The sequence below is a fragment of the Capra hircus genome, chromosome 15 (assembly GCF_001704415.2).
Source record: "Capra hircus breed San Clemente chromosome 15, ASM170441v1, whole genome shotgun sequence".
In the NCBI taxonomy this organism is placed as follows: Eukaryota; Metazoa; Chordata; class Mammalia; order Artiodactyla; family Bovidae; genus Capra; species Capra hircus.
Genome location: NC_030822.1, coordinates 3,060,280 through 3,204,458, shown reverse-complemented (window position 1 = coordinate 3,204,458; position 144,179 = coordinate 3,060,280). Strand labels below are relative to the sequence as shown.

General features: G+C 41.6%; 3 protein-coding genes, 1 non-coding gene and 1 pseudogene across 4 annotated transcripts; all 5 read left to right on the top strand.

The window, feature by feature from the left end:
• LOC102178291 lies at nucleotides 30,958-68,762 on the top strand (annotated as a pseudogene).
• On the top strand, nucleotides 80,808-119,120 carry LOC102169497. The gene is made up of 5 exons (XR_001919195.1): nucleotides 80,808-80,825; nucleotides 91,692-91,947; nucleotides 94,589-94,736; nucleotides 118,515-118,662; nucleotides 119,102-119,120. It is a non-coding gene; the product is annotated as an uncharacterized LOC102169497 (transcript).
• On the top strand, nucleotides 101,847-102,854 carry LOC102169204 (putative olfactory receptor 5AK3). The gene has a single exon (XM_005690276.3). It carries the CDS (start codon nucleotides 101,858-101,860, stop codon nucleotides 102,785-102,787), a length of 930 nt encoding a protein of 309 aa, XP_005690333.1. The 5' UTR covers nucleotides 101,847-101,857; the 3' UTR covers nucleotides 102,788-102,854.
• Nucleotides 122,167-123,114, top strand: LOC102178842 (putative olfactory receptor 5AK3). Its single transcript, XM_005690305.1, has one exon. It carries the CDS (start codon nucleotides 122,167-122,169, stop codon nucleotides 123,112-123,114), a length of 948 nt encoding a protein of 315 aa, XP_005690362.1.
• Nucleotides 128,684-130,020, top strand: LOC108637597 (putative olfactory receptor 5AK3). Its single transcript, XM_018058874.1, is given in 3 exon segments — nucleotides 128,684-128,777; nucleotides 128,988-129,503; nucleotides 129,506-130,020. Coding segments are annotated over 3 exon segments (1,125 nt in total).

Sequence of the window (144,179 nt, the reverse complement as noted above, 5' to 3'; positions counted from 1 at the left end):
TTTTGATGATCCAGTGGATGTTGGCAATTTGATCTCTGGTTCTTCTGCCTTTTCTAAAACTAGCTTGAACATCTGGAAGTTCACAGTTCACATTTCACTGAAGCCTGGCTTGGAGAATTTTGAGCTTTACTTATCTAGCATGTGAGATGAGTGCAATCGTGCAGTAGTTTGAGCAACGTTGGCATTGCCTTTCTTTGGGATTGGAATGAAAACTGACCTTTTCCAATCCTGTGGCCATTGTTTAATTTTCCAAACTGCTCACATATTGTATGCAGCACTTTCACAGCATCGTCTTTTAGAATTTGAAATAGCCGGAATTCCATCACCTCCACTAGCTTTGTTCATCATGATGCTTCCTAAGGCCCACTTGACTTCACATTCCAGGATGTCTGGGTCTAAGTGAGTATGAGTGATCTCACCATCGTGATTATCTGGGTTGTGAAGATCTTTTTGGTATAGTTCTTCTGTGTATTCTTGCCATCTCTTCTTAATATCTTCTGCTTCTCTTAGGTCCATACCATTTCTGTCCTTTATTGAGCCCATCTTTGGATGAAATTTTCCCTTGGTATCTCTAATTTTCTTGAAGAGATCTCTATAGTCTTTCCCATTCTGTTGTTTTTCTCTATTTCTGTGCACTGATCACTGAGAAAGGCTTTCTTATCTCTCCTTGCTATTCTTTTGAACTCTGCATTCAGATGCTTATATCTTTCGTTTTCTCATTTGCTTTTCACTTCTCTTCTTTTCACAGCTATTTGTAAGGCCTCCTCAGACAGCCATTTCGCTTTTTCACCTTTCTTTTCCATGGGGATGGTCTTGATCCCTGTCTCATATACAATGTCACGCACCTCCTTCCATAGTTCATCAGGCACTCTATCTATCAGATCTAGGCCCTTAAATCTATTTCTCACTTTCACTGCATAATCATAAGGTATTTTATCTAGGGCATACCTTAAGGTTAGGTGGTTTTCCCCACTTTCTTCAATTTAAGTCTGAATTTGGCAAGAAGGTGTTCATGTTCTGAGCCAGTCAGCTCTCAGTCTTGTTTATGCTGACTATATAGAGCTTCTCTATCTTTGACTGCAAAGAATATAATCAATCTGATTTCAGTGTTGGCCAGCTCGTGATGTCCATGTGTAGAGTTTTCTCTTGTGTTGTTGGAAGAGGGTGTTTGCTATGACGAGTGCATTTTCTTGGCAAAACTCTATTAGTCTTTGCCCTGCTTCATTCCACATTACAAGGCTAAATTTGCCCGTTACTCCAGGTGTTTCTTGACTTCCTACTTTTGCATTCCAATCCCCGATAATGAAAAGGACATGTTTTGGGGGTGTTAGTTCTAAAAGATCTTGTAGGTCTCCATAGAACCATTCAACTTCAGCTTCTTCAACGTTACTGGTCTGAGCATAGACTTGGATTACTCTGATATTGAGTGGTTTGCCTTGGAAATGAACTGAGATCATTCTGTCGTTTTTGAGATTGCATCCAAGTACTGCATTTCGGACTCTTTTCTTGACTATGATGGCTACTCCATTTCTCCTAAGAGATTCCTTCCCACAATAGTAGATATAACAGTCATCTGAGTTAAATTCATCCATTCCAGTCCGTTTTAGTTCACTGACTCCTAGAATGTTGACGTCCACTCTTGCCATCTCCTGTTTGACCACTTCCAATTTGCCTTGATTCATGGAACTAATATTCTAGGTTCCTATCAATATTGCTCTTTACAGCATTGTACCTTGCTTCTATCACCAGTCATATCCCCAACTTTGTGTTGTATTCCCTTTGGCTCCATCCCTTAATCTTTCTGGAGTTATTTCTCCACTGATCTCCAGTAGCATATTGGGCACCTAATGACCTGGGGAGTTCATCTTTCAGTGTCTTATCCTTTTGCCTTTTCATACTGTTCATGGGGTTCTCAAGGCAAGCATACTGAAATGGTTTACCATTCCCTTCTCCATTGGACTACATTCTGTCAGACCCCTCCACCATGACCCATTCATGTTGGGTGGCCCCACATGGCATGGCTTAGTTTCATTGAGTTAGACAAGGCTGTGGTCCATGTGGTCAGATTGGCTAATTTTCTGTGATTTTGGTTTCACTCTGTCTGCCCTCTGATGCCCTCTCTTAGAGCCTACTGTCTTACTCGGGTTTCTCTTATCTTGACGTGGGGTATCTCTTCATGGCTGCTCCAGCAAAACGCAGCCTCTGCTCCTTACCTTGGAAGTGGGGTAGCTCCTAACAGCCACCACTCCTGACATTGGATGTGGGGTATCTCCTCTCAGCCACTCCTGTGCCATGCAGCCACTGCCCCTGCGCCATGCAGCTGCCACTCTTGTATAATGGTGTAATGGTCATCTGAGTTAAATTCACCCATTCCAGCCCATTTTAGTTTACTAATTCCTAAAATGTCAGTGTTCACTCTTGCCATCTCCTGTTTGACCACTTCCAATTTACCTTAATTCATGGACCTAATATTCCAGGATTCTATGCAATATTGTTCTCACAGCATTGACCTTTACTTCCATCACCCATCACATCCACAACTGGGTGTTGTTTTTGTTTTGTCTCTGTCTCTTCATTCTTTCTGTGGTTACTTCTCCAGTAGCATATTGGCCACCTACTGACCTGGGGAGTTTATCTTTCAGGTCATATCGTTTTGCCTTTTCATACTGTTCAAAATTTGTCTTTGGAAGGCAGTGGGATTTGATTAAAGAACTTACCCAAGACTAGGGAAACAGACTCTTGGAGGGCACACACACAAAAAAAATCTTGTGTGCACCAGGACCCAAGAGAAAAGAGCAGTGATCCCACAGCCTTGACGTATTCATTTCCCCATTTGGAACCAGTCTGCCATTCCATCTCCAGTTTTAACTTTTGCTTCTTGACCTGCATACAGATTTCTCAGGAGGCAGGTAAGGTGGTCTGGTATTCCCATTTCTTGAAGAATTTTACATAGTTTGTTGTGATCCACACAGTTAAAGGCTTTGGCATAGTCAATAAAGCAAAAGTAGATGGTTTTCTGTAACTCTCTTGCTTTTTCTACTCTCCAACGGATGTTGGCAAATTGATCTCTGGTTCCTCTGCGTTTTCTAAATCCAGCTTGAACATCTGGAAGTTCACAGTTCATATACTATTGAAGCCTCACTTGGAGAATTTTGAGGTGCATATGAAAGGAATGAATTCAATGAGTCCAAAAACTTGCATCTTTCCATATATAGAATGCTAAATTTTTTTAACTTGATACCTGATCTGTGATTTTCAGACTGCCTGCTCCCTTTGTTGCAAAATTCTATATACCTGACTTCTCCTCCTGCCTCCTTGGAGCAGTTTTCTCAGAGTTGCTGAGGTGTTGTCTCCTGGGCTCAGAGACCTAAACATTCCCACCAAATAAAATAACTACTTTCAGGTTGTGACCGTATTTTTTAGATAACAGAAGTTTCCAGGCAAGAATACTGAGTGGATTGCCATTTCCTACTCCAGGGTACTTCCCTACCCACGGATAGAACTCCCATCTCTTGGATCTCTTGCAATGGCAGATGGTTGTTTGTTTTTTTTTTTTTACCACTTCACCACCTGCAAAGCCACGATGGAAGGATCATGATGCCACGATCTTCGTTTTCTGAATGTTGAGCTTTAAGCCAACTTTTTCAGTCTCCTCTTTCACTGTCATCAAGAGGCTCTTTAGTTCTTTGGTAAGGGTTTTTCCCATCTGTAAAACAAGTCAGGAAAAGCCCATCTGATACCGTTATCTATACAACAGACACTTCTGGAGAGATGCTAAAGCACAGAACATGGGGGAAGGCTGGTCCTGGAGGGCACATAGGTCCTGTTTGAGTACAATTACAGAAACTGGGTGCAAAGGTCTTATGGGTTTCACATCATCTTCTGGCCATGAGGCCTGCTGACATTTTATGGCCCTTTCTGATAACGGTCAGTCAACCAGAAAACTTATTTTTTCCAGGGGTGAATTTTCTTAAACCAAGCCCCACCCTCCAAATGAAGTTGCATTCCTATAGAGTGAGGGTGTAGTGGGTTGCAATCAAGGAAGGAATTTACTTAGCCTAAGGTTTAACATGATTAATCTTAAAGGTTAATACTTATTTTTCCTGTATGCTAGTTATATTCATTATAAGGGCAGGGAATATGGAGATTTAGCAGCAAATATTGGCTCAACAAATGAAAAACCCTTCACCAATATAATTTCTAATCAACCCACTATACTATACTAATAATTTTGTAATTTCTCAAAAGAATCTGTATATAGAAAGTTTAAAGCATCTCGTGCCACTCATGGTTGGGAGGCTGTAAACAATCACATGTGGCCGGACGAACCTGATCAGGCAGGCTAGAGAACCTTCAGAGGAGTTTGTAAGTTGAAACACTCTTGTCATACCCAGGAATTTTTATTAACTGGAGCTGCAAGTTAACTCCTTCTCCGAGAGAAATGGTGATGGGGGAACAGTCCCCCGTAAAGTCAGAGGTATAGGTGAGAGCATAAAACAGACTCTGGTTTTGGGGGTAGATGCTCGGGAACAGGGGATTTCCTGAGGCTTGATCCCGCCTTTGCGTATGCCAAAGCCTCCTTCCTCATGACCTTTGCCTTGGGCGGAGTTCCTCATGCTGGCTCTCAGCAATGGGGGGACAATTAAAAATGAAGTGCTAAAACAATGATGGGAAATGTCTTTTGGCTCCATCTCTATAACTCATCCCTACCTATCCCTATTCAAATATTTCCCTTTCAGCTCTGGCTAGCATTCTGAAGATCCCTGAAATCTTCTTGGCCACTGACTGCAACTGAGCCTGGGACCTACTTTTCTTCCTGGGGCCAGACTTGGTTGCCACTAAGTACATCCAAACAGTAGTAACACATCCAACTGATGGATGACTACTCTTGTCTCTGCTGCTGGAGATAGAAGATTCTCTTTCCAGTCTCAATGATGATGTTCTCATACACAAAAGGGAGAGTTATAGTTTTATTCCTGCCAGTTAAGAATGGATACTCTGGACCTTGGCTGCTAATGTGGGACTGGCCACATATAAGCTCAGCACCACTGCTGTAAGTGGTTCTCTACTCAGATTAAAAGACTTCACTTGGTGAACTTGCCAACAGCTGAAATGAAAAGGATTTTGAGGCAAGTTAGAACATAAAGAAAGCAGTGCCTATAATGTCTCTGTGAAGGCTTGTTTGCAAGGTCTTCTCCTATGTTGCTGCTGATGAACTCAAATCCACTAAAACTGCTGCTTCTCTGAAAGATTGACTTCTCTCTTTGAAACAGTGTTTATCAGGGTGGACAGTAACTAGGATTCAAAGGACAAGTTATCAATTCAGGTCCTGACTTGAAAAGCCACTGTAATAAGCCCTTCTCCAACCACAATAGAATAATACTTAGACGCTCATAGGCAAGCAACCTGGCTTCTTGATTGAGCAATGTATTGTCAGGATTAACTAAGCAATGTTGAGAATTATTCTTATACCAAGAACAAATTGTTTTTTCCAGGTCAATTGAGAAACAATTGGCATTGTATAAGTTCAACATGTACAACTTGATGATTTGATTTCCACATATTGTGAAATAAAGATCACAATTGTTTCAACTAATAGCCGTCATCTCATATAGATACAAGAGAATTAAAAGGAAGAAGACAGGGAAAAAGAAAAAATTTCTTCCTATGATGAGAACTTTCAGGATGTACTCTCTTAACATTTTTCCTATATATCATAGAGCAGTGTGAACTATAGCCATCGTATTGTCAAGAGCCATCTATTAACTGGATCAGGATGTGGGAACACAGGGGAGCAAATCTCATGCACAATAGGACAGAGAACAGAGGGATGAAATTTAAGGAGGGCCCAAGTGAGTGAGATGAGTAAACACCATCCCCACCCCATAGCCAGCCTAGGTGAAGGCTGGAGTCTGCATGTCACTGGCTCCCTGCCTGTGGAACACAAGAGGTCATAAGGGGAATGGTCAGAATCACAGTGACTGAGACTCAGCCTCTGATTAATTGGGGACCCAGAGGACATGGACTCGATCCCAATACATTAGAGATGGAGAGGGCTGTCTAGTGTCTGCTTGCCTCCTAGACCCCTTCCCTACTCACAGCAGAAAGCCTGGTCTCGAAAAGGGAAACTGAATTCTAATTCTGATGAATTTGCTCCTGGACAGAATTATTCCCAGTCTCAAGGCTGTTCCAGGGGGGCCTGTCTTCAGCCAGGCTCCCCTGAGCAGCAATTTCAGATCATCGAGGATGAATTGATCCTTTTTGATAAAAGGCTAGAGAAGCGAGCTAGTTATTAGACATTGCTCCACAGGAATATACAAAGATGGATCAGGGTGACAGTTGGACAGATAAGAACAGTCATATAGAAAAAACAGAGCCATAGAGACAAAAACCTCGTTGTATGCTCCCCAGCCCAAATAGAGCATTTAGTCATAGGCTATGTGCAAATATAAAAGAAAGATCAGTAGTGGTGTAAGTAGATCCGGGGGGGAGGGGGTGGTTTCGGGGAAGATAGTGGGGGATGAATTACCCTTTCCAGAGAGCTGTGACCCTGTGAGCGGGTCATCATGAAGAATGCAGGGATCTGATGGGAGAACAGAGGAGAAAAGAGAACAGAGATGGGATGGCATGAATGAAAAGGAAATCAGGGACTTCCCTGGTTGCCCAGTGGTTGGGACTTCCAATGTGGGGAGTGCAGGTTCCATCCCTGACCAGGTAGTTATCCTACATGCCTCACGGCCAAAAAAGCCAAAACATAAAACAAAAATAATATAACAAGTTCAATAAAGACGTTAAAAATAATCCACATCATAAAAATATTTTTTAAAAAGAAAATGTTAATTCTTCTTAAGTGAAAACTCAGTGACTCCTGGAAGTTGTAAGTGCTAGAAAATGAGAGAGATGACGGAGGAGAATATTGATCTTGAATTTAAATTTGGTAGGCCTTTGGTAAATGTGATAGCCATAGTTCCTTCCTTTGAAGAGCTAAAGATTTCTTTTAAAAAAAAGGAAAATCAAGCTGTCCACAGAAGAGGTATGAATGCCTATTAATACATGAAAAAAATGTGTTAAAACAAAACTGCATTAAACTAAAAAGACTTCACTGACCTATGGAAATGGCAAACTGAAGCAGGAATCTAATGAAACAGCCACCCCTGTGGATCTCAGCCTTAAGAGGTTCATTACTCCAACTAAAACTTTCTGCTGTGTGAATTTGTGGTTCATTTGCAGCTTCTACACTCCCGGTTAGAAATGTCCTGGCAGGGATGCTCCTGATACAAGTGTAGCCCCTAAATGATTCACATGAAGCTCATCTTTGTATCAGTACGAGAATGATGGAAGTTTCATTACAGAAATAAAAGACCTTTTGCCATTTGGAGGTTTGTGTGGATGAAAGCATCATATTTAGAGTTTTATGGCCAGCCCTACTCTATGCAGCCACTTTTATGTTACAAATTGTTATCATACTGTAAGAGAGTTCTCACAAGGCAGTCTAGCCATGATAAACCTCCTTTTAGGAAGAAGCAGATGTGATAGCCCAAATGGTAAAGAATCGACTGCAATGCAGGAGACCTGGGTTTGATCCCTGGGTTGAGAAGATCCCCTGGAGGAGGGAATGGCAACCCACTCCACTATTCTTGCCTGGAGAATCCCATGGACAGAAGAGCCTGGCAGGCTACAGTTCACGGGGTCACAAAAAATAGGACACAACTGAGAGACTAACAAAAAAAAGAGAGAGTGAGAGAAAAAGCCAACTTCTAGTACTGGAGACGGAAGTGAAGAATCTGAGAAAAAGGAGTTCTCAGACTGAAAGCAAAAGGTTTGCTTGAATGTAAAAGCAGAATATCAAATTTAGTAATGATTCACATCTCCAAGGTGAATATTCGAGTCCATGTACTCTCTAGACAGAAATACAGGATTTTAACAGAGCTATCAGTTAAGTGTTGTCACCAGGGAAAAAACTACTCATCAAGTGAGAGAAATGATTGTAGTGGAAGCTGAAAAGGTGGTCGACTTGTCATGAGAAGATAAATACAGGAAACAAATGCCTCTCAGTGGGAATGTACTTCAGGACAAAGTCGGGAACATGTAAATACTCCTTCTTAAACTATAAGTGATGAAGGTACTAATGCATCTTCTGAAACGAAGCTTACAACTGAGTAAAGGTTGGTGGAAAATTTTTGAGATTCGTTTTAGCTTGCTTAATGAAAATTCAATCTAAGACGAAACATTATTTCTATTTATTTTTTTCTAAGTTGAAAAGCTGAAAAGGTTCATTGTGGGAAAAGTGTGGACAAGGATATATGCTCAACATATATCTAATGTATCATCTAATCTAATATCATCTAATACAAGACAAAATATACTTGTATTAGATAAAAATGCTTTGGCACACAAAGATATCAAAGGAAAAATGAGCTCCTGAGGTTAGCAAGTTAGAGCCGACTAACTCGGTTTTGGAGGGTGATGCTACAGTCTTTATTATTAAGCTGGATTTGTCCCACCACCAAGAAGGAAAACTCTCCAGCACTGAGGAATAATACTAAGAACTTATGCAGGCATGTTGGCTGTAAAAAAGGAAAGGGCGGAAAAGAAAAGGGAAAGAAAGGAAAAGAAAAATAAGCTTGGATGGAGCCATATCGAATAAATTTTAATAATATTTATCTTAGTAACTTTATATACCACTTCGGTCATATATTTGTACAATTTATTAATATGCAAAGGAACCAAATCCCAACTGGAAAGTAGAGAACAGAAAGTTTTCAGGAAATGAAATATAAATACATCCCAAAACATATGGAAGGTTCTCATCCCTCTCATAATATAAAACTTCAAATTGAGACTATGTTTAAATGACATTTCTCACCTACTTGACTGGCAAAAATTCTAAAGTTTAACACTACACCAGCTTCTGCGGAAGCTGTGGAGAAATAGCCATTTGCTTAGATTACACTGCTGGTGAAGATGTAAAATGTTTTAGTATCTACGGTGTGCAATTTTATAATACCTATTAAAATTGTAAATAAACTTACTCTTTGGCTCTGATACTCTACTTCAGGGACTTTATCTGATAGATATTCCTACAAGTGTATCAACTCATATTACTGGTTATTTGCTGAAGTACTGTTTGTGGGGGAAAATATTAGAAATTACCCGTGTCTGTCAGTGTGGGACTAATGGACTATATTGCAATAAAAAAATTAATGAAGACGCTTTCTATATTAACTTTGAATATGCCCAGGATATAGAAATAAGAGCAAACCAAAGAACTAATGGAAACTAAATCAAGGCTGTATATTGTCACCCTGCTTATTTAACATATATGCAGAGTACATCATGAGAAATGCTGGGCTGGAGGAAGCACAAGCTGGAATCAAGATTGCCAGGAAAAATATCAAGAACCTCAGATATGCAGATGACACCACCCTTATGGCAGAAAGTGAAGAGGAACTAAAAAGCCTCTTGATGAAAGTAAAAGAGGAGAGTGAAAAAATTGGCTTAAGGCTCAACACTCAGAAAACGAAGATCATGGCATCCGGTCCCATCACTCCATGGGAAATAGATGGAGAAACAGTGGAAACAGTGTCAGACTTTATCTTTTGGGGGCTCCAAAATCACTGCAGATGGTGATTGCAGCCATGAAATTAAAAGATGCTTACTCCTTGGAAGAAAAGTTATGACCAACCTAGATAGCATATTCAAAAGCAGAGACATTACTTTGCCAACAAAGGTCCGTCTATCAAGGCTTTGGTTTTTCCAGCGGTCATGTGAGAATTGGTCTGTGATGAAAGCTGAGCACCAAAGAATTGATGCTTTTGAACTGCGGTGTTGGAGAAGACTCTTGAGAGTCCCTTGGACTGCAAGGAGAACCAAGTGCATTCTAAAGGAGATCAGCCCTGGGATTTCTTTGGAAGGAATGATGCTAAAGCTGAAACTCCAGTCCTTTGGCCACCTCATGCGAAGAGTTGACTCATTGGAAAAGCCTCTGATGCTGGGAGGGATTGGGGGCAGGAGGATAAGGGAACGACAGAGGATGAGATGGCTGGATGGCATCACTGACTCAATGGACGTGGGTCTGAGTGAACTCCGGGAGTTGGTGATGGACAAGGAGGCCTGGAGTGCTGCGATTCATGGGGTCGCAAAGCATCGGACACGACTGAGCGACTGAACTGAACTGAACTGACCTTTCAGCTCATTCGCCGTCTACCTGAAACAGCCCGAACTTCCCTCTGAAGTTTTCTTACAGATATCCGTGTGGTTCACTTCTTCATCTCCTTAAAGTTTTTGCTCAAATGTCATCTCAGTGAGATGTTTTCTGATCAAACCAATTAAATTGCAAAGTCTCCCCCACCCTCCTTAACATCATTACTTTTTTCCTGCAATATTTGTCACCAGTTAACATACTATACATTTCATTTAATTATTTTATATATTATCTGACATCCATTCTTGAATATATGCCTCAGGAAGTTAGATATTTGTGCCTGTATTTTTCTTCTCCTAACTCCACAACTCTCACTCCACTGATTTTTTCCCCAGTGTCTAGAATAGTGTTAGTACCTGGTGGCTCAAATGGTGAAGAATCTGCCTGCAATACAAGAACTGCTGCTCGTAAGTCGTTTCAGTCATGTCTGACTCTGTGCGATCCCATAGACGGCAGCCCACCAGGCTCCCCTGTCCCTGGGTTCAATCACTGCCTCAGAAAGATCACCTGGATAAGGGAATGGCTACCAACTCCATTATTCTTGCCTGGAGATTTCCATGGATGGAGGAACTTTGCAGGCAACAGTCCATGGGTTCGCAAAGTGTCGGACATGACTGAGTAACTTTTACTTTCACTTTAGTTTTCACTTTAGTTTTCACATAATAGATATTTAATAAATATTGGTTTTTATTTCAATTACTCTAATTTCTCATAGCACACTCACTCTACCTCTGAACTTACAAAACATTTCCCTGGGGTAAGTCAAGAGACTCTGAGGTTCACAACTCTGTGTTAAAACTAGGTATTTCTGCCCAACCAATATCCAGCCACTACCTTGAAGAACCAAAGGCCCTCACTGCTTGCCTGACTCAAAAAGGTCACTTCACCTATATAGGGCACACTCTGAGAAGATAAGTAGTGCACAGAGAGGTTTTATAATCCTCTGCATAAGTTGGAGTTCACTGACCCTGTGGCCCCTCTAAAAATGACTGTTTAGGATGCTAATCAAATCCTTCTTCAAGAGGAACTGACTACTCCCCCTAAATCCCTTGACTAGCCAGGAGAATTTTCATCATTTCTTTTCCTTTTCAACTCTGTAAGCTCAATGTGAGCTAGTTTGAAGAGATGTGATTAAGATGTGATGCTGGTAAAGGGTGTTCCCTAGGCCTGACAGTATTAATAGAAACCTCTCAAGGTCTATTTTGCTTTCAACACTTAGGAATACAGACTCTATCTATGGACTGAACTGATAGGCACATAGCCCCTTCCCAGATCTCTGCACTTATTTTTTAACCAATGTCATCATCACCAGGTCTTCCCAGGTAGCTCAGTGGTAAAGAATCTGCTTGCCAAGCAGGAGATGTGGGTTCAATACCTTGGTTGGGAAGATCTCCTGGAGAAGGAAATGGCAACCCACTCCAGTATTCTTGCCTGGAAAATCCCATGGGCAAAGGAGCCTGGAGGTGTGGGGAGCTGAAGTCCTTTTGGTTGTAAAAGAATTGGATGTGACTTAGCGAACGTTGTTGTTCAGCACTAAGTTGTGTCCAAATCCATGTGATCCCATGAACTGCAGCACACCAGGCTTCTCTGTCCTTCATTACCTTGTTGAGCTTGCTCAAACAAGTCCATTGAGTCAGTGATGCAATCCAGTAATCTCATCCTCTGTCACCCAATTCTCCTCCTGCCTTCAGTCTTTCCCAACATCAGGTTCTTTTCCATTGAGTCAGCTCTTCACATCAGGTGGCCAAAGAATTGGAGTTTCAGCTTTAGCATCATTCCTTCCAATGAATATTCAGGGTTGATTTCCTTTAGGATTCACAAGTTTGATCTGCTTGTAGTCCAAGGGACTGTCAAGAGTCTTCTCCAGCACTATGGTTAGAAATTGTCAGTTCTTTGGTGCTCAGCCTTCTTCGTGGTCCAACTCTCACATCCATATATGACTACTGGAAAAACTATAGCTTTGACTAGATGAACCTTTGTCAGCAAAGTAATGTCTCTGCTTTTTAATACACTGTCTAGGTTTGTCATACCTATTCTTCCAAGGAGCAAGCATCTTTAAATTTTGTGGCTGCAGTCATTGTCTACATTGATTTCAGAACCCAAGAAAATGGATTCTGACACGATTTCCAATTTTCCCCATCTATTTGCCATAAAATAGGATCAGATGGTATGATCTTCATTTTTTCAATGTTGAGCTTTAAGACAGATTTATCACTCTCCTCTTTCACCTTCATCAAGAGATGCTGGGAGGCAGCATGAGGAATCCCACCCGTGGCAAACGTCATGAGGAAGGAGGCTCGGCATATGCAAAGGTGGGATCGAGCCTCAGGGGTCCCCCTGGAAATTCTCGAGCATCTACCCCCAAAACCAGAGTCTGCCTACCTTACTGCATTATGCTTTCACCAACTCCTCTGACACTAACAAGGGGTTATCCCCCACCAGCTTTTTCTGGAAAAAGTTAACTTAGAGCTCCAGCTAACAGTCTCCTGCATACAAAAGGAGTGTCTCCGCTCAAACCCCTATGGTAGCTTTCTAACTTGCCTGACAGGTCTGTCCGGACCTTTTACAACTGCGCATGTGATTGCTCACAGGCTCCCGACCTCGAGAGGCACAGGAAGCTTAAAACATCCTAGGAATGTAGGGGCCTCTGAGGAGTCAAAATCATTAGAATAGGACTGATTAAGGGTTTCATTGTTGAGCCAATACTTGCCGCCAAATTTTCATATCTTTTAATGTACCTTTATTTAGTACTTTGAAGGTGATGCAGATTAAGGAAAAACACTAAAGGGAAAATGAGATTAACATTCATTAAGGAAGAGAGCCATAAAATGTTAACAGGCCTTTTGGCCAGAAGATAATGTAAATCACCTGAGACCCTTTGTATACGGAAAGATTTGCAGAAAGAAAGCCTGGTCTTGATAAGGGTCAGGGCTGCTGACCCTGCATAACTGTGTATCATCCTCTGATCTCTATGTACAACCAAAAGTATAAAAAGCTTTCCTGGAAAATAAAGGACAGACCAGTGTCTCAAACTAGTTTCTTGGAAATCTGGCTCCCCCCGTGTCGACTCTCTCTCTTTCTCCCTCTCCCTCCCTCTCTTTTTCCAGCTGATCCCTTGGAATGTGGAGGCTCTCCACATCTCCTTATTTGCCCGGGCTTCTAAGACCCACGCGAGAGGGAGCCCAAGGTGGGGCACCCTCCACTATTCAAGCGGGTGCCTGTGGCCGAATATAGATGGTGCAAGTTTTTGTCTTGAGACTTTATTAGCTTTCCATGTAAACTAAGGAATATCAGCCTCTTTTCTCCACTAATTTTAGTACTAGACTATTCCTTCCTAATCTCTCTTCATATTTCTAAATAAATAAGTCTCTCCTCACCTACTCCATCCCCACTTCGAATACCCTGGATCCACCTGGGCTGGACCCTGGCCAAGAGGCTCTTTGGTTCCTCTTCACTTTCTGCCATTAAAGTGGTATCATTTGCATACCTGAAGCTGCTAATATTTTCCTGGCAATCTTGATTCCAGCTTGTGAGTCATCCATGCTGGCATATTGCTTGATGTACTCTGCAAAGAAGTTAGATAAGCAGGGTGCTATTAATTAAGCAGAAGTTAAATAAGATTGCCAAGATAATCTCTCCAATCTGGAGACATGGTATATTACTGCAGCCATCATTCATTCATGCATGTTTCTTTTAAACTTTACCAAAAAATGAGGGCAGCAGAGGCAGAACAAGAAAAATCAACTGAAATATGGAAGAGCTTTTGCCGGCCCTCATCAGTTCTGTTCAGTTCAGTTCAGTCGTTCAGTTGTGTCCGACTCTTTGCGACCCCATGAATCGAGGCACTCCAGACCTCCCTGTCCATCACTAACTCCCGGAGTTCACTCAAATTCACGTCCATCAAGTCCGTGATGCCATCCAATCATCTCATCCTCTGTCGTCCCCTTCTCCTCCTGCCCCCAATCCCTCCCAGCATCGGAGTCTTTTCCAATGAGTCAACTCTTCACATGAGGTGGCCAAAGTACTGGAGTTTCAGCTTTAGCAACATTCCCTCCGAAGAAATCCCAGGGCTGATCTCCTTTAGAATGGACTGGTTGGATCTCCTTGCAGTCCAAGGGACTCTCAAGAGTCTTCTCCAACACCACAGTTTAAAAGCATCAATTCTTCAGCACTCAGCTTTCTTCACAGTCCAACTCTCACATCCATACATGACCCCTGGAAAAACCATAGCCTTGACTAGATGGACCTTTGTATACTAATAAATACCTGCTCTATGTCTTCAAAAACTCAGCAGTAGCCACAGGACTGGAAAAGGTTTGTTTTCATTACAATCCCAAAGAAAGTCAGTGCCAAAGAATGCTCAAACTACCACACAATTGTACTCACCTCACATGCTAGTAAAGTGATGCTCAAAATTCTCCAAGTGAGGCTTCAACAGTATGTGAACTGTGAACTTCCAGATGTGCAAGTTAGATTTAAAGTGGGAGAAGAACCAGAGATTCAACTGCCAATATCTGTTGGATCATCAAAAAGCAAGAGAGTTCCACAGCAACATCTACGTCTGCTTTATTGACTATGCCAAAGTCTTTGACTGTGTGGATCACATTAAACTGTGTAAAATTCTTGAAGAGATGGGAACACCAGACCACCTCACCTGCCTCCTGGGAAATGTTTGCAGGTCAAGAAGCAAGTTCGAACTGGACATGGAACAACAGGCTGGTTCCAAGTTGGGATAGGAGTACAGCAAGGTAGCTTATTTACATGTTGTCATCATGTTTATTTACATCATGTGAAATGATGGGCTGGATGAAGCACAAGCTGGAATCAAGACTGGCAGAAGAAATATCAATAACCTCATATATGCAGTTAACACCACCCTTATGGTAGAAAGCGAAGAAGAGCTAAGGAGCCTCCTAATGAAGGTGAAAGAGGAGATTGGAAAAGTTGGCTTAGAACTCAACATTCACAAAACTAAAATCATGGCATCTGGTCCCATCACTTCATGATAAATAGATGGGGAAATAATGGAAACAGTGATAGACTTTATTTATGGGAGCTCTGAAATCACTGCAGATGGTGAGGGAAGCCATGAAATTAAAAGATGTTTGCTTTTTGGAAGAAGAGCAATGACCAACCTAGACAGCATATTAAAAAGCAGAGACATTACTTTGCCAACAAAGGTCCATATAGTCAAACTATGGTTTTTCCAGTAGTCACATATGGATGTTATGGTTGGAGTATAAAGAAAGCTGAACACTGAAGATTGATGCTTTTGAACTGTGGTGTTGGAGAAGACTCTTGAGAGTCCCTTGGACTGTAAGGAGATCCAACCAGTCCATCCTAAAGGAGATCAGTCCTGGGTGTTCTTTGTAAGGAGTGATGCTAAAGCTGAAACTCCTGTACTTCAGTCACTTGATGCGAAGAACTGAGTCATTGGAAAAGACCCTGATGCTGGGAAAGGTTGGAGGCAGGAAGAGAAGGGGATGACAGTGGATAAGATGGTTGGATTGCATCACTGACTCGATGGATGTGAATTTGAGCAAGCTCTAGGAGTTGGTGATGGACAGGGAAGCCTGGCATTCCACAGTCCACTGGATCGCAAAGAGTCGGACACAACTGAGCAACTGAACTGAGCTGTGACTTGGAGCAATTTCTTAAATTATCAGTGTCTGTTTCCTTATTTGCAAAGTAAGGATCGTATACTCAGCTTTGTTCTACTGGTACTTGTATTAAGTAATAAATATTAAAGACACTGGTGTATTTCAAAGTGCTTTTTAAGCTGAAGCCATTGCTATTATGGATACTGAAAAATACCGTTAGTTGATTGCCCACTATATGGTACTGAAGGTACAAACTTGAACAAGGCACATTGCCTGCCTTGTACTTTTAACAATCTAATGCAGTAATACTCCCGGTTCACCTGATTTATTCTCTGCTTACTGCTCTGGCTTATCAGAAATCAGTTTTCTTCATGCTGGGGAAAAAAAGATTCCAGTTGAGGACAATCAGAGGGTTTGATTTCAGTCCCTTACCTTTAAATGACTCATTTGATCATCTCCAACTCCCTGACCCATGAAAGCAGCACCTGCACAAAACTCTATTTCCTTACACACCAGGTAGGTGAGAAATATAACACACGCAGGGCGATGGAAATGGATCTCACAGAGACAAATGTCTCTCCAAACTCACATCTTGGACATCTTTGCTAATCTCTTAAGTGCAAAGCAGAATCTTTAAAGACTCCCTTGTATAATGTCTGTAATCTTGTTCACCTCATTAATTCAGTCTACATCTGTCTAGTGGGAAACTGAAGTAATCAACCAGATAAAGAACACCTGAAAATTTGCCATTGAGAGGCCTGAATTACTCATCTAAGCTGGTGACATTAGGCAAAATGATTGGGGGAAAACGCTCCTTTCCACCTCATTATGCTAAGCTACACACACAGACACACACACACACACACACACACACACACATAAAATGTTATGTAATATGACATCATAATATACAGTTTAAGTTAAGCCTCCCTCTGGCCCAGTGAGCTTGGATGGTGAGAAATGGAATTCAAGGAAGAAATATGTGATTTAGAACTTAGTTTCTACACTGCACACATATTGGGTTCCCTGATAACATATTGTGTTTAGGGTCTAAGTACTTGAATATTTCTCTATAAAATCAGAAAACCAGGGTTTAAAAACTAATTACATAAAAAAGGAAAAAATACATTTTTTTTTCCCTCTCTCTCTCTTCTGCTTCCCCAACGTGAAATTAAGCTCAAAGATATTACTTGTCTTAGGGAGGTAGGAAAAGATTTCTCTCCAGAGAATTTTTAGAGGGAGAAGATAATTAGACTCCTTTTTGATAAGATATGCAGATGAATTATGAGTGATTATCTGACACCAAGGTGCAAGCAGCTGCAGAGCTGCTTTCCCCCTGAGCTTGCATCTTAGAGAGGCCATGGTTCTTTGGTTTCTGTCTGTTGTGGAAGAAAACCAGAATGCGATTGTAATGTGGCAGGGGAAACAATGAAAGTCGTATTAATTGTAGAAGGTCAATCTATGGAGCAGGAAAGTGGCCTTTCTTTGAGAAACTCTTTAAATTGTATTTAATTCTTACTCCCAAATATGACTAAACAACAACTCCAAATGCCTTCTATATGAGGCAAGTCACACTGTGAAGGTTAAACAAATAACGCTGAGAAAGCTGAAGTATATCAACCAGATAAAGAACACCTGAAAATTTGCCATGAGAGGCCTGAATTACTCAATCTAAGCTGGTGACATTAGGCCAAAATGATTGGGGGAAAACGCTCCTTTCCACCTCATTATGCTAAGCTACACACACAGACACACACACACACACACACACACACACACACACACACATAAAATGTTATGTAATATGACATCATAATATACAGTTTAAGTTAAGCCTCCCTCTGGCCCCAGTGAGCTTGGATGGTGAGAAATGGAATTCAAGGGAAGAAATATGTGATTTAGAACTTAGTTTCTACCACTGCACACATATTGGGGTTCCCTGATAACATATTGTGTTTAGGGTCTAAGTACTTGAAATATTTCTCTATAAAATCAGAAAACCAGGGTTTTAAAAAAAACTAATTACATAAAAAAGGAAAAAATACATTTTTTTTCCTCTCTCTCTCTTCTGCTTCCCCAACGTGAAATTAAGCTCAAAGATATTACTTGTCTTAGGGAGGTAGGAAAAGATTTCTCTCCAGAGAATTTTTAGAGGGAGAAGATAATTAGACTCCTTTTTGATAAGATATGCAGATGAATTATGAGTGATTATCTGACACCAAGGTGCAAGCAGCTGCAGAGCTGCTTTCCCCCTGAGCTTGCATCTTAGAGAGGCCATGGTTCTTTGGTTTCTGTCTGTTGTGGAAGAAAACCAGAATGCGATTGTAATGTGGCAGGGGAAACAATGAAAGTCGTATTAATTGTAGAAGGTCAATCTATGGAGCAGGAAAGTGGCCTTTCTTTGAGAAACTCTTTAAATTGTATTTAATTCTTACTCCAAATATGACTAAACAACAACTCCAAATGCCTTCTATATGAGGCAAGTCACACTGTGAAGGTTAAACAAATAACCTGAGAAAGGACCTGAAAAAGTATTTGAAGAGATATAATAGCTGAAAACTTCCCTAACATGAGAAAGGAAACATTCACCTAAGTCCAGGCAGCAGAGTCCCAGGCAGAATAAACCCAAATAGGAACACACTAAGACACATAGTAAGCAAAATGACCAAAATTGAAGGCAAAGAAAAATTATTAAAAGAAACAAGGGAAAAGCAACAAATAATAGACAAGGGAAACTCCATAAGATTATCAGCTGATTTATCAGCAGAAACTCTAGGTGAAAGGGAGTGGCATGACATATTAAAATAATGAAATGAAAGGCCCTAGAACAAAGAATACTCTAACCAGCAAGGCTCACACTCAAGTTTGATGGAGAAATGAAAAGATTTACAGACAAGCAACAGCTAAGGCAATTCAGCACCACCAGAACAGCTTTGCAAACAAATGTTAAAGGAACTTCTCTAAGCACACACACACACACACACACACACACACACACACACACACACACAAAACCAAACAGAAACAAGAAAATTACGAATGGAAAAGCTCCCCAGTAAAGGCAAACAGATTTGTTGCCATTGTTTAGTTGCCAAGTTGTGCCTGATTCTTTGTGACCTCATGGACTGCAGAATGCCAGGCTTCCCTGTCTTCACTATCTGTTGGAGTTTGCTCAAACTCCTGTTCATTGAGTCAATGATGCCATCCAACCATCTTATCCTCTGTTCCCCCTTCTTCTCCTGCCCTCAACCTTTCCCAGCAACAGGGTCTTTTCCAACAACTTGGCTCTTTCCATCAGGTGGCCAAAGTATTGGAGTTTAGGCTTCAGTATCAGTCCTTCCAATGAGGGATTTCCTTAAGAATTTCCTCTCCATTCCCCTCCAATGAGTTGATTTCCTTTAGGATTGACTGGTTTGATTTCCTTGATGTCCAAGTGACTCTCAAGAGTCCACAACACCACAGTTTGAAAACACCACAGTTTGAAAACATCAGTTATTCGATGCTCAACCTACATTATGGCCCAACTCCACATTTCTACCTGAATACTGGAAAGGTGTGAAATCATTTGCACACAAATATAATAAGAAAAGCAGCAGTTGTGATAGAGGAAAGAAGAAATGCAATATGTTGGAAATGCATTTAGAATTAAAAGACCAACAACTTGAAGCAACCTTGTTTATATATAGACTGCTATATCAAAACCTCATGGTATCCTGAAACCAAAAATCTATTCGATTGGCCAAAGAGTTCATTCAGGTCTTCAGACAAATCCAAATGAGCACTTTGGCCAACCCAATGCAACAGATACACACACAAATAAAGAAAAAGGAACTCAAACATGACACTAAAGTTAGCCATCAAATCACAAGAGAAGAGGGGAAAAGAGGAAAGGAGGGGGAAAGGCCTACAGAAACAAATCCAAAACAATTGCCAAAAATGGTAATAAGAACATGGATATCAATAATTACTTTAAACATAAATAGATTAACTGCTCCAACCAAAAGACACAGACTGGCTGAATGGATAAAAACACAAGACCTGTATACACGTTGTCTTTAAGAGATCCGCTTCAGGCCTAGGGACAAATACAGACTGAAAGTGAAGAAATGGAAAAGGGGAGTCCATGCACATGTGAATCAAAGGAAAGGGGCAGTGGCAATACTCACATGAGACAAAATAGATGTTAGAATAAAGCCCATTTAAAAAGACAAAGAAGGACACTACATAATGATCAAGTGATCAACCCAAGAAGAAGATACAATAATTGTAAACATATACACACCCACCATAAGAGCATCCCAATACATAAGTCAAATACAGCCAGAAAAGGAGAAGGGAAAATGACAGTAACACATTAATAGACAGATCATCCAGAAAACAAATAAGGAAAGACACAACTTAAGTAACTTGTTAAGCCAGATAGATGTAATTGATACTTACAGAGCATTCCACTCAAAAGTAGCATAATACACATTCTTCTCATGTGCACAAGGGAACATTCTCCAAGATTCACCACATGCTGGGCCACAAAGCAAACCTCAGTAAATTTAAGAAAATCAAAATCACATCATGCATCTGCCCCAACCACAATACTGTGAGATTAGATATCAACTACAAGAGAAAAAAAAGAATTGTAAAGCAGGTGGAGGCTAAATTATATGCTACTAAACAACTAGTGGATCACAGAAGAAATAAAACAGAAAATCAAACAACACTTGGAGACAAATGAAAATAAAAGCACAGTCATCCAAAACGTATAGGATGCAGAAAAGCAGTTTTAAGAGGAAAACCTGCAGCGATACAGTCTCACCTCAGGAAGGAAGGAAGATCACAGACCTGAGAAAACCTGACATCATACTTAAAGGACTAGAGAAAGAACAAGCAAAACTCAGAGGAAAACCTGCAGCGATACAGTCTCACCTCAGGAAGGAAGGAAGATCACAGACCTGAGAAAACCCGACGTTATACTGAAAGGACCAGAGAAAGAACAAGCAAAACTCAGAGTAGCAGAAGGGAAGAAACCGGAAAGATCAGGACAAAAATAAATGAAACAGAAAGGAAGAAAATGATAGAGAAAAACTCTGTGAAACTAGAAGTGGTTCTTTCAGAAGATAAACAAAGCTCATAAACCTCTAGCCAGACTCATCAAGGAAAAAAGGAAGGGGGCTCAAACTGATGAAGAGATAAATGAAAAGGAAGTTACGACAGACACCCTAGAAATAAAAAGAATCATAAGAGACTATTGCAAGCAACTACAAACAACATGCCAATAAAATGGACAACCTAGAAAAACTGGACAAATTCTTAGAAATGAACAATCTCCCAAGACTGAAGCATGCTGAAACAGAAAATATAAACAGACTAAGCACAAGTGTTGAAATTGAGATATGATTATAAAACTTCCCCGTATGCTACATTTTCATCTCTTCATCTATCTACGGATGGGCATATAGGGTGCCTCCATAGCTTGGCAATCATAAACAATGCTGCAGTGACCATTCCAGTGCATATATCGTTTTGGAATTAGTGGTTTTGTTTCCCTTGGGTATATACCCAGGAGTAAAACTAATGGTTAATGTGGTAGTTCTACTTTTACTTGTTTTTTGTTTGTTTGTTTGTTTTGTTTTGTTTTGTTTCCCATAGATGTCACAATTGAAGAAAGACTCCTTTCTGAAATATCTAATGGCTCTGCTCAAACTCAGGGGGAAAGTTGGAGGCTCATTAGGATGCAGGTTGACAACAAACTGCTACGTAAGTGGGGCGGTCCTAAGATGGCAGAGGAATAGGACGGGAAGACCACTTTCTCCCTCACAAATTCCTCAAAAGAACATTTCAACACTGAGCAAACTCCACAAAACAACTTCTGAATGCTGGAAGAGGACATCAGGCAACCAGAAAAGCAGACCATTGTCTTCAAAAACAGGTAGGAAAAAATATAAAAGATGAAAAAAGAGACAAAGGAGGTGGGAAGGGAGCTCCATCCCGGGAAGGGAAGGCTGTCCCAGGAAGGGAATTTAAAGAAGAGAGGTTTCCAAACACCAGGAAACACTCTCCCTGCCGAGTCTGTGGCGAGCCTTGGAAACACAGAGGGCAACATAACAGGAAGGGGAAAATAAATAAATAATTAAAACCAACAGATTACAAGCCCAACAGTAACTCCCCCAGTGGAAAAGCAGCACAGACGCCTGCATCCACCACTAGCAAGTGGGGGCAGGGCAGGGAAGCGCAGGAGGTGGGGGCTGCAGTGCTTTGTAAGAATCGGGCAGGAACTCCCCACGCGCAACCAGAACAATCTAACTTGGGCTGGCAAACCAGACTGTGGGATAGCTACCATGCGAAAAGCTCGAACATAAGACACCACCAGGACCGCGCACAGAACAAAGGATGGAATGGAAAAAGCTGGCTGCAGACCATCCCCCACCGGGGACAGGCAGCCAGAGCCATAAGGACTGGAAAGGGGCAACTGCAGCCCCGGAGAGACTTTACCTACCAAACTGCAAGCAGGCTTCTTTGCTAAGACTTCTGGGGGTGCTGGACAGTCACCATCTGCCTCACAAGGGGCGCCAGCTGTCCACCCAGAAACTGAGCAGCAGAGACAGAAAAGGCAACAAGTCGCAGCGACCGCGCTCGCCAAACTCCTGAGCTCCTCTGACCTGGGAAGGGCACAAAATGCAGTCCCAACCAAATCTGAGCCTCTGAGGGCTACCTGAGCGCCGAACCTGAGTGGCTTAGACCAGGGAGGTGCACGCAGCCTAGGGTCGGCCTCAGACGGTTCCTGGCTGAGCATCATAGAGCCTGAGCGGTTTGTGTGCCACGAAAGGGACAGGTCCAGCGGGGCTGAGACAGTGTGTGCACACGACAGTGCTATTTGTTTGCAGCATCCCCCCTGCCCACAGCACGACTGAACTAGTGAGCCTAAAAAATCAGCAAACAGAAGAAGTTAAACAGAGGAAACAGCCTTGAAAGTGACCCCACACTGCCCACAACATCAGAGAAGGGCCAGATATATCTGTACTATTTTTACAATCATTCCTTTTATTCCTTTCTTTCCTTTTTTCTTTCTTTCTTTTTCTAATTTTTTTTAAATTGTTAAGTCTTCTATTTCTCTTTAATTTTAATTTCTATAACCTACTATTACTTTTCAAAAAAAGGACTATCTTTTTAAGGCAAACACCATATATAGTCTTTGTGTGGTTGTTGTTGGTATTTTTTAATAATTCTTGTGGGGTTTTTTCTTTCTTTTTTCTTTTTTCTTTTTCTTTTTTTTTCTTTTATCCTTCTCCTTCTTTTCTTTAATATTGTATTTTTGAAAATCCAACCTCTACTCTAGATTTTTAATCTTTGTTTTTCAGCTTTTGTTGTCAATTTTGTACTTTTAAAAACCCAAACTTCACTACCCAATTTTACCTGAGAGCGAGATTACTGGCTTGACCACTCTCTCCTCCTTTGGACTCTCCTTTTTCTCCACCAGGTGGCCTCTGTCTCTTTCCTCCCCCATCTCTTCTCTATCCAACTCTGTGAATCTCTGTGTGTTCCAGACGGTGGAGAACACCTAAGGAACTGGTTACTGGCAGGATTTGTCTCTCTCCTTCTCATTCCTCTCTCTTATCCTCCTGGCCACCTCTGTCTACTTCCTCCCTCTCCTCTTCCCTGTATAACTCCGTAAATACCTCTGAGAGGTCCAGACTATGGAACGCACATAAGGAAGTGACTACTGGCTAGCTTGCTCTCTCCTCTTTTGATCTCACCGCATCTCATTCCAGTCACCTCTAACTACCCCCTCCCTCTTCTCTTCTCCATGTAACTCAGTGTACCTCTCTGGGTGTCCCTCAATGAGGAGAAACTTTTTATCTTTAACCTAGATTTTTTATCATTGGTGCTGTATAGATGGAGAAGTCTAGAGGCTACTGTAAAAATAAAACTGAAAACCGGAAGCAGGAGGCTTAAATCCAAAGACTGAGAACATCAGAGAACTCCTGAATTCAGGGAACATTAAGCAATAGGAGCTCATCAAATGCCTCCATACCTACACTGAAACCAAGCTCCACCCAAGGGCCAACAAGTTCCAGAACAAGACATACCACACAAATTCTCCAGCAACACAGGAACACACCCCTGAGTTTCAATATACAGGCAGCTCAAAGTTACTCCAAAACCTTTGATGACATCTCATAACCCATTACGGGTCACTCCACTGCACTCCAGAGAGAAGAAACCCAGCTCCACCCACCAGAACTCCAACACAAGCCTCCCTAACCAGGAAACCTTGAGAAGCCACTGATACAACCCTACCTACAGTGAGGAAGCTCCACAATAAAGAGAACTCCACAAATTACCAGAATATAAAGAGGCCACCCCAAACGCAGCAATATAACCAAGATGAAGAGACAGAGGAATACTCAGCAGGTAAAGGAACAGGAGAGTTGCCCACCAAACCAAACAAAAGAGGAAGAAGTAGGGAATCTACCTGAGAAAGAATTCCGAATATTGATAGTGAAAATGATCCAAAATCTTGAAATCAAAATGGAATCACAGATAAATAGCCTGGAGACAGGATTGAGAAGATGCAAGAAAGGTTTAACAAGGACCTAGAAGAAATAAAAAAGGGTCAATATATAATGAATAACACAATAAATGAGATCAGAAACACTCTGGAGGCAACAAATAGTAGACTAACAGAGGCAGAAGATAGGATTAGTGAAATAGAAGATAGAATGGTAGAAATAAATGAATCAGAGAGGAAAAAAGAAAAATGAATTAAAAGAAATGAGGGCAATTTCAGAGACCTCCAGGACGAGATGAAACACTCCAACATTCAAATTATAGGAGTCCCAGAAGAAGAAGACAAAAAGAAAGACCATGAGAAAATCCTTGAGGAGATAATAGTTGAAAACTTCCCTAAAATGGGGAAGGAAATAATCACCCAAGTCCAAGAAACCCAGAGAGTTCCAAATAGGATAAACCCAAGGTGAAACACCCCAAGACACATATTAATCAAATTAACGAAGATCAAACACAAAGAACAAATATTAAAAGCAGCAAGGGAAAAACATCAAATAACACACAAGAGGATTCCCATTAGGATAACAGCTGATCTTTCAATAGAAACTCTTCAGGCCATGAGGGAATGGCAAGACACACTTAAAGTGATGAAAGACAATAACCTACAGCCCAGATTACTGTACCCAGCAAGGATCTCATTCAAATACGAAGGAGAAATCAAAAGCTTTATAGACAAGCAAAAGCTGAGAGAATTCAGCACCACCAAACCAGCTCTCCAACAAATTCTAAAGGATATTCACTAGACAGGAAACACAAAAAGGGTGTATAAACCCGAACCCAAAACAATAAAGTAAATGGTAATGGGATAATACTTATCAATAATTACCTTAAACGTAATTGGGTTGAATGCCCCCACCAAAAGGCAAAGACTGGCCGAATGGATACAAAAACAAGACCCCTCTATATGCTGCTTACAAGAGACCCACCTCAAAACAAGGGACACATACAGACTGAAAGTGAAGGGCTGGAAAAAGATATACCACGCAAATAGAGACCAAAAGAAAGCAGGAGTGGCAATACTCATATCCGATAAAATAGACTTTAAAACAAAGGCTGTGAAAAGAGACAAAGAAGGCCACTACGTAATGATCAAAGGATCAATCCAAGAAGAAGATATAACAATTATAAATATATATGCACCCAACATAGGAGCACCGCAATATGTAAGACAAATGCTAACAAGTATGAAAGGGGAAATTAACAATAACACAATAATAGTGGGAGACTTTAATACCCCACTCACACCTATGGACAGATCAACTAAACAGAAAATTAACAAAGAAATGCAAACTTTAAATGATATATTAGACCAGTTAGACCTAATTGATATCTATAGGACATTTCACCCCAAAACAATGCATTTCACCTTTTTCTCAAGTGCTCGTGGAACCTTCTCCAGGATAGATCACATCCTGGGCCATAAATCTAACGTTGATAAATTTAAAAAAATCGAAATCATTCCAAGCATCTTTTCTGACCATAATGCATTAAGATTAGATCTCAATTACAGGAGAAAAACTATTAAAAATCCCAACATATGGAGGCTGAACAACACGCTTCTGAATTACCAACTAATCACAGAAGAAATCAAAACATGCATAGAAACTAATGAAAATGAAAACACAACAACCCAAAACCTGTGGGACACTATAAAAGCAGTGCTAAGAAGAAAGTTCATAGCAATACAGGCATACCTCAAGAAACAAGAAAAAAGTCAAGTAAGTAGCCTAACTCTACACCTAAAGCAACTAGAAAAGGAAGAAATGGAGAACCCCAGAGTTAGAAGAAGGAAAGAAATCTTAAAAATTAGGGCAGAAATAAATGCAAAAGAAACAAAAGAGACCATAGCAAAAATCAACAAAGCCAAAAGCTGGTTCTTTGAAAGGATAAATAAAATTGACAAACCATTAGCCAGACTCATCAAGAAGCAAAGAGAGAAAAATCAAATCAATAAAATTAGAAATGAAAATGGAGAGATCACAACAGACAACATAGAAATATAAAGGATCATAAGAGACTACTATCAGCAATTATATGCCGATAAAATGGACAACGTGGAAGAAATGGACAAATTCTTAGAAAAGTACAATTTTCCAAAACTGAACCAGGAAGAAACAGAAAATCTTAACAGACCCATCACAAGCACAGAAATTGAAACTGAAATCAGAAATTTTCCAGCAAGCAAAACCCCAGGTCCAGACAGCTTCACAGCTGAATTCTACCAAAAATTTCGAGAAGAGCTAACACCTACTCAAACTCTTCCAGAAAATTGCAGAGGAAGGTAAACTTCAAAACTCCTTCTATGAGACCACCATCACCCTAATACAAAACCTGACAAAGACGCCACAAAAAAAGAAAACTATAGGCCAATATCACTGATGAACATAGATGCAAAAATCCTCAACAAAATTCTAGCAATCAGAATCCAACAACACATTAAAAAGATCATACACCATGACCAAGTGGGCTTTATCCCAAGGATGCAAGGATTCTTCAATATCCACAAATCAATCAATGTAATTCACCACATTAACAAATTGAAAAATAAAAGCCATATGATTATCTCAATAGATGCAGAGAAGGCCTTTGACAAAATTCAATATCCATTTATGATAAAAACTCTCCAGAAAGCAGGAATAGAAGGAACATACCTCAACATAATAAAAGCTATATATGACAAACCCACAGCAAACATTATCCTCAATGGTGAAAAATTGAAAGCATTTCCCCTAAAGTCAGGAAAAAGACAAGGGTGCCCACTTTCACCGCTACTATTCAACATAGTTCTGGAAGTTTTGGCCACAGCAATCAGAGCAGAAAAAGAAATAAAAGGAATCCAAATTGGAAAAGAGGTAAAACTCACTGTTTGCAGATGACATGATCCTCTACATAGAAAACCCTAAAGACTCCACCAGAAAATTACTAGAGCTAATCAATGAATATAGTAAAGTTGCAGGATATAAAATCAACACATAGAAATCCCTTGCATTCCTATACACTAATAATGAGAAAGTAGAAAAAGAAATTAAGGAAACAATTCTATTCACCATTGCAACCAAAAGAATAAATACTTAGGAATATATCTACCTAAAGAAACTAAAGACCTATATATCGAAAACTATAAAACACTGATGAAAGAAATCAAAGAGGACACTAATAGATGGAGAAATATACCATGTTCATGGATTGGAAGAATCAATATAGTGAAAATGAGTATACTACCCAAAGCAATTTACAAATTCAATGCAATCCCTATCAAGCTACCAGCCATATTTTTCATAGAACTAGAACAAATAATTTCAAGATTTGTATGGAAATACAAAAAAACCTCGAATAGCCAAAGCAATCTTGAGAAACAAGAATGGAACTGGGGGAATCAACTTGCCTGACGTCAGGCTCTACTATAAAGCCACAGTCATCAAGACAGTGTGGTACTGGCACAAAGACAGACATATAGATCAATGGAACAAAATAGAAAGCCCAGAGATAAATCCACACACCCATGGACACCTTATCTTTGACAAAGGAGGCAAGAATATACAATGGAGAAAAGACAATCTCTTTAACAAGTGATGCTGGGAAAACTGGCCAACCACTTGTAAAAGAATGAAACTAGATCACTTTCTAACACCACACACAAAAATAAACTCAAAATGGATTAAAGATATAAATGTAGGACCAGAAACTATAAAACTCCTAGAGGAGAATATAGGCAAAACACTCTCCGACATAAATCACAGCAGGATCCTCTATGATCCACCTCCCAGAATTCTGGAAATAAAAGCAAAAATAAACAAATAGGATCTAATGAAAATTAAAAGCTTCTGCACAACAAAGGAAACTATAAGCAAGGTGAAAAGACAGCATTCTGAATGGGAGAAAATAATAGCAAATGAAGCAACTGACAAACAACTAATCGCAAAAATATACAAGCAACTTATGCAGCTCAATTCCAGAAAAATAAACGACCCAATCAAAAAATGGGCCAAAGAACTAAATAGACATTTCTCCAAAGAAGACATACAGATGGCTAACAAACACATGAAAAGATGCTCAACATCACTCATTATTAGAGAAATGCAAATCAAAATCACAATGAGGTACCACTTCACACCAGTCAGAATGGCTGCGTTCCAAAAATCTGCAAGCAATAAATGCTGGAGAGGGTGTGGAGAAAAGGGAACCTCCTACACTGTTGGTGGCAATGTAAACTAGTACAGCCACTATGGAGAACAGTGTGGAGATTCCTTAAAAAATTGCAAATAGAACTACCTTATGACCCAGCAATCCCACTGCTGGGCATACACACCAAGGAAACCAGAATTGAAAGAGACACATGTACCCCAATGTTCATCACAGCACTGTTTATAATAGCCAGGACATGGAAACAACCTAGATGTCCATCAGCAGATGAATGGATAAGAGAGCTGTGGCACATATACACAATGGAGTATTACTCAGCCATTAAAAAGAATACATTTGAATCAGTTCTGATGAGATGGATGAAACTGGAGCCGATTATACAGAGTGAAGTAAGCCAGAAAGAAAAAACACCAATACAGTCTACTAACACATATATATGGAATTTAGAAAGATGGCAATGACAACCCTGTATGCAAGACAGCAAAAAAGACAGAAATGTGTATAACGGACTTTTGGACTCAGAGGGAGAGGGAGAGGGTGGGATGATTTGGGAGAATGGCATTGTAACATGTATACTATCATGTAAGAATTGTATCACCAGTCTATGTCCAACACAGGATACAGCATGCTTGGGGCTGGTGCACGGGGATGACCCGGAGAGATGTTATGGGGAGGGAGGTGGGAGGGGGTTCATGTTTGGGAACGCATGTACACCTGTGGTGGATTCATGTCAATGTATGGCAAAACCAATACAGCATTGTAAAGTAAAATAAAGTAAAAATAAAAATTAAAAAAAAAGAAAGAAAAGACAAAACCTCAAATTGTAAATAGAAACAAGAACAAACTAACATATACACAAAAGAAATGAAAACAGAACCAAAAACAAAACAAAAGAGAACTAAAGAAACCAAAAAAGAAATCAAACAATTTTTTAAAAGCTAAAATAAATAAATAAATAAAACCAACCAGAGTGCCAACTGAAGAATAAAGCAAAGAAAACAAAACAGACAAAAATTATCAGAAATCATTAAAAGATAATTAAAATGATTGAAAGATGAAATCTTCACACTTTTGGAAATAAGGATGGGCTTCCCTGGTGGCTCAGATGGCAAAACATCTGCCCACAATTCAGGGGAGACCCAGGTTCAATTCCTGGATTGGGAAGATCCCCTGGAGAAGGAGATGGCAACCCACTCCAGTATTCTTGCCTGGAAAATCCCATGGACAGAGGACCCTGGTAGGCTACAGTCCATGGGGCTGCACAGACTTGGGCACCACTGAGCAACTTCACGTTCTTGAGAATATTATACTAAGTGAAAAAAATCAAGCAGAGAAAGACAGCTACCATATGACTTCACTCCTTTCTGGATACAAACGTGAAACGTTAAAAGCAAACATACAGTGCAGCGGCTCCTCGAGTGGGAGTGCTGGGAGGATGGAAGAATGGGTAAAGGTCAACTGCATGGCGACTGATGGAAAATAACACTTTTAGTGGTGAGCACACTGTACTGCTTCAGAAGTTGAATTATAATTTCCCACACCTGAAATTTATATAATGTTGTAAACCATGTAACCTTAATAGGGTGTTACAAACATTTTAAAGTCAAAAATGCTTTTTTCGGAAATTTAAAACCCTTAGGGAGAAACAACAGCTGTCAAAAGACCAATTTGCTGTATGACTGAGGGAATTCAAACAGGGGTTCTATGACAGTCTGAAAGGGTGGGATGGGGAGGGAGACACAAAGGATATGGTCGTACCTGTGGCTGATTCTTGTTGATGTATGACAGAAAGCCACAAAATTCTGTAAAGCAATTATCCTTCAGTTCAAATTTTTAAAAAAAAATTTTTTTAAGTAATCTGAGAAAAGAAGAATAAAAGGAAAATTTCCAATCTTAACAACAACAAGGAAAGAACATTTCCCAATTCCAGGAGGCGTTCATAGCCTCCTAGAGGTTTTGCAAGCTTCTGCTCATGTGTTGAATTAAAACAACTCTTCCTTTCAATGGGGGAGAGCTAATGAGCCTGACCCAGCATGATGCCAGTGCAGACAGTCAGCAAAGAAGGAGCCAGCCCCTCCTCCCAGGGGTCAGGCCACACCATCCTCTGGGCTGTGATTGGCTCCAGCTCTTGACTAAGGGACACTCAATGATGGATAAGAACTCTGCTAAAAGATCAGCCAGCAGAGAGAGAGAAGAGAGAAAGGTAGACCAAGATTCTGGAGTGCGGGGAAAGGTAGTACAGTCTTCATCAGGACAAAAAAGACACAGGACAGAGAAGTGAGAGGCTGGGAAGGAGCTCACCATCAGGTTTGCCAAGAGTCAAGTAGGCTAAACAGTTTTCTGTGTAGGCTTACTTCACAGGAGAGGGAAAAGGTCATTCTGTAGTTCAATCAGATGAGAATTAGAAATTCCAGTTGTCAAGCCAGAAATTCTAAAAGTACAAAGACAATGACATTTGAAGAAAAGCCTGAGGGCAATGGGAGCCTCATAGATGAGAACCAGCTAGACCTAGGTGCGAAGCATCAGCCAAACGGGAAACCAGGAGCAAGTGGGAAAGCCAAGCTCTCTGCAAGGCAAGAGGCAAATGCAAAGTGCGACTTGCCCAGAAAAAGCCTCAACACGTACACCTGGCAGGAGATCCAGAGACACAATCAGAAGACTGATCAGTGGCTGGTGATCAATCGCAAGGTCTACGATGTTACTGGCTGGGCAGACAGGCATCCCGGTGGGCGGAAGGTCCTCCACTGCTACGCTGGGGAAGATGCCACAGTAAGGAGCTCAAAGCCTGCCCTCTCTCTCTCTGTTCCAGCTGCTGGGTGGCTGGGACCTTGGCTGTCTTTCCAAAAGCATTTCAAGTATGTGTTCAAGCTCCATGATCACTCATCTCCTCCCAAACCAATTTCCTAGGATTCCATCCAGCAAAAACTTGAAAGCTAATTAAGCCTCAAGGTCTAGCTATTATGTGCACTAGGTTTGGGGTGGGCTCAGATGCTGACAGTAGATACTATGTGTATTGCAGGTTTTGGTTTTTGTTCTTGGCATTATGTTTTTTGTTTTATTTGTTTGGTTTTGAAATGTAGTTATTGTCTTATAAGAAGAAAATTACAAATAGGTGAGCAAAATCTGGAAAAAACGTCTTCACCCAAGTAGAAATTTCTCAGACTCCTACAACTGCAGTGCGTGAAGTAGACAGCAGTCCATCTGGCGAGCATCAGAATGTTGAGTGGTGTTTGAAGCGTACAGTGACACAGGCTTTTAGACTTTGTAGAGCTCTTTTTAGTCGTGCAGTTCATTCAGTGGGATACAGGTGATACAGCCCACTTTTATGGAAGAAGTAACTGAAATCAGAGTGGTTAAGTGACTGACTCAAGTTCCCTAAGCCAGCAGATCTCAAATTCAAAACACTTATCTTTCTTAACTTTTAGTCTTAACCACTTTCCTTCACTGGTTTTCCTCATGACTCTCCTCCACCAAAATAGCTGAAAAAAATAGACTTTCAATGGATGCCTAACATCATGTATGTTAAGTAGCTTTCAGTTCAGTTCAGCTGCTCAGTCGTGTCCGACTCTTTGCCACCCCATGAATTGCAGCATGCCAGGCCTCCTTGTCCATCACCAGCTCCCGGAGTTCACTCAAACTCATGTCCATCAAGGCCATGATGCCATCCAGCCATCTCATCCTCTGTCGTCCCCTTCTCTTCCTGCCCCCAATCCCTCCCAGCATCAGTCTTTTCCAATGAGTCAACTCTTCGCATGAGGTGGCCAAAGTATTGGAGTTTTAGCTTTAGCATCAGTCCTTCCAAAGAACACCCAGGACTGATCTCCTTCAAAATGGCCTGGTTGGATCTCCTTGCAGTCCAAGGGACTCTCAAGAGTCTTCTCCAGCACCACAGTTCAAAAGCATCAATTCTTTGGCCCTCAGCTTTCTTCAGAGTCCAACTCTCACATCCATACAGCCACATTCAACTCTTTGCAACCCTATGGACCACATCCCACCTGGCACCTCTGTCCTTGGGATTCTTCAGGCATGAATACTGAAGCGCGTTGCCATGCTCTTTTCCAGGGGATCTTCCTGACCCAGGGATCGAACCTGTATCTCTTACCTCTCCAGCAATGGCAGGAGTATTCTTTACCATCAGCACCACTTGGGAAGCCCTAAGATACCATAGATACATTCAAAGGCATGGCCTCACTTAAACCTCACCATAAGGAAAGTGAATGGTATTCCCATATTAAAGATGAAAAAAACTGATGCTAACACATGAAAATAATGTTTCTCACAGTCCACAAATAACAGCGACAAATTTTAAAAATCAGATAGGTTTTTTACCATAAAGCCCTTGATAGCTGATCTTAAAAATAAAATTTCCATTTAATATTGAAGAAGGAGGTTTCTCAATCCTTAAATATATTTAGGAATCCCTTCTAAAATATTCTATAAGAAAGTTGGTTTTAGCCCAATTAGGAACTTTTTCTCCATATTATACACACAAAGAGATGGAGAATAAAAGGTGTTAAATAAACTAATTCAAGATCAGAAAATTAGCATATTATCGAGTAGAAATTTAAACAGATTATTTTTATGTTACCCTTATTGTTTTCATGTTAGTATATAATTTTTCCAACTGGTTTCAAAGCATAGGACTAAAAATATTGATTCATGAAGCTCTGCTCTGTGTTACCTGACTGATAAAAACAGAATACACAAGCATATGGCAAGTTTGCAAAGTAAGAAAGATTTTGGGTTTTGACACTAGCAACATCTTCTTTCCCCAATTCTCATTTTCTCCAAATTTCTCAACTTCTCTGTCTAATCAGGGTCTTCTACCATCTTCTTGTCTTGATTCTGTAGTCAGAGGAATGCCTTTATGAACACACCCTTCCACATCTCCACCACTCCAATCTGATCTGATATTTTTAAAGCAAAGCTCAACCTTTCCCTGGGAAAGTGTGCATGAGCTTGTAGTCCATGATGGGAGTCTCACATGTGTCAGGAAGACCCTAGGAAGCCAGAGAGCTGAGGATAGAAGAAGCCAAGTGACAGGCATTTGTGTAAGAACTGAGAGAAAAATTAACAAAAATAAAGGGAAAAAATACTTGTTGATGAATAACAGAAAACCACAAAATTCTGTAAAGCAATTCTACTTCAATTAAAAAAAATAAAGTGGCAAAAAAAAGAGGGAAAAAATACCACAGATCTCATCTCCACAACACAAAGAAAATATGGACGATGCTTTTCTAACACAAGTCACAGAATCAGCTCAGAGGATGTGTTAGAAAAATATGTACCTTCAACCACCTTGAATATAACTGGTAGATGTAGCTTGCAGAAAGCAGGTCAGCTGATGAATTTGCAATTTGCTGGTGAGTTTTTTAATCTCCCAGAAGTTAGAGAAAGACCACGATTCTGCATCCAATTCTAGTCAACAAGGAAGAATTGATTAATAAAATAGAAACAATCAGAACCTGTGGGTAAATACCCATGACACCTCAGGATTAGTGCCTTAAGGATGAACACCCTGAGCATGGTCAGTCATGTACCCTAGACTTTTAGAAGGCAGATCCAGAATGTTCAGAGGAAAGTCCCCAGTGGATGATGGCTAGAGAAGATGGAAGGGTGCCAGGAGAATTCTGACAACCGCGGTATTCCATGGCCACTCAGAGTCCATGGAGCCTGAGGTGCGGTATACTGGTTAGATAAGCCTGGGAAAGTCCCTGAAATGCTCTGGAACTCAGCTTCATCATCTGCATAATGGGAACGACCTTACCCATCTAATTAGTAAATGAGACTAAAGCTTGTAAAGTGTTTAGCATAATGCCAGACACACTTTTCATTAAATCATAGCTATTGTTATTCGTATCACACCTTCATAGACTCAGAGGTATGCTTAACATTTCCTGTTTACCACCTGCTTAGAAATCCTGATTGTTTGCTGCCAGCTCTTTGGGAACAGAGGAGTATGTGGTGGAGAAATGGCGAGACCAGGGAAGGAGGGAAGAACATGAAGTCAGAGAACCTGAGGTCAGATGCGCTCTCTCTACAGCCTAAAAAGTGTTTGCAGGTGGTGCCCTGAAAGGCAAATGTGCACCAAATATGATCTCTGTGCACAAGCCCTGGGCCATTGCTGCACCTGCCCAGAGGGGGCATCTTTCCTTACTTACACAGAAACTCTTCTCCAAGCGTCCATCCTTCTCATGAAAAGTACATAATGATACCAAGGTAGCTTGTTCCATACCAAGGGTCACTCATTCATTCATTCACTCATTCATTCATGTGGTCAGTCATTCTAAAACTTTTTTAGGTGTCCAGTCTAATGATTAAGAGTACAAATTTGAAAATGAAACAGGTGTGGTTTGCATCTGGGCTCCACCACTTACTAGGAATGTCCTGAGGGGCTTGCTGAAGCACTTGGAGCCTCAGCTCCTTTATCTTGAAAGTGGGATAATGATAACTCTATCTTAGTATGGTTGTCAAAGTCAGCAGAGATAAAATAAAGGTTTTCTTATACCTGGCACAGATTAAATATTCAAAAAATGGTGTTTAGTATTACTTAGATAAGTAATTACTGAGTTGTCATTTTGTCCAAGGAATTTTACTAAGAAAAATGTCTATTATACAAAACACAGGCACATCAATTCCTGTTATTGCACATATTATTTATCTGATTTTTTCAAACTATATGGTTTAAAACTAATGCACAATGCTAATAACTAAAGTCCAGGCTCAGATCTTCTCACCTAGAAAAGCTTACCTAGGAAAAGCCAGAAACAACCTATATGTCCAACAAGAGGAATTAATCACATAGATTACAAAATGTCCGCATGAAGCATCCTGCATGCTAAGTTGGGCTAAGTTACTTCAGTCATCTCTGACTCTGGGTAACCCTATGGACTATAGCCCACTAGGCTCCTCTGTCCTTGGGGATCCTCCAGGCAAGAATACTGGAGTGGGTTGTCCTGTCCTCACGTGATTAAAACCTAAGGTGGGGAAACACTTTACTAACTGCCTAGCATGCATATACTGATCTTAACATCCTCCCAAAACAATCTTGTGTCACCCTTCTTTCAGGAAAAGAACTGTACATGTTAACGCTGGAATGGACCTTTATGGCTTCCTGGCTATAAAGCCACATAGCCTTGAGTTCAAATCCTGGCTCTCCCACTTACTGTGGCAATGTTCTGAGATTTGGAGTCTTTATATGTATAACAAAGTGATGGAACCTCACAGAAGTAAGTTGATGGTGATGAGTTGGCCCATAGAGCGCCTTGTACGCAGGATACACTAAAAACATGGTGTTACTCCCTCTCCCCTTCATTTACCCCTGGACTTTCTCCAGGAGGAGCATACTTGTCAAATAAGAAAAAATAACATACTTGTTAATTAAGAAAAAATAACAACTCATTTTTGAAGGTCTTTCGAGAAGGAGATTTCACAACTTATTCAGTATCCAGATTCTAATAAGGAATTCCTTCAAACAATGTTCTAAGACTACCTAAGCCACTTTTGTACTGCCCATTAATACAATGAAAAGAGTTCCACACAGCAGGGCAATTCTTAGTCTTCTGGAAAACTCTTTAGGTCTTCAGGCTCTGCTGTCACAGTATTGACCTGTGAATCTTGCTGAAGATCAGAATAAACAGTGAACCCAGAGGAATATTAGCATCAGCACACTGTTCCAGGGCTCCGGGTGATTTCTCAGAGTAAGATATAAATCCATTACCTCACCGCTGCTCTACACTCTGATTTTGATCCCTCAGAATGTTTCTCGCTCTCATCTGTTCCTTAACAGCAGGCAGAACATGATTTTCCAGTATGGGCCACCCTGAAATGTTTTAGTCACATGGTTAATCACCGAATGACTCTCATCCTGGTTAGGTAAACTAACCTTAGGGTCATTGAATGTGACAACGAAAACACATCTTTGAAAGCAGCATTTCCCAAGGGGGTCAGAGCAAGTGTACAAAGGCAGAAGGAACAGCAGATCCTGGACTGGTTCTCACAGATGCAAATCCCTTCTTACATCACTGAATCTAGAAAAGGGAGTCTAAAGAGTTGATATTGCAGCCTTCTGAACAACCTCATTCATGTTATATATATACATACAAGCCTATACATATGAAAATGCTCTATGTGTAGGTTTGTATGTAGTTCTATACGTATCTCAAGTTGCTTTAGATTTTGAAGATGGAGGGTTCATTGTCTTCACTAAAACAATTCAGAGCTCACTCCAAGTGGAGTATGGAAAGAAACTATCTGAGCTGTTATATTTTACTGAAGAGAAGAAAGGCAGGTAGCCCTTATCCGGGTGCGTCTTAGTCACTCAGTCATGTACAACTCTGTGCAACGCCATGGACTGTAGCCCACTAGGCTCCTCTGTCCATGGAATTCTTCAGGCAAGAATGCTGGAGTGGGTGCCATTCCCTTCTCCAGGGGATCTTCCCAACCCAGGGATCTAACTGGGGTCTCCCGCATTACAGGCGGATTCTTTACCATCTGAGCCACCAGGGAAGCCCAGAGGCACACGTATAGGAAAGAGAGCTAATATGTTTGAGAATTTACTATAAACCACTCAGATTCTAATCAGCTCACTTAAGTTTTATAATAACTTTATAAATTGAGTAGCTATTACCATCGCTCCCATGTTAGGGAAGAGAAAACAGGAGCATGGACTGGTCAAGAGATTTGTCCACAATTACACAGCAAGCATAGACTTATGTGTAGGAAGGCTGCTCGGGGATCCAGTTTCTTAACCAGCACTCTGCAACACCACCACTCCAGGGTATTGTGTATGGATTCCACATATTCAAATTAATAAACCCTTGGTTATTTTTCTTCATATTAATCATTCCTATTCTCAGCCATAATAGCAAGAAGTCCAGTATCTTACTCTTGCAGAAGCCTCCTTCCCCTCAAAGCAGTTTAAATCCCTGGAGAAAAAAAAAAAAAGTCTATCTCTTATATCCAAACTTAAGCAGGACATGGGAACCAACACTGCTTCTCATAGCCACTTGGAGTTACTACTTAACATGGGAATGGAGTTGGAAAAATATGGTGGGTCAGCTCTATTTTGTGCCTGTCTCCAGCCCCTACAGAGAATGCTATGGTGCTTTTTTGTTTTTATTTTTGTTTTAGAAAGAATGCTAAGGCTTCTTCAGTGATAAACTTAGCCAAGAAAGTGCCACTTTAGACAACTAAGGGTTCGAGGGCTTTGCTCCCATGCTCTCTTAGACATTTGTTATCATCATCAACTTTAACTTGTCTTTCCTTGGAAATAACTCAATGCAAGAGCCTCTGTCCCCTGGTCCTTGACCAAGAACTGAAAGGGAAACTGATAGATGTGGTTTGCATAGGCAGTCTTGGTTGCTGCACGCTCCAAACAGTGTGGGCAACTTCCACAACAAGCCTGAGGTTTGACTCTAAAGATTCACTGTGGCCCACAATCTCAAAGCCAACTACTTCTTCTCATGCTCAATAAAATAAACAACGATCTCTTCCAATGCTTGGGGATCAACTTTCTACTCAGGACTTGCCTAGTTAAGCCATGCACTCAGTGGGTGGGTCTCCAGTGTGAGGCTCTCATAGAAGAATTTCAAGGGTAACACTGATCAATGAACTTGAAGTGTCAACCTAGAGTTAGAAGTAAATGCTCTATAACATAGTCTGTGCTGATTCCTAAGGTCAGTACAGAATGAGGTAAGAAAGGGGAGATATCTGTGTGTAAGCATGTCATTTCTAAGCCTCTAACAGTTCTCTCTGATTCACAGGATGTCTTCGGAGCCATGCATCCAGACCCTGACATTGTGCGGTTGTATCTTAAACCACTGCTCATCGGAGAGCTTGCTCCAGAAGAGCCCAATCAGGAGAGAAACAAAAACGTGAGTGAGGTCTCGGGACTCAGGAGTATGTGGAGGGATGGGACAAGGTATATTTCAGGGCCAACTTATTTTCTGTGGGAAACCAGCCATCCTGCCTGGGAGGACCTGCAATAGCATAAATGAGAGGATTCAAAGTATTTCAAAGCAATGTCATCCTCCTGAGATCCTCAGAATTCTTAAACCTCTGAGAAACAAAGGAATGGGATGCTTGGCCCTGTGCCAAACAGTAATTCCATGTTTCTAACTACCTACTTCTTGCCACGCAACTTACGCATAACTTTTCTTTTTCCATGACTGCTTACAATTGTTTGATGTTCCCTGTTAAAGCAGTTTCCATGAGAGCAGAGACTATGTCCATTTTGCTCATCCCTGAGTTCTCAGTACCCACTGGCACAAGATTGGACCTGTAGTAGGAATTCCATAAATAGCTGTTAAATCAATGATGTGACTATATCCTAACTATAGTTCTTTTTACAGTTGGAGAAATTACAGTTCCAGGAGAATAAACTACCTTCTGAAAAGCAAAGAACAGGAACTCCAGTTCACCTCTTCCTGGCTCCAGACCTTTGGGTATTCCCCACGAAAAGCACCACTTTTCTTTCGCCAAGACTTTGGTTGACTGAAAAACTATGTTCAGAAGACAGGGCCTCCATAAGACTAGACTTCACTAGAATGGTTGCACATAAAGCTTAAAGGGATTTTAGCTAATATTAAGTACTGCGATTTTTTGGTGTGTGTGTTTTTGTTTTTTTTGTTTGTTTGTTTTTTGCACTTCATGTTTTAAAACAGCTTACAATTGTACCATTCTTTTGAAATATTTTGTACAAAGTGGTGATCCAGATATCACTGTGCAGCAGAAAGAATAAGAATTACATTTCCACTTAAAGAAATGAAGAAACAAACTCACAAGGGGATAGGAGGAATCTGAGGAAAGAGGACTGGTTATGTGCAGGCCCACGACGAATACTTAGGCTCACTCCTGAGGCCCATGTGCTTCCCTCAAGCCTGTGTGTCAGGAAGCAACGCACTGTACTGAGATGAGTGGGCCATCAGGCAGACAGCCTGGACACAGCCTGGTTCCTATGACAAGGTGTAGGAGCTGAGATGCCGTTGTTAGGTCAGTAAGTCATGTCTGACTCTTTGTGACCCCATGAACTGCAGCACACCAGGCTTCCATGTTCCTTCACTATCTCCCAGTTTGCTCGAACTCATGTCCATTGAGTCCATGATGCCATCCAACAATCTCATCCTCTGTTGCCCTCTGCTCTGCCCACCCTCAACCTTTCCAGGCACCAGGGTCTTTTCCAATGAATTGGTCCTTCCCATCAGGTGGCCAATGTATTGGAGCTTCAGCTTAATCATCAGTCATTTCAATGAATATTCAGGGTTGATTTCCAATAGGACTGACAGGTTTGATCTCCATGCTGTCCAAGGGACTCTTAAGAGTTTTCTCCAACACCACAGTTCAAAAGCAACAATTCTTTGGTGCACAACCTTCTTTCTGGTCCAACTCTCATATCCACACATGACTTCTGAAAAACCCATAACTTGGACTATATGGACCTTTGTTGGCAAAGTAACGTCTCTGCTTTTTAATATGCTGTCTAGGTTTGTCACTGCTTTTCTTCCAAGGAGCAAGCATCTTTCAATTTCATGGCTGCAGTCACCAGCTGCAATGATTTTTGGAGCCCAAGAAAATAAACTCTATCACTGTTTCTATTTTTTCGCCATCTATTTGCCATGAAGTGATTGGACTGAATGCCATGATCTTCATTTTTTGAATGTTGAGCTTGAAGCCAGCTTTTTTACCCTCCTCTTTCACCTTCATCAATAGACTCTTTAATTCCTCTTCACTTTCTGCCATTAGAGTAGTATGATCTTCTTATCTGAAGTTGTTCATATTTCTCCCGGCAATTTTGATTCTAGCTTCTGCTTCATCCAGCACAGCATTTCACATGAAGTACTCTGCATATAAATTAAATAAGCAGGGTGACAATATACAGCCTTGACGTACTCCTTTCCCAATTTGGAACCAGTCCGTTGTTCCAAGTCTGGTTCTAACTGTTGCTTCTTGACCTGCATGCCGGTTGCTCAGGAGGCAGGTCTAGTACTCCCATCTCGTTAAGAATTTTCCACAGCTTGTTGTGATCCACAGAGGGTCAGAAGAAACAGTAAACCCAGAGGGATATTAGAGTAGTCAGTGAAGCAGTTTTTTTGTTTTGTTTTGTTTTAGAATTCTCTTGCTTGTTCTATGATCCAACAGATGTTGGCAATTTGATTTTTGGTTCCTTTGCCTTTTCTAAATCCAACTTGGCTATCTAGAAGTTCTCAGTTCATGTACTGTTGAAGCCTAGTTTGAAAGGATTTTGAGCATTACCTTGCTAGCATGTGAAATGAGAGCAATTATGTGGTACTTTGAATGTTCTTTGGCATTGCCTTTCTTTGGGAATAAAAATTGATTTTTCAAGTCCTGTGGCCACTGCTGAGTTTTCCAAATTTGCATATCGAGTGTAGCACCATAATAGCATTATCTTTTGGGGATTTGAAATAGCTCAGCTGGAATTTCATCACCTCTATTAGCATTAAATCACCTCCATTAGCATTGTTCATATCAATGCTTTCTAAGGCCCACTTGACTTCACACTCCAAAATGTCTCGCTCTTGGTGAGTGACCATAACATCCTGGTTATCTGGGTCATTAGAGCTTTTTTGTATAATTCTGTTTACTCTTGCCACATCTTCTTAATTTCTTCTTTTCTGTGAGGTCTCTACCATTTCTGTCCTTTATTGTGCCCATCTTTGCATGAAATGTTCCCTTGACATCTCCAATTTTGTTGAAGAGATCTCTAGTTTTTTCCGTTCTATCATTTTCCTCTACTTCTTGCTTTGTTCGCATAAGATGCTTTCTTATCTCTACTTGCTATTCTCTGGAACTCTGCATTCAGTTGGGTGTATCTTTCCTTCTCTCCTTTGCCTTTCACTTCTCTTCTTTTCTCAGCTATTTGTAAGGCCTCCTCAGACATCATTTTGCCTTTTTGCATTTTTTTTCCTTGAGGATGATTTGGATCACCACCTCCAGTACAATGTTACTGTAATTTGTCATGAAATCATGAGACCAGATGCAATGATCTTCATTTTTTGAATGTTGAATTTTAAACCAGCTTTTTCACTCTCCTCTTTCACCTTCAACAAGAGGCTGTTTAGGTTCTCTTCACTTTCTGCCATAAGGGTGGTGTCATCTGCATATCTGAGGTTATTGAGATTTCTCCCAGAAATCCTGATTCCAGCTTCTGCTTCATCCAGCCTGACATTTCACATTATATACTCTGCATAGAAGTTAAATAAGCAGGGTGACAACATGCAGCCTTGATGTACTCCTTTCCCAATTTGGAACCACTCCATTGTTCCATGTCTAGTTCTAACTGTAGCTTCTTGACCTGCATACAGGTTGCTCAGGAGGCAGGTAAGGCAGTCTGGTATTCCCACCTATTGAAGAATTTTCCACAGTTTGTTTTGATCCACATGGTCAAAGACTTTAGCATAGTCAGTGAAGCAGATGTCTTTTGGAATTCCCTTGCTTTCTCTATGATCCAACAGATGTTAGCAAATTTGATTGCTGGTTCCTCTGTCTTTTCTAAATGGAGCTTGAACATCTGAAAGTTCTCAGTTCACATAATATTGAAGCCTAGCTTGGAGAATTTTAAGCATTACTTTGTTAGTGTGTGAAATGAGTGCAACTGTATAGAAGTCTGAACATCATTTGGCATTGCATTTCTTTGGAATTGGAATGAGAATTGATTTTTCAAGTCCTGTGGCCACTGCTGAGTTTCCCAAATTTGATGGTATATTGAGTGCAGCACTTTCACAGCATCATCTTTTAGGATTTGAAATATCTCAGCTGGAATTCCATCACCTCTGCTAGCCTTGTTGGTAGTGATGCTTTCTAAGGCCCACTTGACTTCACAGTCCAGCATGTCTGGCTCTAGGTAAGTGATCACAACACCATTGTGATTATCTGGGTCATTAAGATCTTTTTTTGTACAGTTCTTCTGTGTATTCTTGCCACCTCTTCCTAATATCTTATGCTTCTGTTAGGTCCATATGGTTTCTGTCTTTATTGTGCCAATCTTTGTATGAAATTTTCCCTTGATATCTCTAATTTTCATGAAGAGATCTCTAGTCTTTCCCATTCTATTGTTTTCCTCTATTTATTTGCATTGATCACTGAAGAAGGCTTTCTTATCTCTCCTTGCTATTCTTTGGAACTCTGCATTCAGAGAGGTATATCTTTCCTTTTCTCCTTTCCCTTTCACTTCTCTTCTTTTCTCAGCTATTTGTAAGGGCTCCTCTGACAGCACTTTGCCATTTTACATTTCTTTTCCTTGGGGATGATTTTGATCACCACCTCCAGTACAATGTTATGAACCTCTGTCCATAGTTCTTCAGGCACTCTGTCTCTCAGATCTTATCCCTTGAATCTAGTTCTCACTTCCACTGTATAACTTCAAGGGATTTACTTCAGGTCATACCTGAAAGGCCTAGTGGTTTTACCTACTTTGTTCAATTTAACTCTGAATTTTGCAATAAGGAATTCGTGATCTGAACCACAATCAGCTCCTGGTCTTGTTTTTGCTGCCTGTATAGAGCTTCTCCATCTTTGGCTGCAAAGAATATAATCAATCTGATTTTGGTATTGACCATCTGGTGATGTCCATGTGTAGAGTCATCTATTATGCTGTTCGAAGAGGGTGTTTGTTATGACCAGTGTGTTCTCTTGGCAAAACTCTGTTAGCCTCTGCCCAGCTTCCTTTTGTACTCCAAGGCAAAGCTTGCCTACTACTCCAGCTTTGTCTTGACTTCCTACTTTTGCATTCCAATCCCCTATGATGAAAGAAAGCTAAAGCGCTGAAGAATTGATGCTTTTGAACTGTGGTATTGGAGAAGATTCTTGAGAGTCCCTTGGACTGCAAGGAGATCCAGCCAGTCAATCCTAAAGGAGCTCACTCCTGCGTGTTCACTGGAAGGACCGATGCTGAAAGTACAATACTTTGGCCACCTGATGCAAAGAACTGACTCATTTGAAAAGTTCCTGATGCTGGGATAAATTGAAGGCAGGAGGAGAAGGGGACAACAGAGAATGAGATGGTTGGATGGCATCATTGACTAAATGGACATGAGTTTGAGTAAGCTCCAGGAGTTGGTAATGGATAGGGAAGCAGCATGCAGCAGTCCATTGGGTCTCAAAGAATCGGACACAACTGAGTGACTGAACTGAACTGATGATGAAAAGGACATCTTTTTTGGTAATAGTTCTGGAAGGCCTTGTAGGTCTTCAGAGAACCATCCAACTTCAGCTTCTTCAGCATTAGTGGTCAGGGCACAGACTTGGATTAGTCTGATATTGAATGGTTTCCCTGGGAAATGAACAGAGATCATCTTTCTTTTTTTATTTTGCACCCAAGAAGTGTATTTCAGACTCTTTTGTTGACTAGCACACTTGTGTGATCTATTAAAGTTATCTATGGCCACCAGAATTCTGATGTTCATGAGGCCTTTTGAGATGAGCCCATCCAGACTCCAATGATCCAAGCATTGGATCATTTAAAAGAATCAGTGAATTTTGAAATTAATTTTCTTGCTTCTAGGATTACGTTAGTAGCTCTTTCATTATTGTTTCAAAATTCTCTTCTCTTTTACATCTGAACAATCCAGTTTTCATTCTCATACCCTGGTGACTTTCTCAACAGTCTGAGTTTCAAACCCATTATAGTCATTAAGCTAAGGAGAGATTTCTTCCCAGGCCTTTCACTGACTCTTGAGTATGATATGCAAGTTTGTAAATTGGTGCTAGCAGTTGACCTACATACATGAGCACAGTACATGCACACAGAATCAGGACCCCTCCAACCAATGGAAAGTGAAAGTGAAGTTGCTCAGTCCTGTCCGAGTCTTTGTACCCCATGGGCTGCAACCCACCAGGCTCCTCTTTCCATGGGATTCTCCAGGCAAGAATACTGGGGTGGGTTACCATTTCCTCCTCCAGGGGATATTCCCGACCCAGGGATGGAACCTGGGTCTCCCACACTGCAGGCAGATGCTTAACCCTCTGAGCCACCAGGGAAGACACACACACTAATACCACAGAAGACCCCATCTTATTCCTGTAGAGCTTCTGAGCATCTCACAGGAAATTCATCCTTTGAGCTAATCTAAGTGAACACTATCTTTCATAAAGGAGTCTTTTGCACACGCTAAAGACTGGCATATTGATATGCCAGTCATAAAGCCACTGCCTGGGCTTAGGATATCTACTTACCTGAGCAACTGTGAGAAGAAAAGGAATGAATATTGTGATTAGCCAGCCATTTATCTATGTTATCAGCTGATAACATAGAAAGTAACACAGATCCATGTAGATAACAAAGTTCCCCAAAGTATAATCAGAGATCAAATAACACATTAATTTTAAAAGGCAACTATTATTATTAGATACACACTTCTACATATAAAACAAACAAACGACAAGGACCTATTGTTTGGCAGGGATCTATATTCAGTATCTCATAATGATCTACAATGGAATAACATCTTTATACAATATTATATAAGCAATATGTATATATATGTATATTTGCTGCACACCTGAAACCAATACAACATTGTTAATCAACTAAACTTCAATACAATTTTTTGTTTTGAAAAGTAGAATATTAATTTTGGGGATTTTCCCTGGCAGCCTAGTCATTAAGACTTCTGTTTTCAATGCAGGGGGTGCTGGTTTGATCCCTCATCAGGGAGCCAAGATCTCATATGCTTCACAGCCAAAAAAAATAAAATAAAATAAAATCAATATTGTCACAAATCAATAAAGATTTCAAAAGAAATGATCTGCATCAAAAAAATTTTTTTAATTAATCACTTTTTAAAAGAGAATTGTTAGAGATATGTATCTCTTCATTGAACCCCCCAACCCCCAAAAGAGAAGTAAATTATAAGTCCCATAACAATTTGAGGACAGTTTACAAATCACTACTCATCTGTCTCTTCACCAGAAAAATAAATTTTCATAACTTGTTTTAAGCATTTTGCTTTTATGTTAATTTTTTAAGATTTGGGTTTCTTGTTTAAATTATGCCTGATAGATAGAGTGCCTGATGAACTATGGAATGAGGTTCATGACATTGTACAGGAGACAGGGATCAAGACCATCCCCATGGAGAAGAAATGCCAAAAAGCAAAATGTCTGTCTGAGGAGGCCTTACAAATAGCTGTGAAAAGAAGAGAGGTGAAAAGCAAAGGAGAAAAGGAAAGATATAAGCATCTGAATGCAGAGTTCCAAAGAATAGCAAGGAGAGATAAGAAAGCCTTCTTCAGTGATCAATGCAAAGAAATAGAGGAAAACAACAGAATGGGAAAGACTAGAGATCTCTTCAAGAAAATTAGAGATACCAAGGGAACATTTCATGCAAAGATGGGCTCGATAAAGGACAGAAATGGTATGGACCTAACAGAAGCAGAAGATATTAAGAAGAGGTGGCAAGAATACATGGAAGAACTGTACAAAAAAGATCTTCATGACCCAGATAATCATGATGGTGTGATCGCTAATCTAGGGCCAGACATCTTGGAATGTGAAGTCAAGTGGACCTTGGAAAGCATCACTACGAACAAAGCTAGTGGAGGTGATGGAATTCCAGTTGAGCTGTTTCAAATCCTGAAAGATGATGCTGTGAAAGTGCTGCACTCAATATGCCAGCAAGTTTGGAAAACTCAGCAGTGGCCACAGGACTGGAAAAGGTCAGTTTTCATTCCAATCCCAAAGAAAGGCAATGCCGAAGAATGCTCAAACTACCGCACAATTGCACTCATCTCACATGCTAGTAAAGTAATGCTCAAAATTCTCCAAGCCAGGCTTCAGCAATACGTGAACCGTGAACTCCCTGATGTTCAAGCTGGTTTTAGAAAAGGCAGAGGAACCAGAGATCAAATTGCCAACATCCGCTGGATCATCAAAAAAGCAAGAGAGTTCCAGAAAAACATCTATTTCTGCTTTATTGACTATGCCAAGGCCTTTGACTGTATGGATCACAATCAACTGTGGAAAATTCTGAAAGAGATGGGAATACCAGACCACCTGACCAGCCTCTTGAGAAATCTGTATGCAGGTCAGGAAGCAACAGTTAGAACTGGACATGGAAAAACAAACTGGTTCCAAATAGGAAAAGGAGTGCGTCAAGGCTGTATATTGTCACCCTGCTTATTTAACTTCTATGCAGAGTACATCATGAGAAACACTGGGCTGGAAGAAACACAAGCTGGAATCAAGATTGCCGGGAGAAATATCAATAACCTCAGATATGCAGATGACACCACCCTTATGGCAGAAAGTGAAGAGGAGCTAAAAAGCCTCTTGATGGAAGTGAAAGAGGAGAGTGAAAAAGTTGGCTTAAAGCTCAACATTCAGAAAATGAAGATCATGGCATCCGGTCCCAGCACTTCATGGGAAATAGATGGGGAAACAGTGGAAACAGTGTCAGGCTTTAGTTTTTGGGGCTCCAAAATCACTGCAGATGGTGATTGCAGCCATGAAATTAAAAGACGCTTACTCCTTGGAAGAAAAGTTATGACCAACCTAGATAGTATATTCAAAAGCAGACATTACTTTGCTGACTAAGGTCTGTCTAATCAAGGCTATGGTTTTTCCTGTGGTCATGTATGGATGTGAGAGTCGGACTGTGAAGAAGGCTGAGCACCAAAGAATTGATGCTTTTGAACTGTGGTGTTGGAGAAGACTCTTGAGAGTCCCTTGGACTGCAAGGAGATCCAACCAGTCCATTCTGAAGGAGATCAACCCTGGGATTTCTTTGGAAAGAATGATGCTAAAGCTGAAACTCCAGTATTTGGCCACCTCATGTGAAGAGTTGACTCATTGGAAAAGACTCTGATGCTGGGAGGGATTGGGGGCAGGAGGATAAGGGGACGACAGAGGATGAGATGGCTGGATGGCATCACGGACTCAATGGACGTGAGTCTGTGTGAGCTCCGGGAGATGGTGATGGACAAGGAGGCCTGGCGTTCTGCGATTCATGGGGTCGCAAAGAATCAGACATGACTGAGTGACTGAACTGAACTGAACTGATACTTATTAAATAAATAAATGTCTATTCATAAAATTAAGGTATCATAGATTAAATTATTAAAATAGATTAATAATTATGTTGATCTGTACTCTCTTGCAACTGAAGGAACTAATTCTTTTCTTGCATATTCATCTCACAGACCCGGTTGGTAGAAGATTTCCAAGAACTGCGGAGGACATTAGAGACCATGAATATGTTCAATGCCAACCTAGGGTTCTTCTTCCTTCACCTTGCCCACATCTTGATTTTGGAGGCCCTGGCTTGGGTAATAGTGTGGCATTTTGGCAGTGGCTGGCTTATCACAATATTCATTTATTTTCTTCTCATGGTTGCTCAGGTAAGTAGGTATCTTAAGCCCAGGCAGTGGCTCTATGGGAAGCCTCAGAATTTTTCTTCTCTCTTTACACTGGTATCAGTGGCTGCCTGGCACTTCCTGTCAAGCTAAGTTATCAAAACCCACAGGGCCCCAGTTCTCTTATCTGTAACATGGGGTAACATTTTTTTATGGAAATTTTCTGAGGAGAACTAAACAAGTTACTCTGTAGAGTACTTAGCACAGAGACTGGCATGAGGTAAATATCCTTGACAGTTGCTGCTCTTTGCCCGACGTTATCCACACAATGTCAGTAACTGCAGTTCTTTTCTAGGCCAGGTAACCTTCACCTTTGTCTTTCGTTCATTAACCAACCAACATTTTTCATGGTTGTTCAATGATTTTGTTAAGACTATAGGCACACACACGAGCTTATTTTGTTCTCTTTTTAATCGCTCAGTTGTTTCCAAGCTTTTTGACCCCATGGACTATAACTGGCTCCTCTGTCCATGGATTTCCTCAGGCAAGAATACTGGAGTAGGTTGCCATTCCCTTTACCAGGGAATCTTCCTGACCCAGGGATCAAATCCGAGTCTCCCACATTGCAGGCAGATTCTTTACTGTCTTAGCCACCATGAAGAAAGGAAGCCCCACATTAATTTATACCTATATGTGTGTGTGTGTGTGTGTATCACTATTTATACATGCTGTTTCATAATAAAAGATTCCACTAAAAATATTATATATCTGTATTTTTTTAAAATTCCCTGAGACCCTAGCCAAAAGCCTCATTTCACCAATACTTATCAACACATCAGTCTATGAAGAGAGTCTATTTATTATTATATGATAATAGGATCATGTATTCTGCCAGAAATGGCAATCAGCAACTGGCATGTAGCAGGGCAATTGATAAGTCCTTTGAATGAAGCACAGATCTCTGAAGGTGGCATTCTATGACCACAACACTGTATTGTGGACACAAAGGGAAACACACCTGACCCTGCACTTGGGGAACGGTCTTCCAGGGGAGGAGCTGGTTGTTGAAATGTCTAGACATGATATAAGGCAGAAGGAAAAGAAACAAGCATGTGCTGTTGGAGCAGAAAGAGGTATCTAATTCTAATTGAGGCAACTGGGGATGATTTCATGGAGAATTAACATCAGTGTTAATTACAAAGTTTTATCTGCTCATTTTTTTCTTGAAAAGTCAACTTGCTTTATTCTTTGAAGCAACTTTTAGAATTAAGAAAGGAAACAAATATTTGTTTGACTGCTTAGCATTATCAGGAATTTTCCATATATTTTGGCTGCACAACAGCTGAATGAGCAAGGTATATTATAATCCCTGCTTCTCAAACAAAGAACTGAGTTCAGAGGTACTGACTAGCTTGCCAAGAGTTGTATAACTTGTAAAGTGGTGAAGGACAGTTTAGAGCCCTAGTCAACCTGACTCCAAAGGCATCCTCCTTCCATTTCACACTGGAGATTGTGACAGTTGAGAGAAGAGTATTGTCAGCTAACAGAACCACCTGTGCAAAGGCACAGAGATGGGAAAGAACACAGCAAGTGAGACAGATACACACAGAGATCTCTCAATATTCCCAGGGGTTCCCAAGTCTACCAGAGGGCTCACTTACTACTTTCTTCTTAGCTTGTCAACTTCTCTGACAGTAATCCTGTCTCTTCTAGGCTCAGGGTTTATTTCTGCAACATGACATGGGACACCTTTCCATATTTAAGAAGTCCAAGTGGAACCGCCTGATGCAAAAATTTGTGATGGGTCATCTCAAGGTACAGAATGTTCCAGGAGTATGATGGGATTCTGAAAGTCATTTCACTAAGCAGTGCTTTCTACATACACTTATCAGCAAAAAATGTCACTACACACCCCACAAGTAAATGTAAATATACTAACAATGTAGTGACTATACACACATATACACACACACACATTATAACATATATGCTAAAATTAGAATTTTAAATGTTTAGGAGAAATGGTTAATTTTATTTAAGAAGTTCTGTTTTTTCTTAGCCAACAAACTATTTGGCCCAATTCCTGGTACACCATTAAAGAACCACTTCTCAGGATGTATACCCTATAAAGTCATGAGTAGAGATATTCTTAGAAGGGATCTGGACCTGTACTTCTAGAAGGCTAGGGGAATCCAGCAAACCATTTAATCCTGGGAAGACAATGTACAAATAAAAGAAATGATGCAGAATAGATAAAAGTTTAACAAAAGAGAGAAACCATGGAAAGTTAGATGGCTCAGTTTAAGAGTTGAGGGTTGCAAAACCCAGACTGCTGGAAAAAGCAGGGGCAGTTGGTCTTATCCCCCTCAGATATGCTCCAGAAGGACAGGAACACTATCCTATGCACCCCTGAAATGCAGCACCTAACAGAGTGCCTAACACACAGTAGGCCTTCAATAAGCATTTGTTGAATGCATGAAGGAATGGATGGATGGATGGAATGATGGATGGATAGATGGACAGATGCTAGATAACAGGACATGGATTGATGAAAGTAGGTTTTAGCCCAGGCTCTGATAATGCTCACTGTGCAACCCTGAACAAGTCAGATTCTATCTCTGGCTCTCAGTGTTCTCATGTCTAAAACTAGCACTTCAACTGGATATCAGCTTTTCTATGATGTTCTAGGATTTGGTGAGAAACCAAATGACAGAATGATCTCTGTTCGTTTCCAAGGCAAACCATTTAGAATCACAGTAATCCAAGTCGAGCTAACTCTGCTAGCCTTTGCCCTGCTTCATTTTGTACTCCTTTTCAGTAGTCTTGCCTTGATAACCCCATGAACAGGATGAAGTGGCAACAAGATATGACACTGAAAGATGAAGTCCCAGGTCAGTAGGTACCCAATGTGCTACTGGAGAAGAGTGGGGATGTAACTCCAGCAAGAATGAAGAGACAGAGCCAAGGTGAAAACAGGGGTGAGCTGTGGATGTGACTGGTGGTGGAAGTAAAGTCCAGCGCTGTAAAGAGCGATATTGCATAGGAACCTGGAATGTTAGGCCCAAGAATCAAGGCAGATTGGAAGTGGTCAAACAGAAGATGGCAAGAGTGAGCATCGACATTTTAGGAATCAGTGAACTAAAATGGACCAGAATGGGCGAATGTAATTCAGATGAACATTATATCTACTACCATGGGCAAACATTCCTTAGAAGAAATGGAGTAACCGTCATAATCAACAAGAGTCCTAAATGCAGTACTTGGATGCAGTCTCAAAAATTAAAGAATGATCTCTGTTCGTTTCCAAGGCAAACCATTCAATATCACAGTAATCGAAGTCTATGCCCCAAACACTAATGCCGAAGAAGCTGAAGTGGAATGGTTCTATGAAGACCTACAAAAGCTTCTAGAATCAACACCAAAAAAAAAAAAAGATGTCCTTTTCATTATAGGGTACTGGAATGCAAAAGTAGGAAGTCAAGAGATACTTGGAGTAATAGGCAAGTTTGGCCTTGGAGAACAGAATAAAGCAGGGCAAAGGCCAAAAGATTTTTGCCAAGAGAACACACTGGTCACAGCAAACACCCTCTTCCAACTTTATTACTCCTGTATATATTCCAAATATTTTCATTTTAACATGAAAGAAATATAAAAATTCTTTTTTCATTCTGAGGCTTTGAATCTAGTATGTATTATATCCTTACACAGCCCGCCTCAATTTGACTGGTCACTTATTAAGCGCTCAGTGGCCACACATAGATAAGGGCTCCTCTGTTGAGCACTGGAGATCTAAAATACACATTAATCAGTTTTTGAGAGACGTCATATATTCAGTAAAAACTATGACTATTGCTTATTCTTCTATGAATGATTAACATAATAGGGGAAGGGAAGAGAAATTTAATATCTCAATATGCCAGTATTCTACATACAGCAATTCATGTCTCCTTAAACAACCCATGCAGGTAAATGTCATTGTATTATACTATATTTACTGAAGATGAAATTGAACATCTAAGGGTAGATAATTTTCCCAAACCACACAGATGCATTTATACATCCAGTGGATGCAAGTAAGTTGATGTGCTTACAAATCCTTTTCTCTGTTAAAACATTCAGATTTTCATTGAAAGAGAGAAAATCCCAAACAAATTAATCAGAGATGACATGAGCCTGGCATCAACTAAAATACTTTTATTCTCATTTATATTTAATGAGATCATTGAAGCTTGAACATGTGATGATCAGAGGCAAGCCCCCATAGGAGATGACTTCAGATCCATGACTCTAAAATATTCATTGAAATAGAAACCCTGAGGCCATTTTCCCCCCAGAACTAATTAATTTTAGAGCTGAAGTGTCTTTATTTATAAAATAAGAAGTGTTCTATCTGCTCTACTTATTTCATATTTCTTTTTAGAATGAGGACAATAGAAAGAAAGATGGAAAAACATTTCATTTCAATGGTTTTTATTCTTCTTCATTATCAGGAGTTGTTTTAGCCTGGAATTTATATTCCTGGATAAGATAATTATTTGCTGGTAGGCTTTTAGAGCCTCTAGCCAATGAATCATTCTGTGACCCAGGAATGGGGGGCAGCATGTTCCAGGAATCCATATCCTAATTAAACTTTGGAGATGTAGGCAGAAAACTCTGATTGTTACTATTCAAGCACTGCTGTTGCTGCTAAGTTGCTTCAGTCATGTCCAACTCTGTACGACCCCATAGACGGCAGCCCACCAGGCTCCCCCATCCCTGGGATTCTCCAGGCAAGAACACTGGAGTGGGTTGCCATTTCCTTCTCCAATGCATGAAAGTGAAAAGTGAAAGTGAAGTCACTCAGTCGTGTCCGACTCTTAGTGACCCCATGGACTGCAGCCCACCAGGCTCCTCCATCCATGGGCTTTTCCAGGCAAGAGTACTGGAGTGGGTTGCCATTGCCTTCTCTAACTCAAGCGCTAGTCATGTCCAACTTATTGTGACCCCATGAACACAGCACACCAGGCTTCCCTGTCCTTCACCAGTTAATAAAGTTTGCTCAGACTCATGTCCATTGAATCGGTGATACCATCCAACCATCTCATCCTCTGTCATCCCCTTTCCCTCCTGCCCTCCATCTTTCCCAGCATGAGGGTCTTTTCCAGTGAGCTGGCTCTTCACATCAGGTGGTCAGGATTGGACATTCGGCTTCAGCATCAGTCCTTCCAATGAATATTCAGGGTTGATTTTGTTTAGTTTTGGAAAACTCTGATAATGAAAGATATTTCAGGAGAGAAATCTTGCAGCTAATGAATGTTCTCTTCTCCTCAGGGCTTATCTGCAAAATGGTGGAATAACCAGCTCTCCCAACACCATCTACCCCAAAGACCCAGATATTAAAGTAGGCCCATTTTTTGTTATTGGAGATTTACAACCTGTCAAGGTATGTTTACAAATTCTAAGCACTAGAGAAATGTTTCAGGAAGTGGTTTCTTGGAAAGGCCTACTACACCTTTGTCTTGAGGAGATCAGGCTGGAGATTCTGCCTTCAAGCATGTTTTCAGAGCATCTCTTCTTTTAACTCCATGATAAAAATTTTAAATAAGTGAATCTGGTGTTGTAAGAAAAGAAGAAAACGTGGAATGAATAACTCTGTGATCTTAAAAGTCATTCAGGCTAAATCATTCATAGAAGGCACGGCAGTACATTCAACAAGTGCTAAATCATGAAACATCTATATATCTAGTTATGTCAACTAATTCTAGCTGTTGGAAGAAACAAAGCTGTTATTTTTAATTTAGGTCCATTTTGGCTCATTTATACATGAAACTCAGCTCAAATGCCTCATAATACACAGGACCTCTCCTCTAATTCAGATTTCTTAAGGAAAAGAAAAAGGAAGGCAAACTCCAGCATGTCTCAGCTGTTGACTTTCTTAAACCTCAGCTTAAAAGCCAGCATGTAAGGATTATTACCAAGATTTTTAGAGTCTGCTTTCAAGATAGAAGGAATAAGGATAACCACAAAAACGTATCTTTCCTGGAGAATAAATGATGGATCCTGAGAATTAAGTGCTTAGGAAGAGGCTCCATCTCCTTCTGGAAGAATTTAGAAGCTTTCTAAAAACAAAGGAGTATAACCTGGTCAGTTGCTGCAGGGACTTTGTGGTAACCAGAATTGTGAAACTTTCTCAAAATAGGTTTTCCCAGTTTGGGAAGACAGCCTTCTTCCAATTAGGAGGAAAAATCTCCTGCCTGTATTTAAAGAAAAAAGAAAGAAAGAAACCTTGACTGTATTCTTCAGTCAGTTGTTCTTCACAATGACTCTACAAACAAGTCAGAGCTCTCTGAAGTTGGCCAACTCCTAAAGTGAAGTCTCTCAGTGGTGTCTGACTCATTGCAACCCTATGGACTGTATCCCACCAGGCTCCTCCACCCATGGGATTTTCCAGGCAAGAATACAGGAGTGGATTATCATTTCCTTCTCCAGGGATCAAAACTGGGTCTCCCACATTGCAGGCAGACTCTTTACAGGCTGAAGCCACCAGGGAATCCCTGTGAACTCCTTGGCTGATCACTAAACTTATGACATTTTGACTTCTCTCCTCAGTCCCTAACAGCAATGGAGATTTGTCTCACTGGAGTTCATGAGGCAGCCTGGCCCCCTCCAGAAGTCCCTTCTGTAGAACTGTACCCAGTTCACACGCTGCCTCTTCATAGAGGATAGAGACATCATCACTTCTCCATCATTCGAGAGACATATCCCTCGAGCAAGTGGTTTCTGTTTACTATAATTTCAAAGACAATGCACAACACATTACTTATAATCATTTAATCTCTAAATTCAGTTGTTTTGCAACAAAACTAATTCTGATAAGCCCTAAATTGTTTCTGTTCTTCCCATTTTACTGTCAGTCTTTCTACCACTTTCTTAAAACATCCATTCCTTTCAGTTCAGTGCAGTTCAGTTCAGTCACTCAGTCATGTCTGACTCTTGGAGACCCCATGAATTGCAGCACGCCAGGTCTCCCTGTCCATCACCAATTCCTGGAGTTCACTCAGACTCACGTCCAACGAGTCCGTGATGCCATCCAGCCATCTCATCCTCTGTCGTCCCCTTCTCCTCCTGCCCCCAATCCCTCCCAGCATCAGAGTCTTTTCTAATGAGTCAACTCTTCGCATGAGGTGGCCAAATACTGGAGTTTCAGCTTTAGCATCATTCCTTCCAAAGAAATCCCAGGGCTGATATCTTTCAGAATGGACTGGTTGGATCTCCTTGCAATCCAAGGGATTCTCAAGAGTCTTCTCCAACACCACAGTTCAAAAGCATCCATTCTTCGGCGCTCAGCCTTCTTCACAGTCCAACTCTCACATCCATACATGACCACTGGAAAAAACATAGCCTTGATTAGACGGGCCTTAGTCAGCAAAGTAATGTCTCTGCTTTTGAATATACTATCTAGGTTGGTCATAACTTTTCTTCCAAGGAGTAAGCGTCTTTTAATTTCATGGCTGCAATCACCATCTGCAGTGATTTTGGAGCCCCAAAAACTAAAGCCTGACACTGTTTCCACTGTTTCCCCATCTATTTCCCATGAAGTGATGTGACCGGATGCCATGATCTTCATTTTCTGAATGTTGAGCTTTAAGCCAACTTTTTCACTCTCCTCTTTCACTTTCATCAAGAGGCTTTTTAGTTCCTCTTCACTTTCTGCCATAAGGGTGGTGTCATCTGCATATCTGAGGTTATTGATATTTCTCCCGGCAATCTTGATTCCAGCTTGTTTTCCTCCAGCCCAGAGTTTCTCATGATGTACTCTGCATAGAAGTTAAATAAGCAGGGTGACAATATACAGCCTTGACGCACTCCTTTTCCTATTTGGAACCAGTTTGTTTTTCCATGTCCAGTTCTAACTGTTGCTTCCTGACCTGCATACAGATTTTTCAAGAGGCAGGTCAGGTGGTCTGGTATTCCCATCTCTTTCAGAATTTTCCACAGTTGATTGTGATCCACAAAGTCAAAGGCTTTGGCATCGTCAATAAAGCAGAAATAGATGTTTTTCTGGAACTCTCTTGCTTTTTCCATGATCCAGCGAATGTTGGCAATTTGATCTCTGGTTCCTCTGCCTTTTCTAAAACCAGCTTGAACATCAGGAAGTTCACAGTTCATGTATTGCTGAAGCCTGGCTTGGAGAATTTTGAGCATTACTCTACGAGCATGTGAGATGAGTGCAATTGGGCAGTAGTTCATTCCTTTAACAAGTATTAATTTAATCCTCTAGGGCCAGGTCCTATGTTCATACTCTGGAAAAGTTAGACTTCTCCTTTGGAGCAATACTCAAAAATCAGTCCTTCACCTACATTTGCCAACTCTCCAAAATTCTCCACCAACTCCCTCTTTCAAGTTTCCTACCACTTAAATGTCCAGAAGCTTGGGAGTAACTGCAAATAACTATCCTTACTTTATCACCATGACATTTATTTTTATTTATGATAATAAGAGAAACAAGGGTCAAGTTTAACATCCAAATAACAGAAGAAATATGTAGAAGGGAAGGTATCAAAAGAATGGGAAAAGCAAAAATCAGGCATGGCTCACAGTGTTGTAACTGACTGAACATAAGGTAAAATTATACAGGAGATCTGCATTATCATTCATTCATTAATTCCTTCAACTAAACATGTATTAAATGTCTCTTAGGAAATAGAGATAAACCATTACTTCTATGCCCCCTGTCAATATATTTGCTACCTTTGTACATTTGGGCTCTGATTAAATTAACTAAGAAGACCCCTAGAAAATGACTCAAATTCCCAGTGGTAAGATTATATGTTCAGTTCAGTCGCTCAGTCGTGTCTGACTCTTTGCAACGCCATGAACTGCAGTACACCAGGCCTCCCTATGTATTACCAACTCCCGGAGTCCACCCAAACCCATGTCGATCTAGTCGATGATGCCATCCAATCATCTCATCCTCTGCCATCCCCTTCTCCTCCTGCCCTCAATCTTTCCTAGCATCAGAGTCTTTTCCAGTGAGTCACCACTTCGCATCAGGTGGCCAAAGTATTGGAGTTTTAGCTTCAACATCAGTCCTTCCAATGAACACCCAGGACTGATCTCCTTTAGGATGGACTGGTTGGATCTCTTTGCAGTCCAAGGGACTCTCAAGAGTCTTCTCCAGCACCACAGTTCAAAGGCATCAATTCTTCGGTGCTCAGCTTTCTTCACAGTCCAAGCCTTACACCCATACATGACCACTGGAAAAACCATAGCCTTGACTAGACAGACTTTGGTTGGCAAAGTAATGTCGCTGCTTTTTAATATACTATCCAGGTTGGTCATAACTTTCCTTCCAAGGAGTAAGCGTCTTTTAACTTCATGGCTGCAATCACCATCTGCAGTGATTTTGGAGCCCAGAAAAATAAAGTCAGCCACTGTATCCACAGTTTCCCCCATCTATCTGCCATGAAGTGATGGGACTGGATGCCATGATGTTTGTTTTCTGAATGTTGAGCTTTAAGCCAGCTTTTTCACTCTCCTCTTTCACTTTCATCAAAAGGCTCTTTAGTTCTTCTTCACTTTCTGCCATAAGGGTGGTGTCATCTGCATATCTGAGGTTATTGATATTTCTCCCAGCAATCTTGATTCCAGCTTGTTTTCCTCCAGCCCAGAGTTTCTCATGATGTACTCTGCATAGAAGTTAAATAAGCAGGGTGACAATATATAGCCTTGACGTACTCCATTTCCTATTTGGAACCAATCTGTTGTTCCATGTCCAATTCTAACTGTTGCTTCCTGACCTGCATACAGATTTCTCAAGAGGCAGGTCAGGTGGTCTGGTATTCCCATCTCTTGAAGAATTTTCCAGTTTATTGTGATTTGCACAGTCAAAGGCTTTGGTGTAGTCAATAAAGCAGAAATAGATGTTTTTCTGGAACTCTCTTGCTATTTCCATGATCCAGCAGATGTTGGCAATTTGATCTCTGGTTCCTCTGCCTTTTCTAAAACCAGCTTGAACATCTGGAAGTTCATGGTTCACATATTGCTGAAGACTGGCTTGGAGAATTTTAAGCATTACTTTATTAGCATGTGAGATGAGTGCAATTATATGTTATCAAGCCTTAAAATGAGTAAACCACAGCATGAGATCCACTGATGGAAATAAAGGAGGAAAGATGAAGTAGATACTAGAGGTTATGACTATGTGTTTTATAATGTAACCATTCAACAAATATCTGTTAAATGGATGAATGGATACAAGCAGACTGAGCTTCAAGCAGAATTCTAAGCACATAGGTTGAAGAAGTCCTTGAAAACTTATCAGAAATATTTCTCTTCCATCACTATTCCATTTACATCAGGACAAAATTTTAAAATGGTTCCCATGGGAATAATAATAAACAATCACAATCCCTGAATTCAAATGGAATAAACCACCCCTGCAAGAATTGCCCACATTTAAATAAAGAAAAGGGCACCACAATATTTCCTTCCCCTTCAGTTCTGGTTCCTCAGTGCCTTCAGTTTGACAGTAAATGAACTCTGACCAGATGGCTCTTTCCATAGAGATTCTACACACACACACACACATGCACACACACACACGAAGCAAAAATGTTTTGCTCTTAACCGAGTCAAACTCATGATAGCCCACAAAGAAAAGTTTAGGACCCCAAAATATGTTCATGCAAAACACGCTTACTCATTTGGAAAAGAAGCCCAAATCAGGGAAGACTACAAACATTTCCTATAGATCAGTGGTTCTCACCTAAGAGCACTGTGGCCCCCAGTGGGACATATGACACCATATAGATACTTTTTTGATTATCACAACAAAGAGGGAGAAATGGTATTGACACCCATGGGGCAGAAGCCAGGGATGTTATGAAATGTCTTATAGTACACAGAACAGCCCTGAACAATAAAGAATTATCTGACCCTGCTTTATTGACTATGCCAAAGCCTTTGACTGTGTGGATCACAATCAACTGTGGAAAATTCTTCAAGAGATGGGAATATCAGACCACCTGACCTGCCTCTTGAAAAATCTGTATGCAGGCCAGGAAGCAACAGTTAGAACTGGATATGGAACAACAGACTGTTTCCAAATAGGAAAAGGAGTACGTCAAGGCTGTATATTGTCACCCTGCTTATTTAACTTATATGCAGAGTACATCATGAGAAACGCTAAACTGGAAGAAACACAAGCTGGAATCAAGATTGCCAGGAGAAATATCAATAACCTCAGATATGCAGATGGCACCACCCTTATGGCAGAAAGTGAAGAAGAACTAAAAAGCCTCTTGATGAAAGTGAAAGAGGAGAGTGAAAAAGTTGGCTTAAAGCTCAACATTCAGAAAATAAAGATCATGGCATCTGGTCCCATCACTCCATGGGAAATAGATGGAGAAACAGTGGAAACAGTGTCAGACTTTTTTGGGGGGGAGGGCTCCAAAATCACTGCAGATGGTGAATGCAGCCATGAAATTAAAAGACGCTTACTCCTTGGAAGAAAAGTTATGACCAACCTAGATAGCATATTCAAAAGCAGAGGCATTACTTTGCCAGTAAAGGTCCGTCTAGTCAAGGCTACGGTTTTTCCTGTGGTCATGTATGGCTGTGAGAGTTTGACTGGGAAGAAAGCTGAGCGCCAAAGAATTGATGCTTTTGAACTGTGGTGTTGGAGAAGACTCTTGAGAGTCCCTTGGACTGCAAGGAGATCCAACCAGTCCATTCTGAAGGAGATCAGCCCTGGGATTTCTTTGGAAGGAATGATGCTAAAGCTGAAACTCCAGTACTTTGGCCACCTCATGTGAAGAGTTGACTCATCGGAAAAGACTCCGATGCTGGGAGGGATTGGGGGCAGGAGGAGAAGGGGACAACTAAGCATGAGATGGCTGGATGGCATCACTGACTCAATGAATGCGAGTCTGAGTGAACTCCGGGAGTTGGTGATGGACAGGGAGGCTTGGCATGCTGAGATTCATGGGGTCGCAAAGAGTCAAACACGACTGAGCGACTGAACTGAACTGAACTGAAAATGCCAACTGTGTTAAGATTCAGAAAGTGTTGCAGATGATCTGGCTTGCCCAAACATTGGCCACCAAGGGTCATCTGTCTCGTGCCTGACCGGGATGGCCTCTGAGTCCTTATTCTGAGACACGAGGCTCAACCACCACTGCAGCCTCTTCCAGGGCTAGAATTCTGAGGATTTCTCCTAATGCAGTTATTCCCTTTCATGAGCAAAAAGGGTGTGGAGGACATTGGTGCCCCAGTTTGAAAGGGAACTCTTCAGCCCAGACAGATGTGTATTCACATAAAAAAAAAAACTGTTGGAGTCTCTTGTCTGAACTCTCCTCCTGTGTGTAGTAGAACAATACAGCCTTACCTTATGAGGAATGGATGAATACTGTAGCTTCACTGCAGAATGTCCAGCTTACAAACCACATCATCCTCAGGAGCTGCTTCATTTTGTCATTTTCTTTAAAATGTCTTCAATGTAGTATGACAGGTTACAAATGAGTCATACTCAACCTGTCAGAGAGAGATGAGGCTTGACATTTCATAAATGTGGCGAGACAGCTTTCATGCAGATTCCTGTAGTAGGAAAAGGCTGAGCTCAACTCTCCAGAAATGAAAGGTGGGAGACTTTTAAAACACAGGGACATGCTAAAGGAAATTAGTGAAAGAGGATAAAGGGAGGGGAAGCTGGTCATGTGTTAAGCCACATGTGTCTTCTCACTGGTGCTTATCAAAGTCAAACTCCTTACCCTCCCAGAGGCTGCAGGACAGAGCCTGATCCTCAAGGATTGTACTTCAAAGGGATGACTTCCCAAGTCGTTGAGAAAGAAACTCTGGATCAGGGACAATCCATCCCAGAGGGACACAGTAAGAATTTTATAATTGTAAGTTTTCTAACAAATGATTGAAGAAAAGGAGGTCAGAAGCCTACTGAACAAGCAGTAAGTTCTTTGGACAGTCTTGAACTTTCTCAAGATTTTAAGGGAGCTGGAGTCATCCCAGGAGCACAACCTTGAACTGTTCTTAGAAACTATTTCTAGCATTTTTGCGAGTCTCTTAGTGTGTAGGGTGGCCAAAATCTTTTATGCTGACAGTTCACAGACTTTGAAAGTTTACAGGTCAAGTTTGAAGCCTCATCAGGAAGGGGGCTCCAGAACATCTGACTCAAGTTTGATCAAGAAGAGAGTTGTCAAAATCTGAAGGGTCTCCATGAGACTCCTACCTGCTCCAGGCAACTTCACTGGTCCTGGGGGAGACGCAGGTAAATAACTATCTGGCCAGACTCAGTATGCCTGCTCTGTATCTGCCACCTCGACATATTGCGACAGGGCCCAATGCAAAGGATCATGAAGGATTGTAGCATTCCAGGGACCTTGAGAAAACTTAAAAGCTCACAACAGAAGCCCTTCCAGGATGCCTTCATCAGGAATGACTCAGATCTTCAAAGCTTCCCTAGTCTCCTTAAGGGAACTTGAACCGAAGGCCCAGTTCACCCTCAGAGACTCTGAAAGCCCAGCAGCATCCAGAATGCGGTTGTGGGTCTCCACCCTGCATCCTTCTCAGGGGCAATACTCCAGGAGCAGCATGTTAGGAGATCAAATCCCACTAGCTTCCACAGGAATCATATCTCCTCATTTGTTCACCATCTTATTGCTTTTTTTCAGCTGGGGCCACCCTTCTCATGCCAGTATATTTCAACATGGATTCTATTCAAGTAATGTACCACAGAAGGTACTGGGAGGTGAGCAACTCGAGTGTTTCTCTAGAGCTAGATCAGGCTGGTATAAAAGGGGAAAGGTAAATGCTTGGTCCTTTCCAGACGTAGCTTCCTTGAGTATCAGGATATAAGATGTAGCTAGTTTTATTTCCACTAGCTTAATTTTCAAGCAATCTTTCCACAGGACATTGCCTAGGTCAGCAGCTTTTATATCTGCTATTTCATCACATTTGGCCCTTTCTATGGAATCTTCAGAACCCTGATGCTCATATACTTAGTCAAGTAAGAAAACAATAATATCTCCTACTCTTATTACCTGGATGTTCCTCTTACCTTTCTTACTTGATCTATTTATGATTGGCAATGATTAGCAGACCATGATACCAGACTGCATTCTTGTAGCTGAGACATTTCCAAGAAAATGTGGGATATAATAGCTGAAATAGTTGAATGAGTTTCTTGGAAACTGCATTTGCCCAATCTTGCCTTTTTTCCCACGTGATTAATTCCCAATTACAGAGTAGTAGTCCCTTAGCGTCTGAGGATGATTAGTCCCTGGACCCACCTCAGTTACCAAAATCCAAAGATATTCAAGCTCCATAGTCATCTATCCATTTATGTGGTTCCACTACTGTGGATTCATGCAACCACTAATCTTGTAGTACTGTGTGTTTACTTAAAAATATCCACATTTAAGTGGATCTGCGTGTTGATCTTAAAGGTCAACTGTATTCTGCCTGATCACCAAGTCCTTCAAACTGCAATCCAGCTGAACATCATAATTCTTACCAAAGATAATAGGAGGCCAGTTTTTTAAAAAGTTATTTTATGACTAGAGATTTTCCCCAAACCAAAATGACTTTAAACTGAATAACCCTCTTCAACTTCCCAATTTATTCCTTCCTCATTCATTTGCATTAGTATTCATAACAATAACGGTAGCTACTATGCATCAGGCAATTTGCTAAAGGCTTTACATGCATTGTCTTATTTGATGTGATCAAAAATGCACAACCAGGCAATGTAGATGGTATCAATTTCATTTTTCTGATAAGAGAACTAAAGTTCAGAGAAATTAAATCCCTTACTCAAGAGCAAATAAGGGCCAGTGGCAGTGCCAAATCAGAGCTTATACTCAGTTCTATCTGACGACAACAGCCAAGCTGTTAATCACATTGCGTATATCTTTAATTTGTTGTTGCTTTAGTCGCTAAATCATGTCTGACTCTTTTGTGACCCCATGGATTGTAGCCTGCCAGGCTCCTCTGCTCTGGGGATTTTGCAGGCAAGAATACTGGAGTTGGTTGCCATTTCTTTGTCCAGGGGATCTTCCCAACCCAGGAATCAAACCTGGATCTCCTGCATTGGCAGATGGAATCTTGACCACTGAGCCACCAGGGAAGCCTGACCTTCAGTTATCTAGGTATCTTCTGAGCCTGGCACCAATGCCTACAGAAAACACTGGGGACACTGCTCTGGTCCAGTAGGCTGCAAGACAGGTAGTGTGACTGCATGCCTAGTATGCCATCTTTAGATATAAAAGGTCTGCAAAGATGAAGAACAAACCACCACCACATGATGGAACCTTTGAGCCACTGCCATATCCTCTACTGCTCAGCCAGATCTGCCCGTGGTTACGCAAGCCCAGTGACTGGAACTTAGACTCCCCAAGGAGTGATCATATCTTCTTATTCTCTTAAAGGTTTCTTGAAAGTCCCTGGATTGCATATGTTACCCAGATGAGCCACACATCAATGAAAATCAGCAAAGAGGAGAACCAGGACTGGTTCAGCTCTCAGGTAATAATGCTGTTCCTGGGAAAGCATCCACCAAAGCATCCTAATTACTGTCTGCTTACCTCAAATAATGTTTATTGGAGGCTTACCAGGGGCCAGGCACTGTCAACTGTTTTGCATGTAGCTACATGAGATGTAGCTACATGTACCTACATGCTCGGAATATTCCCACTTTGCAGATGATAACATTGAGGTATGAAGAAGCTGCACAACTTGTGCAAGATCACACAGCTAAGTGGCAGAAGCAGGTTTTGTTTATTAATTTGGCCACACTGTGCGGCAGGCAGGGTCTTAGTTCTCCTACCAGGGATCAAACCTGTGTTGAGCACACAGTTTTAACCAGTGGACCAGTGGAAGTTCCCCAGAAGCAGGTTTTAAACCTGCTTCTTAAACCTCAGCAGTTTGATTTCAGAAGCTTTGCTCTTAACTAAGGCTTAATAAACTATAGTCCAGGGGCCAGTCTAGCCCAGTCTGTGTTTTTGTAGTTTTATTGGAACACAGCCACACTAATACATTACATATTCTCTATGATAGCTTTTATTCTAAAACAGCAGAACTGCATAGCTGTGATGCAGAACTGAAACATTTACGGTGCGGCACTTTACAGGCAAGGTTTACTAAACCTACCTCAATATGGTACAGTCTTTCAACGAATCTCACATTCCTAGAATAACAGAAGGGAGAACCCTGGAATCCCCCTCATTTCATTGTACAGATAGTGGGGCCCAGAGAGGAGACTCAGTATTCTCAGCAAGCATGCTGTTAACGATTAAAAGATTTGTGACCCAAGCAGAATACCACTGCCTCCAAAGCCTGACACTGGCTGTGCCGTGATTAACTGAAGAATCCAGTCATCATACTGCTTCCTTCTCCATGCTCACTTGCAAATTCAGTGGACATTCCACACAGTAGTGGTTCTCAATCTTTTTGGTCAAGAAACCACTCTTAAAACTTATTGAGAACATCATCAAAGAGCTTTCGTTTGTGGTGGTTATAGCCATGATACTTACTGTATTTGAAATTGAAACAGAGTTTTAAAATATCTATTAATTAATTTTAAAATAATAATATAAAGCCAATAAAGGTTAACATCAGAGTGATGACATCATCCCATGCTTAATAGCCCCTGGAAAAACCCATGCTATAAGCATGCATGGATGAGAATGAAAAAGGCAAATACTGTCTCAGAAGTATTGTGGGAATCATTTTGACCTTGAAGATCCCTTGAAAGTGTCCTAGGGAACCCCAAGGTGCTCTAAAGCACACTTCGAGGAACCCTAACATAGAGCAACTGCAAAAATAACATTCAAAATGGCAACAACCCTAACAAGACTTAAATCTTAGAAAGGCACTGAATAAAAATCACATTCATAAGCATTCTAAGTAATCTGGAGAATCCTATGAACTTCTTCTCAGTCTGTCTTTGTACAGAATAAAATATATTAGATTAAAAAGGAAGCTACTTGTATATATTAATAAATGTATTTCTATGCACAAAACCCTTGATTAAAGCCCTTGCATGCTTTATTCCCCATTTAGAAGTCCTTTATGTCTATTCTGTGGTAATAATATTCAAACTCCTATAATTTCTACCAGAGTCCTACAATCCCGCTTCCATCTGCCAAAGTCCTTACTCACGACACCTTTGTCTTCTGATTTTAAGGGCAGATAGTGACTTAGTCCTCTCAGATCCAATTTACTTCTTCATATCTATTGCCTTATCTATACTTCTTAGCAAAATGTCTTATTTACTTCATAATTGTAAGGTCCTTAAGACCTGGGGCTTATTTTTATCCCTCATGGTTTGTTACACAATATATGTACTCAATCAGTACTTGTTGAATGCTGGATAAATAAAAGAGTAACAATCTCTTGTTTGGCATGGGTTGATTTACATCTAACGTAAGATTTTCTCTGCAGGTCTTGGCCACCTGTAATGTTGAACAGTCCTTTTTCAATGACTGGTTCACTGGGCACTTGAACTTCCAAATTGAGCACCAGTGAATAAGAGAAACAGTTCATGATAAAGGGCAAGGACTATCACTAATAACTGCCCCCCATATAGTCCAGAGCACTAGACTCGCGATCTTAAGGGGGAAAAAAATGAACCAGGATTCTCTAAAGGATGCTATTTTTCAATTAACAACAATGATAAAGAGAGGAAGAAAGAAATGAAGGAAGTGTCACAATTGCAAGTTCAGTTCAGTTCAGTTCATTTCAGTCGCTCAGTCGTGTCCAACTCTTTGAGAGCCCATGAATTGCAGCACGCCAGGCCTCCCTGTCCATTACCAACTCCTGGAGTTCACTCAAACTCATGTCCATCGAGTTGGTGATGCCATCCAGCCATCTCATCCTCTGTCGTCCCCTTCTCCTCCTGCCCCCAATCCCTCCCAGCATCAGAGTCTTTTCCGATGAGTCAACTCATCACATGAGGTGGCCAAAGTACCGGAGTTTCAGCTTTAGCATCATTCCTTCCAAAGAACATCCAAGACCAATCTCCTTTAGAATGGACTGGTTGGATCTCCTTGCAGTCCAAGGGACTCTCATGAGTCTTCTCCAACACCACAGTTCAAAAGCATCAATTCTTCGGCGCTCAGCTTTCTTCACAGTCCAACTCTCACATCCATACATGACCACTGAAAAACCATAACCTTGACAAGACAGACCTTTATTGGCAAAGTAATGTCTCTATTTTTGAATATGCTGTCTAGGTTGGTCATAACTCCCCCTCCAAGAAGTAAGCATCTTTTAATTTCATGGCTGCAATCACCATCTGCAGTGATTTTGGAGCCCAAAAAAATAAAGTCTCAAGTAAATGGAGTGAAATCTTGGAAAAGTATCAGTGACTCAGTTTCCAGATTTCTATGGGCTTATGAATTGGTGATTTCCTTGCATTTGCTTTGTTGGCAAAACCTAAGAAAAATCAAGACGCTAGAGTAACCAACTTGTGTTCAAGCTTAACAATGCTATAATTCAAATATTTACTTATCTGTGTCTTTAGAGCCAAGTTTACAAAATAACTAATGAAGTGGAGTCCCTGCTGCAATTTATACATGGTATCTGGAAATACTTTGCCAATGGGTCAGTTACAGAGAGGAAATGGGTAGTTCACACCTTGATGCAAGTTAAAACATTGAGAGTCAATTTCTCCAGAGTGTCAGGGGAAAGGCTTTCCACATTCTCTTTGTCTAAGCCATCTGAGTCTATGATAGTCAAAGAAGGAACAATACCTTTATTTGCTCAAGGAATTTTTTTCATTCTGTTTCTCATATTAGGGCTTGAAAACTTCAGCAAAACAAAAAAAAAAAAAGGATTATTACTCATAGTTTCATTAAAGGAGAGGTTTACATCCAAGACGGTCATCTGGCTGACTAATGAAAACTTGGGATTAAAAATCCATCTCTCCTCACTTCTTATTCCTTTCCTAGGACTTTTAGCTATTTACCATTACTTAATATACATTCATCTATTCTTGCTAAGGAAGGTAGAAAGAGAGACTAAGACAGAGATTAGCAGGGGCAGGGTGGGCGGTTCAGTATCTCTAGTTCTCTGGGTAGTTCTAAAGAGTGGGTAGTTCTAAATGGTAGAAAGTTCTAAATGATATACTTTCATTTGATCATGCCAAAAATAAACAGTTGATGGAGCTAAAACATATTCTCTTAGTTCTTCCTAAATATCTGCCACCTACAAGGCTTGTGGTGGGTTAAGGGATAAGATGACTCTGCCAGCAAGTTTTTTAACTTCCCAAAACAGAAGTATTGTGGAAGGTCAAGGTTGGGTCTGCGTGGCTGATACCATTTTATTTTGTAAAAGGGGAAAGGGAACTTTGGGTTTCTCCTTAGGTCTGAGAAGTTTTATATCTCCTTTCTCTGTTTCCCTAGTCTATTTCCCACAATGCCACACCATAATTATCACAAGGTGGCATCTCTGGTGAAGTCACTGTGTGCCAAGCATGGACTACCATATGTGAAAAAGCCCATGATGAAGGCATTTGGAGATATTCTCAGGTAATAACAGTCCCTCAACCCACAGCTCTCATTTCCCTTCACTGTTGGTCCCCAGACTCTTCAATGCTTTATTAATCATTCAGCCAATAGCTATTTATTAGGGAGCATCCACGTGCCCAGAATGGACATGAGGCTCTGTACGGAACAACACTAACACAGAAATGATAACAGTCATTCCTACCATTTACCTGCTGCCTTCTGGGTACTTCTTAGTGAAAATACCTTGATGCCCTACTTAATTTCAAGCTTCTTATAAACCAGAGTTCTGTGTTATTTGTCTGTATCACCCACAGAGCCTTGACATGTTTTAGAACTTAACCAGTGGAAGGGACTCTCAAATCATCTGGTCCAGGGTTGCAAACTAAGATGCTTGCAGGGTCTGGTGGGACAGGCAGGTGTGACTCTTCCTATAGGAACTGAGAATCTGTACTCATCCTGAAGTATTCACAGTTCCCTGGAGGATCCTTTGCTCATCAAATTAACAGCCAAAACTTTGGTTGTATAATTTATCTTAAAATTAGGGAAAAGAAAAGCAAGAGTATCTTTTTAATATGAATAAATAAACCAGCAAGCCTAGAGCTGGCCAGATCTGATCCCTGCACGGTGACCCATCTTCACTCTCTATCACTGCCTTCCTTCTTTCCTGCCCTCCTGATATCTGGCCTCCCTTCGGCCACTACGTAACTCCCTGCCTCTTGCCATGACACATCCTTGGTCGTCTTTTCTCCTACCTAGAATAATCTCCCAACTTGCCACCCTCCTCCTGACACCTTCTCAAGTTCTGTTCACTCTCCAAAGCTCACCTGAAAGGTCTTTTCTTCATCTTGGTCCTCCCTTGCCTCCAAGACTAAACCTGTCATGTGCTCTCACAGCACCTGTTTCTCTTCATTTCTGATCCTCATTACAATCATGATTTAATAGCATATTGGGTAATAAATTATGTAAAATGTGCCTCCCAATGTAGACCAGCTCCAGGTGGAAAGACTCTCACCACTCCTACTCATAGCTATATCACCAGAACCTAGGAAAGTCCTTAACTTTATAAAGTAGGAGAGGTAGGAAGATACAGGTTAGGTTGGTATAGGTATATGGTTTATCTTGTAGAGATTCGGTAGAGATTTTTCTTTTAATATGGAGAAAAGAATAACTGATGCTTTGGAGTACAGAAGAAAATAATTGAAAGAAAAACTCAATCTCTTCCATATAGAAATGCTGATGGACTGTGGACTGCCAGGCTCCTCTGTCCATGGGATTTCCTAGGCAAGAATATTGGACCCTGAATTAAGTAAAACAGCAAATGTTCCATGAAGTAGCTCCTTTGACCTGAGTCTTGCCTACTCACAATTTTGTCTGCTCCTCTCGCAGGGCCCTGAAGAAGTCCACAGCCCTCTGGATGGATGCTTACTACAGCCATCCAGAAACATAATGTGGATGTGCGTGAGTCTGTGTTAAAGAGAAAGCCACAGGCCCGAAAGTTTCACTTGTGCTAAAGCTTGTGACACCAAACCTCCTTAATGCCTGACTTACTTGCAGTTTCAACCTTCCCCAAAGTGTAATTTTAATCAGCTGTCTGTAATTTTCTGATCAACTATCTGTAATTTTTTGGATCAGCCATCTAGGAGGTAATCTGTTGTTCTCCATCCCTGCCCCCAGCCCAGAGGAAGAAAAGGATAAAACCTTTGTCATCCCTTCCCCATCACCAAAAAAGGTATCTGCCCTAAATATACTTTGCTGAGAGCTTCCTTGCCCCTCTCTTCTTCTGATAAAAGCCTTCCATTTGCCCAACCCCTCAGAGCTCCATTTGATTAACTTTGTTCATAAATCACTGAATTAAGCCAATTAAATCATCAAATATACTCTGTTGAATTTTTGTTTTCTAACAGCTTATTCAATAATTTTCCCAGAGGAGAAGATGCAAGGCCTGCTAATTTCACGACTCCCCAGATCACTGAGCACTGGGTTAGAATTCAGATGATCCATCCTGCCGATCATTTCTGCCCTCTGCTCTTTGGCCACAGGAATAAAGATGGCTTGATTGGCCAGACCTCTGTCTCTGTAACCAAGCAGGACCCGATGGGGCCTCCTGGCAACAGCTCCCCACAAAAGGCAACCTTGGCACATCCTCTGCTTTATTTCCTCTCTGAGGCACCAGAAAATAGTACCTGATGCAAATTTCCTGAACTGTTTTGCATATAGGAACCCATCCCCCCATCACCACCAAAAGGAAGAACTACTTTTAGACCATGAACACATAGCCCAAGGCCACCTAGAGTCTAAGAAATGAGGATGGGAACCCCTGTGCCTCACCATCAGCCAGTCAGAGAACTGTACACAAGCTGATCCCAAACCCCGGGACCTCCCCCTCACATGCCCTTACAAACTGCTTTGCCAAAACCCTTCTGGGAGTCTAGATTTTTCAGAGCATGAGCCACCTCCTCTCCTTGCACAGGCCTGCAATAAACCTTTCTCTGCTCCAAACTCCATCTGAGTTTCTTTGGCCTCACTAGGCATCAGGTACAGAAACTTGTGTTGACATCCCTGTACACCAAGCGGCTCATGAAAGTTATGTTACAGCCCTACTTGCAGCTCTTCAATGGACTCCCATAGCTGCTCTTGGAATGAAGATGAAACCTGGTAACTGTCAACAGACTATACATGTCGGTCCTCCCCCACGGACCCTGCCCCACCTTAGACTACTTGCCTCTTCTTCAGCCCAGGTGGTTTCCTTCCAGGCTCACACACTATTCTGCTAAAGGGTCTTGGCTTCTGAATCCAGTGTCTGAACTGCTCTGTCACCATCCCTGCCCTTACTCCTCACCTGGTTAGTTGCAACTTCCCTGCAATCCTGGAATCACAGAACCACCCCTAACTGGTTCTGTTTCCAACAAGTCACTGAGACTTTTTCAAAGACAAGAGAACCAAATGCAAGCCAGGCAGCCAAGGTGAGTGCAGAGGAGAGAATTGTTGACCTCAAATAATACCCAGAACCAAAGGACCCACCACAACCCCCAGGAAACCAAAGGATCAGGGCATGGCTGGAACTTGAATGCCAGAATCTTTTCAGAAGTGAAGGGCCCATGGTCCTTGAGGATCCCATGTTGAAGCCTGAACCATATTTTACCATAGATGATCATGTTCCAAAGCTCACTAATGGCAACCTGCCCCACCAGCATTTGTGCAGACCAACCCAGCTACCATTAATAAGTTTAACTAGACCCCAGATCAAAGACACAGATTTGAGCCCTGCCTCCATCTCCTTGCCAGTGAGCCTCAAAATAAAACTTCTGAAAAGCTGGTACCAAAATGGCAACCCACTCCAGTACTCTTGCTTGGAAAATCCCATGGACAGAGAAGCCTGGTGTACTACAGTCCATGGGATCACAAAGAGTTGGACATGACTGAACAACTGAGTATATATAGTATTGGCTTTTATGCACATCAAGCAATGAGCCCTTTGCTTGGTAACAATTTCAGGGAAGCTTCCCTATTAAGTCAAGGCCTCCTGTGATATACTCTGTAGTTCTGTAGTAATTACTAGAGATATAATCTTACATCCATTTGTGTAATTACTTTAATAATTTGTCTTCTACGGTAGCCTGCAGCATCCATGAGAGTAGGGACTGCCTCACATGATAGAGACGCTCAGTAAAGATGTGAATAAGGAAAGAAGGAAGGAAGGGGGTGGGTGAGGATAGGAAGGAGGGGAAAAATGAAGTGTCAACTTCTGGCACTTGCCTGCTACCTCTACAAGGAATAAGTCATGAGCCATTGCAGCCGCTGACCTTCAACACCCCCTGAAATGAGTTCAGGGAGGAGATAAGGAATGAGGCACTGTGTTCTGGGAAAAATTGGCAGAAGGGTTACTCAGATAGTTAGATATTTCCAGAATATTTTATGAGCCCAAATCTTGCATCTCCTCACATCTGAGAAAAACACTAAGATCATTAATGATGACATCTGCTCCCTGGACTAGCAGCAAGCTTCTGCCAAAATGTGTGCTTGACTGCATGTACCCTTCTTTACTCAAATCACGTACATACTGACTCCCCTGCTATCTCTTTGGCACAGTTTCTCAGAGCTACCTGAAATCCTGTTTCCAGGGCAATAGTCCTCATTTTGCCCCCAGTAAAACTTAACTCTCAGCTCTCATGTTGTGCCTTTTTTTCAGTCTGCAGGACAGAAGGAAAGAGGGAAGTCCTGGAAGGAGAAAAGAAGGAGGGAGGGAGGGAAGAAATGAAGGACAGAAGAGGGACAGAAGGGGGAGGGAGGAAGGGAGGGAAGGAAGGAGGAAGAAAAAGTTGTGTGTAAATGTTATTCCTTCTAATTAGACAGTAAGATTTCTTTCTCCAGGGGATTTTCTCCACCAGAGTTTGAACCGGTATCTCCTACATTAGCAGGCGAGTTCTTTACCAATAAGCCACTGGGGAAGCGCAGATAGTAAGATGAATTTTATCAAGTATATGAAGAGTACTTTTATGTTTTAACTCTGAATTATTAAAATTCTTACCAATACTTATGAGCATCTACCAAGCAGGAAGTACTGAGTTGCATCCTTCATGTGTGGAATGGGTGTTATTCCATTTAACCCTCACAACAGCTCCACAGGGCAAGTCCTATAATAAATCTCATTTTATAGATAAAAACATGCTCCTTTGGGAGGCCAAGCAACTTGCCTGATGGCACAGGTAGGAAAGGGTGAGTAGAGTTTCAGACTCAGGGATGTCTGATTCCATAGTCAATACTCATTAACATTTATACCAAGAAACCAAAAATAAAGGGGAATTAAGTGGTATTACAAGTCTTTTGGGCTCCAAAATCACTGCAGATGGTGATTGCAACCATGAAATTGAAAGAAGCTTACTCCTTGGAAGAAAAGTTATGACCAACCTAGATAGCATATTCAAAAGCAGAGATATTACTTTGTCGACTAAGGTCTGTCTAGTCAAGGCTATGGTTTTTTCCTGTGGTCATGTATGGATGTGAGATTTGGACTGTGAAGAAGGCTGAGTGCCGAAGAATTGATGCTTTTGAACTGTGGTGTTGGAAAAGACTCTTGAGAGTCCCTTGGACTGCAAGGAGATCCAACCAGTCCATTCTAAACGAGATCAGCCCTGGGATTTCTTTGGAAGGTATGATGCTAAAGCTGAAACTCCAGTCCTTTGGCCACCTCATGTGAAGAGTTGACTCATTGGAAAAGACTCTGATGCTGGGAGGGATTGGGGGCAGGAGGAGAAGGGGACGACAGAGGATGAGATGGCTGGATGGCATCACTGACTCGATGGATGTGAGTCTGAGTGAACTCCGGGAGTTGGTGATGGACAGGGAGGCCTGGTATGCTGCGATTCATGGGGTCGCAAAGAGTCGGACACGACTGAGCGACTGAACTGAACTGAACTGAACAAGTCGTGAGCAGTGGACACACTTGGACTCTAATAGCTTCCTGGGAGCTACTGGAATAAGCACAAAGGTAGTTATCTTTCCACCTCGGCAAGAACAGGCACGTGGGGAGCGGGAGACTGGAGTAGCATGCGACAAGCATAGAAACAGTCCCCATCGACTGACTACTCCTCATCCTAAAAGAGTAGTAACCAGCTCAGAGAAATTCACTGCCGGAGAATCAAGCAGAGATTTAATTTTTCAAGGGAGAGACGCTGCATTAAACTTGGAAGAATGGGATGGAGAAATGGATCGGAGCTTTGGTGGTGACATGGCATGAATTCAACCCGGGGAGAGTTCACCTTACCTGTGGTTACCTTCACATGGCTTTTCCCTGATATCCTATTTCCTCCAAAGCTTCACTCTTTTCCAAATGTGAAACATTCTGGTAGTGAGAAATTGTATTTTCAGTTGGGCATGAAGTAAGGATGACTGACCGGATTAGAAGGCGGGAACCTCAGTCCTAATTTCAGCTCCTCAATGCCCTACTGTGAAATTGGCCATGTCTCTCACACATTGCCTCGATCTGTAAAATAGGTGGGGTGCATAATATTACCTGGCCTATTTGCATCATAGCTTTGTTGGGACAACTGAATAAGCAAATAGAAATACATTAATAAGCCAGTAACACCCATTCAGATGATGGTTGTTGTGATTAATGTAACGGGTTTCTTCCATCCTGGCCCCATCAACAGCAAGAGCAGCTACAAAGTCAAATACACTTAAGGGACCGAAAGATGCTGAGCCATTTTAATGATGACAAGGGCACATTTCCTTAGATGAGAGGACTGTGAGTCACAAGTGAGAAAATTATTTCTCCTGTTACAGCAGATAACACCTGGGCATCAGCTTCCACTTCTGACTTTACTCAGTCCCCTGGAACCAGCAGCCAGACCTCAGGCTGGAAGAATAGTAGAGAGCCATGGGCTCTAGTTTTCCAAACTTCCAGTCAATCATGTAAGTACATAATTCCCTACTGGAAATCATACCAAATAGAAGTATATCACTTGTTACTTAATCAGTATATTGTAAAGGATTTTCTTGACTATTTCCCTGCTAATCATCTACCCTAAAGATACAGAAAGTACTAAATTAAATATAAAAAATTTAATGTACTTTATTAATATCAATAAAGATTAAACATAAATTCTGTTGAGAGGAGGAACACTCAGATACCCTTTCTTTCTAAACTTCATTTATGAAAATGTGCGGTATTAAAAGGACTTTACAATGAACACCTGTCTAACCATAATCAAAATTCTGAAGTTACATTTTTAGTAAACTTGTTTTATTTATATCCATCTACCTCTCTATCCATTACTCTATCCTTTTTATGTGCTTCAAAGTAAATTTCCAGAGGCTTTTTAAAACTAAACCTTTGCTGCTGCTGCTAAGTCGCTTCAGTCGTGTCCGACTCTGTGTGACCCCATAGACGGCAGCCCACCAGGCTCTTCCGTCCCTGGGATTCTCCAGGCAAGAACACTGGAGTGGGTTGCCATTTCCTTCCCCAATGCATGAAAGTGAAAGGTGTAAGTGAAGTCGCTCAGTCGTGTCTGACTATTAACAACCCCATGAACTGCAGCCCACCAGGCTCCTCCGTCCATGGGATTTTCCAGGCAAGAGTACTGGAGTGGGGTGCCACTGCCTTCTCCGAAACCTCAGATTATGCAAACAACAAAGTTCATTTCTCATCTTCAATAAAGAATTGTGTAACAGTTTCATCTTTGAGGGAGTTTTATGGGAATTTTGCTATGTGAAGGGAATATAACAAGGTTAACATTGTGCAAAAGAAATTATTAACTCAAAACAGAATAAACCTTCTTATGCATGCATTTATCCTTCTCTATTTTTTGATTATTGATATATATGTAACTCCTTCATTCTTTCTCACTTGGCAGTATATATTGATCACTTACCATGTGTCAGACTCAAGCCAGGTGATATGAACAAGAGTTGCAGCGGCCTGGGCTCTTGGAGCATACAATCTAGTGGGGGGTAAATGTCATTAAGAAAACTAAATGGAAGAAAAACCAAGATCATCACAAATAAAGAAAACAAAAGGCTGTGTGAGAGAGTGATAAGCAGGGACTAGTTTCAATAAGGGGCTTATGAAAAGGGGACTGTGAGAATGTGAAGAAGACTGCCATGAGGTCTTGATGAGCAGCATCATTAGAGGCAAGTGCAAAGGCCCTGAGATGGTAACAAACTTCTGTTCAAAGAACACAGCTGCCTGTATGACTATGAAATAGTGTCCCAGGTTTTTCCCTCACTGTCACTTCAACTTCATTTCTTCAGTGTATTTTGCCTTGGCTCTTCAGAGGCACTTACACTTTTCACTTTCATGCATTCAAAAACAATTTTCCAGATAAAGGACAAAGAAACTGCATAGCACGTGAAATCATAGCCATTATCTTGTAATAACTTTTAATGGAGTATAAACTGTAAAAGAGCTTCCCTGGTGATTCAGCAGTAAAGAATCCGCCTCCCAGTGAAGGAGTTGCAGATTTGATCCCTGGGTCGGGAAGATCCCCTGGAGAATGAAATGGCAGCCCACTCAAGTATTCTTGCCAGAGAAATACCATGGACAAAGGAGCCTGGCAAGCTAAGGCCCGTGGGGTCACAAAGAGCCAGATACACTTAACAACTAAACAACAGCAACAACCACAACAAAAAAAAAACTATAAAAATTCTTAAGCACTGTGATGTTCACCTGAAACTAACAGAATATTATGAATAAACTATACCTCAGTAAAAAATAATAAAAGTAAATTTCTATTACTTTATTAATATAAGCATAGATTTCTCTTTGGAAATCCTCCCAGATTTAACTGACCAGGTTAAATTTCCTTTTACAAGCCCCTGTTTCCTATGCACCTGACTAACATAACTTGTTTTCTGCCTATGTGCCCACTGAACACTGAAAACTCCATGAGGGCAGTCACCACCCTGTATGCTCCACTCACCGGTTTATCACCAGCCCCTGTCCAATGTTTAGCACTGACCAGGTATTCAATAAATGTCTTAATGATGATTAATCTATCTTCTCATGACAAGCATTCCAAAAATTGCTTGTAATTGCTCCCTAGATTCCAGCTGTCATTCTGATGCTCTCTGTTCCATATGGCGTCTACCCCTAACAAAAAAATAATAAAAATAAAAAACATGCCTTGTTTCTGTTGGTCACTCCGTTCAGTTAAGTTCAGTCGCTCAGTCGTGTCCAACTCTTTGCGACCCCATGAATCGCAGCACGCCAGGCCTCCATGTCCATCACCATCTCCCGGAGTTCACTCAGACTCACATCCATCGAGTCAGTGATGCCATCCAGCCATCTCATCCTCTATCATTCCCTTCTCCTCCTGCCCCCAATCTCTCCCAGCATCACAGTCTTTTCCAGTGGGTCAACTCTTCACATGAGATGGCCAAAGGACTGGAGTTTCAGCTTTAGCATCATTCCTTCCAAAGAAATCCCAGGGCTGATCTCCTTCAGAATGGACTGGTTGTATCTCCTTGCAGTCCAAGGGACTCTCAAGAGTCTTCTCCAACACCACAGTTCAAAAGCATCAATTCTCTGGCGCTCAGCCTTCTTCACAGTCCAACTCTCACATCCATACATGACCACTGGAAGAACCATAGCCTTGACTAGACGGACATTTGTTGGCAAAGTAATGTCTCTGCCTTTGAATATGCTGTCTAGGTTGGTCATAACTTTTCTTCCAAGGAGTAAGCATCTTTTAATTTCATGGCTGCAGTCATCATCTGCAGTGATTTTGGAAATAAAGTCTGACACTGTTTCTACTGTTTCCCCATTTATTTCCCATGAATTGATGGGACCAGATGCCATGATCTTCGTTTTCTGAATGTTGAGCTTTAAGCCAACTTTTTCACTCTCCTCTTTCACTTTGATCAAGAGGCCTTTTAGTTCCTCTGGACTTTCTGCCATAAGGGTGGTGTCATCTGCATATCTGAGGTTATTGATATTTCTCCCAGCAATCTTGATTCCAGCTTGTGCTTCTTCCAGTCCAGCGTTTCTCAGTAGTGTACAACTCTTTGTGACCCTATGGACTGCAGCACGCCAGACTGCCTGGTCCTCAACCATCTCCCAAAATTTACTCAAACTTATGTCCACTGAGTTGACGGTCCTCTGTCACCCCCTTCTCCTCCTGCCCTTAATCCTTCCCAGCATCAGGGTCTTTACCAATGAGTCAGTTCTTCACATCAGGTGGCCAAAGTATTGGAGCTTCAGCATCAGTCCTTCCAATGAATATTCAGAACTGATTTCCTTTAGGATAGACTGGTTGTGTCTCCTTGCTGCCCAAGGAACTCTCAAGCGTATTCTCCAACACCACAGTTCAAAAGCATCAATTCTTTGGCACTAAGCCTTCTTTATGGTCCAACTCTTACATCCATACATGACTACTCCAAAAACCATACCTTTGACTATGTGGACCTTTGTTGGCGAAGTGACGTCTCTGCTTTTTAATATGCTATCTAGGTTTGTCGTAGCTTTATGCCCAAGGAGCAAGTGTCTTTTCATTTCATGGTTGTAGTCACCACCCTCAGTGATTTTGGAGCCCAAGAAAGCAAAGTCTGTCACCGTTTCTATTTTCTCCCCATCTATTTGCCATAAAGTGATGTACTGGATGCCATGATCTTAGTTTTTAGAATGTTGAGTTTTAAGCCTGTAATTAGGAACCCTCTGCTCAGTCAACTGAAAAAGGCTACAAAGAGTGACTTAGGTCTACTTCTCACTGGTACAAATATTGGCTTACACTAAAAGAATTTGCATTCTGCCAGATGATTTGCTGGAGAAGGACTAGGCAGAGCTGAAGAGATGAGAGAGTACGGCTGCCCTAAACCACAATGTGAAGTTTCCAGCCCTAGAGTTGGGCTCTCTTTATAGTTACACATCTATTTCTCACTTACTCTCTGATTATGAGTTTGCGCCTTCCTTTCTAGAGAGTACCTCCTTTATTCATAGGTAATCTAATGAAATACAAGGAATTATTTGGGGTTATAAAGAGTCAATATGTTAGAGTGTCAGTACCTTGCCTACCCCGATCAGCTTTCACAGACTACTGCATTAGCTTCCTAACTGTTCTCATTATTTACACTCTTCTTCCATCATCAGCACATTTGAACTCAGTATCCTAGCTACCTGGGATCTCCCAGATATCTGCATGAGGGGTATCTACTTATTCCCATGGTCACCTTCCATCCAATCCAATTTATGCACAGAATCCCTGTTCCTCCCTCACCAGGAGAACCTATCATTCCTTAAGCACTAATCCGTTTTTGGTTCCTTCACAGTTTTCAACACCATCCGAAATTATTTATGTTATCTTATTTCATTGGAATATAAGCTTTAACATAGAAATCTGGTAAGTGAATGAATGTAAACATATCCTTGTCATTTATAAAGTGTAAAGAGTGGGACAATATTTGTTATACCTCCAGCACCATACCTGCCCTGAGTGCCTGTTCAATAATTACCTGTTCTTCAGGGACTGCTGTTTTTCTATTCAAGTACTGAACACATCTCAGAGTAGTCCTGCAGAGGATACAAGGTCCAGACCTGCTGGAATTTCTGTGGTAAAAGCTACCAGCCCTATCCCACGGAGTAGGATTTGGAGGATTTCAGACAATCCAACATGCAACCATGGAAAACCTTGTAGTGTGCTTAAGGTGCACTGCAGGCACATGGACTATGGACTCGCTAGTGTTTCACTCTCAAAGAGCCGACAGTTTTATTAAGAAGACTAATAATTAAGAAGACTTATTAAGAAGACTAAGAATAATATACATTTAAGAGGAAAACAGAAACTATAATTAGCCTCCAATTAAAATAAATAAAATAAATAATTTTTTAAAAGAACAAAAAAAAAAAAAGAGGAAGAAGAAATTAAGATGGCTAGGGCCATGTCCAACACAGAAAGAGCAGTAGGAGGCGTGAGCGGGAGAGAGGAGCAGTTGTGGGAGGGAAGGGGGCTGCTGGAAGCCTGCACCAGCTGCCAGCATCCACAGCTGCAGGTCCAGTGCTCCAACAGCAGGATACGCAGGGCAACAAGAAGCTCCCTGAGGAGCCACAGCCCGGGCCAGGCCTGAGGCCAGGCTATGAAGCCAGGGTAAGAGGCCTGATTGGGTCCTCACTAGTCCTGGAGAAGCTACTGGAGAACCAGCACCCTCCTCCCCTGCCACTACCACCGCCATAAGGCATGCCCCAATAAAGAGTGGAAGGAAAAACTGGAGGAACAATGGGCTGAGACAGCCAGCACCGGGCCATCTCGGTCTCCCTCATGTGGCGTGCCTGTGACCAGACCTCGCCAGGTGACCGCGAGATATTTTACCTGCAGTATGTGGCCCCGGATGGGCTCCTGCTGGAGAAGGGCCTCTCCCAGGCCCCAGCCACCTGCCACTGCCACTGCCAGTGGCCAAGATGGAAGGGAAGGAGTCTCTTTCAGGGCATCCCTGCTGCTCCTCCATCACCCTTTTCAGCCCTCAGAAACCTGTCCAGCAGAGGTTGGTGCTGGGTCCTTGAGCAGGACCATCTCCTGTTACCAAATTGCAAGTCCATGTGCCCAATGCACAATGAGGTCAAACAATAATAAAACTTTGGAGTTTGGAAAAGAGCAAGACTGATTACAGTTTTATGTAAGGAGGTGAGTGGTTTATGCCCAAGAACCCCATAGTCACTGAAAGCTTTCAGCACTGTCCTTTGATAGGAAAGGTGAGGGAGGGGCGTGGCTAGTTGTTGCAAATTTCTTGGTGTCAAATCCTTGTTCCTGAAGTCAGTTTACGGTCAGGCAACGATGTCACTGTAAATCTCTATGACATGAATGCTATTCTCTCTTCTGACAAGGAAGGGCCCAACTTGCACTCTCCAATGCCCTGGTCCTGCGAAGAGGAGGCAGATCTCAGCTGACAGTTCCTTCAGAGCCAGGTTCCCAGACCCCACCCAGCTGTCATCGCTGAGGGAGCCGGGGGCCCAACCCGACTGGCCCTCTGGCTCCTCAGGCCGCCCAAAGCAGGGGAGGTGGGCTCCCGCAGACCGTGACACAGGCAGGATGCCTTGCTATTAGGTCACAGAGACAGGGCTGGAAGAGAGGGTTCACCGCTTCCTCAGCCGTGGGACTGGCTAGTGAGTGGCCTGGGTGAGGGCTTTGGAGCCACACTGTAACAGAGGGCAGGGAGCGCAGCCCTCAAAAACGCAGCCATCTCAGTGGTCATTACCTTCAGCCTGTTCCTAAGCAGTGGGTCTTGCTCGGCCGATGACAGCGCAGCAGAGGGCCCCTCCCACAAGCTGCCTATAGTTTGGAAAGGACAGTGAAGGGACTGAGACCACTGTGGAGTGGGAGTAGCCAGGAGGGCAGTGAGGGGAGGGTTGGAGCCTGGTGTTCTCCCCAGCAAGGCGGGCAGTGAGGTGAGGGGCGAAGCCTGGCGTTCTACTCTAGTGAGGCTGTGAGTGAGGTGAGGGGCGGAGCCTGGCGTTCTACCCCAGTGAGCTGTGAGTGAGTTGAGGGGCGTGGCCTCGCATTCTACCCAGCGAGGGGGGCAGTGAGTGGAGGGGTGGAGCCTGGCGTTCTACCCTAGTGAGACTGTGAGTGAGGTGAGGGGCGGGGCCTAGCGTTCTCCCCAGCGAGGTGGGCGGTGAGCGGAGGGGTGGGGCCTGGCGTTCTCCCCAGCGAGGGGTGCAGTGAGTGGAGGGGTGGAGCCTGGCGTTCTCCCCAGGAAGGCAGGCAGTGAGGTGAGGGGGCGGAGCCTGGCGTTCTCCCCAGTGAGGCGGACAGTGAGGTGAAGGGCAAAGCCTGGTTTCTACCCTAGTGAGGCTGTGAGTGAGGTGAGGGGTGGAGCCTGGCGTTCTACCCCAGTGAGACTGTGAGTGAGGTGAGGGGCGGGGCCTGGCGTTCTACCCTAGTGAGACTGTGAGAAGGTGAGGGGCGGGGCCTGGCGTTCTCCCCAGCGAGGCGAGCAGTGAGGTGAGGGGCGGAGCCTGGCGTCCTACCCTAGTGAGGTTGTGAGTGAGGTGAGGTCAGAGCCTGGCGTTCTCCCCAGCGAGGTGGGTAGTGAGGTGAGGGGCGGAGCCTGGCGTTCTCCCCAGGGAGGCAGGCAGTGAGGTGAGGGGTGGAGCCTGATGTTCTCCCCAGTGAGGCTGTGAGTGAGGTGAGGGGCGGGTCCGGGCGTTCTCCCCAGCGAGCCGGGCGAGGAGCGGAGGGGTGGGGCCTCGCGTTCTCCCCAAGGAGGCGGGCAGTGAGGTGAGGGGCGGAGCCTGGCTTTCTCCCCAGCGAGGTGAGCAGTGAGGTGAGGGGTGGGGCCTGGCTTTCTCCCCAGGGAGGCGGGCAGTGAGTGGAGGGGCAGAGCCTGGCATTCTCCCCAGCAAGGCGGACAGTGAGGTGAAGGGCAAAGCCTGGTTTCTACCCTAGTGAGGCTGTGAGTGAGGTCAAGGCGGAGCCTGGCATACTACCCTAGTTGAGGCTGTGAGTGAGGTGAGCGGCGGAGCCTGGCATTCTCCCCAGCGAGGCTGGCAGTGAGGTGAGGGGCGGAGCCTGGCGTTCTACCACAGTGAGGCTGTCAGTGAGGTGAGGGTGGAGCCTGGCGTTCTACCCCAATGAGGCTGTGAGTGAGGTGAGGGGCGGGGCCTGGCATTCTCCCCAGTGAGGCGGGTGGTGAGCGGAGGGGCGGAGCCTGGCGTTCTACCCCAGTGAGGCTGTGAGTGAGGTCAGGGGTGGAGCATGGCGTTCTCCCCAGTGAGTCGGGCAGTGAGGTGAGGGGCAGAGCCTGGCATTCTCCCCAGCGAGGCTGGCAGTGAGGCTGTCAGTGAGGTGAGGGGCAGAGCCTGGCGTTCTACCCCAGTGTGGCTGTGAGTGAGGTGAGGGGCGGGGCCTAGCGTTCTCCCCTGCGAGGCTAGCGGTGAGCGGAGGGGTGGGTCCTGGCATTCTCCCCAGCGAGGCTTTGACTGAGGTGAGTGGCGGAGCCTGGCGTTTTCCCCAGGGAGGGGGGCAGTGAGTGGAGGGGTGGAGCCTGAAGTTCTCCCCAGCGAGGCAGGCAGTGAGGTGAGGGGTGGAGTCTGACGTTCTCCCCAGTGATGCTGTGAGTGAGGTGAGGGGCGGAGCCTGGCGTTCTACCCCAGTGAGGCTGTGAGTGAGGTGAGGGGCGGGTCCGGGCGTTCTCCCCAGCGAGCCGGGCGAGGAGCGGAGGGGTGGGGCCTCGCATTCTCCCCAAGGAGGCGGGCAGTGAGGTGAGGGGCGGAGCCTGGCTTTCTCCCCAGCGAGGTGAGCAGTGAGGTGAGGGGTAGGGCCTGGCTTTCTCCCCAGGGAGGCGGGCAGTGAGTGGAGGGGCAGAGCCTGGCATTCTCCCCAGCAAGGCGGACAGTGAGGTGAAGGGCAAAGCCTGGTTTCTACCCTAGTGAGGCTGTGAGTGAGGTCAAGGCGGAGCCTGGCATACTACCCTAGTTGAGGCTGTGAGTGAGGTGAGCGGCGGAGCCTGGCATTCTCCCCAGCAAGGCTGGCAGTGAGGTGAGGGGCGGAACCTGGCATTCTACCACAGTGAGGCTGTCAGTGAGGTGAGGGGCGGAGCCTGGCGTTCTCCCCAGCGATGGGGGCAGTGAGTGGAGGGTTGGAGCCTGGCGTTCTACCCTAGTGAGGCTGTGAGTGAGGTGAGGGGCGGGGCCGGGCTTTCTCCCCAGCAAGGCGGGCTGTCAGCAGATGGGTGGGGCCTGGCGTTCTCCCCAGCGAGGCAGGCAGTGAGTGGAGGGTCAGAGCCAGGCGTTCTCCCCAGCAAGGCGGGCAGTGAGGTGAGGGGCGGGGTCTGGCATTCTCCACAGCCAGGCGGGCGGTGAGCGGAAGGGTGGAGCCTGGCATTCTCCCCAGCAAGGCGGGCAGTGAGGTGAGGGGCGGAGCCTGACGTCCTACCCTAGTGAGGCTGTGAGTGAGGTGAGGTCGGAGCCTGGCGTTCTCCCCAGCGAGGTGGGTAGTGAGGTGAGGGGCGGAGCCTGGCGTTCTCCCCAGGGAGGCAGGCAGTGAGGTGAGGGGTGGAGCCTGATGTTCTCCCCAGTGATGCTGTGAGTGAGGTGAGGGGCGGAGCCTGGCGTTCTACCCCAGTGAGGCTGTGAGTGAGGTGAGGGGCGGGTCCGGGCGTTCTCCCCAGCGAGGCGGGCGAGGAGCGGAGGGGTGGGGCCTCGCATTCTCCCCAAGGAGGCGGGCAGTGAGGTGAGGGGCGGAGCCTGGCTTTCTCCCCAGCGAGGTGGGCAGTGAGGTGAGGGGTGGGGCCTGGCGTTCTCCCCAGGGAGGCGGGCAGTGAGTGGAGGGGCAGAGCCTGGCATTCTCCCCAGCAAGGCGGACAGTGAAGTGAAGGGCAAAGCCTGGTTTCTACCCTAGTGAGGCTGTGAGTGAGGTGAAGGGCGGAGCCTGGCATACTACCCTAGTGAGGCTGTGAGTGAGGTGAGCGGCGGAGCCTGGCATTCTCCCCAGCGAGGCGGGCAGTGAGGTGAGGGGCGGAGCCTGGCGTTCTCCCAGCGAGGGGGGCAGTGAGTGGAGGGGTGGAGCCTGGCGTTCTACCCTAGTGAGGCTGTGAGTGAGGTGAGGGGCGGGGCCGGGCGTTCTCCCCAGCGAGGTGGGCAGTGAGGTGAGGGGTGGGGCCTGGCGTTCTCCCCAGGGAGGCGGGCAGTGAGTGGAGGGGCAGAGCCAGGCGTTCTCCCCAGCAAGGCGGGCAGTGAGGTAAGGGGTGGGGCCTGGCGTTCTCCCCAGGGAGGCGGGCAGGGAGTGGAGGGGCAGAGCCTGGCGTTCTCCCCAGCGAGGCGGACAGTGAGGTGAAGGGCAAAGCCTGGTTTCTACCCTAGTGAGGCTGTGAGTGAGGTGAAAGGCGGAGCCTGGCGTTCTCCTCAGGGAGGAGGCAGTGAGGTGAGGGGTGGAGCCTGGCGTTCTCCCCAGTCAGGCGGGCAGTGAGGTGAGGTGAGGAGCCTGGCGTTCTACCCCAGTGAGGCTGTGAGTGAGGTGAGGGGCGGGGCCTGGCATTCTCCCCAGCGAGGGGGGCAGTGATTGGAGGGGTGGAGCATGGCGATCTACCCTAGTGAGGCTGTGAGTGAGGTGAGCGGCGGAGCCTGGTGTTCTCCCCAGCGAGGCGGGCAGTGAGGTGAGGGGCGGATCCTGGCGTCCTATCCTAGTGAGGCTGTGAGTGAGGTGAGCGGCGGAGCCTGGTGTTCTCCCCAGCGAGGCGGGCAGTGAGGTGAAGGGCGGAGCCTGGCGTTCTACCCCAGTGAGGCTGTCAGTGAGGTGAGGGTGGAGCCTGGCGTTCTACCCCAGTGAGGCTGTCAGTGAGGTGAGGGTGGAGCCTGGCGTTCTCCCCAGCGAGGCTGGCAGTGAGGTGAGGGGTGGAGCCTGGCGTTCTCCCCAGTGAGGCTGTGAGTGAGGTGAGGGGCGGAGCCTGGCGTCCTACCATAGTGAGGCTGTGAGTGAGGTGAGCGGCGGAGCCTGGCGTTCTCCCCAGCGAGGGGGGCAGTGAGTGGAGGGGTGGAGCCTGGCATTCTATCCTAGTGATGCTGTGAGTGAGTTGAGGGGCGGAGCCTGGCGTTCTACCGCAGTGAGGCTGTGAGTGAGGTGAGGGGCGGAGCCTGGCGTTCTACCCCAGTGAGGCTGTGAGTGACGTGAGGGGCGGGGCCTGGCGTTCTACCCCAGTGAGGCTGTGAGTGAGGTGAGGGGCGGGGCCTGGCGTTCTGCCCAAGGCCCTCCAGCTCAAGCGGTCCTGGGCCCGCCGGGCCAGAGGACAGGCCGGGAACTGTGTTCTGTAGGGTGTCAGAGGCCTCACCAAGGCCACTGGCCAGCCTTGAACCAGGCCTCGAGGAAGCAGTGAACCTCTCCCCTGTCATGGCCGTGGCTAGCTGATTAGCAGTGGCAGTCTGCCTAGGTCCCATCTGTGTCCTCTTCTCTGTGGTAGCCTGCGGAACCTGAGGACCAGTTGGGTTGGGCATCTGGCTCCCTCAGCAGTGACACCTGGGCAGAGTCCAGGGACCTGGCCCTGAGGGAACTGCCGACAGAGATCTGCCTCCTCTTCGCCTGGACCGGGACATTGGAGGGTGAATTGCCTTGGGATCTTACCCTTTCTGGGCAGGACAAAGCATAACATTCATTTGGTAGAGATTTACAGAAACATCATTTCTTGACCATGACCTGACTTTGAGAACAAAGGATCTGACACCAACAAGTTTGCAACAACTAACGGCAACCCTTCCTCCCCTCTTGCTTTTAAAAGGGCTTTGCTGAAAGTTTTAGTAACTTTGGGGGTCTTAGGGCATGAGCCACCCAACTCTTTCTATGGTCCTGTGATCAACCTTTGTCTGTTCCAAATGCCAATGGTTTAGCGTTTGGCCTCACTGTGCATCAGGCACATGAACTTGTGTTTTCAGTAACTATTTATGGTGACTGCAGTAGATCACTTGTGCCTGTGGCAGGTTGACCCTGGCTTGAGGCCACCCTTTCCCAATTTTCCAGCAGCTGCTGGAGTGCATTTTGCTGTCCAGAACTGGGAAGGACTCTCCAGGACAGGTGCCAGCTCTCCCAAAGCATGAGGCTGTTTGGAGCAGACAAATGCCCAGAGCTATAGTCCACATCTGATGTCACCTGGGGTAAGTCACTCCAGCTAGTGCAGGCTGGGAATTTTCTCCACTCCGTCTGGGCTCCTTCCATTGCAGGAAGTGAGCTCCTTTCTGTCTGTTCTCCTTTGAGAGCTGAGCCACTATGTTTAGAGACCTCCATCTGGGAGCGGAAGTGGAATTTTAGACTACAGCATTCTGATTTTCTGTCTGTGCAACTGTAACTTATTTCTTGTTTGTGTTTGTGTGTGTGTGTGTGTGTGTGTGTGTGTGTATGTTTCCGTTGAGCCACTCAGTTTGTCCTTTTGTTTGTGGGACCATGCTTGTTATGTGTATGCTGCATGTGTGTGAATCAATACTGGCATTGGCTAGTTGAGACTGCAGTAGATCACTTGTGCTCCGAAAAATAGAGCTTGCGTGTGACAACACCAGATATTGATAGCTTATGGTGAACAATGTCGGATATGTGATCTCCGGAAAAGATTTAGCTTTAGGACCAGAGACCAGTCTTGATCACTCAGAGCTTTTGTGTGGCAGAAGTTTTATTAAAGTGAAAAAGGGACAGAGAAAGCTTCTGACATAGACATCAGAAGGGGGAACAGAGAGTGCCCTCCTCGCTAGTCTTTAGCAAGGGAACTACATAATTTTTAATTGATTATTACAATAAATCAAAAGAATGTCTCAACTTTGTGAAAATGTTTCCAGACCCACCCCCACAATTTACATTTTAGGATAACAGGATTAGAACTTAACAATAGAAAGATCCTACAAGACCCACTCCCATAATTTACATTCTGAAATATTAATTACAAGGTTTTCAGGAAGGAGAAACTGTCCTCAAGCAGGATACATTGTTGTTATACAATCCCTCAGTTCAGTACATTCCCTCAGTCGTGTCCAACTCTGCAACCCCCTGAATCACAGCAACAGAGTCTTTTCCAATGAGTCAACTCTTTGCATGAGGTGGCCAAAGTACTGGAGTTTCAGCTTTAGCATCACTCCTTCCAAAGAACACCCAGGACTGATCTCCTTTAGAATGGACCGGTTGGATCTCCTTGCAGTCCAAGGGACTCTCAAGAGTCTTCTCCAACACCACAGTTCAAAAGCATCAATTTTTCGGTGCTCAGCCTAATCTTCACAGTCCAACTCTCAGATCCATACATGACCACAGGAAAAACCATAGCCTTGACTAGATGGACCTTTGTTGGCAAAGTATTGTCGCTTCTTTTTAATATGCTATCTAGGTTGGTCATAACTTTCCTCCCAAGGAGTAAGCGTCTTTTAAGTTCATGGCTGCTGTCACCATCTGCAGTGATTTTGGAGCTCAGAAAAATAAACTCAGCCACTCTTTCCACTGTTTCCCCATCTATTTCCCATGAAGTGATGGGACCAGATTTCATGATCTTCGTTTTCTGAATGTTGAGCTTTAAGCCAACTTTCTCACTCTCCTCTTTCACTTTCATGAAGAGACTCTTTGTTCTTCACTTTCTGCCATAAGGGTGGTGTCATCTGCATATCTGAGGTTATTGATATTTCTCCCAGCAATCTTGATTCCAGCTTGTGTTTCTTCCAGTCCAGTGTTTCTCATGATGTACTCTGCATAGAAGTTAAATAAGCAGGCTGACAATATACAGCCTTGACGCACTCCTTTACCTATTTGGAACCAGTCTGTTGTTCCATGTCCAGTTCTAACTGTTCCTTCCTGACCTTCATACAGGTTTCTCACGAGGCAGGTCAGGTGGTCTGGTATTCCCACCTCTCTCAGAATTTTCCACAGTTGATTGTGATCCACACAGTCAAAGGCCTTGGCATAGTCAATAAACCAGAAATAGATGTTTTTCTGGAACTCTCTTGCTTTTTCAACGATCCATCGGATGTTGGCAATTTGATCTCTGGTTCCTCTGCCTTTTCTAAAACCAGCTTGAACATCAGGAAGTTCATGGTTCACGTATTGTTGAAGCCTGGCTTGGAGAATTTTGAGCATTACTTTACTAGCATGTGAGATGAGTGCAATTGTGCGGTAGTTTGAGCATTCTTTGGCATTGCCTTTCTTTGGAATTCGAATGAAAACTGACCTTTTCCAGTCCTGTGGCCGCTGCTGAGTTTTCCAAACTTGCTGGCATATTGAGTGCAGCACTTTCACAGCATCATCTTTCAGGATTTGAAACAGCTCAACTGGAATTCCATCACCTCCACTAGCTTTGTTCATAGTGATGCTTTCTAAGGCCCACTTTACTTCACATTCCAGGATGTCTGGCTCTAGATGAGTGATCACACCATTGTGATAATCTGGGTAATGAAGATCTTTTTTGTACAGTTCTTCTGTGTATTCTTGCCACCTCTTCTTAATATCTTCTGCTTCTGTTAGGTCCAGACCATTTCTGTCCTTTATTGAGCCCATCTTTGCATGAAATGTTCCCTTGGTATCTCTAATTTTCTTGACGAGATCTCTAGTCTTTCCCATTCTGTTCTTTTCCTCTATTTCTTTGCATTGATCACTGAAGAAGGCTTTCTTATCTCTCCTTGCTATTCTTTAGAACTCTGCATTCAGATGCTTATATCTTTCCTTTTCGCCTTGGCTTTTCACTTCCCTACTTTTCACAGCTATTTGTAAGGCCTCCCCAGACAGTCATTTTGCTTTTTTGCAGTTCTTTTCCATGGGGATAGTCTTGATTCCTGTCTCCTGTACAATGTCATGAACCTCATGCTGTAGTTCATCAGGCACTCTATCTATCAGATCTAGGCTCTTAAATCTATTTCTCACTTCCACTGTATAATCATAAGGGATTTGATTTAGGTCCTACCTAAATGGTCTAGCAGTTTTCCCTGCTTTCTTCAATTTAAGTCTGAATTTGGCAATGAGGAGTTCATGATCTGAGCCACAGTCAGCTTCCCATCTTGTTTTTGCTGACTGTATAGAGCTTCATGACTAGATTCAGGATAGATATTTCTGGCATTAAAGCAATGTAGATGATGCTTTTGCCCCCCTTTGTATAGTTGATCCATGGATGTGCAATTCTAGACTGATTATTTTCTCTCAACACTTTGAGGATTTTGCTCTGCTCACTTCTGTGTTTTATTATTACTGGCAGGTTGCAGTCCATAGTGTCTCCCAGTCAGCACTGAAGAAACTTAGCACAGCACTAAGTGTCTTTGGTAACGTAAGACAGTCTTATTTTAATTTTTTAAATTTCCTTAAATAATAAAAAAATCTATTATTTTATATTCTGTACTTGGTAATTCCAATATTCCAAACCCCATGTTATTAATTATCTGTTGTTTCTGCTTAGCTTTGTTTAGGATAACTTTTTGTTAATATATGTATATATTAATTATAATTTCTTTTTACTGATTTTACCTGCAGAAATCTTAAGGTAATCTGGAATATCGTTATAGTACTCCTCATAGTTTGATTTTGTTTCTGCCAGATAGCTAAGGTATTCACAATCCAGCACAAGGTTCTGTTAATTTATTACCTAATAATGCAAATTTCAATTACAAACTCATGTGAATTCAGAGTGGTAGTTAGAAATGCTCATGGGGACTCTCTTTTTTAAACCAGAGGTCTTTTCCCATCAAGTTGATTTACAAGAAATCTTGTGGTAGAGCCTCATTGAAAGTGTTCAGTATCTTGACTGTAGTGGTGAACAAAGGAAGCTAGAGAGGTGATAAAATGTTAACAGAACTTACTACAAACACTCAGATTGAAGAAATCTGAGTAAATCAGTGGACCGCATCAAGGTCAATATCCTACTTGTAATATTAATAATATGGTTTTTTTAAATGCTACCATTAGGGGTGTATTAGTTTTCTATTGCTGCTGTAACAAATTACCACAAATTTAATGACTTAAAACAACACAAATACATTATCTTAGAGTTCTGGAAGTTAGCAAGTAAAAATGGGTCTCTAGAGAAAAGTGTCAGCAGGGCTGTGTTCATTTGAGGGACTCTAGAAAAATCTACTTTCTTGATTATTTCGGTTTCTAGAAATCACCTGTATTCCTTGACTCTAACCATTTTCTTCATCTTCAATACAAACAGCGCACAGCATCTTCAAATCTCTGTCTGACCGTCAATGTTCTGCCTCCCTCTTCCAATTTTAAAGACTCTTGGAAAATCCAAACTAATGTCTCCAGCTCTAGGTCAGCCTATCTGCTACCTTACTTCCTGTTTGCCACGCCTAACAGATTTACGGATTCCAGGTATTAGGATATGAAGATCTTTGGGAACTGTTTCTCTGCCTGTCCCAAGAGGAATCTGGGAAAACTGAACAAAAGATCTCACTGTATTATTCCTTACATCTGCAAGTAAATCTATAATCATTTCAATGAGTCATTAAAAATACACTTAGTGAAATGTTAATCTATTCTATATATTAACTTCATTTTGAGCTGTGGTGGTGCTTGTTTTCTCATATACACATATCTTTCACCATCCTGAGCTTTCCCTTTGCTATGCGGAAAGAAGAAGTCCTCTGCCACAGGCATCTTGCTCTCATCATTCTTTGCAGCTCCCTCTCTCACGTACTTACAGCCTAGATCTATCAACTCTGAAGACTAGGGAAAAGTATCCTTATCTTGTGGCATTATGACCCCATATTAAACCTCCTTATCTACTGCCTATGAAATAAGGAAACAAAAGAAGCTCTACAGTCAATAAGGAATAAGTCCTTCTTGCTTGGGCATAAACTACTAATGCTGAGCGCCAAGCATATCCAAGTCATGAGTGTCTGCTGCCTTTGCTGATACGACATTGATCATAGCAAGTCGCACGGCCAGCTCAGATTTAAGGAGTCAGAGGAACTGACTCCACCATTTAGTGAAAGGATCGGACACATCACCTTGAAATGCTGAGACTGCATTGAAGGAAAGAATTTGTGGTCATTTTTATAACCTACTCAACTTGTTACTGCCTGGAGTGATTACTTTTTATACCGTATGATATCACTTGCATGTGGAATGTAAAATACAACAGGAATGAACATGTCTACGAAAGAGAAACAGACTCACAGACATAGAGAACAGACATGACTGCCAAGGGGAAGGAATTGTAGAGAGGGGTGGATTGGGAGTTTAGGGTTAGGAGATGCAAATCATTAATATAGAGAGAATGGATGGACAACATGGTCCCACTGTATAGCACACAGAATTATATTCACTATCCAGTGATTAAATCATAATGGAAAAGAATATGAATATATAATTTAATCACTTCTGCTGTATACTAGAAACTAATAGAACATTCAGTTCAGTTCAGTTGCTCAGTCATGTCTGACTGTTTGCAACCCCATGGACTGTAGCATGCCAGGCTTCCCTGGCCTTCACCAGCTCCTGGAGCTTGCTCAAACTCATGTCCATGAGTCAGTGATGTCATCCAGCCATCTCATCCTTGTCGTCCCCTTCTCCTCCTGCCTTCAATCTTTCCCAGCATCAGGGTCTTTTCCAATGAGTCAGTTCTTCATATCAGGCAGCCAAAGTGTTGAAGTTTCAGCTTCAGCATCATTCCTTCCAATGAACGACTGATTCCAATGAAGTCCTTCCAATACAACATTATAAACCAACTACACTTTAATAACATTTTAAAAATATGTGTATATTTTAGCTGATCAATTCTTTCATACTGCCATAGGTATATATATATGAAATTTAATCTCTGTAAATCAATGATAATTTGCAGTTTGGTCATTACTGTAACACCAGTATCTAATAATGCAGGAATATATTAGGTGCCTATAAAGTGTTTACTAAAAGAATGAACAGACAATGCAGAAAAAAATCCTAACTATGGTCAGTGCAATGAGAAAGAATGCTAGCCACCGTGCAGAACAGCTAATTGTTCTTGTAACATCCTGTATCATAAGGGCTTCAGGGATCCAGAAACTCTCTCTAAGACGTGATCAAGGCTCAACCAAAACTGGAAGTCAAGAATTGGCAAACATGCCTAACTTTATAGAAAAATTAGTCTAGACCAAGATGGAATAATACACAGTATCACACACAAAGGTTTTGATCAAGAATGACCTGGAGAAAATACCTACAGAACTTAAAGAATCTATGCACCATTCCTTATATGTATTCAGTAGCTGGGGTAAAATATACTTGTTCTCCTATCCACTGTCCACTTTCCTCTTATTCCTACCTAAAAAGAACCCATACAGAAGGTAACGCACACAATAAATAGATATTCTACTTTCCAGTTTCTGCTGTAGCTAGAATGGCATGTGTTTTAGTTAGCATTCCTGAGACAGGGCCTTGGGTAAAGGTAATGTATGTGGGGGTGGGTAGTGAAGAATTAACCTTACCTGCAGAAAGGTCTGACCTTAGCATTCACTTTACAGGAGGGCAACTCAAAGTCCCTGAAATGCCTTCCCTAGAAGAAGCATCTTTGTTTGCCTGGAGGTTTTGAACACTGGACAGTCTTAACAATGTGACATATGATGGGAGCTTGAGATGTGCCCTATCGGTTCCGACATCCAGAGGAACTGGAGACTAAAGGTATTATCCTGAAACTCCAAGAGTGATGGAGAAATGGAGGTCAGCCACATGAGCAATGGTGCACAGCCCAGAAAGGAGCTGTGCACACCAGAGGCTCAGGTGAGCTGCCGGGCTGACCACACTCCATGTGTATTGCCACACGTTGACACCCAGAGGGGTGATGCATCCCTAAGAATAATGGGAGCTACAAGTTTGAAACTCTGACAGACTTTGCCCTCTATGTATCTTCCTTTGGCTTGTTACTATTTGTATCCTTTTGCTGTAGTAATACTGTAATTATATGTACAGTGCATTCCAGATGTGTTAGTTCAGGCTGTATTGCAATTTACATAGACCGAATGGCTCCTAAACAATAGAAACTTACTTGTAGCAGTTCTGGAGATTAGAAGTCTGAGATAGAGTGCCAGCAAGGTTGGAGTCTGGTGAGAGCCCTCTCCTGGGTTGCAGAAAGCCGACCTTGTGTCCTCATAGGGTGGGAAAAGAACTGGAGAACTCTCCAGGGTCTCCTTTAAGGGCGATAGACCTCTTCATTTGGTCCGCATCCTCATGAGCTACCTACAACCAAAAGGCCCAACCTCCTAAACCCATCACCCTGGGGTTAAGGTTTCAAAAGAGAATTTGGTGGCTGAGAATGAAAATTCAGTCCATGACATTGAGTCATTTTAGTGAATTAGCAAAACGGAGGATGACTGTGGAGACCCCTAATGTGTAAATCAGCTACAAACGCAGATTTTAGTTTCCTGGGCTCCAAAATCAGTGGATGGTGACTGCAGCCATGAAAAGATACTTGCCGCTTGAAAGAAAAGCTATGACAAACCTAAACAGCATATTAAAAAGCAGAGACATCACTTGCCAACAAAGGTCTATCTCATCAAAGCTAACATTTTTCCAGTTGTCATGTACAGATGTGAGAGTTGGGCTATCAAGAAGATTGAGGGCTTAAGAATTGATGGTTTTGAACTGTGGTGTTGGAGAAGACCCTTGAGAATCCCTTGGACTGCAAGGAGATCAGACCAGTCAGTCCTAAAGGAAATCAGCCCTTAATATTCATTGGAAAGACTGATGCTGTAGCTGAAGCTCCATACTTTGCCCCCCTGATGGGAAGAGCCAGCTCACTGGAAAAGACCCTGATGCTGGGAAAGATTGAGGGGAGGAGGTGAAGGGGGTGACAGAGGATGAGAATGCTTGGATGGCATCACTGACTCAATGGACACGAGTTTGAGGAAAATCTGGGAGATAGTGAAAGACAGAGAGGTCTGGTGTGCTGAAGTCCATGGGGTCACAAAGGATCAGACATGACTTAGTGACTAAACAACAACCATGAGTAAGAGTGGCTCTGAGGACCCTCGACCTTTTGGCTGTTGTCTGAACTGACGGCCGTCCTACAAGGACAGTTCCCTCCTACTATGCAGTGTACTAAACTTTTGGGAGAGAACTGTCCAAGCAGCACAGGAAGAGAGCAAAAAGAATGATATACAGAAGGAGCAAAGCACGGAAAGGATGAATATATCAGCTGTCTGACACCCAGGAGACTGCAACTCAGTGACACGAGGGATTTCACTGAACTGTGTAACATGTCCCAGACACCTGACCCCTGGAGAACCAGAGCATCAGACAGCTGTTCCCTTCTCCTCCCCCACTGCTTGGTGGTCACTCGATGTCTTCCGCAGCGTATGAGACATTCCTGAGGCAGAGAAGCAGACACACACCGTGGGAAACCTGCCGCTAGTAACGCCGGCAGAGCTGTAGACCGCAGGTGCACTGAAAGCGAGTAATGGAGGACGTGTGGGGCAGGACAGAGGCAGGGCTCTGTGCGGTGTAAGCAGAAGTCTGCTGGGCTTGGGGAAAGCTTTTGTCTTCCTGACCAAGAGTGTGGATGCAGTGGTCACCCTACCCTCCGGGATCCTTTTTCCTGATTTGAGAAGTGTAGTGTCTAGCACTAGAGCAAACAGGTTAGACTGTGAGGCAACCAGCATGTGGAAGGGACTGAGAAAATCACAAAACGTGAACCTTGACTCCCAAACTGTTACTATGAAGGAAAAATGAGTCTTTGTTGCAAAAGCAACAGCCAAAAATAAGTTGGATTTTGGTCTACTCAAAATGAGGAATATTGAATGTCAGTTCACCAGCCTTTGCCAATCACTTTCCTTCAACAAGAAGTTACAGACTCATTGAATCTAACTTTCTTCTTTCACTGATTAAAGATTTAACCCTAGCAGCCTGATAGCCAAGGACTACTCAAAATCTCTTATTCCACAGACTGTTAACTGAAGTATTCTCATGGTGCAAAGTGTAACCAAAAGAAAGAGTGTCTTTATCCAGGGCTCATTTTAAAATGTTAACATTATTAGAAAGAAAGAGATTAGAGTCAGTTTTTCCTTCAAATAAAAAACAATGGTCAAAGTGGTAATATAAAAAATGTATTCAAATAGTAGTAACTCTGTCTGATTATAAATTTATATTAATTTGGGCTTTCTTTTTTCCAGATAGCTCTATTTTTTTCTGATTTTGGTGATGAGACCAGTTTTTTAGAAGTGAATGCATATTCTTAGGCATAATAAAAATTATTCAACCTGACTCATAACAAAAAATTTTTAAGAAATTGTTCTGTAACAAGACAACACACAAAGAAAAGCCCCCAATGACAGTAACATGATTAAATGTATGTTCTCTAGAGAAAGCTTAAATGTTCTTCAGCAGAAATAACTACTGAACATTGTTTATTCTGATTCCATTACAGCCCCTGGAAGCTCAGGCTCTCAAGGGAGCAAGTATTGATCCCTTAGGCTTCAGCTTTAAACTCCCCAGTTAGAAGGAAGCACACAGAGACCTTGGTGGGCAATCAGCCTGTACCAGTTGCAGAACAAGAATCTGGATGAAACTCTCATGTAAGTAGACCAGAGCACAGCCCATTTTTCAAACAGTCATGTATCATCCCAGTGTGTGCTGGAAATGGTGGAACGAAAGGGTCAAAGTTCTAGTAAGTTTCACCGTGAGACCTAGAATAAAGGCTTCATCCCTGATGACGCAGTGGAAATGGAGAAAGGGAACTTCGAACTGGGCTGAGTGATGTCTGAGGATAGGAATGAACATTGACTGAAAGATATAATGAATGAATGAATGATTAGTAGTCAGCAATACAAGACTTCAGTGTGTTATTTGCATGTGTTATGACCAGTTTTGAGTGTTCATTCAATGGCTGGCCCTGTGCTGGAGAGTTTGTATAAACCACATCACTTTAAGTCACATTCATCATGTAAAACAAAGTTATTTTAAAATGAAAAAGTGCTGAACTTTAAAGACCTCCTCTATCTACTCCCATGCCCAAGGATAACAATTTAAAGTTTGGCATGAATCCTTCCAGAGCTTTTTCATGGGTAAATAAAGAAAATTAGCTAAAGGAGGGTGAGTTCAAAACAAAAAAGTATTATTTTAAGAGAGTCCAGATTTACATACTATTCTGCAACCTGGTTTGTTCATTTGGCAATCTGATGTGAACACCTTTCCATAAGAGTATGTATTTATCTCATGCTTCTTGGGCTATATATTGATTCATGAAAGAAAAAGTGAAAGTGTTCATCATTCTGTCGTGTCTGACTCTTTGTGACCCGATGGACTGTGGCCTGCCTGGCTCCTTGTTCATGCAATTCTGCAGGCAAGAATACTGGAGTGGGTTGCCAAACCCCTCTCCAGGCGATCTTCCCAACCCAAGGAATGAACCTGGGTCTCCTGCATTGCAGACAGATTCTTTACTGTCTGAGCCACAAGGGAAACCCATGATTCATGGCATGAATCTATTCTGATTTATTTAACTCTGTTCCCAAACTTTTGCTGCTGTGCATGGTGTCGCAATGAGCCTCATACCTTATAAGTAATTCTGTGATCCCAATTTTATATAAGGTAAAACTGAAGCTGGGGGGTAGAGTTACATCACTTTTCTCTGTGAGGCTGCAGGACTGGAGTTCAAACTCAGGTCCTTTCTACTGCATAGTCCTGAATGCAAATGAAGCTGCAAAGCAGCAGGTCTCAGAACAGGTGAAGCAAGTTCAAAGACTTAGGTTCTATGTGTTTGTGTGTGTGTGTGTGTGTGCCTTTGTAATGATTTTTACATAACTTGAAAAATGCCATGGCATACTTTTTATTTGAAATTCAAAATGATTAACACAGCAAGTGTCATTATCTCATCAAGATTCTAGTTAAGTGGACTTATGATCAATGTTAGCTTCCTCTGACAAGTGCTTTCACCTACCAGATGGAAGCCTCCTTGACAGTGCTGCATGTAGTTTATTTCACCGTAAATTTACCTGAGACAACTCACATACTTATTGGCCTTTAGCTCTCACTCAGTGTTGAAAGGAGAGAGTTGTTTCTTGTTCCTTCACTGCAGAGTTATCCCACTGTGTTCATTTCTCAAGATGTTTGAAAGAGCCAGAATGTTGACATCAGGCACAGGGTTTGGTTTGCTACACTCCATCCCCGCCACTAAAGGCCCCTTCTTATCCCAAACTGACCACCGCATCTGTGGAGGCAGAGCTCTGTCTGGAGTTACTGACTCCATAGGAAGGAGCCCTCTACTGATGTATGGGGATGTGGGGTTTTTGTGAGGAACTTCTGTCATTGCACAATATTTAAGGTGTGTAAAAACATATTTAAAATAATATAACAAGCATTCTTATAGTTCAGTTCAGTTCAGTCACTCAGTTGTGTCCAGCTCTTTGCAGCCCCATGGACTGAAGTACGCCAGGCCTCCTGTCTATCACCAACTCCCGTAGCTTGCTCAAACTCAAGTCCATTGAGTCAGTGATGCCATCCAACCATCCCATCCTCTGTCATCCCCTTCTCCTCCTGCCTTCAATCTTTCCCAGCATCAGGGTTTTTTCAAATGAGTTATTCATGTAACCACCATCTAACTTCGGCAACTTGCTTTTTATTACTCAGAAATAAAAAGCTGAAGCTAAAAAGCCTCTTGATGAAAGTGAAAGAGGAGAGTGAAAAAGTTGGCTTAAAGCTCAACATTCAGAAAATGAAGATCATGGCATCTGGTCCCATCCCGGATTTATTTTAGTTTTCCTGAATTCAAGAATGCTGCTATGAACATTCTTCTGTGTATGCATTCATATGTACACATATTTACAGGTCTGAAGTGAAGTGAAGTGAAGTGAAGTCGCTCAGTCGTGTCTGATTCTTTGCAGCCCCATAGACTGTAGCCTACCGGGCTCCTCTGTCCATGGGATTTTCCAGGCAAGAGTACTGGAGTGGGTTACCATTTCCTTCTCCAGAGGATCTTCCCAACCCAGGGATCGAACCCTGGTCTCCCGCATTGTAGGCAGATGCTTTACCATCTGAGCCACCAGGGAAGCCCTATTTACAGGTCTCAGTTCAGTTCAGTTCAGTTCAGTCGCTCAGTCGTGTCCGACTCTTTGCGACCCCATGAAAAGCAGCACGCCAGGCCTCCCTGTCCATCACCATCTCCTGGAGTTCACTCAGACTCACATCCATCGAGTCCGTGATGCCATCCAGCCATCTCATCCTCGGTCGTCCCCTTCTTCTCCTGCCCCCAATCCCTCCCAGCATCACAATCTTTTCCAATGAGTCAACTCTTCGCATGAGGTGGCCAAAGTACTGGAGCTTCAGCTTTAGCATCATTCCTTCCAAAGAAATCCCAGGGCAGATCTCCTTCAGAATGGACTGGTTGGATCTCCTTGCAGTCCAAGGGACTCTCAAGAGTCTTCTCCAACACCACAGTTCAAAAGCATCAATTCTTCGGTACTCAGCCTTCTTCACAGTCCAACTCTCACATCCATACATGACTACTGGAAAAACCATAGCCTTGACTAGAAGGACCTTAGTCAGCAAAGTAATGTCTCTGCTTTTGAATATACTATCCAGGTTGGTCATAACTTTTCTTCCAAGGAGTAAGCATCTTTTAATTTCATGGCTGCAATCACCATCTGCAGTGATTTTGGAGCCCAAAAAAATAAAGTCTGACACTGTTTCCCCATCTATTTCCCATGAAGTGATGGGACCGGATGCCATGATCTTTGTTTTCTGAATGTTGAGCTTTAAGCCAACTTTTTCGCTCTCCTCTTTCATTTTCGTCAAGAGGCTTTTTAGCTCCTCTTCACTTTCTGCCATAAGGGTGGTGTCATCTGCATATCTGAGGTTATTGATATTTCTCTTGGCAATCTTGATTCCAGCTTGTGCTTCTTCCAGTCCAGCGTTTCTCATGATGTACTCTGCACAGAAGTTAAATAAGCAGGGTGACAATATACAGCCTTGACATACTCCTTTTCCTATTTGGAACCAGTCTGTTGTTCCATGTCCAGTTCTAACTGTTGCTTCCTGACCTGCATACAGATTTCTCAAGAGTCAGGTCAGGTGGTCTGGTATTCCCATCTCTTTCAGAATTTTCCACAGTTTATTGTGATCCACACAGTCAAAGGCTTTGGCTTAGTCAATAAAGCAGAAATAGATGTTTTTCTGGAACTCTCTTGCTTTTTCCATGATCCAGCAGATGTTGGCAATTTGATCTCTGGTTGCTCTGCATTTTCTAAAACCAGCTTGAACATCAGGGAGTTGACGCTTCACGTAATGCTGAAGCCTAGCTTGGAGAATTTTGAACATTACTTTCTAGCATGTGAGATGAGTGCAATTGTGCGGTAGTTTGAGCATTCTTTGGCATTGCCTTTCTTTGGGATTGGAATGAAAACTGACCTTTTCCAGTCCTGTGGCCACTGCTGAGTTTTCCAAATTTGCTGGCATATTGAGTGCAGCACTGTCACAGCATCATCTTTCAGGATTTGAAACAGCTCAACTGGAATTCCATCACCTCCACTAGCTTTGTTCTTAGTGATGCTTTCTAAAGCCCACTAATGTGCCTATATATCTTTGTTTTTGTAGTCATTAATTCATCTAGAATATGTACTTCGTGTGTGTGTCTGAGTTAAGTTTTATTTGAGGCAAAATAAGGGCTGCAGTCCTGGAGACAGCACCTTAGATAGTTCTGAGAAGCTGCTCCGAAGAGGTAGTGGGGGAAGCTCAACTTTATAAGAGGTTTTCTGCTTGTCACAAGGAGCTGATGTCATCACAAACGGATTTAGTGCTTTCCTAGATATGAGGAGATGCAAGGATTCAGATCATGAAATCAGTTCCTTAAAATACCTATCTACCTGAAGACCTGTTCTACCAGTTTTCCTGGAGCACAAAATGCCTGTGCCTCCACCCTGAACTCCCTTCCGGGCACGTCCAAGGTCAACAGCTGCAGGAGCACAGGATTCAATCTGCGGAAATTGTGGAGGCAGATGGCAAATGCCCTTGGCATTGTTGTTCGGTCACTGGCAAATGCCCTTGGCAGTGCCAGTTTGTAGTTGACGGGTACCCCAAATGGCCATAAACTGAACCGTACTTTGGGAGGCATTCCATGACCATCCACCCACATTGCTAAGGCTCTCTCCTAGTTCCAGAGCAGAGTTTGCTGGTAGACCACTGAGTGCAGTGTTACTGGGCTCAGCCTCACAGTTAAAGTTCTCTGGACACATGTCTGCTGTGGTCCAGGAAGGCTTCCCTCTTATTGCGTCTTCCCATAACTAGAGTGACACCATCACAGTCATTGATCACGTACGGAACTATATTCATCAACTGCTGCAAGCTGCCTAGTCATTACTTTCATTGGAGGCTCAGTTACATATTTGGTGCAAAGTATGTACTTATAATGGAAATTATGGACCAAAGGGAGGTATGTGTTTAATTTTATTAATATTTCCAAACTTGTCTCCAATGTGACTATCCTAATTTACCTCCACATCAGAAATATGTGAGTCTACATTCTCACCTCAACTTTGCATTTTAGACTGAGAAGTGTAAAATTCTACTTCAAGGCAGTACTAATATACACATATCTGATTACTGGTGAGTTGTTATATGTGATATTTTCCTATTTGCCATATAAGTTTCCCTTTTACAATTGTCCTGATTATATCATTTGTGAATTTTTCCCATGGGACAATTTATAGAAATTACTTACACTGGATACCAATTCTTTGATATTTGTATGTGTTTCAAACAAATTTACATAAATAAATATTGGAATTAATCATTTCAAAAATGTTTGGTAGAAGTTACCTATAATATACTGGATCTATTATCTATAAACTTTTAATAAAAGTCAAATCTCATAATGGTTTTAAAATATTTAAATATTTTGCACATACACACAGAGTGAGACACACAGTGACTACTATTACTCTATCCTGTTTTCCTGCTTCCTCTTTAAAAAAATAAATACTGAGAAACACGAATAAGATTTATCAAATTATACATAGGATATAAAATGTGATGTGCCATAAACACCATATGCCAGCAACCTAAAATGAAAAAGTTTTATTATTGCATTTTACTATCCTGGGGAAATGAACTGGGAAATTAAGTTTATTTTTCAAACAAACAAGCATAAGGCAAATAAATGAAGACTTGTTATTTTACATTTAAGAATTTCTATTTTCTAAAGGATAAGCAAAATTAATAGATGATAGAACGTGAGAAAAATTTTCAGGCAACAACTGACAAGATATTCAAATCTTAGATAAACAAAGAACATATAAAATCAATCAATAGAAGGATTTATAAATAATATAAATAGGCAATTTACAAAACAATAGAACCCCCAAAGTCTAAGAAGAATATTAGACAATAATCAAATTTTTGTAATTAACGGGGACAAATGAATAAAAATGAGACAACACTTTGTACCTATTTTCCTGGCAGAAAAACATTAGGAAAATAACAAATTTTCACTAGGAAGTGAGGACATGGGAATCACCATGCATGGATAGTATGACTGTACATTGGGACATCCATTATAGAAAGTGATCTGGAAAACCTTGACTAATTTAAATATGAGTATACCTCCAGATCAAAAAATTTTTCTCTAGGAATACATCCTACAAAAATTTCACACTGGGTTATTTGGAGTGGAGACAAGTTGTAGGCAGTCTGCTATCCATCACTAGGAAAGCACACTGGTAAATTAGGACGGATGGACACCACTGAGCAGTGCTACTCAATGTGTGGTCCACGGACCAGCACCCATCCTTGGACACTCTGTTTCTAGTCTGTGATGGGGCAACTACTGAAAGGGAGATCGGGCACTTAAATGATCACAAAATGTTCACAATGCTGAGAATTTTTCATTGTTTTTTACAAAAGTAAAGGATCACAAAAGATTGGAACTTTTATAAAGAAATAAATCCTTTACCAACCATAAATACTGTCATAAACACTTCCATAAGGAACTCTACAATTTCACTGAGACCATCATAGCAGGGAAGATCTGTTAAGGAAAGGAAAAGGATAAAAGGAAAAATACGAAGATGAGTGTAAACAAGATCTTATAGAATTCTATGGATTTCAAATACAATGATTAGTAATTAAACCAATTAGAATTTCTAATTAAAGTATGTGAGCATGCTTGCATGCTCAGTTGATTCAGTCACGTCTGACTCTTTGTGACCCATGGACTGTAGCCCACTGGGCATCTCTGTCCATGGGATTCCCCAGAAAAAACTGGAGTGGGTTGCTGTGCCTTCCTCCAGGGGAGTTGAACCCATGTCTCCTGTGTTTCCTGCATTGCAGGCTGATTCTTTACCCACTGAGCAAGCTGGGAATCCCAATTAAAGTATAGGGAGCATAAAAGAAAGAATGATTAGAGTATTTCTTTATGTATATCTCGTTTGTTCCTGGATTGATATACTTATGAAATACCCATCACTCTGCACTTTGAGAACACAGATGCTCTTTGGTCCACAACAACATCCCCAAACTAAAAATATCTCAGTCAAATATCAAGGTTCAGCCTTTAAATATCTCAGTCAATTATGTCATGGAAATTATTCTCTGACCCTACTGTGAAGTTATATATTGTACTATTTCCAGTTCTAGAATTTAAGAATCACAACAGTCAGCTTTCTCTGCTGTTTCTTTGCAACTTTTCAGCTGATAATCGTTACAAGCCATGGGACAAAAAAATGGCGCTGAAGTAACTGAATTCATTCTCCTGGGATTCGCTGGTCAGCATAAGTCTTGGCATGTCTTTTTCACAGTATTTCTAGTGATCTATGTGGCCACCCTAGTGGGTAACATTGGCATGATCCTCCTCATCAAAACTGACTCTTCCCTTCACACCCCCATGTACTTTTTCCTCCAAAACTTGGCTTTTGTTGATCTCTGTTATGCCACTGCTATCACTCCGAAGATGTTGCATAATTTGATGAGCACCAAAAATTCCATCTCATTCTTTGGATGTATGGTGCAACTGCTAGTCTATGGTACCTTTGTAACAAGTGATTGCTATATCCTGGCAGCTATGGCAGTGGACCGTTATGTGGCCATCTGTAACCCACTTCGCTATGCAACTGTCATGTCCCAGAGAGTCTGCAGTCAACTCTTAACTGGTTCATACTTCATGGGTTTCCTGAACGCTTCTGTCAATGTAGGTTTTACTTTCTCACTGACATTTTGCAAGTCCAATAAAATTAACCACTTTTTCTGTGATGAGCCCCCAATTCTGGCCCTCTCATGCTCTGATATTTACTTCAGCATCATGGTACTAGCAGCCTTTGTGGGGTTTAACTTGACATTCACTATATTGGTCATCATCTTTTCCTACATGTTTATCTTGTCTGCCATCCTGAAGATCTCTTCTGCTGCAGGAAGGAAAAAAGCCTTCTCCACCTGTGCCTCCCACCTGACAGCTGTCACCATTTTCTATGGAACACTCTCTTATATGTATCTGCACCGTGGTACCATAGAGTCTCAAGAGCAAGAAAAAATGGCTTCCATTTTTTATGGGGTTGTGATTCCCATGTTAAACCCTCTCATCTATAGTCTGAGAAACCAAGATGTAAGAGAAGCCCTAAAAGAGGTTAGAAAAAAGTGTTTCTAGACTGAACATCAATTATGAACTCAGCCAGTCCAGGTTTGATGCAGGATACAGGATGTTTGGGGCTGGTGCACTGGGATGACCCAGAGGGATGGTACGGGGAGGGAGGCGGGAGGGAGGTTCAGGATGGGGAACACATGTACACCCATGGCAGATTCATGTTGATGTATGGCAAAACCAATACAATATTGTAAAGTAATTATCCTCCAATTAAAATAAATAAATTTAAATTTAAAAAAAAAGAAGCAAGAACAATTCTCTCTCATTTTTCAACAGCAGAAGGTGTTTCAAATATTTGTGAATTCCAAGTTAAGTGAAAGTCACTCAGTCGTGCTGACTCTTTGTGATCCCACGGACTATACAGTCCATAGAATTCTCCAGGTCAGAATACTGGAGTGGGTGCCATTCCTTTTCCAGGGGGTCTTCCCAACCCAGGGATCCAACCGAGGTCTCCCACATTGCAGGTGCTTTCTTTACCTTCTGAGCCCACCAGGGAAGCCCAAAAATACTGGAGTAGGTAGCTTGTCCCTTCTCCAGTGGATCTTCCCAACCCAGAAATAGAACCGGGGTCTTCTGCATTGAAGGAGGATTCTTTACCAGCTGAGCTACCAGGAAAGCCAATGAGTTCCAAAGGCATTCTTTAATTATATCAATAGATCTGAACTTTAATGAAAACATCTTAAGTGATTAAATAATTTTCTGTCGAGAGCTGCATTAGGCATTACCAACAAAGTGGAAGCATGGCCCCAACCCCCCTCTCTTTGTCCCTCAGGCATGGACCTGGGATGAAGGAGTTAGGCTTTGTGATTCTGACTTGTTTTTTCCTCTCCTCTACTGAGTTGATTGAAAAGGAATATTAAGGTGCTCATTGTTCTTGAGAGGAACATGAGAAGGCACAAAGCCTTCTGCAGCTGTGCTCAGAGAATAATTCATAAAGTTAATCACTGACATTTGTTTAAGGACTTTTACAAAAGAGTGTTCCAGGATGAGCACATAGGCTAAAGCTTGAAGACATGGGAGGGATTGCTATCTGAAGCCTATTTGTGAGGAAAATGTTTATGGCAAAGGAGTTTACTGAATTTAGGGCTTAGAAATAATTAAAATAGTTAGAAGTAAAAGATTTAAGGAATGTTGTAATGTTAGCATGTTTTACTATAGCTTATAGAGGTTAGGAATTTTAGAGATACTGGTCCCATCACTTCATGGGAAATAGATGGGGAAACAGTGGAAACAGTGTCAGACTTTATTTTGGAGGGGGGCTCCAAAATCACTGCAGATGGTGACTGCAGCCATGAAATTAAAAGACACTTACTCCTTGGAAGAAAAGTTATGACCAACCTAGACAGCATATTCAAAAGCAGAGACATTACTTTGCCAACAAAGGTCCATCTAATCAAAGCTATGGTTTTTCCTATGGTCATGTATGGATGTGAGAGTTGGATGGTGAAGAAAGCTGAGCACTGAAGAATTGATGGTTTTGAACTGTGGTGTTGGAGAAGACTCTTGAGAGTCCCTTGGACTGCAAGGAGATCCAACATGTCCATTCTGAAGGAGATCAACCCTGGGATTTCTTTGGAAGGAATGATGCTAAAGCTGAAGCTCCAGTACTTTGGCCACCTCATGCGAAGAGTTGACTCATTGGAAAAGATTGTGATGCTGGGAGGGATTGGGGGCAGGAGGAGAAGAGGACGACACAGGATGAGATGGCTGGATGGCATCACTGACTCAATGGACGTGAGTCTGAGTGAACTCCGGAAGATGGTGATGGACAGGTAGGCCTGGCCTGCTGTGATTCATAGGGTCGCAAAGAGTCAGACACGACTGAGCAACTGAACTGAACTGAACTGAAATGAAATGAACTGAACTGAACTGAACTGAACTGAATAGCTAGAAGCGTTGTTAAGAGATAGTGAGCTCAAGATGTTAGGGGCAAACAGGATTTAGAAAGATAAGAAATAAACTGAGGAATGTAGCATGAGTTAAAATGTAATCACAAGCTAACTATAGGACACATAAGAGGAAGAACATAATAGATGGTAAAGCTGATTCCAAGAGAATCGATGAAGCAGGAACTCTGAAGGGCAACAATGATTTATGGAGATGATAAATCTGGGTGAGGGGGAACTGAAAATGTCAAACCTCTGACCTAATGCTTTTGTAAAAGTATAAAAGAAAATCTTAAACTTGAAATAAATGCGCAGTCCAAGAAAATTAAGAGGCTGCATCATTGCTCACCGACACCATCCCTCCCTTCAGGTTGAATCCCTGGCTGCTGGAGTTGGACTCCGGCAATGTTCTAATTCATATGTTTCTTAAAAAGGAAGTGTCTGAAAACATCTTTGCTACTCCTTTTGAACCTTTTGATGAGCCCTTTTTTCAAACACCTGCCCTTAAAAAACAATAAGAAAGTAGAGTGTATAAAATTTTTTAAATACCTTCTATATGTATAATATAAAAAGTCTTAGGACAAAAATCTTTTTTGGTGTCTGGTACTATTACTCTCGCTGTGAGTCTATAGCTAAGCTATTTTACTTTTATAAAGAATAACTGAAAGTGCCATTTTTGGAGAAAACATGCAGAAAGGAAAGGGGGAAAACCACTTCAGTGAGTCTGCATACATATGCAGACATTATGGAGTAGTATCTGTCCTTTCTGTGTATGTGTTCTAACCAGCTAGAAAGCTGACACAGGCGTCAGACAAATGCAGATTATATAAATTCATTTTGGTAAAATTGTATTTTAAGTATAACATGAATCTACAGCAATACCATCTTGCACATGTGTAAAATGCAGTGCAGAATTCGGTGCTACAGAATGAACTCATTTACCCAAAAGTGAGGCCTTGAGGTTGGAGAAGTTGAGGTTGAACAGAGAAAGTTATACCTGAGCTTGAACCTGAGGGGAGAAAAAAATTAATTACACACCCATCCTGTTGACAAGCATGTTTAAAAACAAAAAAAAAAGACTGAGATCACGTATTATGCTTCTTTCAATCTCATTTGTCAGTTAAACCATAGGATGTTGTAATTGAGAGGATTGGCAGGATGAGAGTTCACTGCCTTCTTCAATGTTTCCAGAAGTTCCAAATTGTGGACTGAATTATGAGTATAGAGGCATAGAGATATGGATCCAATTGTAACACAAACAGTATCAAAAGAAACCAAATGATACCAGCCCATGCAACACGGTGCATTTTTCTGCACTCTGGGAGAGAAAGCCAAAAATTATGAAACTCTGAAACTCCGAAACTCCAATACTTTGGCCACCTGCTGTGAAGAGCTGACTCATTTGAAAAGATCCTGATGCTTGGAAAGATTGAAGGCAGGAGAAGGGGACAACAGAGGATGAGATGGTTAGATGGCATCACCGACTCAATGGACATGGGTTTGGGTAGACTCCAGAAATTGGTGATGGACAGGGAGGCCTGGCGGGCTGCGGTTCATGGGGTCGCAAAAAGTCGGACAGGACTGAACGACTGAACTGAACTGATATTACTTAAGGTTGCTGGTGACCTGCTCATATTTGCAGAGAGAAACCTTATCTTCACCTGAAATGTAAGCAAATCCTCTTCTGAGAAGAAAGGAGAGATGTTTATATGTACCACCCTGAATCATCTCTGAAGACAGAGGCACTTCTAAGTCTTACTATTTTGATGTCTCCTTATACAAACATTCTTTAATGTAATATCTTTAAATACCTTGCATAGAGAACTTTGATTGTGTAGCTATATTCATGAAAAAAATCTGTATATTAAATAATATCACCTTAATATTTACAAAGTGAAAGATCACAAAATGCATGGGTGAAAAAAGCATAATGGTACTGTAATAGTAAATGTTAAACTTACCTCTCCCAGTTCATGAAAGATCAAGTTGAGAAAAAAAAATTTTTAATAAAGTTACAGAAAAACTATTTGATATAATTAATGAGAGTAAATACATACAGAAACTCTATATTGTGGAAGCCTACCAATCAAACATGCCTAAAATCAAAATGTAGGTGTATTTTGCTTCTTTAGCTCACTCCACAGAAGCTGTAGACATCTCAATAAGTGGGAATGGGCTTTTTATAGAATACATGCTTTGCTGAACGAATCCAAGTATGAATTAAGGAAGCAGATACTCTCTCTAGATTTAGTTACTGGCAAAAAGAAGATCAGCAACTGGGCATCTCAGCAGTCAGTGCTCAAGAGGTGCAAGGAATAAAGCAGGAAAAGTTATAGTGAGAAAGTAGCAGATACTTAGAGAGTTCTTAGTCTTTTTACAGTTTCCTTGTAGACTTGGGGAGTTCAGTTAGAAATGCTGTTTCTTATTGGTTTTTTGTGGCTATTGATACTGTGTTAGACACATCACAGTCTGGTTTATTGGAAGAACTGATTTTCCCCTTCAAAATAACTTGAAATCAAACAAATATCTCTCTTTGTTCCTTCTTTCTCTTTCTCTCTTTCTTTCTTTCCTTCCTCTTCCCGTCCCTTTCTTCTTTCTTTCCTTTTTTTTTTAAATTCTTTCCTATGTCCTTTTTAAGTATCCCAGGAAGAATTACAGACATACAATGGACTCCAAAAATCAGAAATAGTGTAGAAAATATTCTCTGATCTAAAGCAGTAGATCTAGAATTTAAAAGTAAAGCTTGAAGTTAAAAACACCTAAAATTCTACCACTTAAAACTGAAATTCTCATTTAAACAACTCTTTGGTTGGTTAAAACAAAATTGACAAATATTTATAAAATAATATTTTACAAACATTACATTACAAACTATAAGGGGTATTCAAATAAATTTTTATAACTTTATAAATACTTGAGTTAGTGAATAGGAAATAATGATAAATTAAGTAAGTATACATTTCAAGGTATCAGAAAATAATATTAAAGAAAGGAGAGGAGAGGAGCGATTTTTTTAATTGATGTTGAAAACCCCATAAATGACAGAAATAATAAATGAAAGAACTCATTCTCCAAGGAGAAGGAAATGGCGGCCTGGTCCAGTGTTCTTGCCTGGAGAATCCCAGGGATGGGGGAGCCTGGTGGGCTGCCATCTATGGGGTCACTAAGAGTCGGACACGACTGATCAACTTCACATTCACTTTCATGCATTGGAGAAGGAAATGGCAACCCACTCCAGTGTTCTTGCCTGGAGAATCCCAGGGTCGGGAGAGCCTGGTGGGCTGCCATCTATGTCTGCCATCAGACATGACTCAAGCGACTTAGCAGCAGCAGTAGCAGCATTCTCCAAACCTAAAAATAACAATAAAGTGGATAAATAGTTTGCCGGCTTATCAATAAAATAATACTGGTGAACAAAGAAAATAATACTGGTGAACAAAGAGAAGAACACTGAAATCAACAATATCCAACTTTTTTTGAGAACCTAATGAAATTAGATTTTCTTTTTCTACTAGGAGAATGTTGGTTGCCAAAAAGGTAACAGAGAGGAGATTAAAGAGCATTTAACATAGAAGAAAGTCATGATAGTGCAGCCTTCCCCTAAAAAAAAGCACCGCATCCATTTGGAAAGAGAAAAAAAAAAAGTCTAAAATGATCACACACAAAAAAAAATCTCTAATGAAGACAAAAGTTGCCAGGCTTTAGCTGCCTGTTATCACGTCTAATTTAAAGACACGGTAAGCATATCTTGCAATAATATAATGAATATATATTGACCAATCTGAAAGGTTGTTGCTGAACCACAAGAGATGCCAGGATTCTTGGCCTACAGAGGAGAAGAATTCAATCAAGGGCCAGAAACGAGGCTTGATCACTCAGAGCTTTTCTGTAATAAAGTTTTATTAAAGTATAAGAGAGATACAGAAAGCTTCTGATACAAACATCAGAAGAGGGATGGAAAGTGCCCCCTCACTATGTTTAGTTCAGTTCAGTCGCTCAGTCACATCTGACTCTTTGCGACCCCATGGGCTGCAGCATGCCAGGGCTCCCTGTCCATCACCAACTCCTGGAGTTTACTCAAACTCACGGCCATTGACTCCAAGATGTCATCCAACCATCTCATCCTCTGTCGTCCCATTTTCCTCCTGTCTTCAATCTTTCCCAGTATTAGGGTCTTTTCAAATGAGTCAGCTCTTCTCATCAGGTGGCCAAAGTATGGCAGTTTCAGCTTCAGCATCATTCCTTCCAATGAACACCCAGGACTGATCTCCTTTAGGATGCACTGGTTGGATCTCCTTGCAGTCCAAGGGACTCTCAAGACTCTTCTCCAACACCACAGTTCAAAACCATCAATTCTTCAGTGCTCAGCTTTCTTTAGAGTCCAACTCTCACGTCCACACATGACTACTGGAAAAACCACAGCCTTGACTAGACTGACCTTTGTTGGCAAAGTAATGGCTCTGCTTTTTAACATGCTGTTTATGTTGGTCATAACTATTCTTCCAAGGAGTAAGTGTCTTTTAATTTCATGGCTGAAGTCGCCATCTGTAGTGATTTTGAGCCCCCAAAAATAAAGGTTGCCACTGTTTCCACATCCATTTGCCATTAAGTGATGGGCCCCGATGCCATGACAGTTTTCTGAATGCTGAGCTTTAAGCCAAATTTTTCACTCTCCTCTTTCACTTTCATTAAGAGGCTCTTTAGTTCTTCTTCACTGTCTGCCATAAGGGTGGTGTCATCTGCATATCTGAGGTTATTGATATTTCTCCTGGCAGTCTTCATTCCAGCTTGTGCTTCATACAGCCTGGCGTTTCTCATGATGTACTCTGCAATATAAGTTAAATAAGCAGGGTGACAATATAGAGCCTTGACGTACTCCTTTTCCTATTTGGGACCAGTTTGTGGTTCCATGTTCAGTTCTAACTGTTGCTTCCTAACCTGCATACAGATTTCTAAAGAGGCAGATCAGGTGGTCTGGTATTCCCATCTCTTTCAGAATTTTATACAGTTTATTATTATCCACACAGTCAAAGGCTTTGGCATCATCAATAAAGCAGAAATAGATGTTTTTCTGGAACTCTCTTGCTTTTTCCATGATCCAACAGATGTTGGCAATTTGATCTCTGGTTCCTCTGCCTTTCCTAAAACCAGCTTATGTATCTGGAAGTTCACGGTTCACATATTGCTGAAGCCTGACTTGGAGAATTTTGAGCATTACTTTACTAGCATGTGAACAATTACTTTACTAATTGTTCGATAGTTTGAGCATTCTTTGGCATTGCCTTTCTTAGGGACTGGAACAAAAACTGACCTTTTCCAATCCTGTGGCCACTGCTGAGTTTTCCAAATTTGCTGGCATATTGAGTGCAACACTTTCAGGGCATCATCTTTTAGGATTTGAAATAGCTCAACTGGAATTCTATCACCTCCACTAGCTTTGTTCGTAGTGACTCTTCCTAAGGCCCACTTGACTTCGCATTCCAAGATGTCTGGCTCTAGGTGAGTGATCACACCACTGTGATTATCTGGGTCGTGAAGATCTTTTTTGTACAGTTCTGTGTATTCTTGCCACCTCTTCTTAATATCTTCTGCTTCTGTTAGGTCCACATTGTTTCTGTCCTTTATTGAGCCCATCTTTGCATGAAATGTTCCCTTGGTATCTCTGATTTTCTTGAAGATATCTTTAGTCTTTCCCATTCTATTGTTTTCTTCTATTTCTTTGCACTGATAACTAAGGAAGGCTTTCTTATCTCTCCTTGCTATTCTTTGGAATTCTGCATTCAAATGGGTATATCTCTCCTTTTCTCCTTTGCTTTTGGCTTCTCTTCTTTTCATAGCTATTTGCAAGGCCTCCTCAGGCAGCCATTTTGCTTTTCGGCATTTCTTTTTCTTGCAGATGATCTTGCTCTTTGTCTCCTGTACAATGTCATGAACCTCCATCCATAGTTCATCAGGCACTCTGTCAATCAGATCTAGTCCCTTAAATCTATTTCTCACTTCCACTGTATAATCATAAGGGATTTTATTTAAGTTACACCTGAATGGACTAGTGGTTTTCCCTACTTTCTTCAATTTAAGTCTGACTTTGGCCATAAGGAGTTGATGATCTGAGCCACAATCAGCTCCCAGTCTTGTTTTTGATGACTGTATAGAGCTTCTCCATCATTGGCTGCAAAGAATATAATTAATCTGATTTCAGTGTTGGCTATCTGATGATGTCCATGTGTTGAGTATTCTCTTTTGTTGTTGGAAAAGAGTGTTTGCTATGACCAGTGTGTTCTCTTGGAAAAGCTGTTATTAGCCTTTGCCCTGCTTCATTCTGTATTCCGAGGCCAAATTCACCTGTAACTGCAGGTGTTTCTTGATTCCTACTTTTGCATTCCAGTCTCCTATAATGAAAAGGACATCTTTTTTTGGGTGTTAGATATAAAAGGGCTTGTAGGTCTTCATAGAACCATTCAACTTCAGCTTCTTTAGCATTACTGGTTAGGGCATAGACTTGGATTACCATGATATTGAAAGGTTTGCCTTGGAAACGAACAGAGATCATTCTGTCGTTTTTGAGATTGCATCCAAGTACTGCATTTCGGACTCTTTTGTTGACCATGATGGCTACTCCGTTTCTTCTAAGGGATTCCTGCCGGCAGTAGTAGATATAATGGTCATCTGGATTAAATTCACCCATTCCAGTCCATTTTAGTTTGCTGATTCCTAAAATGTCAACTTTCACTCTTGCCATCTCCTGTTTGATCACTTCCAGTTTGCCTTGATCCATGGACCTGACATTCCAGGTTCCTATGCAATATGGCTCTTTACAGCATTGAATCTTGCTTCTATCACCAGTCACATCCACAGCTGGGTGTTGTTTTTTCTTTGGCTCCATGTCTTCATGCTTTTTGGAGTCATTTCTCCACTGATCTCCAGTAGCATATTGGGCACCTACTGACCTGGGGAGTTCCTCTTTCAGTATCCTATCTTTTTGTCTTTTCATACTGATCATGGGGTTCTCAAGGCAGGAAAACTGAAGTGGTTTGCCATTCCCTTCTCCAGTGGACCATGTTTTGTCAAAACTCTCCACTGTGACCAGTCCATCGTGGGTGGCCCCACACGGCATGGCTAACATGGCATTGCTAGTGTTAGCAAACAAGTTCTATACTTTTTAATTAGTTATTCAGTTCAGTTCAGTAGCTCAGTCATATCCGACTCTTTGAGACCCCATGAATTGCAGCACGCCAGGCCTCCCTGTCCATCACCAACTCCCAGAGTTCATTCAGACTCACGTCCATCAAGTCCGTGATGCCATCCAGCCATCTCATCCTCTGTCGTCCCCTTCTCCTCCTGACCCCAATCCCTCCCAGCATCAGAGTCTTTTCCAATGAGTCAACCCTTCGCATGAGGTGGCCAAAGGACTGGAGTTTCAGCTTTAGCATCATTCCTTCCAAAGAAATCCCAGGGCTGATCTCCTTAAGAATGGACTGGTTGGATAGCCTTGCAGTCCAAGGGACTCTCAAGAGTCTTCTCCAACACCACAGTTCAAAAGTATCAATTCTTCGGCACTCAGCCTTCTTCACAGTCCAACTCTCACATCCATACATGACCACAGGAAAAAACCATAGCCTTGACTAGACGGACCTTAGTCGACAAAGTAATGTCTCTGTTTTTGAATATACTATCTAGGTTGGTCATAACTTTTCTTCCAAGGAGTAAGTATCTTTTAATTTCATGGCTGCAATCAACATCTGCAATGATTTTGGAGCCCCAAAAAATAAAGTCTGACACTGTTTCCACTGTTTCCCCGTCTATTTCCCATGAAGTGATGGGACCGGATGCCATGATCTTCATTTTCTGAATGTTGAGCTTTAAGCCAACTTTTTCACTCTCCACTTTCACTTTCGTCAAGAGGCTTTTTAGCTCCTCTTCACTTTCTGCCATAAGGGTGGTGTCATCTGCATATCTGAGGTTATTGATATTTCTCCCGGCAATCTTGATTCCAGCTTGTGTTTCTTCCAGTCCAGTGTTTCTCATGATGTACTCTGCATAGATGTTAAATAAGCAGGGTGACAATATAGAGCCTTGACGTACTCCTTTTCCTATTTGGAACCAGTCTGTTGTTACATGTCCAGTTCTAACTGTTGCTTCCTGACCTGCATAGAGGTTTCTCAAGAGGCAGGTCAGGTAGTCTGGTATTCCCATCTCTTTCAGAATTTCCCACAGTTTATTGTGATCCACACAGTCAAAGGCTTTGGCATCATCAATAAAGCAGAAATAGATGTTTTTCTGGAACTCTCTTGCTTTTTCCATGATCCAACAGATGTTGGCAATTTGATCTCTGGTTCCTCTGCCTTTCCTAAAACCAGCTTGAACATCAGGAAGTTCACGGTTCACATATTGCTGAAGCCTGGCTTAGAGAATTTTGAGCATTACTTTATTAGCATGTGAGATGAGTGCAATTGTTTGATAGTTTGAGCATTCTTTGGCATTGCCTTACTTTGGAATTGGAATGAAAACTGACCTTTTCCAGTCCTGTGGCCACTGCTGAGTTTTCCAAATTGCTGGCATATTGAGTGCAACACTTTCACAGCATCATCTTTCAGGATTTGAAATAGCTCAACTGGAATTCCATCACCTCTACTAGCTTTGTTCGTAGTGATGCTTTCCAAGGCCCGCTTGACTTCACATTCCAAGATGTCTGGCTCTAGATTAGTGATCACACCATCATGATTATCTGGGTCGTGAAGATCTTTTTTGTACAGTTCTTCTGTGTATTCTTGCCACCTCTTCTTAATATCTTCTGCTTCTGTTAGGTCCAGACCATTTCTGTCCTTTATCGAGCCCATCTTTGCATGAAATGTTCCCTTGGTATCTCTAATTTTCTTGACGAGATCTCTAGTCTTTCCCATTCTGTCCTTTTCCTCTATTTCTTTGCATTGATTGCCAAAGAAGGCTTTCTTATCTCTTCTTGCTATTCTCTGGAACTCTGCATTCAGATGCTTCTATCTTTCCTTTTCTCCTTTGCTTTTTGCCTCTCTCCTTTTCACAGCTATTTGTAAGGCCTCCCCAGACAGCCATTGTGCTTTTTTGCACATCTTTTCCGTGGGGATGGTCTTGATCCCTGTCTCCTGTACAATGTCACGAACCTCATTCCATAGTTCATCAGGCACTCTATACAGTGAATTAAAAGAATGTCTGGATCTTACTAGACCCATTCCTGTAATTTACATTTTCTTATAACAGGATTAACCAGAAGGTTTTTCAGGAAGGAAACTGTCCTCAAAGAGTATACATTGTTATATAATCTTTAATACAGAGTTTAAACTGAATTGTTTGTTGTGTAATTATCAGTTGGAGGCTTAAAGATAAAAACGTTTTATATGACTAAGACTAAGGAAGGTGGGGGGGGAAATGTTTGTCCTTTCCACCTCCTTGAGAATTCCAGACCCCTCTCTCCTTGAAGACCTCTGAACTTCTTATCAACCTGCCTAGGAATTGACTCTCTTAAGTCAAAAAGATATAGAGTGGAAAAAATAAATCAACAAATAAATGATCAGCAGATTTTTCAACAATAATACTTAACCAATCTCATGATGAAATTATTCTTTTCAAACAAACTGTTAACTACTCTGTGGTCTCCCCTCCATGTCTGCAGTTTCTAAATTAGTGGATTCAACCAACTATGGATTGCTGCTGCTGCTGCTAAGTCGCTTCAGTCGTGTCCGACTCTGTGCGACCCCATAGACGGTAACCTACCAGGCTCCACTGTCCCTGGGATTCTCCAGGCAAGAACACTGGTGTGGGTTGCCATTTCCTTCTCCAGCACATGAAAGTGAAAAATCAAAGTGAAGTCGCTCAGTTGTGTCCGACTCTTCACGACCCCATGGACTGCAGCCTACCAGGCTCCTCCGTCCATGGGATTTTCCAGGCAAGAGCACTGGAGTGGGGTGCCATTGCCTTCTCCAACTATGGATTAATAATAGTGATATTTTACCCATAGTGTTGCTCCCTGGAAGACCTCCCTAGCAAAGCTGTCATTATTTGACCTAACTGAAAGTTCATTTAATGTAAAGAGACTTTTTCCCCAAGGGCATTTGCTTAAAGAAATATGAAGTCATGCTTTAACACTGAAGCTGTTTACAGATGTAGGTAAGTGTTGAGCCAAACAATAAGAAAACCAAAAAGCCTAAAAATAAAAGCTAGAGAATGAAATTTTCACAAGGGTATGAAAAACTTCCAATATATTCCTGAGAATTACAAGACTGTGAACATCTGCAGGACTGTGAGCTGTCCCAGGGCTACATTCATTTTCAAGAAAGACTTAGGAAAATCTTAGACATGAACTCTAGCTAATCCTAAAGCCATACTTAAGCAGGAAGTCAAGGCTGATGACATTATAAATTACTTTTACTGAGGGTTGGTTGCATAATCCAACATACTCTCAGAGCTGGTTGGTAAGGACTGGGGAGATTTTTCCAAAAATTTCAATAAATCCTTTTCCAATTACAAGCCGACCACTAAAGTAATGGAGCAGAGACACTTCAATGACCACACATGAAAAGGAATATAATTTTTATAGGATTCATTCAGATAAGTCACTAAACACAAACATTAAGAACAACAAACAGCACCAGCAACAAAGCTAGAGAGAAAGAATAATCTGATTTCCAGGGTTGTCATATGTTATTATTACAAAATAATTATCTTGTAATTATTTGTAGTAATAATAATCTCCTCAGAATGAGGAGAGAAGCATTGCATGTGGAAGGTTAACCCTCCTCCAATTCCAGGAATAATGGAAAGCATTTTGCTGATATCATGGCAAGAAGGGCCCCACTTGGGAATGGGTGCCATCTGGCCAAGAAGATGCTGCTCAGTGTCTGCACACTGGGCAGGGGTAACGTTACCGCCAGTCTTCCCACAAGTCAGTTCAGTTCAGTTCAGTTCAGTTCAGTCGCTTAGTAGTGTCCAACTCTTTGCAACCCCATGAACTGCAGTGCTCAAGGCCTCTCTGTCCATCACCAACTCCTGGAGTCCACCCAAACTCATGTCCATCGAGTCGGTGATGCCATCTAGCCATCTCATCCTCTGTCGTCCCCTTCTCCTCCTGCCCTCAGTCTTTCCCAGCATCAGGGTCTTTTCCAATGAGTCAGCTCTTTGCATTAGGTGGCCAAAGTATTGGAGTTTCAGCTTCAGCATCAGTCCTTCCAATGAATATTCAGGACTAATTTCCTTTAGGATAGACTGGTTGGATCTCCTTGCAGTCCAAGGGATCCTCAAGAGTCCTCCAACACCACAGTCCAAAAGTATCAATTCTTCGGCACTCCGCTTTCTTTATAGTCCAACTCTCACATCCATACATGACTACTGGAAAAACCATAGCCTTGACTAGACAGACCTTTGTTGACAAAGTAATGTCTCTGCTTTTTCATGTCTGAAAAATTATTGCGGTTGCTTTTCTGACCAGGAAAGAGAGGGTGGGGACAGGATTCCTCACTTGGTAAAACAGAACTGAGACACGGCGATGAAACCCACCCACTAAGCAGCCCCAAGAAGTATAATTGGGGTTTGATAAAAAGGCAGAACATTTCAGCTTCCCTGGCCACCCAAGTTTTAATCAGAGCCCATGAGCACTTTCTAGGACTGTGAGGCTCTTGCCAACACAGGCTGTGTCTGCCCTGTGAGACTCTCACTGGACCTCACAGAGTTGGCACAACAATCCCCCGTCTCCTGGACCACTTAGCAGTTCTTCCTACCTGCTGGGCAGTCTGAACTCCTCTCTGTCCAAAAAGCACACCCATCTGATTCCCACCTCCAAGTCTCCTTAAGTTGTCCCATTTGCTTTCCCAACCTTCCCACGTGCTCCGCACGCACCTCACTCTTACAGGAAATCCTCCTGGATTGCCCCCTGCTCTTCCAGTTGGTGATGGACAGGGAGGCCTGGTGTGCTGCTGTTTATGGGATCACAAAGAGTCGGACACGACTGAGCTACTGAACTGAACTGACTTCCTGTTCACAGTATTTGCCTCTCAATGCTGGTCTCTAAAGTTAGTCTCATTTCCATGGTCTCAAACTATAAATTGTCTGAAGGCAAGGGTTTAAAGACTAGCTAATGAATGTTAAGAGCTTTGCAAGCTTGATTTTATTTAAACCTTCACAACCCTTCTGAAGTAGGCACTTTCATTGTCCTCGTTTTACAAGTGAGGAAGTTAAGACTCAAGACATAAATAACACACCCAAGATCACAGAGCTAGTGGCAGAATCGGACAAAGACCCATTGGGAAAGACCCTGATGCTGGGAAAGATTGAAGGCAAAAGGAGAAGAGGGCAACAGAGGATGAGATGGTTGGATGGCATCACTGATTCAGAGGACATGGACTTCAGTGAGTTCTGGGAGATGGTGAGGGACAGGGAGGCCTGGCATGTGGCAGTCTATGGGGTCACAAAGAGTCAGATATGACTCTGCAACTGAACAACAACAGTATTAAATGTTAATATTGAGAAATAAATATTTGAAGATTTTACAAGGAAGAGTTTTTGACTCCAAACATCATTGTAAAATCAAAAATTTTTAACAGGGCAACATATATAAACAGATAACTCACAGAAGAGGAGATACTAATCTTTCTTGGACATTGAAAAAGTTGCTCAGTCTGGTTTGTAGTAGAAAACTGTAAACAAAACTAAATTCTACTGCTCTTTACTTATCACAGTGACAAAGTTTAATAATATATCTTAGCATTTTGTTAGAGAAGATATACAGAAATAGTCACTTTAGATTTGCTAGATGTGATTTAAATGGACAGAACCTTATTCTGAAGGGCAGTTGGGAATATCTATCAACATTTATACTGTTCATGCCCTTTGACTTGGAGGTTCTTCTCCTAAATATCTTTCAATCCTAGAGACATAGTTCACACTTATGCACACTAATATATGTATTGTATATTTTTTTAGGGAAGATTGACAACCATCTAAATATCTGCTAATAGGGAAGAGAGTTTGGTTAAACATATTAAGCAATGCAGCTGTTCCATGAAATACTATGCAATAAGGTAAAAGTGAGATTTCCCTTTCCATGTAGATCACCCAGAAATATTATGTGAACTGCAGGCCACTGAAAAGTGTGAGTGATACACTGTCATTTGTATGGCTGAGGAATAAAGAATATAATATTGGTATGTTTGCAAATGCAATACAAGGCTAATCTGGAAGAATAAAGAAGTTGGGACAGTGATGTTCTCCAGGGAGGGAAACTAGAGATTAGGAATCAAGGGATAGAGGGGAGTTGTGTCTTATTCTATCCACTTTGGTACATCTGCATTTTTAACCATTTGGATGGCTTGTTTTACACCTCATCACCACCACCACCCCCTAAAAAAAGGAAGGCAAGGAGACAGGCAGGAGAAAGGAAGAAAGGAAAGGAAACGAGGGACGGGAGGAGAAGGAAGACAAGGAGGAAGAGAAAAACAGAGAGAGAAAAAGGGAAGGAGGTATGGTAATTTGTCAACAATGGGGCTTCCCTCATAGGTCAGTGGGTAAAGAATCTGCCTGCAGTGCAGGAGACCCAGGTTCGATCCCTGAGTTGGGAAGATCCCCTGGAGAAGGAAATGGCAACCCACTCCATCATCCTTGCCTGGAAAATCCCATGGAGAGAGGAGCCTGGTGGACTGCAGTCCATGGGGTCACAAAGAGCCAGGCACGACTGAGCAACTAACATTCAGGGCTCTTAACAAAGAAACCAAGTCCCAAAAGGCAGTAACACAAAGTTATATTTTCTCCCATCTGGAAATATGAACTTTTATCCAGCAGAGAATAACTAATCAATGCTGTTTTTTTTAATTCTGTCACAGCCCTGGAAACTCAGGTTCTCAAGGGACCCAGTAGAGATCCCTCAGGCCCCAGCTATAAGCTCCCAGATTGGAGGGAACCACATGGAGAGACGTGGTGAGCAGTCAGTCTCCACCAGTTGCAGAAAGAGAATCTGGAAGCAGCATCGGTGTAAGTTAAACAAAGTAATCCCATTTTTCAGCATCAGCCATGTATCATCCTAGTGTGTGCAGGAAGTGGCAGAATTAAAGGGGCCAGAGCTTCTCTGTGCTTTACCCCAGGACCAGGAGGATTCCCCTCACTTCCACTGATGTAATGGAAGTGGACTGCGAGAACTCAGTTGGACTGAGCATTGCCGGGGAAAGCATATAAATGAACAAATAATTGAATGACATATATATTCTTCTGGAGCTGGAAAAAAATGCATATTCTCTTTTAGGTGGAGTGTTTGGTAAATGTCTATTATGTTCAGTTGGTTAATTGGGGTCGTTATTGAGTTTTTCTGTATCCTTGTTGCTTTCTGACTAGTTTTATCAAGCATTGGAAGAAAAATGTTGAAGTACCCAACTATAACTATGTACCTGTCTATTTCTCCCCTCATTTCTATCAGTTTTTACATCATGTATATGGTAGCTCTCTTGTTTGGAGCCCATACTCAGGATGGCTTCCCTGGTGGCTCAGTGGTACAGAATCCACCCACAATGCAGGAGGCATATGTTCAACCCCAGGGTCTGGAATATCTCCTGGAGAAGAAAATGGCCATATTCACTCCAGTATTCTTGCCTGGGAAATCTCATGAACAGAGGAGTCTGGTGGGCTATCGTCCATGGGGTTGCAAAAGAGTTGGACATGTCTTAGCAACTAAAGAACAACAAAACCCTTAGGATTGCTACTTCCTCTTGACAGGTCAACCCATTTATCATTACACGATGTCTCTCGCTGTTCTTGGTAGCTTTCTCTGCCACAAAGTCTGCTTTATCTGCTATTAACAGATGAAGATGAGCCAACCTGTCATTTGTTTGATGTTTTCACAAGTATATAATTTTTCTTTTCCTTAAAATGTACGTATGTCATTTCATTTGAAGCAGGTTTGAGGATGCAGCGTTTAATTGTGTCATGCTTTTCCATCCACCCTGTCAAATTATTTCTTTAATTTCATGTTTAAATAGTAAATCTTGTAACAACAAAAAAGAAGAGAGAGCCAGCAAAGAGCACAAATATGGCTAAATACAATTTACTTTCTATTGTGGTTTCTAAATTATGTTTGCTTTTGCTAAAAAGCAAAAAGTTTAACACTGACTAATATAGTTCTCAGTGTACTCCACATTTCACTCAAACTGGTAAAATGTAACTGCAGCTATGTGTACGTACAATAGAATCTCTAGAGATGCCATTAAAAAAGTTATGCAGTGATATGTGATTTAAAAAAAAAAAAAGCTATAGATAAGTCAAAATAGAATTCTCAAAAAAATTCAAGTGGCCCAGAGATATGGAAATTAACAAAACCAGAAATGAAAAAGACAGAAAATGAAATATAAAATGCCAGACTTCAGCATTAGCAAATCAGTAAACCCATAGCATGTAAACAGTCATTTTATTTAGTAAACAATTAACGTTATGAATTTCCCCTTTAAAATGAAAGCAAAGTGCTGAGTTTACAAGTTTAAGTGAGATTTTCTTTCATTCAATGCCACAACTATGGATAAATTAGAGTTTTTCTTTCTGGCTTACTTCACTGAAGCTTATTATTCAGTGCTTGCTGTGTATTCTTCCTGATCTTTTTGCCTAAAGAAATAAAGAGAATGAAAGCATGAGAGAAAGTTTGATTTTTAAAAGGTTATAAACTCTACCTATTACTCTACACTTTGCTTTTCTCACTTGATAATATAAAGGGACACTTTTTTATGAGTGTATATTTATCTCTAAGATAAATATAAAGTCCTTTTTGGACTGAGTATTGATCCATCATATGAATCTGATGTGAGCTAGTTAACCTGATTTCCAAATTTTTGCTCTTGTAAATGGTGATTCAGTGGATATCATTAACTTCTAAGTAGTTCTGGGATTACCCATGTTGCAGAGGAACTGAGACTGAAGGGGGATACATCCTTTGTCTCTATTAACTGGTAGGATAAAAATTCAAGTTCAAATCTGCCAGTTTCCTTTCCACAGCCCAATGCTGAACAAAAATGAATCCTCAGAAGCACTGAGATCCAGCAGAGGTTAAGCACACCCAATTGTGCAAACAGTTGGCCTTTGTTCATAGTAGTTATTTGATTAGCAAAGACCTTCATCATAAATGAAACAAAAAATTTCATGCTGAGACAACTCAAACTTAGCATACACATTCTGTGTCAGATGAGAATGGTGGGACTTCCACTAGTTTCATTAGCTCTTAAAAGGGTCTTCCTAATGTCATACCTATACTTCACTTGAATTCAGAGTGATGAAAGTCAAGTTGATATAGTAAATGCAATAATAATTATCTTATCAAGATTCTAGATTAAGTGGACACCTGCTCTATTCTAGCTTCCTCTAATAAGTACTTGTATCTATGGTTGGATGCTTCTTAAAAGGGCTGCATTTCATCTATTTTACACCAGATTAACCTGAGGGAGGAACTTGCACTAACTTATCTCTTCTCAGCCTACACTAAAAATTGAATTGAAGAGAATAGTTTCTTGTCCTTACAACAAAGTTATCCCACTGGGCTGACTTCTCAAAAGATTTCAGCAAACCCATATGGGAGCTTCAGAGGAGCCCATGTCAACAGGAGGCTTAGTCTGTAATATTCCTAACACTAAAGAAAATGAAGTTGCTCAGTCATGTCTGACTGTTTGCGACCCCATGGACTGTACCCCACCAGGCTCTTCCATCCATGGGATTTTCCAGGCAAGAATACTGGAGTGGGTTGCCATTTCCTTCTCCAGGAGATCCTCCCAACCCCGGAATTGAACCCGGGTCTCCCACATTGTAAGTAGACACTTTACCATCTGAGCCACCAGGAAAGTCCCTAACACTAAAAGCACACCCTTACTAGCCACCTCAACTATGGAGGTATATAGGTGACTTAGAGTTATTTAGAGTGAGATTTCTTTACCCTGATATATATACAAAATGAGAGGACTGTCTGGCTTGTGAAGAATATCACGTATAGGGAAGTGCATGGTAAGAATAGTGGTACAGATTTTCTGAGGCCTTCAAACATATATGGTCATGAATAAATCTCAAAAATGTATTTGTCTAATTAAGATTCTACTAATTTTAACATCTAAAACTAAGTCTAAATAATAAATGGCTGAGGAAAACTATAGGTTGCTTAAAATGTATGTAATTATGTTTGACTATTGCTTTATGAAACTTTAGATATCTGAAATGTATGTTAATCTATGTTTCCTAGAATCACAGATTTTAGAAGTGAAACTGCTTCTGTGAAAACTTCTTTGTTTCAAAATGGAATCCAAGGCTTGCACGTTACTTTTATGTGGTGGTTTCTTATCAAGAAAATAGAAAGAATATTTGGAAAGAAATAAACCTTGTTATCAGTGATTGCCATAAAAATCTATTTCTTACAAAGTGACATAAAGAGTTAAGACCTTTTACTACTCAACAAATCACAAAGATTTCCTGTCTGTTCTTGGTCCTCATCTTGGTCCTTTCTAGACTTTTTTACTCATGACAGAAGGAAATAGCACTGAAGTGACTGAATTCTTTCTTCTGGGATTTGGTGCACAATATAAGTTTCAGTATTTCCTCTTCACTGTATTTCTGGTCATCTATGTGACTTCCATGGTGGGTAATATTGGAATGATCCTACTCATCAAGACAGATTTCAGACTCAAAACACCGATGTACTTTTTCCTACAACATTTAGCTTTTGTTGATATCTGTTATACTTCTGCTATGACTCCCAGGATGCTGCAAAACTTCATAGGAGGAAGCAAATTAATATCATTCAAGGGCTGTGTCATGCAGTTATTGATCTATGCAACATTTGCAACCAGTGACTGCTACCTCCTCGCTACTATGGCAGTGGACCGGTATGTGGCCATCTGTAATCCGCTTCACTATCCCATAGTCATGTCCCAAAGAGTCTGCATCCCGCTGGTAGCTGGTTCATACATCATGGGCTTCATAAATGCATCTGTGCACACAGGTTTTACATTTTCACTGGTCTTTTGCAAGGGTAATACTATCAATCACTTTTTCTGCGATGTCCCTCCAATTCTTGCCCTTTCATGCTCCAACATTGACATCAACATCATGCTACTTGCTGTCTTTGTGGGATTTAATTTAATATTTACTGAGTTGGTTATCATCTTTTCCTATGGAAATATCATTACTACCATCCTGAAGATGTCTTCTACTACCGGGAGGAAAAAAGCCTTCTCCACCTGTGCCTCCCACCTGGCTGCAGTCACCATTTTCTATGGAACCCTCTCTTACATGTACTTACAACCTCATTCTAATAATTCCCAGGAGAATATGAAAGTGGCCTCCATGTTTTATGGCATTGTGATTCCCATGTTGAACCCCCTGATCTACAGTTTGAGAAATAAGGAGGTTAAAGAAGCTCTAAAAGTCATATGGAAAAAAATTCTTCTGGGTTGGACCAAATTGTAAAATTCAGCACATCAAGTCATCCAGTAGAGATGTTTAAACACTATTTAATATTTTGAAATAGAGAAAATGCTCACATCTTAAACTAATGCTTCTTTCTTCAACAGATAATTTCTTTGAATGAAAGTAATATAGTAACTGGAGAAGGAAATGGCCACCCATTCCAGTATTCTTGCTTGGAGAATTCCATGGACAGAGGAGTCTGGCAGGCTACATACCATCCAAGGGGTCACAAAGAGTTGACCATGACTGAGCGATTGAGCATACAACATAGTAACATCTCATAGAAACATCTCATCGTCACATCTCATCTCATCTCTGCTTTTTTCTTGGACTCAGTTTGAGAAACATGTTCCACACGACCCATGAAAAGGGACTTTATTGAGATTATTTAACATATAAGTATGAATAGACATCACAAAGTATATAGTTATTTCAAATATGTTTCAGATATATTCTTAAAGATGAGAAAACCCCAATTTTGTACATAATCAATATTAAAATTGTAGTTCATGGTTTTCAATTCATTTAAACAAGTTCCCTAATTTGTCTACAAAGAGGCCCCTCATATGTTCGGTTTCAATTATTGCATAAACCTGAAATGTAAAATAAATGTATTGCACTGTAAAGGAACATGATAAATGCCCACCAAACCAAACAAAAGAGGAGGAAATAGGGAGTCTACCTGAAAAAGAATTCAGAATAATGATAGTAAAAATGATTGAAAATCTTGAAAACAAAATGGAGTTACAGATAAATAAACTGGAGACAAGGATTGAGAAGACGCAAGAAAGATGTAACAAGGACCCAGAAGAAATAAAAAAGAGTCAATATATAATGAATAATGCAATAACTGAGATCAAAAGCACTCTGGAGGGAACCAACAGTAGAATAACGGAGGCAGAAGATAGGATAAGTGAGGTAGAAGATAGAATGGTAGAAATAAAAGAATCAGAGATGAAAAAAGGAAAAAGAATTAAAATAAATGAAGACAACCTCAGAGACCTCTGGGACAATGTTAAACACACCAACATTCAAATCATAGGAGTCCCAGAAGAGGAAGACAAAAAGAAAGGCCATGAGAAAATCCTTGAGGAGATAATAGTTGAAAACTTCCCTAAAATGGGGAAGGAAATGGCCCCCCAAGTCCAAGAAAACTAGGGAGTCCCAAACAGGATAAATCCAAGGTGAAACACCCCAAGACACATATTAATCAAATTAATGAAGATCAAAAACAAAGAGCAAATATTAAAAGCAGCAAGGGAAAAGCAGCAAATAACACACAAGGGGATTCCCATAAGGATAACAGCTGATCTTTCAGTAGAAACTCTTCAGGCCAGAAGGGAATGGCAGGACATACTTAAAGTGATGAAAGAGAAAAGCCTACAGCCCAGATTACTGTACCCAGCAAGGATCTCATTCAAATACGAAGGAGAAACTGAAAGCTTTACAGACAAGCAAAAGCTGAGAGAATTCAGCACCACCAAACCAGCTCTCCAACAAATGCTAAAGGATCTTCTCTAGACAGGAAACACAGAAAAGATTTATTAACTTGAACCCAAAACAACAAAGTAAATGGCAATGGGATCATACTCATCAACAATTACCTTAAACATAAATGGGTTGAATGTCCCAACCAAAAGAGAAAGACTGGCTGAATGGATACAAAAACAAGACCCCTATATATGTTGTCTACAAGAGACTCACCTCAAAACAAGGGACACATACAGACTGAAAGTGAAGGGTGGAAAAAGATAATTCACACAAATGGAGACCAAAAGAAAGCAGGAGTAGTAACACTCATATCAGATAAAATAGACTTTGAAGCAAAGGCTGTGAAAAGAGACAAGGAAGGCCACTACATAATGATCAAGGGATCAATCCAAGAAGAAGATATAGCAATTATAAATATATATGCACCCAACATAGGAGCACTGCAATACGTAAGACAAATGCTAACAAGTATGAAAGGGGAAATGAACAATAACACAATGATAGTGGGAGACTTTAATACCCCACTCGCACCTATGGACAGATCAACTAAACAGAAAATTAACAAGAAAACACAAACTTTAAATGACACAATAGACCAGTTAGACCTAATTGATACCTATAGGACATCTCACCCCCAAACAATGATTTTCACCTTTTTCTCAAGTGCACATGAAACCTTCTCCAGGATAAATCACACCCTGGGCCACAAATCTAGCCTTGGTAAATTCAAAAACATTGAAATCACTTCAAGCATCTTTTCTGATTACAGTGTGGAAAGATTCGATGTCAACTAAAAAAACTATTAAAAATACAAACATATGGAAGCTAAACAACGCTGGGAGAGAAAGGCGGAGGGAAGAGGAAAGAAAGAAAACAGGGAAGAAAGACAAAACAGCGGAAGAAAGCAAGAGAGAAGCAGGAAGGTAATTTGCTACTAACAGGGAACTCTTTCAACAGTGAAACCAATAACTCCCTAAAGGCAATAACACAAAATTACATTTTCTCCCCTCTGGAAATATGAACTTTTATTCAACAGAGAATAATTAATGAGTGTTGTTTTTTCTGGTTCTTCCACAGCCTCTAGAAGCTGAGGCTAAGTAGTGATCCTTCAAACCCCAGCTATAAACTCCCAGTCAGGAAGGAACCCCACAGAGAGCCTTGGCAGTCAGCCTCCACCAGTTGCAGAAAAAGCCACGCCCCACTGCACTGCATGCAGGGAGTGGCAGGTGGAATGGTCAGAGTCAAAGTTCATCATGTTTTGCCCTAAGGTCAGGAGGAACCCCATCATCACTGGTGATGTAATGGAAATGGAGTGAGGGAAGTCAATTGAGAAAGCTCATAAATGAACAAATAATTGGATGAATCAATACATTGATCAATCACTGCATCCATACTCTATGCCCATAGTGTATTTTTGCATGGGTTATTATGGCCATTTGATGTACGCTAATTCAATACTCGTCCTCGTGCTGATGAATTTGCATAAATTTTCTCACTTGAACCTCACATCATTGTAAAGCAGGCTTTACATTTTTTTCTCCTTCTTTTTTATCTGTCATTCTGAATAAAAATGCATTCACTCGAAGTTGCAAAGATAGTAGATAAAGCTACCATATTTGATACCATCACGTTCAGGGAAGATACACCATGATTTCAATTCTTTTAAATTTTTAAAGGATTTTTTCATAGCTCAGGACATGGTCTACCTTGACGTATATTCTGCTGGTGCTATAAAAAAATTATATTCTATTTTAGATGGCATGTTTGGTAAATGTCTATTAAATCCAGTTGTTTGATGGTGCTGTTGGGTTTTTTCATACTCTTATTGTTTCCTGTCCAGTTTGTTCCACCAAGTGTTGAGAAGAGTGCTAACGTATCCAAATATAACTGGGCTTGTCTGTTTTTCCCGTCAGTTCTATCAGTTTTTGCATCACGTATGGTGCATCTCTCTTCTTTGATACTCATACCCTTAGGATTTCTGTTGCTTCTTGGTAGATTAACCCTTTTATCATTACACACTATTGCACTATCTTTGGTAATTTTCTATGCTGTGAAGTCTATTTATCTGCTATTAATATAGCCAGTCTTTCATTTTTTGACTGATGTTGGAACAAGTATATCTTTTTTCTTCTCTTTGAAACATACATGTATCATTCTATGTGAAGTAGGTTTCTGGCACCAAGTATCTGTGTCATTCTTATCTATGCCCCTAATCAAGTTATTTCTTTTAGTTGGGGTTTAGATAGTATATCTTATAACAATAAGAAAGAAGAAAGCCAAGGAAATAGAAAAGTATGAATAAATAAAATTGACTTTTTCTTGAGAAGTCTAAACTATGTTTGACAGTAGAACTAAAAAGCTTAATTTTGGCTAATGTTATTCTCAATATATACAGCATTTCACTCAAGCTGGTAAAATGTAAGACGAGCTATGCATACACATGATAGAATCTCTCTAGTAGCCATAAAAATGCTATATAAATGTCTGTGATAAAAAACGCTATAAATAAATGTGACATTCTTTAAAAAATTCAAGTGACACACAGAAATGCAAAAAAAAACAAACAAAACCAGAAATAAGACACATAAAAAAGTATAAAATGGTAGACTTAAGGCTTAGCAAATCAGTTTATCCATAAAATATAAATGGTCATCTTTGTTTTAAAACAAAAAAATATTTTTGAAAAGCATTTTTTAAAATTAAAAAAACAGTGCAGAGCTTTATAAGTTTATAAAGTGATGTTTTCTCTCACTCAGTTTCCCACCGTTTCGTACGTTAGTTTGCAACGTTCCTTACACTAAACGTACATTTTTACTAATCACGTAGAAAGGTACATAGCTTGGCTTAGAGCTACTGATACGATGAGGGTATTTTCCCCTGATAAGTATATGAAGTAAGAGGACCATCTGGCTTGTGAAGAATTCAGGTTCACGGTAAGGATAAGGGCTTCCCTGGTGGCTCAAACTGTAAAGAATCCACCTGCGATGCAAGAGACCCGAGTTCAACCCCTGGTTCGGGACGATCCCGTGGAGAAGGGGATAGGCTGCCCACTCCAGTATTCTTGCCTGGAGAATTCCATGGACAGAGGAGCCCGGTGGGCTACAATCCACAGGGTCACTAAGAGTCAGACACTTCTGAGCAATTAACACACAAATATTAAACATGTATCCATAGTTTCATAAAGCAATAATCAAACACAATTTACATACATTTTCAGCAACCTATAGTTTTTCTCAGCCATTTATCATTTTAATCCCAGCTCAATTTCCTGAAATGAGTATCTTTTTAACTAGAGAAATTTTTGTGATATTCATGACCATATATGTTTGGTCCATTATCTTTGTACCATTATCCTTACCATGCACTTCCCTTTAACTGATATTCTTTAAAAGCCAGATAGTCCTCTTACTTCATATATATATTAGGGTAAAATAACCTCATCTTATAAATAACTCTAAGTCAAGCAACGTACCTCCATAATGAGATGGTGAGTAAGAAGATGCTTTCAGTGTTAAAAATGTTGCCGACTAAGCCTCTTGTTGATATGGGCTCTTCTGATTCTCTGAAACCATTTGAGAAATAACCACAGTTGGATAACTTCATTGTAAGGATAAGAAATCATTATCTTTAATTCACTGTTTAACGAGGGCCAAGAAGAAATAAGTTAGTGCAAGTTCCTTCCTCAGGATAATTTTGTGTAAAAGAATAGAAATGCAACACTTTTAAGGAAGCAGCCACCCACGGATACAAGCACTTATTAGAGGAACCTAGAAGCGATCAGGGGTCCACTTAATCAGAATCTTGATAGGATAATTATTATTGCCTTTACTATATCAACTTGACTTTCATCACTCTTAATTCAAGTATAGATATGACATTAGGAAGACTTTTCAAGGGCTAATGAAACTAGTACAAGTCCTACCACCCACATCTGACACTGGTGTACATTTTAAGCCTGGGCTGTCTCCGCATGAAATTCTTTGTTTCATTTATGATGAAGGTCTTTGCTGATTAAATGCTTACTATGAAGAAGGGCCATAAGCCTTTCTGCTATGAAGAAACTGCCTAAGCAAAGTGAATGTGCTTAACTTCTGCTGACTCTCAGTGCTTCCAAGGCTTCATCTATGTTCAGCACTGGGCTACAGAAAAGAAACTGGCTGGTTTGGCGAAATGTATGTCAATCTATGTTTCTTAGAGTCCAAATATTAGAAGTGAATCTTCTTCTGTGAAAACTTCTTTGTTTTGAAAATGAATCTATGGCTAATATATTGTTTTTATGTGGTGATTTCTTATTTTAAAACATTGAAAGAAATTTTGGAAATAAATAAACCCTGTTGTGAGTGACTACCATGAAAATATGATTTTTACAAAGTGACATAAAGTGTTAAGGGCCTTTTCTATTCAACAAGTCATTTCTTTTCTTTCCCTGGTCTCCCTCTTGGTCCTTTCTAGACTTTTTGTGCTCATAACACTGAGAAATAGCACTGAAGTGACTGAATTCTTCCTTCGGAGATTTGGTGTCCAACATGAGTTTCAGTATTTCCTCTTCACTGTGTTTCTGATCATCTATGGGGCCTCCATGGTGGGTAATATTGGAATGATCCTACTTGTCAAGACAGATTCCAGACTCCAAACGCCCATGTACTTTCTCCTACAGCATTTGGCTTTTGTTGATGTCTGTTTTACCTCTTCTGTCACTCCTGAGATGATGCAAAACTTCATAATAGAAAATAAATCAATCTCATTCAAGGGCTGTGTCATACAATTATTGGTTTATAAAACATGTGTAACCAGTGACTGTCACCTCCTTGCTGCTATGGCAGTGGACCGTTATGTGGCCATCTACAACCCGCTTCGCTATCCCGCCATCATGTCCCGAAGAGTCTGCATCCAGCTGGTACTGGTTCATACATCATGGGCTCCATAAATGCATCTGTGCACACAGGTTTTACATTTTCACTGGTCTTCTGCAAGGCTAATACCATCAATCACTTTTTCTGTGACATTCCTCCAGTTCTTGCCCTCTCCTGCTCCAACACTGACATCAACATCATGCTGATTCTTGTCTTTGTGGGATTTAATCTGACATCCACTGTGTTGGCCATCATCATTTCCTACACGTTTATCCTGGCTGCCATCCTGAAGATCTCTTCCAATGCAGGAAAGGAAAAAGCCTTCTCCACCTGTGCCTCCCGCCTGACAGCAGTCACCATTTTCCATGGAACCCTCTCTTACATGTACTTACAGTCTTATTTGCATAATTCCCATGAAAAGAGGAAAGTGGCCTCTGTATTTTATGGCATTGTGATTCCTGTGTTGAATACCCTGATCTATAGTTTGAGAAATAAGGAGGTAAAAGAAGCTCTCAAAGTCATATGGAAAAAATTCTTTTTCAGATTGGATCCAAACTGTTAAAATTCAGTACATCAAAGCATCCAGTATAGCTGTTTGACTACTATTTAATATTTCTGAAATAGACAACTTCTTCACATCTTGGTTGTGGTTGTGGTTTAGTTGCTAAGTCATGTCCAACTCTTGCAACCCCATGGACTGTATCCCACCAGGTTCCTTCTGTTCATAGGATTTTCTAGTCAAGAGTACTGGAGTGGGTTGCCATTTCCTTTACCAGGGGATCTTCTCGACCCAGGGATTGAACCCCGGTGTCCTACACTGCAAGCAGATTCTTTGCTGACTGAGCGACCAGGGAAGCTGCAATGCTACCTCCAGAAGACAATTTCTTTGAATGCAGGAAATTCAGCAGCATATGATAGGGCTTATTTTCCCTTGGTTTTAGTTTGAGGACCATATCCCATACTACCCATGAAAAGGGGCTTTTTATAATATAATCTCTTATTTTGAGATTACAAGATATAAAGTGTGTAGACTTGACAAAGTACATAGTTATTTCAAATATATTTCAGATATAGTCTTAAAGAGTAGAAAACCCCAGCTTTGTATTTGTGCTGCTAAGTGCTTAGTTATGCCCACTTCTTTGAGAGCCCATGGACTGCATCCTGCCAGACTCCTCTGTCCATGAAACTTTCCAGACAGGAATACTGGATGAGGTTGCCTTTTCCTATTCTAGGGGATCTTCACAACCCAGGGATCAAACCTGTATCTGTTGTGTCTCCTGCATCAGCCGGCAGATTCTTCACCACTGTGCTACCTGGGAAGCTCAATCAATATTAAAAGTGAGGTTCATAATCTCCTACTCATTTAAACACATTCCCTAAATTGTCTGCATAGAGACTTCTCGTTGGTTCTGTTCCATGCATAGCCTGAAATAAACGTGCTCCTTTGAAAAGTGCCTTATCACTCAGACTGTTACTGTGGTTTTTCTTCAGTTGCTTAGCTGTGTCTGACTCTTTGCCACCACAGGGACTGCAGCACGCCATGCTCCCTTGTCCTTTACCTTCTCCTCCTGCCCTCAGTCGCTCCCAGCATCAGGATCTCTTCCAATGAGTCGGCTCCTCCCATCAGGTGGCCAAAGTATTGGAGCCTCAGTTTCAGTTTCAGCATCAGTCCTTCCAATACTCAGGGTTGATTTTCTAAAGGATTGATTGATTCGATCTCCTTGCAGTCCAAGGGACTCTCAAGACTCTTCTCCAGCATGACAGTTCGAAAGCATCAATTCTTCAGCGCTCAGCCTTCTTTATAGTCCAGCTGTCACATCCATACCTGACTACTAGAAAAACCATAGCTTTGAACGTATGGAACTTTGTCAGCAAAGTGATGTCTCTGCTTTTTAATATGCTATCTAGCTTTCTCATAGCTTTCTTTCCAAAGAGCAAATGTCTTTTTATATCTTACTCCATAGCAATAGAAAACCTGGAATGTAGATGGATCTAAAATGACAGTAATCATTCATTTATTAAAATGAGAAAAATGAAAAGGCCAAGAGTGCTCTGAATCAGGAAGACAGACTCTTGGCAAAAAAAAAAAAAAAAATAGAAAGAAACCCTCAGATGACTCTAAAGATGCCATGTTAGCTAGATAAAAGAGCAGGTTTCACACAAAATAATACCAGCCAGTCTAATGAACTGGCCAGAAAAATGTACTTACTGTTAAATAACACAAGAATTATTGGGCAAAAAAGAAAAAGAAAATATATCTTTTCAAATACACTCTCCTTCCTAAATTCTAAGAAAAGAGTAATGATAACATGAAGTCAGGGGAGCAGAACCAGAATCTGCCCAGCAAAGAGTTTGTCTATCAAGGAAGCAACCTTCTCTCCATGGCAGGCCCATGTGTCTTCAAAGGCCAGAGACAGCAACTGAGAATCATGGAACACAGACAGAGAGTGTGCTGAGATCTTGGAGGGAAAATTGGAGATTAATGTACAGAGTTTTGACTATAGATAAAATACAGTACCATATACTTGAAAGTTGCTTAGAGAAAAGATTTTAAGCATTGTCACCACAGGAAGGAAAGAGGGAAAGAAGGAGTGAGGGAAGAAGGGAGAAAGAGGAAGGAATGAAAGAAAAAAAAAGGAAAAGAAATATGCAAGTGATAAATCTATTAATGAGCTTAATTATTGTGATCATGTCAAACCTATATCAAAATGCAAATTATATACCTTAAATGTATGCAAATTTTGTCAGTTATATCTCAATGAAGCTGGTGGGAGGGAGATGATAAAGCAAAGAAAAATTTAGTGCACCTGGTTAAGTTTATGTGGCCAAATATGAAGTAACACTCAAAATACAGAGTCACACAGTGCTCTGCTCTCAATAGAGGTGAAAGAAATCCCAAAAGGAAACAAACTCCATGACAAATAAACAAAAGAAGCAAAATCTCTGAAGCTGATGTCAGTTCTGACATACGAACAGCCATTAGCAGCCATTAGCAGCCATTAGCCCTTGTCCAAGAGAGAGCCTTCCTTTCTGACATTACATAGACCAGTAATGGTCTGATGTTGCATAACCATGTATTTTTCATAAACATGAGCTGTATACTTTAGGCTGGGTGGTTCGAGACTAGACTGAGGGAAGTAGAAAATATAAACCCTACTCTTAAATAAATCAGTATTTTGTGCATTCATTTATGTATTTTCATACAATTTTAAACACTTGCATTTAAACATTTACTAGTATAGAATCATGGGACACCCATAATTGAATCGGATAGTCTCTAGCAAGAGATTTAGGAGCACCAAGATCGCTCAAAAGAAAAAAGAAAATAATACTATAATTAACCTGTTCACCTTCTTTCCAAAGCAGTTGGAGGAATGGAACCAGGACTTATTCCCAGCCTAGCATAGCAGCCTGGGAACTTGAGAGAACCACCTGGAAGGGTAGCTAGAGGTCAAAACGGGATGAAGACTAAGCACGTGTTCATGAAGCAGAAGCCTAAAGCTCCGTCATCAAGGGGATAACCCTCCTAAAAAGTGAAATCACTCAAACATAAAAGTGAATGAAATTTTGGTATACACAACTTCGATTAATTTCCAGGGAATTATGCTGAGTGAAAAAGCCAAACCACAGAGTTGTACGCTGTGTAGTTCCAGTTATATAGCACATTTGAAATGACAAAAATGTAGTAATCGAGGACAGATTAATGGGTTACCAGGGTTAGGAATGAGTGAAGAAGGGGTGGGGTGAGGTTAGGTCGTGCTGTAAAGGAACACATGGGATTCCTATTTGTGCTGTTTAGTGTCTTGACTGTGATGGAGAGTACAGGATCACTATGGATCATAAAATTTTTTAGAAATTATTACAAACACATACACACAAATGGGTATGGGGCAGATTGGGGATATCTGGATAAAATCAGTGGAATGCATCAATGTCGATAATCTGGTCGTAATATTTTATTGCAGTTTTGCAAAATATTACCATTAGGGGTATATTATTTTTCTGTCACTGCTACAACAAATTGCCATAATTTTAGTGGCTTAAACACAACACAAAGTCTAAGCTACGGTTTTTCCAATAGTCATGTACAGATGTGAGAGTTGGACCATAAAGAAAGCTGAGCACTGAAGAATTGATGCTTTTGAACTGTGGTGTTGGAGAAGACTCTTGAGAGTCCCTTGGACTGCAAGGAGATCCAACCAGTCCATCCTAAAGGAAATCAGTCCTGAACATTCATTGCAAGGACTGATGCTGAAGCTGAAACTCCAATACTTTGGCCACCTGATGCGAAGAGCTGACTCATTGGAAAAGACCCTGATGCTAGGAAAGATTGAAGGTGGGAGGAGAAGGGGACAACAGAGGGTGAGATGGTTGGATGGCATCACCGACTCGATGGACATGAGCTTGAGCAAGCTCCAGGAGTTGGTAATGGACAGGGAGACCTGGCATGCTGCAGTCCATGGGGTCGCGAAGAGTTGGACATGACTGAGAGACTGAACTAAAAACAACACAAATGTATTAGAGTCCTGGAAGCCAGCAATTCAAAAGAAATCTCCAGATCAAGTGTCAGTGGGGCTATATTCTTTTCTAGATAAACTAGGGAACAATTCATTTCCTTAATTTCTTCAACTTTTAGAAGCCACGTCTTAATCAAGAAGCTACAGACTGACTAAATCTAGCTTTCTTCTTTCACTGATTAAAGGTTTAACCTTAGCAACCTCATAACCAAACACTACTCAAAATCTCTTATTCCACAATTGTTAACTGAAATATTTTCATGGTGCAAAGTATAATTGGAAGAAAGGATGCTATTATCCAGGGCTGAGTTTTTTTTTTTTAATATATCCGGTTTTTAGGGGAAAAAAAATGGAAGAAGGGGTCGAGTCATTGTTTTCTCCAAATTTAAAAAATGCTCGAAGTGGTAATATAAGAGTGGAAGTGAATTGAAAGTGTTAGTCGCTCGGTCACGTGGGACTCCTTGCAGCCCACTGACTAGCCCATGAGGCTGCTCTGTTCATGGGGTTCTCCAGGCAGGAATGCTGGACCCGTTGCCATTCCCTTCTCCAGGAGATTTTCCCAAACCAAGGACTGAACCCGTGTCTCCTGCATCGGCACGCGGTTTCTTAACCACTGAGCTAAATATTATTTGTCCCGTTAGATGTCGCACAGAGTTGGACATGACTGAAGAGACAGCAGCAGTAGCAGCAGCCCTTAAGCTTATGTTAGCACTGGATTTCTTTTTTCATGTAGCCATGCCTTTTGCTGATTATGGTGACAAAACTGATTAAGGTCAGTTTTCTAGACCTGAATGCAATTTTTCAGACATAGTGAAAATTGTTTAACCTGATTTATAATGAGAAAGAATTTTAAGGAGTTGTTCTATAACAAGACAACACACACAAAAAAGTCCACAGTGACAGTAACACGATTAAATGTATCTTCTCCAGAGAAAGCATAAATGTTCTTCAGCTGAACACTGTTTATTCTGAATCCATTACAGCCCCTGAAGGCTCAGATTCTCAAGGGAGCAAGTACTGATCTCTTAGGCGCCGGCTTTAAACTCCCCAGTTAGCGCGAGGCACACAGAGGCCTTGGTGGGCAATCAGCCTGTACCAGTTGCAGAACGAGAATCTGGATGAAACCGTAAGTAAAACAGAACTCAGCCCATTTTTGAAAATCAGCCATGTGTCATCCCCGTGTGTGCTGGAAATTGTGGAGCAAAGGGTCAGAGCCAAAGTCCTGGTAAGTTTGACCCTGAAACTAGGAATAAAGCCTTCACTCCTGGTGACATGGTGGAAATGGAGGGAGGGGGCTGAACTTGGTTGAGTGTTGCCTGAGGATATGAATAAACCAATGACTGAAAAGTTAAACAAATGAATGAACGCACATTACAATATGCACTTAGCGTATTATTTGCATGTGTTATTCTGACCTGTTCTCAGTGCCCATTCAAAGCCCGGCCCTGTTCTGGGAACTTTACATCAGTCACTTTATACTTTAAAGTCACATCATCACAAAGCAGGCTTCTTTCTCGTACTCTTCTCTTTCAAAATAAATAAATCTATTCTAAAACAATTGATGGTAAAGAATCTGCCTGCAATGCGGGAGACCTGGGTTCAATCCGTGGGTTGAGAAGATCCCCTGGAGAAGGGCATGGCAACCCACTCCAGTATTCCCGCCTGGAGAATCCTCATGGACAGAGGAGCCAGGTGGGCTACAGACCATGGGGTCGCAGACTCAGACACAACTGAACGACTAAGCACAGCACATTTTAAAATGAAAAGGCGGCATGGTGCGGGGAGGGAGGTGGGAGGGGGGTTCAGGATGGGGAACACATGTACACCCGTGGCGGATTCATGTTGATGTTTGGCAAAACCAATACAATATTGTAAAGTAATTAGCCTCCAATTAAAATAAATAAATTTAAATTTAAAAAATAAATAAATAAAATGAAAAGGTGATGAAGTTCATAAGTTTAAAGACATTCTCTCTCTACTCTCACATTTAACAATGATCATTAGGAGTTTGGTATGAATTCTTCCTGTGCTTGCTCATGGATTAACAAAGAAAATAAGAAAAAGAAAGGAGTGAAAGAAAATTTTATTTTTACAAAGGTCCAGCTCTACAGAGAAGGCAATGGCACCCCACTCCAGTACTCTTGCCTGGAAGATCCCATGGACGGAGGAGCCTGGTAGGCTGCAGTCCACGGGGTCTCGAAGAGTCGGACACGACTGAGCGACTTCACTTTCCCTTTTCACTTTCATGCTCTGGAGAAGGAAATGGCAACCCACACCAGTGCTCTTGCCTGGAGAACCCCAGGGACGGGGGAGCCTGGCGGGCTGCCATCTCTGGGGTCGCACAGAGTCGGACGCGGCTGAAGCGACTCAGCCGCAGCAGCTCTGCACACGATTCTGCAGCTCGCTCTGTCCAGTGGGCAGTGTGACGTAAGCACCTTCCCAAGTCTCATACTTTCCCGACGATGTCCTGGTTCATCATAAGAATTACTCGTTCATTTTACTCTGTTTCCAAGCTGTGAGGCAGTGAGCATTATCACCTTGTAGGTCATCCTGTGCCACCCATTTTCTAGAGCGCAGAACTGAGGCCAAGGGGAGCTGCCTGCTTTGTCTGTATGAAGCAGTGCACCCAGAACTCAAACCCAGATCGGCCTATTTCCTTTCCAGAGCACAGCACTGAATGTAAGCGAAGCTTCCGAAGCACCAAGCTTCAACATAGGTTAAGCGTGTTCAAAACACTCAGGTACTTGGCGTGAGCGCTCATGTGTGTCCGTGTGCGTGTGTGTCCTATGTATGCCTCTGTGTTGGAACCCTTATATTAACAGTCCACAGCTCTTAAAAACATCCTCATGTCATGAATTTTATTTGAATTCAAAATGATTACGTTAACAAAGCAAATCTCATTATCTCATCAAGACTCTAGTTAGGTCTACTTGTGATGAGTGTTAGCTGCCTCTGGTAAGTGCTGTCACCCACTGGATGGAAGCCTCCCTGAAAGTGTTGCATTTAATCCATTTTACAGTAAATTTACCTGAGGACATAACTTTTATTGTTTCTTGTTCCTTCACTACAGAGTTATCCCATTCTGCTCATTTCTCAAGATATTTGAAAAAAACAAATTGTCCACATCAACCACAGGTGTGGTTGGCTACACTCCCCACCACTAAACTGTTAGTCGTTCAGTCGTGTCCAACTCTCTGCGACCCCAAGGACCGTAGCCCACCAGGCTCCTCTGTCCAAGGTGATTCTCCAGGCAAGAATACTGGAGTGGGTTGCCATGCCCTCCTCCAGGCGGTCTTCCCTACCCAGGGATTGAACCCAGGTCTCCCATATTGCAGACAGATTCTTTACCATCTGAGCCACCAGGGAGGTCCACCACTAAAGGCCCCTTCTTATTCCAAACTGAGCATCGTATCTGTGGAGCCACAGCTCTGCCTGGTTTTACTAACTCCGGAGCAAGGAGCCCTCTACTGATGTACGGGGATGTGGGGTTTTTTGGTGAGGAAATTCTGTCATTGCACAAAATTTAAGGAACATAACAATACATTTAACAAAATGAAACAGCCATTCATCCATCCACCACCTAAACTTTTCTAACTTGCTTTTTATTATGCAACTTTCCATTTCAGAAATTTATCTACATAGATGTTATAGCACCAATAGACTGAATTCTTGATGATTTACTTAATAGTTTACTTTTTCCAGTGCTCAAAGATGCTGCTATGGACCCTCCTATGTGTATTAATTACATTTATATGTACCCATATTCATGCATAGACTCAAATGTGCATGTATGTATATTCTTGTTTATATGGCCAATAATTTATCCAGGTATGTATCTATAATATAAATTTTGAACCTAAGGAAGGCATACATTTAATTTTATTAATATTTCCAAATGTGTCTCCAATATGACTATTCTAATTTATGTTTCCACCTGGAATGTGAGTCCTCATTCTCACCTCTAATTTGCATTTTAGTCTAAATCTATATTTCAATGCAGTATTAATATATTGTACTGCCAGGAGTTATATCCTTTTATGTCCTTATATCAATTGCCTAAGTTTTTCCATCTGTAAATATCCTGATTATATCTTTGGAGAATTTTTTCCTCAGCACAATTTAAGGAAATTATTTAAGTATACTGGATACTAATTGCTTTTCTATTTATATGTGTTGCAAACAAATTTAACTGAGCAAAAATTTCCAGTCAGTATCTGGTCTCTTCTTTTTGATAATGTTGATATGTTTAATTTCTTTACCGTCTGAGCCACCAGTGAAGCTTTTTAATGTTTTGTGTTTTGTGCACTTATGTCTTATTTAAAACTTTTACTGCATAGCTGAGTCATAGATATTCTAATGTGATTTACCCTTATACCTTTATAACTATAATATAAGGGTAAAAAGATATATCCTTACACCTTTAATTCAATGCCATTTGGAATTGGTAAAATTAAAAGTAGAAACACAATATAACTTTTTCATATGTGTATGCATTTACATACTCAGTTGATAAGTCATCTAATTCTTTTTAACCCCTGGGATTGTACCCCACCAGGCTCCTCTGTCCATGGAATTTCCCAGGCAAGACTACTGGAGTAGGTTGCCATTTCCTCCTCCAAAGTACAAGCACTAACACACCACAGTTTATTGGACCATTTTTCATTGATGGACATACTACTGTTTTCATACATTGAGCTTTCAGAGACTTGTAGGTCTGTTTATGATCTCTTTTTCACAATTCCATAGTTCTCTTTGTACCACTAGTACCACCTGTATTTATTGTTATTATTTTATAGAAATTTCTGATATTTGCTAGGACAACTCCCCACTTTTTTTCCTTTAACAGTCTCTTAGCTATTTTTAAGTTCTTTTCTCTTTCATATAAATTTTAAGAGTTTGTGAAAGTGGGCATAATATCCTCTCAAGCACTTCATCGAAATAAATACGAAGGAAATTTCATGTTGATACAACATGGATTTGATTGCTGATAGAAAATGTTTTTCCCTGCTTCTGATGTTTCTCTCCTGCAGTGGGAGTTCAAATGGTGTAATTACCGCCATCCAGATATCATTTTATTCACTCACTTCCTAGAAAGATGGAGTGACGTATATGATAAATCTGAGAACAACCTGGTATGCTCGGCTCTGCCCTCAACCTCAGAAGCAGCCAGCCTGCTGAGGCCAGTGCCCCCCAGCATTTCAGAATTGCTCGCCCAGAACTTGCAAGGGGCAAGACCAGTCACCACCACCAAGATGAGCAGACAAGCCTGGTAACTTGTGGTGTTCACTAGGAGCAAGTAACTTGACTAAGAAACTTGAAAGTTTCCCCCCACATGTCAGCAGGTGATATAATGGTCTTCATATGTACACTAATTTTTATTTCTCAACTTGTTGAAATCTTGGAAAAGGAAGAAAATAGCTGTTCTCTGGAACCTCCTTTCACTTCAGTTTAGTTCGGTTCAGTCGCACAGTTGTGTCCAACTCTTTGTGACTCCATGGACTGCAGCAGCCCAGGCCTTCCTGTCCATCACCAACTCCCAGAGATTACCCAAACTCAAGTCCATCAAGTCAGTGATGCCATCCAACCACCTCATCCTCTGTTATCCCCTTCTCCTCCTGCCCTCAATCTTTTCCAGCATCAGGATCTTTTCCAATGAGTCAGTTCTTCACATCACATGGTCAAAGTATTGGAGTTTCAGCTTCAGCATCGGTCTTTCCGATGAACACCCAGGACTGATCTCCTTTAGGATGCACTGGCTGGATCTCCTTGCAGTCCAAGGGACTCTCAAGAGTCTTCTCCAACACCACAGTTCAAAAGCATCAGTTCTTTGGCATTCACCTTCTTCACAGTCCAACTCTCACATCCATACATGACCACAGGAAAAACCATAGCCTTGACTAGATGGACATTTGTTGGCAAAGTCATGTCTCTGCTTTTTAACATGCTGTCTAGGTTGGTCATAACTTTCCTTCCAAGGAGCAAGCATCTTTTAATTTCACGGCTGCAGTCACCATCTCCAGTGATTTGGGAGCCCAGAATATAAAGCCTGCCACTGTTTCCACTCTTTCTCCATCTATTTGCCATGAAGTGATGGGACCGGATGCCATGATCTTTGTTTTCTGAATGTTGAGCTTTAAGCCAAATTTTTCACTCTCCACTTTGACTTTTATCAAGAGGCTCTTTAGTTCTTCTCACTTTCTGCCATAAGGGTGGTGTCATCTGCATGTCTGAGGTTATTGATATTTCTCCCGGGAATCCTGATTCCAGCTTATGCTTTCTCCAGCCCAACATTTTTCATGATGTACTTTGTATATAAGTTAAATAAGCAGGGTGACAATATACAGCCTTGATGAACTCCTTTTCCTATTTGGAATCAGTCTGTTGTTCCATGTCCAGTTCTAACTGTTGCTTCCTGACCTGCATACAGATTTCTCAAGAGTCAGGTCAGGTGGTCTGGTATTCCCATCTCTTTCAGAATCTTCCACAGTTTATTGTGATCCACACAGTCAAAGGCTTTGGCTTAGTCGATAAAGCAGAAATAGATGTTTGTCTTGAACTCTCTTGCTTTTTTAATGATCCAGCAATGTCGGCAATCTGATCTCTGTTTCCTCTGCCTTTTCTAAATCCAGCTTGAACATCAGGAAGTTCACAGTTCACGTATTGCTGAAGCCTGGCTTGGAGAATTTTGAGCATTACTTTACTAGCATGTGAGATGAGTGCAATTGTTCAGTAGTTTGAGCATTCTTTGGCATTGCCTCTCTTTGGGATTGGAAGGAAAACTGACCTTTTCCAGTCCTGTGGCCACTGCTGAGTTTTCCAAATTTGCTGGCATATTGAGTGCAGCACTTTCACAGCATCATCTTTCAGGATTTGAAATAGCTCAACTGGAATTCCATCACCTCCACTAGCTTTGTTCATAGTGATGCTTCCTAAGGCCCACTTATCTTCACATTCCAGGATGTCTGGGCTCTAGGTGAGTGAGCACACCATCATGATTATCTGGGCCGTGAAGATCTTTTTTATACAGTTCTTCTGTGTATTCTTGCCATCTCTTTTTAATTTCTTCTGCTTCTGTTAGGTTCATACAACTTCTGCCCTTTATTGAGCCCATCTTTGCATGAAATGGATTAAAGATTTACTGAGCATGGCCCCACACATCAGAAAAAATCCCAGTATCCCCCTCAGTCAGTCTATCCCATCAGGAAGCTTTCATAAGCTTCTTATCCTTCTTCATAAGAGGGCAGACAGACTGAAAGCCACAACCATAGAAAACTAACCAGTCTAATCATATGGACCACAGCCTTGTCTAACTCAATGAAACTATGAGCCATGCCCTGTAGGGCCACCCAAAATGGATGGGTCATAGTGGAGAGGTCTGGCAAAATGTGGTCCACTAGAGAAAGGAATGGCAAACCACTTCAGTATATCTGCTTTGAGAATCCCATGAACAGTATGAAAAGGCAAAAAGATAGGGCACTGAAAGATGAACTCCCTGGGTCAGTAGGTGCCCAATATGCTACTGGAGATCAGTGGAGAAATAACTCCAGAAAGAATGAAGGGATGGAGCCAAAGCAAAAACAACACCCGGTTGTGGATGGGACTGGTGATGGAAGCAAGGTCTGATGCTGTAAAGAGCAATATTGCATAGGAACCTGGAATGTTAGGTCCATGAATCAAGGCAAATTGGAAGTGGTCAAACAGGAGATGGCAAGAGTGAACATCGACATTCTAGGAATCAGCGAACTAAAATGGACTGGAATGGCTGAATTTAACTCAGATAACCATTATATCTTCTACTGCGGCCAGGAATCCCTTAGAAGAAATGGAGTAGCCATCATAGTCAACAAAAGAATCCAAAATGCAGTACTGGGTGCAATCTCAAAAACAACAGAACGATCTCTGTTCATTTCCAAGGCAAACCATTCCATATCACAGTAATCCAAGACTATACCCTGACCAGTAACACTGAAGAAACTGAAGTTGAACGGTTCTATGAAGACCTACAAGACCTTCTGGAATTAACACCCATAAACGATATCCTTTTCATTATAAGGGACTAGAATACAAAAGTAGGAAGAAACACCTGGAGTAACAGGCCAGTTTGACCTTGGAGTACAGAACGAAGCAAGGCAAAGGCTAATAAGAGTTTTTCCAAGAGAATGCACTGGTCATAGTAAACACCCTCTTCCAACAACACAAGAGAAGACTCTACACATGAACATCACCAGATGGTCAACACTGAAATCAGATTGATTATATTCTTTGCAGCCAAAGATGGAAAAGCTCTATACAGTCAGCAAAAGCAAGACCAGGAGCTGACTGTGGCTCAGATCATGAACTCCTTATTGCCAAATTCAGACTTAAGTTGAAAACAGTAGGGAAAACCACTAGACCATTCAAGTATTACCTAAATCAAATCCCTAACAATTATACAGTGGAAGTGAGAAATAGATTTAAGGGACTAGATCTGATAGAGTGCCTGATGAACTTTGGATGGAGGTTCATAACATTGTACAGGAAACAGGGAGCAAGACAATCCCCAAGAAAAAGAAATGCAAAAAAGCAAAATGGCTATCTGAGGAGGCCTTACAAATAGCTGTGAAAAGAAGGGAAGCGAAAAGCAAAGGAGAAAAGGAAAGAAATACCCATTTGAATGCAGCTTTCCAAAGAAGAGCAATGAGAGATAAGAAAGCCTTCCTCAATGATCAGGAACCTCCTTTAGACCTTAGCAATTGTCTGTTCAGTGTATGGGCGGATTTGGTTATTGAAAGTATATTATTAAAGCTGTTTGTGTCTACACTCGTAAATGAAATTGCTTCTAATTTTTTTTCTCAAAAGTTACTTAAATGCATGTCAAGGTTATATTAGCCTTATGAAATGACTAGCAGATTTTTTTTTTGAGGCTCACAGGAAAAAATTGTATATGTTAGAATTATTAGTTTTATAACGTTTGGTAGGACTCCTGTAACATATCTGGACCTAGTGTTTGTGTATAGGTATTTAAATGTCAAGTCAAATCACATATAATTAAAGTAATTAAATATTTTCTACACCTCATCCCCACACAGACACATACAAACGTGCACACACAGTGACTGTGGTTGCTTCCTATCCTGGTAGTCGGCTTTATTTTTTTTAATATATTGGAAAGCACAAATAGCATTTTAAAAATTTTTGTCTGATATAAAATGTCATGATGCAACAATCACCATATGCCAGCAAGCAAGTTTAAATAGAAAAATATGATAATTGCTTTTTACTCCACTGGAGATATGAATTAGGAAAGAAAAAACTTCCTTCAATTATTTTTTAAAAGAACAAACCATAAGGCAAAAAAAAAAAAAAAAAGATAGTTATTTTAAATGTAAGGTTTTCTGGTCTGTGAAGGACATCAAAGATGACAGAATGTGAGAAAATATTTACCAAGTCAACCGAGAGGAGATTTAAATCTTGGATAAACAAAGAACATGTGAAATCAATTCAATAGAAATATTCCCTAAAAACAATTAACAAATAATTTCTGAAATAATAAAATCCCCAAATTCTAAGACTATTAGATAATGATCAAATCTACTTGTAACTAAAGGGGAAAAGGGAAAGATAAGACATCACTTTACACTTATTTTCCACAAAAAAAAATTAGGAAAATATCAATGCTCACTCAGAAGTGAGGATGCGGGAACCCACATATGCAATTAGCAAGATGGTACACTGGTGCATCCATCATGTAAAATGATCTGGAAAAACTTAGAAGATAAAATGTGTGTATGCCTTCAGACACAAAAATTCTGTCCCTAGGAGTACACCCTAGAAAGCTTTCTCACTGAGTTAACTGCAGTGGAGGCAAGCTGTGGGCAGTCTGCCCTCCATCACTAGGGAAACACATGGTAAGCTAGGATGGATGGACACCACGGAGCAGTGCTACCTGATGTGTGGTCCATGGACCAGCACCCGTCCTCGGACTGTCGGTTTCTACTGTGTGAGACAATGACTGAAAGTGGAGGGAGCACTTAGAACTATTACGGAATTTTAACAATGCTGAGACCTATTTATTGACTTTTACAAACATGGGGCCACAACAGATTGGAAATTTTATAAAGATGATTATGCTTTACTGTAAATACCTTGATAAACCATTCTACAAAGGGCTCTACAATTCCATGAAGCCATCATGGCAGAGAAGATCTACAAGGAAGAAAAAGAA

Excerpts from the sequence above, each read along its gene's own strand:
- LOC102178842 (XM_005690305.1), top strand. The coding sequence starts at position 122,167 with ATGACAGAAGGAAATAGCACTGAAGTGACTGAATTCTTTCTTCTGGGA.
- LOC102169204 (XM_005690276.3), top strand. The coding sequence starts at position 101,858 with ATGGGACAAAAAAATGGCGCTGAAGTAACTGAATTCATTCTCCTGGGA.